Source organism: Natator depressus, chromosome 8 (genome assembly GCF_965152275.1).
Source record: "Natator depressus isolate rNatDep1 chromosome 8, rNatDep2.hap1, whole genome shotgun sequence".
In the NCBI taxonomy this organism is placed as follows: Eukaryota; Metazoa; Chordata; order Testudines; family Cheloniidae; genus Natator; species Natator depressus.
This window is the reverse complement of record NC_134241.1, coordinates 14,759,706-14,881,601: the sequence shown is the minus strand read 5'-3', so window position 1 is coordinate 14,881,601 and position 121,896 is coordinate 14,759,706. Positions and strand designations below refer to the sequence as shown.

The following is a 121,896-nucleotide window of genomic DNA, read 5'->3' as shown; positions in this document are numbered from 1 at the left end:
CAGCAAACAGGACTTGGCTGGGAGAGAAGCTGACACTGCACTAGGGTCAAGCTTAAAACAGTAAGGGACTTCTGAGAAAGTCAGTCCCTTTTATGACAGGCTCCTCCTATCAGGGAAAAGCTGCTGCAATAATTTAATCTTGTATTAGGGTCTACCGGGGGCTGGGGGGCGGGGGCGGGAAAGCAGCATTATGTAACTTACCTTGGCGTTCTGGGAAGACTGAAAAGGGTCTCACAGGCAAAGAAACTGCTGTGGAAGTTGCAGCAGAATCACCAGTCTGCCAAGAGCATCTGATCCCCTTTAAAAGCACATTAGATGCACCAGTTTCTTTTTTAAAAGCATAACGAAGCAAAACAATAGCACGTCAGTTCCCAGCGTGCTAGTAAAAGGCAAGCTGGATCCCTCTGTGGTCTAAGATCTCCAGCTTGTAGCAGGCCTAGGCAATAAATTCTGGTATGGTGAAAAGCAGTAACAGGCCAATCATACAGACTCAACTTTAATTGGAATGAGATGATAAAGTCCAGATAACCATTACCAGCTCGGATGGGGATGTGGACTCATTATCGTCAGGCAGCTCATTAGGTCCAAACAAATTTAAAAATATTTAAAGGTAACATTTGTTTGTATTTCCCATCAGTGATTGAATTAGGAAAGGGTTCTGTTTCCTCACCCAAATTCTGCTGAGGGGGGAGGGAGGGCGGAAGCTGGCAAACCCACTTATGTTCTGCCATTTTGCATCTGGCTGCTTAGTAACGTTTAATGGTCCATGTTTAGAAAGGGAGTTCTTGGTCCTAAGCTTTGGGAGAGCCAGTGGGTTTGAGTTTTCAAAATGTCCATTGAGCTTTTGAAACCAACTGATAAACCCAGTACAAGTCACAGCCTAAACATGAACAAAAGCAACCTCTAAGCTAGGAGCAGTTGACAGGCTTCATTTAAGTCACCGTTGGAAATGTTTGGAGGTTTCTTCCTAGTCCCTCTGCACTTATTTTGTGCCGATGATTATTCAGTGGCAGATGTTTTGTGGCCTCCACTTTTTTCTGATGTAGAGTTTTTTTGAAAACAAAAAGGGCTTCCTGTGAGTGAAGCGCTCCTACAAGGCGCTAGTTTGATAGCCATGAAGACCAAACCCCACTATCCACAGGACAGATACAGGACGGGGGGGCTGCTGGAGGTTCCCCCACATGGGCTTGTCAATGCACCTCACTATGGAACAGCTGGTACAACTTCCAACTACGAGAGTAGTTTCAACGATTTCAACCTATGGCCCGTTCGGTCCTTAGGGTTTGCTGCTCAGGCTCCCGATTACAACTGATACCGTTGGTGGTAGTGGCTTTTGTGCTGAAGACCTGTGTCCAGCAGGAGCTGAACTGTGGCCAAATTCATTTCACATTTTAGCCACCCAAGTCAGCAAAAGGTAACAACTTTCCGTAAACTAACAATCTGGGCGGGATCGAAGCTGGTGAACTAGGAGTGAAGAATAAAAGAAAGGCATTTGTAAAATAGTGCTGCACTTTTATATTGACTCGTAGTTTGGGTTTTTTTTCTTCCTTTGCCTTACATGTACATTCAGAAATTCTTCCCAAGCAAGATTTTCCAGAAAATGTCCTTCGCTATGTTAGCTAGCAAGCATGCCAAATCTTCCTTAATCTTATGATTTGCACTGTTTTAAGCAGGTGACAAAGTATCTGGATCCATGCCCTTGTTAGTTAAGCCTGCTTGCCACTGGATTTGAACCCCAGGTTGAATGTATGCCAATGCCAGGAGGTCCCTATATTTTCTGCTTGATGCTTTTCCTCTGGTCATCCTAATTATTTACTGTAAAATATAAAATGGAATCAGTGCTGTTTCATACACCAAGAATTCACTTTTCCTGATTGTTCATTTGATAGATATATGGAATACTGCCACCCACCCAGCCCTCTCGTGTGCCTCAAATCTGCTATGGAGCAAGTGCAGCACTGAGGACAGTTTGGTCTTTATGCCCACTCAGTTCCCTGCCTCCTTGCTAAGACTTACATGGTGCCAACTTTAGCAATGGTTTTAAGGGATGTGGACAGCTGTCCATTAGGATCTGGGCTGAGACCACTAACACATTCTGCACAGGGACCTGAACAGTTGTCAGATGATCACTTTGCTGGGCCTTAAGGCCAGCTTGTAGATTGAAAGGAGAAAACACATTTATGGTAGATAGCGGCAGCCAAAGTAGCCCTCTGTACTCAGCCTGTGAGGACCAGAAACACGTTCACATCTGTCCCTCAGCATGGCTGCAGCTGTTGACTGCTTCCATTCGCTTTTTGTACGAGTTAATATGGGCAGAGGCAAGACATGAGCTCCAGCCAAAGGAAAAAATTATAGTTTTGTACCAAAAGGCCCAGGGGCATTGGATCAAAATTGTAATGGCGGCTGGAGAAAAGGCGAAAGCAAAGCATCAACATATAGCTCCAATCAGCATGTGTCTGCACAAGAGAGGAGCCATCTTGGGACAGTCGCTGCTCAGTCTCAATCTGTAGTAATTTTGCAGGTTACAGCAAAGTGGCCTTCATGCCAGATAATTCAGAGAAGGACTGTGGGTCCACACTGATACATGGTAGTTCTCACCTATTTCTTTGTCCGCCTCCAGATTATCAGAGCTACTGACTCAGGATCCATTCCAGCACTGACTACAGCGATGGACCTCATCCAGGCACTGAGAATGGTGGATCAGATGCTCCTTGCATTCGTTCTCTACTTGTACGTGTATATCCTACTGCACTTTACAGCCTGGGAAGATGAATCTTGATACCAAGACTCTTGTGAGTGAACCTGGAATTAGGGACAAAACCTTTTTGATTGATTTATCTTTACATTTGAACAGATTTGCCCTTTTCAAAGCCCAGTTGTAAAGAGCAGAGAATGCTACGACCAGCCATAACCAGCATCTGCACATTTCTTACTTCATATTGCGTCCTTGCAAATAAAACCCTCCATCTGGATCCTGTGTTAAAATATCTACAGCTGTAAACAAAACAAACAGACTTGTGGGCGAGGCTGAATCACAGGGAGCTGAGGCAGGACCTTACAAAACCTTCTGAGTTTGTGTTCTGTCCTCAGCGAAAGGAGTCTGGTATTGTGCACATTAAACCCCATTGTGGGTAAATCTCTTCATATCCATCCAGGGTGCTTTTACAGATGAGAAACTCGATGGTCAGAATAACAGAGCCACCATCTCTTGAAGAAAAGGATCTCTGACCAAATTCTCTAGGAGTGACACCTGCCCCAGCACCGCTCTGCCAGCAGTAGTCTAGGGCTTATATTCTGGACCTGACTCTCAGTTGCTCTGGCAGCAAGAAGCAGCTCTTTAGGCGGTAAACCCGACTCTCTGAGGTCTCCTGGCCCCACCTAGCGGAAACCTTGAGTGATGTAGGAACCACTAGAATATCTCCTGCACCACTCCCCTCTGAGACCCCAATGCATGATTTTTTTTGGGAAAAGGGGGGAATGGCTGGGGTGCCCGTGGCCACATTGGGCTGTGGGCAGCCAGCATATGTTAGAGTGGGGAAGGGGATCTCACAAGTTAACAGTTCATTCAGCGAAAACTCCATTGCAATTCTGATCTGTTCCATTTGGCATTGCAGGACGCTTCTCTTGGGGTGGATCCTTACATGAGTCCAGTTCTGGGCACCACATTGCAGGAAAGATGTGGACAAATTGGAGAAAGTCCAGAGCAACAACTCAGCTATAATGAATGAGAGACAGGAAACTGACAGTACCACTTTATTTTGTATTTCATACAAACGCTCTCCCCCAAATGTTTTACAGAGTTAAATAATAGAGTTAACAGACACTTGCGGTATTTACAAGGTTCATTCTTGTCACTAGCCTGGTAAGGCAGGTAGAACAGCAGTCTGGTTTTAGTCACTTGTTACAAGACAAATAATGTAAGCGAAATGGAATCAGTCCAGAAACTAATTTACCACAGGATATTATCGTGTGAGGTGGCTCCGTTTTTAAGCTACTCAGGGGAGCAAATGAGTTGATTACTCATAAGAAAGAGTGGCCATGAGACAAGTGTATAGAAATTTTGATTTGTGGGAACTTATTTTCAAATGAAAACAGAGGTAAGTTTGAATCCCTAAGGTTAGATCTTGCCAGCATTGTTATTTATATAACAGCTAAATGAGACCACTGAGGATGCCTAAGTGAATGGTTTGCTTGATTTATACATTCAAACACAAGGGTAATGAAGCAATTTACGAATGTCTAAGGTGTGCCTCATGTTAGGGTCACAACACATCTGAAGAGTGTGCTGGACACCTGCAGTGTGAAAAACCGCCTTACAAATGGAGCTGAACAGAAGATACAGGTGCTGGAAAGTGATAGATGGCTCAACCTGACAATTACGTCATTCTCACAACAATACATTTGGAAAAGCTAGGTAGGCCAGTCTTGTAGTACTCTTCCTCCTGCCCAGTCAAGCCTGCACTCAATCCTGTTTGTTTAGAAACGTCCATGTTCTGCTCTATGTCACTATGCTTCTGACTTATTGCCAGGTCCCCATCTGATTATCGTTACACATGCCTACACAGCATTAACTATCATTCTTTGTTGCCACAAATATTTGAATAATGAGAAAATGGGTAAGGGCCTGAAGAGGATGGTTGACTATTTATTTCTCTGTGGGAACCAGAAGGATGTAAAGTGTCTGTTGCGAGTCAAGCAAATCCAATGGGCTTACATGCTTGTGCCCTGTATCTGATGATATTACACAATGGGTTTCTGAGAGAGGGCACTTACAACAGGGGAAAATGACTTTTCAATTTTAAATCTTGGTGTTTGATTAAAAAGATACTTCATGCTTCCTTCCCAACTTCCATCTGAGTATGTCAAGGTGCTTGACAACAACCCTGCGAAGAAGTCTTACACTCATCGTACACATGGGGAAACCGAGGCAGGGAGCGGGGTTAAGAGACTTGCCTCAGGTCCCACAGGAAGCCTATGGCACGACTGGTAGCACGCCCCATAATTTTTTTTCTCCTAGTTCTGGACTACCACGACTTCTCATTTAGCAGACAATTAGCTAAAGGGCACATGAGAAAATGAACATGGACTTTTAAGGGGAGCAATAAAACTAGAGGAAATGAACCACAAGCAATATTTATAGACGAAGTGCAAAGAGATCAATTGTTAGCGATGATACATCAGTACGTAAAAACCCGAACAAACCCCAAAAACAGATAAGGCAGGCACCCACTTCACAAAACATATTATAACCATTTAACCTGGGCCCAGTAATGTACGAGGTTAAAAAACTAAGTACAAATGAAAGTGAATGACAATTGCAAAGTAATAAGCTTCCAGTAGTGGCGGGCAAACAGAGTGCAATAATATTTTATACTTGATTAGGAGTTTAGTAGTACAGCTAATCATTTACAGTTGTCCAAAGTATTTATGTTCAGATGGTCCAACTCCTTAAGAAAGGCTGAGCATACGTAAAGGGAGAACTAGACTCAGCTATCTATGTAACAGAACCCCCTTATGTTACCTGTACCTTAATAATTAAACCCGCTCCTCACTGAAGGGAGTTGCAAGCCATGGTGCAGATGGATTTACAGACCTGATGCAGGTTTTGATGGTGAGCACAGGAGATAAAAGGGGGAAAGGTATTTTCCATTACCAGGAGAAACACATGGGGCTAAGGGACAGCGCATCAATGCCATAGCCTTTTGTCTCTTGGGATGAACTCTGGGTTCAAATCCTGAGCAGATCACAAGCGAAAACAAGCTACTGTCTAAACCACATTATAAAACTACTTCACCATTCTGCAGGATGGGTAACTTTTGTTTGGGGGACGTTCAGGCCTGGCATGGAAGGTGCATTGCTGGTCAGGATTAAACTGCATAACTGTGAAGAAAAAAAACCCAGCCAGCCAGCCCTTATTTACCAAAATGTCAAGCTTTAAGCAGTGCTATTAGGCTCTCACTTCCACTAGCACCACTGTAATCACTTATCCACTGAATGCATGAAACAAAAGCGAGAATGGATATGCTGTCAGCTGGAATGACCCTCACTCTCTCACACAGAGAGATGCCCTCACCCTGCCAGCAGAAGAATTCCTGCAAATGAGTTAGACATACATGAACAGTAGCAGCCTTATATTTATGAATTACCAGACTTGTCTGCGCTGCTGCTAGGTGGCATCTGGACTCAGGATTTCCTGACCCTGGCTTCTCATGCAGCCTGCCAATACTGCAGCACATTCAGCACTAGGAAAATTTGAATACCAGCGCTATGCCAGCAACCGGTTTCACCAATACAGGGTTAACCATGTGTCCCACTCTAGCAGCCAACCTCTCTCCTGTGATCCATCATAGCGTCAAACAGAATAAAGAATATGCCACTCAAACCCTCACAGCCTCTCTGTTTCATGGTGTGATGTAGCAGCCATAGGAAGGACGATTTCTACAGGTGATTTCTATGCCTAACACTAGCCAACAGATCTTTTTTTCTGACCTTCTTCCGAGACCCCATTTCTCAGACCCCTTTTAGGGAAAACAGACAGGAGAAAGAGGGGCAGGCCGGTTGCCCCATCTATACTGTTTTGTGCCTGTCCAGAAGAGGCAGCTGTGTATCAGAGTGCCATGTTTTGCATTCCTCACAATTCTCTGCACTGGGGGGGGGGGGGGGGGGGGGAGGGGGAGAAGTAGGGGAAAGGGGCTACTGCTCCTACGCAGAAATAGCACCCCCCGTCTGATAGTAACTCGTTCTGATATCGAGAAATAATGCTGTCCTGGGCTGTACAATTCAAACCACAAACACATTCTTTTCTGGGGAGTGATCAAAACCTATGATCTGCCCAGGACGGAACTGAATGTTTTACTAGTAGCTGCGTGGAATGCCGGGGGGGTCTTGTGTTTCTCAGAGTCACTGCCGATGCTCTTTAACTGCTAAGAAACAGACCAGAACTATAACCAGGATACGGTAACCCTGGCAACCATGCAGTTCAATGTTCGGCTTTCCGACACCGAAAAAAGGTGATTTGTTTTCTGTTCGGTTTTTAAACCACGTCTACAGTTCAAACGGTCGGATATTCCAGCAAGCGGAATGTCTCCAACCCCCACTGAGCCCAACGGGAGTTGGGGGAACTGTAGTCCACCAGTTTTCAGTGGAATGCACTCTACCTCTATCTGAAGTGCAAATTCAATTCATAGGGGTGCCTAGTGTATGGTGGTTATTGGGGCAACTGCATCCTGCTGCCTCTTCCGGTGGGAGAGATCAGCAGCAGGACACATGACCTTTCTAAAAGAAAAATGTTTCCAGGACTTCTTATTTTTAATGTGCTGGTAATGCAGGGGTAAGGTTTCCAAAGCAGTGCATGGGGGAAATTGGCCACATGGCTTCCATTAGCATGAGTGGTACTCAAGCAGCCAAATCTCAGCTCACGGCTTACGAACGGCCCAACGTTCAGCCAATACTGGATGTCAGATGCCGTTCCAGCGGGATGCCCAAGGAAAATAAAACCCTCCAAACACCAGAACAAAACATCTCTCCTGACAAAACCAAACATTTCCCCAAAACAAACGGGAAACAAAATCTTGTAAATGGCTTAGGTTTGTGCTGAGCAGCAGTGGGTCTGAATCTGCTCCCACTCACTCTAGACCAGGAAGAATGAGCTCAGCAGCTGCATTTACCAGTTCTGGTGCAACTTTCTAAGTTCTTGATGGATTTTGCTATTGGTTCCACAGCTGTGAAATTACAGAGAGCCAGAATGGCACGTAGTTTTAAGAGCTGCTGTACAATCCTAGGGGCCACTGAAAACAGCAAAAGCTGGATCAGACCTATGAGGAACAAAAACAAAGACACCCTTTGCAGGAGGGCGAACAAGGCAGTCAAACATAGGAGCTGAAGACCAATTCAGGAATCAGCCAGGCAGCCCAATACTATGTCACGGTCCTAAGCATTAGATGCCAGAGAATTCCAGGAACTAAAAGCAAACAGAAAAGCAAACCTTATAGCAGAATGTAGGTGCACAGTGCCTTTTTGATTCTTTTTGATTGAAACCTGGATCAGGTCTGCAGATCAGGTTAGTGCCATGTCATGTAACTAGTGAATTTCACGGTGACTACTTTTAAAAAGATCATTTTTGCACAGGACAGTCATCTCTGCTTAATATCAGATCTTGTATGAAACTCTTTCCACCCCACCACTGTGCTGCATTGCAGGAACATAGCTTCCACCTGGTCTCAATTTTTTAGCACTCAGAGTCACAGAGCAATGTGTTACAGAAAGGTATGGATCTTAAGCAATGCAATAAAAGTTAGTTTCTCTTGTTAAAGTGCCTTATTTCCTTTGAGCTTTTAAAATGAAGAGAAAAAAAAAAGAATACTGGTTTTATATGAAACATAGTAGAAAATTAATCAATACTTACACAGATCTTGGACAAGGCCATGGCAGAACTTATTTAAAAACCCAGCATGACAACCCAAAAGCAGAGCGTCAAAAGGAAGGAAAAAACCTGTTCATATGCTTTCAACACCATCCCCTTGAGATCCCCAGAGTAAACCGCTTTATCTCTGAATAGGCATTTTACTGAGACACTAGTAATCGGAGTTGATTACAGACATATTTTAAAACTAGCGGCATGCGTGTGGGTGGGCAAGTTGCCTTATGACCTCTCCAGGAATAGAGTATGCACTTAGACAAGTTCGACTTTCGCGTTTGGATAAACAGCGACAACATCATATCCTTCGGGGGGCTTAACCCTTTCCTTCGCGTGTGTTTCGCAGTACAGCTGCTCCTCGATGAAGAAATATCCCCTCTGCTTCAGGTTTAGGCCACAGTCATTGCACATGAAACATTCCGGGTGGTAGAGCTTGTCCCGAGCTTTGACAATGGTCCCTCTGTCGAGTGTAGGAGAGAAGACGGATTACAGACCAAGCTGATATCAAAAGCCACAGTGAGTGCACTCTGGAGCAGTTTGTTCCACTGCCCAGCATAGTAAAGAAACACGAAAGTAAATGGCATTTAGCGACATTTTGAAGATATCATTTGACCCCTGCAAACTCTTCTGCCTCAGACCCTGATACCCACCTTGTTCCCCCTGCTGGCCGTCTAAAATCCCACTGTGAAAATCCTCTCCCTCAGCCACTGCTCTGATCATCTTGACCTCTCCTTCAAGGGCCCAGTCCTGCTTCCACTGATGTCAGTAGCAAAATCCCTGTTAACGTCAGTGCCTGAAGCCCTGGACTGGCTCCCTACTGCCTTCTTCATCGAGTTCTCCTCAGCTTCAAGGTGCTGCTCAACTCTCCTCTCCATCATGGTTCCCCGAGCTTCTCTTACCCCACCCGCACCTCTCACCTGATCCTCCTCTTTGCTTCCTTCTCCCATGCCCATCTCCACAACACCTCCCACATGGTCACTGTTGCCTGGGACACTCTTCCCATCCCAGTGTGGCACTTCTGCATCCGCTCCTTCTTTACAGCCTTCCTTGAAAACCCATTTCTTTCTCAAAGCCTATCAGCATTAGGCTGTCCCTCCACCCCCACCCCTCAAGAGCCCAGATGGGTGAGGGAGTATCTTTTACTGGACCAACTTATGTTAGTAAACTTCTGTAATAAAGATATTGCCTCCCCCACGTTGCTGACTTTTGTCTGTCTGTTTAGGGACCATGTCTCCTCCACGTTCTGTATAGTGCAGACCACACAGATGCTGATCAACAACCATTCAGTTGATTTCAAGGTTGTTGGGGGCGGGGTGTGTGTGTGTGTGCGGGGCGGTGCCCTGCACCTCCTAGGAGACACTTGGCACCTTCCAGAATTGGACTTGAAGGGGCTGTACATGGTAAGCCCTTTCCTACTCTTGTGGGTTGTTGTCTGACAACCTGAATTCCTTACCCCACGCCTTGGCATGATGCTGGGTCTGGAGCAATGGTTCTAAACCTATTTACCATTGTGAGCTGCAAGCCCACAGGCTGCAGGTTGAGAACCACTGGTCTGGAGTATCCACATTCAGCCAGGATGATGGCAAGGAGACCTGTCTGTGAGAGCAGGGAGCCATCCCCTTAGCCTACAGTATTAGCCCTTTCACATGCTAATGTAATAAAATGACTGTCTACGCAAACCATTTCTGGGAGATCTCCCACCATTGCACTTCCCCTATGATAAGAATGATGAAAACATGAACACGGACAGTGCACAGGAACTTTTACCATGTTGTCAGCAAGCCCCGCTCGAACTTACTCGAACTGGTGTGCTGGTAAAAATGCCTGTATTCTGCATACCACATTGCAACAGTGGGCGCTTTCTCAAAAAAACCACCCCACAAACAACCCACCACCACAAGGCTAGTCAAGTAGACAAAGCCCTGCAGACTCTGCAGCGATCCACCAGGACTGAACCCAGCAACTTCAGCATGAAAAACACTGTCCTCTTCCACTTGAGCCAAATGAGATCTCGGTTTGTTGTGGGGTAATAAAGGGCGGTAATAATTTCTGGGACCACTCACACGCATTAGGCCAGTATATTACAATAAGCATGGTAAAATCATGCGCGTCAGTAGAAATCCTGGTTACGTCACGGCACTGGTCATATTTCTTTGCATCTTGAAAAGGCAACCCAGACTGTACTGGGGAATGTCACCTTATTCCGATTTTTTTTATCTTGTGTACAGGTCTGGCTAGCAAAAAAATAGGAAGACTTGGAAGACTCTGCTGTAAATATTAATAGAGCCACTTCTAATAGATGAATACCACAACAGAGGTCTTGTGACTACGTTAATCGGCCTGCTCCATTGCATGTTGTTATTGACCTCGAATGCTATGGAGAGATCATGTACTTACACGATCCCATTTCCACATCTGGTGCACTCAGGAAGCATCTGCAATCCAGACATGGCACCACCGAGTTTTGATACTGGAGATTTGATGTTTCTTGGGCCAGTCAGCCGGTCGAGTTTTTCACCTGCCAAGAGTTTTGAAAAGACACAGATTAAAAGCTGACCTCTATTTTAGAGGAGAGATGTGATGATGTGATGCCTGGGAAAACACGATATACATATTGCAACAGAAAACTCTTCTTGCAATTTGCATAACACAGAAAATGGTGGGACCAATCGGACTTTAGCAAGCTCAGCATTTAAGTTCATAGAACACTGATAGGCCTCGCATAAATCCATGGTACATCATAATGAAGCCAGCAGGGTCAGTAACTAACTGCTCAGAATGGTAGCAATGAAATGGCTGAAATATAACCATTGATTACCACATCACCATTTAATTGTACATCCTCAACGATCTAAACGGACCCCATCAATCTAAACAGACCAGGGCTGAATTTGTTTGAGAGATTTTTTTGGGAGCTAAGAGGCAGAGATGGGGAGAGAGAAGCACACTGATGAAATCATAGAGGAGCAGAACAGAGGGAGTGGGTTCTATCTGAGTAAGATTAGATGTACTGTTTTTTTATATCTATGACCAGTCAAAGAGAAAAAGATTAAAACCTTTTGGAGCACAGGGAAAACCAAAAGAAGAAATAAACCAAACAATAACACAGTTAAATGTATTTTTCTTCTTAGGAGATGTATTTGTTTTATTACATCTGTCGTGAGTAAAGAAGACTTTTGTGAGCCGAAAACAAAAGTAAATCAGCATGTTAGAAGCTGACTTTTTTCTTGGCATTAAGTTTTGTTTTACATCGGAGATCAGCCAAACTAAAAGGAAGCAATGAAAGCTTTATGCATAGTAACTGGCACGCTCTCTCATACGTGTGTGTGTGCGCGCATATATATATATATATATATATATATATATATAGCAAGAGAGTGTATACAAATAGTGAGTGTTTATATATATATACATATAATATATACACTCACTCACATGGATACATGTACATATTGCCAAAAACTGTAAAACTTAACAACATACATGACTAACTGTGAGATTTTCCAGAATCCCGTCGCCCACCAGATCACAGTTGCAATTTTGAATATACTCATCCAAGCCCCCATTCAGCAAAGAACTTTAAGCATATGATTAATTTTAGGCACATGCTTAAATTTCATCGACCTCCATGGGACTTTAGCATGTGCTTACCTGCTGTGTTGAATAGGAGTAAGTACTCACCACACAGCTGCTTTGGAGCTTTAATAGCTTTAATTCTGCCCTAAAGTGCTTAATACAGCTTTAAAAAATTCTGTGTATATAAAAGCTCATTCTTAGCATTTTTGATCAATCAGGGTATCATTCTTCCAGGCTGTTTACTGAATGTGTCCCTATTGTTATAAACAGATTCACACAGTATTTCTGACTTGCATTACTCAGTGGTGCTTCCCTTTCTTTTTGCTGAGAATTCATTTTCCCAAATGATTTGGGGATGAGAGAAGCACCTCCTCTTCCCTTTTAGAATAAGGACGTAACAGGTAGGACAACTTGCTTTGCTTTCACCACAGAAAGACAGATCAGTGCACTTCAGCTCTAGCAGTTACCAGCATGACTGTACTTTCATCCTTGTAGAAACTGTTTGTCTTTAATGTAGAGAAGGCTATTCAATTATAGAATTAAGAGGTGAGCAAAGGACCCAAAAAACTCTCTCCCTCCCAAAGTCAGGGTTTTTTTGGGGGAGGGCCTTTTAATCATTTCTCTGTCTTTGCCCAGTGACAGTCTTAGCCATTGACACCGAGCCAAAGCATGATATTGCTCATGATTTTACCATCAAACAACTAAGATCATGAAAACCAAACTCCCTCCCAGCCCCCCATGAGTAAAACACAATGTTAATGATTTCAGAAGACTTGGAATAAGACAGCCCCTTGCTCTATGCGCAACTGACTGCCCAAGCAACCCACTGAGACTGTTAAGCCAAAGAGGCCTCCAGTGTTTGGTTGGACTCAAGCAAAACTCGTTTGCTGAAATTTTCTGTGGAGCATGGACTGACACAATCATGCACAAGGTCAGACCTCACAGCACTGAGAGATGCTGTATTTGAGCTATTCATATATTCATTTGCCAGCTTTTAAAATATCACCCTACACTTGAAGCTGCTCCTATTCCTAAACTAGGGAACTGGGATGATTTTGACAGAGGTGGGGATAGAGAGAGAGATTTTAAAACAAGGTAGGATCTTCAAAACTCTCACCAGAATGCTAGGTCCTTTCCCTCTGTTTCTGCAGACACAGAGCCCCACAATAATTTATGTTCCTCAGCTAGGCAGCTACTAACTTTAACTAAACATTCTTGTCTATGCTTTGTGGTTAGAGGGCTCATCTTTCATGGTTGAGGGGCACCCATTGAGGCAACTGTTATGTTTCTTTACAAATCCTGTCAGATTCCCAGCAGGAAACACTTCTTATTAGAGGCACAGTGGGAGGCCAATCATCATAAAGAAAAAACACTGCTTCTGGCAGGAAAATTTTCCATATCCCCAGTCCTTCATGTGAAATACCAGGTTCCCTAAGACTAAGACGATCCCGCCTTTAAAGGGACACTGTAGACTAGTCTTGGACCTGAAATGTACATTTCTTCTTTTTTGTATTTATTTTTTAAAAGGGGGGAAAGGAAGATCTGAAGAACCCGGATACAAATTAAAAAAAAAACGGCATGATTTCAAAAACAACAATGAACCTAAATATCTTAAACGGAATCTCTAGTACTGAGGCTCCCCAATACAATAACATTTCCCTAGTGCACCAGAACCCAGAAGTGAAATAATTTACCCCAAAGTGAAAGGGATTAGTCTAGTTCCGTCATCCAAGCTGAATGAAATGCAAAAGAAGCTTAAATTAAGAAAAATACATTCAGATTTTATAATGTTTAATTTTTAATTACCTATGAGTTTTATGCTGACAGAATCTCTGCAGAAGAGAGTATTTCATTTTTAATCGTTTACAAAATGAACACCAATAACTTAACAATCAATGCTCCTGGCCTGGTTCTGTGGCTGCAAAACTTGTCAGGGATTCACCAGCCTCATGTAAAAATCACTAGGAGAACAGAACCAGGTGTAAAGTAAGAGAGAAAAAAGGATGGTGCTGGCCTAGAAAGAAGATCTGAATTGTCCAGCTTGCTGACCATTTGGTTGGTATCTGTCATCAGTTTTGTAATTCCAGACTCTGACAACATTGTGCTGCCATGTTACCAGAGGTTGGCATTGTAATAAACTCCATGTGGGAGGGCAGGGGGCAGTTCTTCAAAAAATCTTTTTAAATAGCGTTGCACTTTTAAGATACCCTATTAAAATCTTGTAAAAGAAAGGCTCCACTGTGCTAGTTACGTCTCATCATGAGAGGATGGAAGAAGGGGAGGAGACAATAGTCATTTACAAGCTTCAACTCCAGCACTTTCTACTCGCTTCCTCCCAATAATGAGGTTCTTGGGTACGTACAGTTGTGCACTGTCAAAAGACACAAAGGCACAATTGGATCCTGCTGTTACTGCCAGCTAATCATGCATTTGCCCTGCCAGCCTAGAATGGAATAGAGCTTCTATGCCAGGGAGTACCATGGCTAATCTCATATTTCACGCTTTTCCAAAAGTAAGTTATTGGCCCTTCTCCTTGCCTACAAAATGTAAACGGCTGCTAGGGTTGAAAGCTGATTTTCCCAAAGGTCATAGCTTATTCTCAGGCCTCCGCACTCACCCAGGCCTGGTCTTTGGGATCTGTAACACTCATAGCCACATATTCTTCCGTGTCTTGAAGGACCCCAGGTCACACTGTGGGTGTGGGGGAGCAGTGCCACCTAGAGTGCACGGATGATGATTTTAGGGCTCCCACAATCTCCCTCAGAGCCACTTGCCTATAGCAGGGGACTGGCAGTAACCTGATGATGGTAAAGCAAGGCAGTGATATTCGACGGAACCCGGAATTGTCTGCCTGCCCTTCATCGCCTCCCCAGGCCAGACCTGGTCTCAGTGATACGGACAAAGCGGGCAGTGCTTTGGAATGGCAGGGTGCAGAAAACCGTTCTGTTCCAGCCAGCCATGTCCACAATGTGGCGGGCAGAGAGTCTGCCAGCCCAAACACCAAATAACATTGGGCCACTCTGTAGCATCTCTTTTCTTCGGCTCTCAAATGCCTTTGCAAACATTTGGGCCCAATCCTGCTCACCGGTGGAAGTTGCGTCACTGCTTTCAGTAGGTACAAGATATTGCTTGTCATGAACTAAGTCTTGCAATAGCCTAGTGAGGTAGGAAAATATTCTCAGTAATTTTACGTACAGAGAAACTGAGGCACAACAAAGCTGTGTTACCAAACTCTGGCAATTTTATCCCAAGCCTTGCAATAGTTGTTTTTCCTTAAAGTCCCAGCTCCTTGAGTCATGTGGGAATATCAGTCTTCTTGCAGAGAAAAGCTTGAAAATTTAAACCCTAAAGGCCCAAAACTCACAAAGTGAACAAAACATTTATTGTTTAAAATCTCGTGGCTTTTTAAGACAATCTCATAATTTTTGCAGTCTGGCTCACGATTTTTGTAGGGTTGGAGACGAGTGGACAACATTCAGCTAAACTATGGGCTTTGTTATGTTCTATAGGAAGCTGACTGTGGGACTGCAAGTAGAAGGGAGACCTCTGACTCCCAGTATTATGTCTGTTCATGTAAATGCCACTTATTTAAATTGAAATGGTGGGCGAGGTCATATCTTTTATTGGACCAACTTCCGTGGGTGAGAGAAACAAGTTTTTGAGCTTACGCAGAGCTGTCCTTCAGGTCTTCAGCACCCAAAGAAGAGTTCTGCGTAAGCTCAAAAGCTTGTCCGTCTCACCAGCAGAAGTTGGTCCACTAAAAGATATTACCTCACCCACCCTGTTTCTCTAATATCCTGGGACCAACATGGCTACAACAACATTGCATACATTTATTTAAATAGGCAACTGATATTCTATTAATTATGCCCCCAACTGTTTCTAAAATATTACATCTGTATGAATGCTTCTAGGAAAACAGCCGCCGTGTGCATCCAATCTGCAAACCTGGACACCTTCCACAGGATGCCCAAAGCCTGAGTTTGGACGCAGTAAGCACACAGATGCTAATCTGGGCTGTGCGTTCAGGTACCCAGGTTTGAAACCTGCCCTCTGGGAGTTCACCGCCTTTGGAACATTTATTGCTGGAGACGTGTTCGCATGTCCAGTCATTCCAAGTCTCAGCACGAAGGAGGTGAGCTTGAAAACAACAAGAACCAGAACACTCAGTTTCCGAGTTTCCTTTCAAAGCGCTTTCCAGGCCTGTGGAATGATTCAGTAGAGAATTACATAGAGGCTGTCAGCCAGGTCTTTTTCTCGAGGGATGATGTGGCTCAGCCCAGAGTGTGGAGTCTAATCCTTCCACAGGCAAGCAGCCAATGTATGCACACCTGTGCAATAACACGGAAAATCTGAGCAGAGGTTTGCCAGTGACCAGGTAATACCTTTGCACACTGTCACAATCTCATTTCCCAGCATCCACATAAGCAATGAAAGAAGATGAAGGTTGCTGGCCGGGTTAGCTGCTGAAGTGGTTGTGGCCGATGGGACCGGAGTGCCAGGAGCATGTGTGAACAAGCTCTCTACAATGGAAGTGCAGAGGAGGTTGCTAATCCTGTTTGAGAACTTGTGGAAGTGGGAGAGTCAAAATCCAGCCTCTGAAGTATCCCAAAGACTGAACTAAAGACATTCCTGCCCAGTCACACACCAAATGCTTTACACAGACGTCTACAGCTCTGCCTCAAGCACTAATCTCTTTCAAGTGGTCCAGACACACCAAACTGGGCTGGATGAAAGCAAGGCTGTGGTTTTGTTCTCAAGTTCAATACATTTCTTTCCACATACTTAAGATCAGTGTCACTGCATCACACCAGATTTCAGCTGGTGTGTGTAATGTGAAGGAGACAATGCAGAGACCTTCCTCACTTGTGCCTCTGCCACAGCTTGGGTGGTGGCTGTCTGGTGTTGTTAGCCCCCTGACATAGCTAGGAAGGATGAAGAGAGAGAGGTCCAGTGGTTAAGGCTTTGGCCCATGACTTGGCAGAGGAGGGTTCAAATTCCGGTGTGACCAAGTCACTTAACCTCTCTGAGCCTCAGTTTCCCATCAGTAAAATGGGAATAACAGCATTTCCCTGCATCAAAGAGGTGTTATGAGGACAAATACACTAAAGATACTACAGTAACAGGCAGCAAGCGGTGGAGCCAACTCTTGCGGTAGATGGGTAGAGAGTGGCAGGGTCCTCGCCTCATATCCTGTTCCCACTCATCAGAGTAACTGGGTACAGCTGCAGGGGGATGTGTGACTACACTCTGCTATGGTTCAAAGAGTGGCATTGCTTCTTCTTCATTGTATGCTCCCCAGCGTAATTCTGGCAAAGTCAGCAGAAATTCTCCCAGCCATTCCTGTTGCACTGTACCACGACCTGCTCAGTGCTGTAAAGCCAGGCTCTGGCCTACTCTGATGAGTGAGCACCATACAGTTACCTCTGTGGGGAGCAGTCACCTTAGTATCAAAGCACTGATGTTCCAAGGGCTTTTAATGTGTACCTTTGGATCATAAAAACAAATAGGTCTTCCTGTTACACCAGCACAACCTCATTGAAGTCAACAGGATTGCTCCAGCATAGCTGTGAAGAGCATGTGACCCATTGACTCTTTCATGAGAAAAAGAGAAGGTGTTGAAACATGTAGGTTTTCCCTCTTGTAGGGCATATTATATTCATAGGTAACAAACCGACGTAGAGGACCATAAGAATTAGGAGGCTTGGGGGACTCTTTGGAAAATTCTGTATGTACAATCTGAGACGCTGTCTTCCTTACCATTCTCTCCGGCTTCTAACATGCCCTGCAAATACCGGAACGATCCAGACTGCTTAGGCTCTGAAGCTGGCTTTTCATAATCCTGGAGCATCTTGTACACATCTGACTCCATGTCAATCCCATTTCTGCTTCTCGGGAGAGGTTTTAAAGGGTCGGCACTATTTAAAAGCAAAGCAATGTCAGATGGTAAGCAGCCATTGCATTCAGGAAAGGAACAAGATTCACAGCTAATTAGGGAAGGGTGAACTCCATGGGGTTGGAAGTTTTATGAGCAGCCCCAAATGTTCTGTGCTTCACCAAACAAGTCTGCATTTCATTAAACTTTTTCACCCATAAATTATATCCACGTTTATTTTCACAGAGATTTAATTAAATACTCCATTCCCATGTTTTCTACCTACAGCAAAGCTTGCTCTAGGGAAACAAACATGCAAACCATGAAAGATAAACTAGTATGTTGCTTGCTCTTCTATTGTGCAATATAACTACAACTTGACCAGTTACCAAGAGTCTTAGACAAAGGGCAGCTGCTAAAAAGCTTTGTAAATTACTGTGCCACACATGGAATGTACTGAAAAAATTCATTAAACTAATGACTCAGTGCTATGGAAGCCACCCATCCATCGTTAAATGACCTGACATCTGAGGTATTTTTTGTTGTTGCCAACCACAGCCCCTGTGGATATGATGACAGGTTTCAGAGCGGTAGCTGTGTTAGTCTGTATCAGCAAAAAGAACGAGGAGTACTTGTGGCACCTTAGAGACTAACAAATTTATTTGAGCATAAGCTTTCATGGGCTAAAACCCACTTCATCAGATGCATACAGTAGGAAGATAATACACACACACACACAGAGAACATGAAAAAAGGGGAGTTGCCATACCAACTCTAACGAGAGTAATCAATTAAGGTGGGCTATTATCAGCAAGAGAAAAAAACTTTTGTAGTAATAATCAGGATGGTCCATTTCAAACAGTTGACAAGAAGGTGTGAGTAACAGCAGGGGGAAAATTAGCATGGGGAAATAGTTTTAGTTTGTGTAATAACTCATCCACTCCCAGTCTTTATTCAAGCCTAATTTAATGGTGTCCAGTTTGCAAATTAATTCCAGTTCTGCAGTTTCTCGTTGGAGTCTGTTTTTGAAGTTTTTTTGTTGAATAATTGTGACTTTTAGGTCTATTTCCCCATGCTAATTTTCCCCCTACTGTTACTCACACCTTCTTGTCAACTGTTTGAAATGGGCCATCCTGATTATCACTACAAAAGTTTTTTTTCTACTGCTGATAATAGCCCACCTTAATTGATTACTCTCGTTAGAGTTGGTATGGCAACTCCCCTTTTTTCATGTTCTCTGTGTATATATATCTTCCTACTGTATTTTCCACTGCATGCATCTGATGAAGTGGGCTTCAGCCCACGAAAGCTTATGCTCAAATAAATTTGTTAGTCTCTAAGGTGCCACAAGTACTCCTCGTTCTTTTTGTGGATATGATGTTATCTCCAGTGAACGCACCTTTCTAATCCAGTTTCCTTCTGGATAATTCTGCATTGAAAAGGCCAATGGTATTTGTCCGAGAAAGTCCAAGTGTTAAAAAAACAATAAAAATACCGGGCCCACAAAAATGACCACTAAACAAATTAAAAAAACACCCTCCAGACGTCCTATTTTATCACATTCTCTCCCATGTTCTTTGATCCCACATTGTCTGTTTAGATTGTAAATTCTTTGGGGCAGGGGATTGTCTATGTTCAAAGCACCAAGCACAATATTGTGTGCAACTGAAACAAACAATATATAGTAACGAAGGCCCTGATTCAACAATCCATCCTAATACAGCAAAGCTCTAAAAGGACAAGCTTATGTTCCATTGACTTCAAAGAGACTTTAGCAAATGCTTATGCACATTGTTGAACAGAGAAGGTCTTAAGCGTATGTTTAAATGCTTTTGTTGAACTGGGGCCTGATAGCATAATATAGCACCTGGGGGCAGGGACTTTGTCTTACTTGTCTGTAAAGTGCCATGCACGTCAATGTCTTTATAAAAACAATAAAAATAGCCAGAGCTCTTAATCCCCATCAGACAGCATAACACATCTTACTCATCATGAGTCACTGTCTCCACCAGCATTGCATTCATGCCAGTACATAAATCAAACAAAATTCACTTTCAACAATGCAAAAGGTTGCATTTTCTGGAAGTAATCTGAATCTCAGACTCCTGCTGTGCCCAGCTTCTGTTTGGAATGCGCAGTTGTTGGTGGGAAACTTAGGAACTCAAAGCTAAACCTGCAAGATCGGACAAGCAGGACTTGATTTTTCTAACATTCTAATGGGCAGTTAGTGATCTCTTCATCAAGTCAGCAGTGGCAGGACTGGATTGGTCACCACGGATGGAGATGCCATTATATACAGTAGAGGAACAAGATCCACAACTAATTAGGGAAGGGCGTACCACATACTCCATGGGGTTTAAGATTCTGCAAACTGCCCTGGGTGTTCTGCGTGTCACCAAACAAGTCTGCACTTGATTAAACATTTTCATCCATGCATTACATTCTACTTTATTTTCACAAAGATCCAATTAAACTCCCTTTCCTCCCGCAATGTTTTTCTGCCTATAGGGAAGCCTGTTCTAGGGAAACAATTATGCAAGCCATGAAGCAATCTATGCATAATTCTCTGAAGGTTGTGATGCCCATGAAATCTTGAGTCAGCGAGCTGAGCTGTTGCTGCTGAGAATTGTTGACTGGACATGGGACTGCAAGTTGTTGCAGCATCTACCACTGGTGACTTGAACCTGACTCTGCAGATTCTGTGCCAGTTGCTCCGGTGTCCTTTCTGCATGTCTGAAGTTCCCTAACTACCTTGTTATAGTGCTGTCATCCGTCAAGTCATGTGTTTTCAACTAAGGAGTAAACTTGTGTTTTATCAAATCCAGGCAAATCACATACTTGGAAAAGACTGAGTTCATGACCCAATTTTGAACCTATGAATGCGTTCAAAATCAAGCACAAATGCACTCACTCATCACTTCGGCTAATCCCCCTGTTTTTAACCAAGGTATACAAAGCCAAATTCTGCTCTCAGTGATTCCTGTGCCATCTCAACAACTTCAGCATCATTAACGTCAATGCGGCTGTACGAATGTAACAGAGGGCAGAATTTGGCTCATCACCCCCAGGTGTGAATTAGTACAGACACACAGTACTCCACAATCTGAAAAAGCTTCTTCACCACTGGGAATTAATATGGGCATTTTTCCTAGTTCAGAACTAATGTGTGACATAAATTACCAACAGCCTCAAACAAAGATACTCCAGTACGCAAGCTGGGCTGCATCAAAGTTTCAGCTATTCAGCGGAGCTGTGTGTGGCTAGAAAAGTGTTTTCTTTTCTATAAGCACTAATATACCTCAGCCTGCCAAACAGCTGCATTCACCTAGATTTATAGATGTACCAATTTATTGGACTTAGTTTTGTATGAAAACCATAATCCCAAAATCTGCTCCAAAGCTTCACTTGGAAGACCAATCACTGTACAACAGCAATCATAGCTTCTACGGTGCAAAAACCTTTGATAAGTGTCTGGTGGACAAACGCTTCCTTAAAACAAGATACTGACGTTTATGACAAACTCAGGACCATTAGCATCATCCCACATTGGGATCTCATCTGGTGATTGCTACCCTATCCAGTTCCATTAGCAGTAAAAGGATCTGAATCAAGTAGGGTCCAAATTCAGTAGTGATATAAATGATGGGGTAAGTTATACAATGGGTGTCAGTCAGAAAAGGCTATGCCTGGCTGTAATTGATGAACTAGAGTAAAATGTACTAGTTTGGCATTAAGTGGACAGGCAAAACAAAAGTACAACTTCAGCCAACCTGATATCCACACCAGCTTGGCATCCTACAGGTAAACTGGCAATGGTGTGGGGACAGGCAGAGTGGGGGAGATCTTGCTTTTATTTCACAGCTTCCTGTTAATTGTTTGCCCTCCTACATACATCCCTTCTGTCCCCCCACTCAGTTACATGTTATTTGCTCATCTACTAAATGTTTAATTGGTGCAATTTATGCCATTTGGTCACTGACATTACAGCACGTGTAGATTACAGTTTGTGTAATTGGCACCACTGAATTTGGCCCACAGACTCTCACAGGTGTTACCCTCATTTGCTCTAGGAAGCCTTTTGCTGAAACTGGCCCTGGTCCTTTGTGGTGAGCAAAGAATAACATGCCGGCCTCCGCCTCTGGAGAGACTGCAGAAGTTAACAGAGGTGGTTACAAAAATCCATCTGAAATCCACACTTGAAGGGCAACTGTCAACTTGTTTTTGTTTTTTTTTTTTAAATTGAATACGTAAAAAAAAAGCCCAGCAGTTGCCGACAGAACCCCATTAAATAGCATGTTCTGATTTTATTTTTACAGATGCCTTTGAAAATATTTACCCTGGTTCATGTACAGAAGGGTTTTTTGGTCCAAGGAAAAACAGAGTAACTGGCTATACGGAGGAAACAATGAGAGTGACTCTGCACAGGGTGTTGTCAAATGTACAAAATAAACTTAAAAAATAGAGAAAATAATTTTTATTGCCAATATCTGTCAGTTATAGTTAGTTTAGGTGTTACTTGGAAGCATAATAGGTACACCATTTTCAGACAAAAATATGGTTTTTCCAAGTAGGAAACTTCCTTTTAAGGAAATGGCTAGTCAGAATGTTCAAACGTACAGACTATTGACCAGTTTTACTGAATACAGAGAAAGATGCAAGTACCAAGCCATCCTTGCTTATAGACCATCACTGGACTGGTTGCGTTGTAGCTCAGTTATGTGATGGAGCCAATCATTCGTACTTCCAAAATACTAATATGTTATGTCAACATAAGCTAAACTGCATGAAGAGAACTTTTGCTGTAGCAAAGCCGTTTAGTTGTGCTTAGCAGAATGGGGTTCTGGTCCATGATGGGACTCCTAGGCGCTATGATAATACAAACAATAATAAATATCTAGCTACCTTGGTATAACATGCTTATGTATTGTACTGAGTGCCATCAGGGGCACACAAACGTCAGCCGCACACGGCATAGACCTACATAAAATAAACAAACACTGACTTCTGCTCCCATATGGCATTTTGATTAGAAACTTGAACCTTCAGCTCCAAGAACCCGGGCTCCCCATGAATGTGGGATGGCTGCCATCTTTGCTGGAATATTCAAAATTAGACCAGGAAACTTCAGAGCTAAGAGCTCTGCAGCTTGCACTCAAAAGCCAGCGCACCCTACCTGTGCTGTACCAGACGTCTATCCTTTAGGGACAAGGCACGGAGGGGGGACCTGTCATATAACCCTCTTCCCCCCACCCACCCCCACCCAAAGCATAACACTTTATATAAACTGCTATTTAAAAATGTCAAATTCCACCATTAACTGTTAGCAACATAATCACACGATCAGAGCTTTTCTCACACCTGTGTGGCGAAGCAATATGGAGCCCACTCATCTGTGCTGGCAAACCGGATTCTACATTGTTATTTGGATAGAGTCGCGTTGGATTATTGTACTGCAAGTTCAACATCTGTTTGCTGTCACTGGGGCTCCCTCCAGGAGCATAGGGCACTGGTCTTCGGCTCTGAGTGGGCCCATTATCCTAAAAGAGAGGAGAAACAGAAAACGGTAAGGTAAGTGGCTCCCAGTACTAAACAGCCACTCCAGCTATTCTTCACAGCCTATAACAGCATTTCATTTGTTGTGTGTAATAAGCAGAGGAAGAGAAAGAAATTCACCAGGAAAAAGGAAATTCACATTTGACCCATAATTAGATCTTGCTGAACTTGTGCAGCTTTCATTGGTCTGTAATTAAATAAGCTTGACTGTTTCTCAATATTCAGCTATTTCTTTATTTCCCTCATATGATCAATATTTATCTGTTCTGTGAAGGAAGAAAAAGGGGCATGATTCACATTTCAATTATACCATTTCATAGTACAGTTGTGCGCTGTTCCAATTTACTCCTGAGTCACACTGGTGCAAGTAAGATCAGAATCAAACCCCTGGGCTATGTATTCAGGTTACACAGGAGCCCAAATAAAGGGCCGGATCCTGACACCCTTTCTCACCTTGAATAACACCTTACTCCACAAATAGTTTAATTCATTTCAATGGGACTGCTCTTGAAGTCAGGTGTTACTTGAAGTGACTAAGGGGATCAGAATTTATCTCAAGCTAATAACTTGGTATCTATATTTACATTTTTTGCTGGCTTTTTAGTGCCTGAGTGAAAATTAACATTTTGCACGGCCAACCTGATGGAGGATCTGGTCTCTTTGTCGTATTTCCACCAAACAGGAACTGAAGCATTGTAAAAAGACTAGTTTTCATGTTATTTCAGCTATACGAAATAGTAACAAAGGCTGTAAAAACCACTGACAAATATTCGATCCTGTGTACACCAGAAGGTACAAAACACATCAAAAGTAACATTTACTGCTAGAGGTGCTCCCTACCAACCAAGCTGTACCCATGTTTTATCTCCTTTTTAATTTTCTGCTTGGTGAGCTATCACAAGAAAGAAGAACCACTAGACAGGTTATTTCATATCCAATTATTTCACATCCAATTATCAAAAGCACCCGAAAACCAAAAGGCATACTCTTCCACTTGCCCTGTGCTTGTTAGTTCCATTTGTGCTAGTCAGGTTCATCTCTGTATTGATGGAAGAATAGACATTTACATGAGAGACATTTTAATTGTAATGTATTCTGGGCCGGATCCAGGAGCTATGCTGATCTATACCAGCTAAGGATCTGGCCCTCAGTTTTCAACATTCTCGTATATTTAAGGCTCGTGAAAAGCTAAGGAGAAAAACCACATTGTGACCAAGTAATGGAGTGCACAGTTTGGGGTCTATTACCAGGTTTACTTTTGACTGAAATCATCCAATAAATGCTAATTGGAAACAAAAGTTTATCATCACTGGCATACAGAATGAAATAATTTTATGTCCAAGTATAGTAAAAATGAATTGGTAAGAAAAATAAAAACAGACCCAGCCAGAGGCAAGGTTTTTAGCATCCAATCCTGAAATTCTTCCTCAGGAAAAAGAAAAGAAGTACTTGTGGCACCTTAGACACCAACAAATTTATTAGAGCATAAAACTCTTAACAATATCAGTGGGACTTTTGCCTGAGTAAGGACTGCAAGATTGGGGATATAGGGCCTGATCCTGCAACCACCTAAGCATGTAACTATGTATGTGAACAGTCCCATTGGACTCAGTGAGACCATATGTATGCATGAAGTTACCCATGTGCTTATTAAGTAGTCGCAAAACTAGGACATTCTTTGTAATGCTGTTTCAGAGACATATGGGGGGGAATAATTGCTTCCAACATATTAGATCAAATTATCTGTTAAAAAATAATTTCTCGGCTGGGAATAATATTTCAGTTTTTTCACTCGAATGATCCTTTAAAAAACAAAACAAAACAAAACCCATCAGGCCACAGTTCCCAATTCCCAGATTTACAGTGTTATTTTAAGAGAAATAAAGCAAATACTTTCTACCATGCCGCAGAGGGGAAAATGAAGGCCATAAATGTTTGAGGAAAAGCAATAGTGTAAATTGGCCAGATGGTAAATCGTTTTTAGTAAAAAGCCATCCGTTCTTCAGAAGCCAATCCTGTAAATGTCTATGTCAAATAGGTCTGAAATTGCATTTCACTCCAAGGAAATTGAATGCTACCCTTTCCTGAGTCAGATGAAGAATGAAGAAACCACAGAGCAACAGACATAGGCTAGTCTGGGTCATGGCTGAGGTTTGACACTTCTGTTTTATATGGATGAGCCACTCAGAACTATTGGCCAAACTCTCCCCTGACAGATGCATGTGCGGCTCCCAGAGAAGCCAACACAAATACAACATGTGAGTCCATGGGGAGAATTTGGATTTAAATTATTTGGGCTGCATGTTTCCCTCTATTATGGAGTAGAGTATATCTGCTTTGGAGAAGAGTGCATGTTATCTGAGAGCATTATGCCAATGACCCTGTGCATGCTCTCACTCTATCCCCACCCCATTGTAGGTACACAGTGAGTAGTTAGCGCTAACTCATCTAACTTTAAGGGTTCTCAAGAGTAAATCTGCCTGAGGGTTAATTCTTGTTCAAGTAACATTATCTTCTCCCAATTGCCTTAACCCTTCTCCCTTGGGTGCAGGCACAAAGGGAGAGGCCCTTCGGTGGCACAAGCAACCACAGAGAGAAGCTGGAGAAGGATCCTCATTACCTTTTGTGCAGGTTTGGGATTCCTCTCCTTCTTGGTTGGACGATGCAAAGGAAAAACTTTACTGGCTTGACCCCACGGGATTTCTAGCATTTGTTTCCCTCCCCTCATCTTGTCCTTTTTTCCATACAAGGGATGATTGGGGCCTTTACCATTAAGGTAACATGGGATCGTAGTCCATTTCTGGAATAAAATGCACTTTAATGTGGGCCTTGAAAGCAAGATCTCCTGGGGCTCCTTTAATCTGAGGCAGTTTGTAAACTGTCAGGCATTCATTTCTGTTGAACAAAATGATGTGTAAATCAACAGCAAATGTGTCTTAAAAAGCTAAAAAATGTTGCTTTGACACTCTCCAAAGTGCATAGAAATTCAGTGTTGGATACAGATTTATTCAATCTTGTGGGGGCCTTCCCAACTACTCCCGGTTAGGCAGTGCAGTCTGGAATGGTATCAGTTTGGTGACTAGAACAAATGGTTGTGAGGCCATTTGACAAGTAATGATGTCCCTTGCTGTGGTTTTGTGGTCAGCTGAAGAGGGTCACTCTAAGTGGGGAGGTGCAGGTCTTTATTGGCTCCATTCTGTTTCCTAACAGTCCTAGCCTGCACCTCCATGGCACTATTTCGGCTCAGGTTAAAATGAAGCAGGTCTGTTCCAGACAGGATTCCAGCACAGACCCCATGCTTGGTACCTCAGAAAGAAACCAACTGGTTTTACTTTAAGAACAATCATACCAATTTTTTGAGCTTCTTGAAACCAAGGACAAACACATTGGCTAAAGGCCCAATCCCGCCCTGACTGAAATCTGTCGTGGCAGGTTTGGACAAGTCGCAGAGTGAAGGGGCGATACCATTTCCCTAGTAAGCAAATGGCTAACTGGAGACCTGTGCACTCTTTTTCCTCCAAAGAGCTCAGGGCCGGATTCCCAAGTGTTCAGCACCCACAAATGGGGCCAGACTTCCAGAAGAGTTTGGCACCCTGCAGGTCCCATCGTGGCATTTGCAGCCAGATTTGCAGAACAGCAGAGTACCAATGTGCTGAGCTCTTGAATAGCTGGCCACTTATTCCGTTGCCAGCATGGGAACTGACCCCTTTGGAAAACCTGTCCTGAGGGGTTCAGGAGAGAGGCTATAAGAGGCAGGGCTCTGTGCCCAGGTGCTGAGGTTTGGCTGGATCCCATGCTGAGAAGGATTTTTGTTTTTCTCCAGATGCCTTTGCTTTGTTTGCATTCCTAGTCATAAAGATTTGCTCCTTTGGAAAAACCCTTGCAGATGGCTGTTATCTCATTTCCTGCTGACTCACCCTGGTAGCTCATGGGGCCCTTCTACTGTAATGCTCTCTCCAGATTCCCGTCTTCTCAAAGGGGATTGAACTTCTTGATTGCATATTCACTACAGAGCTGAGTCCAACCTCTTTGTTTTCAGCCTGCTATGTCACTTCCCTGCAGTCACAAACAGTGAGCCTTTTGTACCACATGTAGCTCTGGTGATGTGAGGGCTGGGATTCATTTAATTTTAGTCACTACTAATTAATCTGTAGTCATTATAACCATACACCATATGAATTTTTCATAATCACCTGCTCTCTCTGCTGTTTTCAAGGCTCTGCCATCAATTGACTTTAACTCATAGCACAATGGTTATTTCCCAGATGCTTGGCCAGTTTCCTAGAATTTCACTTGTGGGCAACTGCGAAGTGTTGTGCCAGGGTGGAGTGAAGGAATTACTGGCTACTGGGAGGTGCAGAAGACTAGTATTGTTGGAAGCAGCCACGCTTTATACTCCCTTTCCAGTGACAAGGTACATGAGTATTATTATTATTTTTTTTTTTGACCAACTTCTGATGGTTATGAGAGAGACGCTTTCAAGCCACATCTTGTTTCTCTTATATTCTGGGACGGACACAGCTACAACTACACTGCATACTCCCTTTCTACTCAGGATCACTCTCCTGCCCCAGTACATGCTCCCACTGTGACCTACTTCCCTTTATTGCCAGTGCTCAAACCCTTCCTCAGAGCCTGGGAGCTGACCTGATGGTATCTCCAGACCTTGAAAATCAAAGGACCAATTCCAAGTCCTACTGGAAGATTCCAATTGGCTTAAATGGGATTGGGTCAAAATGCACAAGAGCAGTTGCAGTCTTTGATGGCTTTATTTTCTTGGACCGTGCTGCGGATTCAGGCTGTGGCTTGAGAGGAAAAACATGGAGAATATTCAGTCTTCTGGGAGCTCACTTGTCTTGGTTGTACTCCTTCGGTTGCCTGGATTGGTTTCAGACTCCTTTCTTAGTACCTGTCTCAGAGTTTTCAATGAAGGCCATGCAAGATTTTACATAGTACAAAACATTCATGCCTTAGCCCTTAGAAACCTAGATCCAGATGGATTTCTTTCCTGCTCTCAACGTTTAAGATTATAAAAAAAGTACCCAGTTTGGTGACTAATTTTCTTTACTCTGCCACCTGTTTTCAGTTCTATAGAACTTATCCTAGTTAGAGGAGTTTTAAAAAAAAATCTATACGGAGTTTCGCTGCTAAGAACTAGTTATACCAAAGGGAATTATTTTGGTCTTCAAGAGAGAAGCATTAAAATCTATTTTCTCATGCTAGTCTTCCAAGATCAATTATAAACCACAACAAAATCTAATGGAGTTTGTAGCTGGCTTGTGGGACTCAGTGGAAACTGGCTTGTGGGGATTCTCTCGCATGATTTGTGTTTGAGTCACAAATTAATTTAACGTGAGGAGCTGAGGTGAGATCTCAACATCGGTTGGTCTGATCTTGTTATAAACAAGAAGATACTTAGAGAATCCTGGCAAGTTGTTGGTTTGCGTCAGTTGAGAACAAGAGGACTGTAATGTTCACGTCATGTCCAAAGTGCAGAAGGCACACTTCTACAGAAGGTTTTTATGGCTGAGGCCAAAGGAAGCAGAGCACAGGGCCAACCACAAATGAAACTGGAAGTTGCAATTTTGAGGGATTTAAGAAGCCTAAACCTTCCCATATGGATTCTTGCCAAAAGGAGGAGACTTGCAAGGGGCTGTTCAAGACGGAAGTCCATTTTAGGCACCACCACAGCTACATCACAGCTATGTGGATCTGCTGCTGCTGAGGTGAGATCGGGAATTGAGACTTTCAGAGCAGGGACAGTGTTATTAGAGGCCCTAGCACAATGGGGACCTGATCCTTTGGGTACTACTGCAGTACAAAATTACAATAATGTGATCTATTGCTGTCTGAATGCATTAATTGGTGCTGTGCTAGCTGTATGGTAGTCTCTCCACTGGCCAGCTCTGGGCCAGGCTTTCTACTTCTCCTATTATATGGATGGAGATCTCTAACTCCCTTCCTGACCCAAGGTGGGGGAGAATACATAGAGGAAAGATGACGGAGTAAAGGAGCAGGAGAGCTTGGGGCCATGGTGAGGAAAGGGTATTTGGGGGGGGAACACATCTGTTAGGAACTGGGACATGGACAGCCTTGCCTAGCAGTTGGAGCAGGAGTCAGGCCTACAGGGCAGAGTAGGCATCCAGAGAGGAAAACTGAAGTAAGGGTCAGAACCAGAGTCAGAGGCCAGATGCCAGAGTCAATGATCAAGCCAGAGTCTGATATCAGCTGGTCTTAAGAGCAGGTCTGCTGATGCCCTCTGCTAATCGGGTGGCTTAGTCAATCTGGCCATGCAACTGGGGTCCAGCTGCACACTTTGGACTGCTGGGGGCTTAAGGTAGCTAGTAGGTAAGCAGGCTAGCTGCGAGCTCTTACTCCTGACAGCATTCTTCATAACATCAGTGGGTCCCAGATTCCCAAAATTGGCTTGATCAGCTACATTCACGTTTTGTGTTCTATCTATGTGAACACCTGTCACTGTTTTTCTCAGTGTATTTCCTAGGAACATTTAGTTCAACATCATGTTTTCCTCTTAAATATATACCCCACCCATTTATTAATAATTTACATCCCTCACCACTGCCTATACATTAACAGCTACTGATATGTATGGCCTTATGGATGCAGTCCATACATCCTGATGAACTACTTCCAGAAATAGGAAAATGCAACACAATATGGCTCTGAGTGTTTCTTTTGGCATGGCATAGAGGAAGTGAAAGGAAATTATATATATACACATTTATGGTAATAGTAGCACTGGCAGCAATCCATGATTACATGCATTAAGTGCATACTCTGATGAGGTACATTAAATTGGCTATTGTACTGGGAGCTACTGGATTTTTCCCCAGTAAATCCTCATTCACTAAAAGCCACATTCTGTCAGTCTTGCATGCACTGAGTAGTGCCTCACTCCACAAAGAATCTTAAGCAATGGCACTAAAGAATATACTTATCACAGTAAGAGAAGGGAGAAACTCAGGTGTGCTGTCTATCAATAACCTGTGCCCTTTATTGTTACCAAACATCTCAGAACGGAAAGTACCAAGTGAACTGTTTTCTGAAGAAAACAATCAAGTTCACGAGATTTACATTAGGAAATCTGGAAAAGAAATGGGGCCCCCCACCCCACAATCAGATTTATTTGCTGAGTTCAGGTTTTCTTGAAACACGAACGCTTCTCAAATTTAACTCTTTATATGAAAACCTTTTATATTTTGTAACAGTTTTCAGGACTGAGGTAGAACATGTTTATACCAGTGATCCTTTGTGCCACAGGCTCTTACAGGTGTACACTGCTGGCTTTAAGGTGGCAACAGAAAAACAGATACTTGTTTATCTCAAGTAGCTAGTTCAAACAAACCAGTGTAACTAAATGCAAGGACAAGGAAAAAGCTGCTGGCTCCAGAATGCTGGTTACAGAGTCCAGCACACATGAAAGGTTTTTGTTTGGGAGGATAATTAGCTATTTATAGTTAAACAAGTTCACTCCTGACCTTTCTTTATAAAGGATGGAACAGAATCTGGTTTTGCAAGGCTTCTTTCATATGCAGCATGTCCCATGGAACCCCAAAAAGCAATAAGATGCAGCAGGAAAATAGCCAAAAAGCCACCAGTACTGGACATCAAAGAGACCTAGTACTCCGTACAACTATCTTTCTCTTGTCCTAGAATGCACTAACGCTCTCTGTACTGATGTTAAAACACAAACTACTTTATTCTGCATCCATTTAAAAACTCTTAATACAAATATGTAAGTTTCTACATTGCTCTAATCACAATGGTATCTGCAATATATACAAGGGAAACAATAGAGACGTTCAAGCTGGTATTTGGAACAAAGAGTACATTGACATGTTATTAAAATTTAATTGAAAGGACACAAACTTTCTTTATCAACATGTTTAGAAAAATAAAGCACAAAGCCTACTGAAAAGCCGTCATGACATCATCATCTTAAATAGTCTGTTCTGACAGATCATCAAAGGGGGAAAAAAACCCAGACTCTGGCTCGGCTGTCCAACAGCTAATGCCATTGACACACAGCATTTCTTGGCCAGGCTGTCTGACAGCCCGAATACTTTAACACATAGTGCCTCTCTAAACAATCCAACAATTTTCTTAAAATGGAAATTTTGCAATTGAAGTAAAGTGATATTCTCAGCATTGGGGATTTCCTCATTTCTGAAAAAGGGAAAGTTTCCTGCAGTTGAAAGATGACAAGTTGTTTGCATTTGTAAAACTATCCCCTGCTCTGCGTTTGATCTGAACAAAGAGTCAGCAATGAGTGCTTCAAATAGTGAGATCCACCTTCACGGGAGGCTCTTTCTATACTTCTTTCCATTCCTGGAAAGTCACTTTAGAATCCTGTCCAACTCACTAGTGTATCTTTCTTTCCCCACTAGCTCAGTGCAGTTCTTTTAGCTACAGTTTCTCACCTATTACTCCATTCATGCCAAGACGCAGCCAGTGAAGTTCCAAGGATCAAATGTTTTTTGAAAATGCCTGGTCTCCTCCAGTCTCAGAGACACACAGGAGAGGATAAAAAGAAGTAGGATGGAGGTTTCAATAGAAATACAGAATTATACACCACTATGCCAGCTTTACTATAACTAATGGTTTGTCTACAAAGCAAGCTAGTGCCTGGCAAGCTAGACTACAGCACACCACACCTTGCTGCACAGTAACTTGCCTTGTGTGGACCCTGCTACAGTGATCCTGAAGTGAAGATTAACGTACTGCTCCTCTGGGAGTTTCACTGCACTGTAGCAGGGTCCACACAGCCAGCTAGTGCTTGGCTAGCCAGTGCGCTGTAGATTCACATCCTGGCTTAAAACGCATTGCAGTGTAGCAGGGTCCACATGGGGCGTTACTGCACAGCAAGCTGGTGCACTGTAGATTCACAGCCTGGCCTGCCACGCACTAACCTGCCATGTAGACAAGCCCTTGGGCCACTATATCAGTGAACGATATCAGTAAAAGTGCTACAACCCCCTAGTGTAGACACAGTTACATCAGTAAAACTGTGCTTATACTGGTGTAGCTATTAATGTACAGGAAGGGAAATATGCTATCCTGGTAGAAGCATGAGTTATACAGGTATAACGGTGTTCACAATAACGGTGGGACTGGTAAACTATGATGGGGCAGTGGGAGAGACACACTTCTAACCAACATAGTTTCACGGGTACAAAAAATCCCTCTGAGTTTCATCATCACAGAAATTTGATCCCCATACTCATCAATATGGTGCTATGATTTTGCATTTAGGTTTGTTGCCCTCGCACAAATGCTTTTCTGCATTATTAATTCACTAAGGGCCAGACTCTAAACAACCTATTCATCTTGAGTCGTAACTTGATACATGAAGTAGTCCCATTCAAATCAACAGTAGTACTCAATGGGCCAGATCCACAGCTGGTGGAAATTAGTGTAGCTCCATTAAGAGCTGAGGATCTGACCCAACATGAGTAAGGGTGGCACAATGTGGTTTTAATTATTTTGTCCCCTCGGTGTATATTAAGGAAGGGTTATGTGTCCAATATTTTAAAAAAATATATAGTCCATCTATATTAGACCAGGGTTATGGGTGGCAGTATGAAACCCTATGGTATTGTATGTCAGGGGAGAGGCATCAGGAATGTGCAGTTTAACAATCCTCAACTTTTTAAAATGAGTTTGTAAAACAAGCCTTGGAAGCTGAGCATATCTATCCAGCTAAACATTTCTAATATAAATGTTCCCCTAACAGGGAAAATATGCCATCAGCCAGAAATTTTGGAAAGAATTAGAAAATTAGTCTCTCTCTCACTATGGAAGACAATGTTTATCATATTTTGTAAATGCCTTTTTGTACAGTCAACAAAAAACATAAAACACGTCCTTTTTTCAAAATGTAACAAGGAGCGCATGAGATTTAGACTGCCTGCTTAATGGGAATAATGGTGGGACTGAAAATTTCACAAGATCTTCCAGCAAGGATTTGCATCTAAGGCCTTTTCTTGGCAAGTGGAGGCGCTGCGTCCTCACTCCTAAGATGCTGGTGGCATCAAGAGCTCATTTATTCTCTGTTTTAGATATTGTCAATCTTCCAGAGCTAACTGCTCTATGTCCTCCTCACTCAGAGGAAGATATTCTGTGCGAGGCACATGGTTTCTGAAAGTTTGGGAACTTTAGCTCTCTCATTCTGAATTTTGATACCTAGCTTGGCAAGATACATACACTCTTATTTGGCTTACTGCCTTCTGCATGCTTCCCAGCTTTGCTGCCTCAAATTCTGTTGATCTCAGATTTATTTGGATTTTATTATTTTATTCTCTTTGTAAGGGATTCTGCAAAATGCTATTATTTGTCTTTCTGTCTTTGTTCAGCTAGAGAGCTTCAATATTGGGCAGGATTCCCTATTATAAGGCAGAATTTTTAGAGACAGTTGTATACTTAACTCTTAAACTTAAAGGTCTGTTCTAACTCCAAAGTTCATTTACTTCACTGGGTTTTGGCTCAGGCTCATAAAGGTTGGAAGTACGAACATTAGAAAACTACTAATCCCTTGTTATTCAAACACTCACACCTTGTGAGATAGGTAAGTGTTATTAACCCCATTTTACATGTGAGTTAACTGAAGCAGAGAGGTTAAGGCCAAAGATTTCCAACTCGTGTGCCTAAAGGTTGTACCTAAATAAGGGTGATTTTGCAAAAATTCTGAGCAGCTGCAACTTTCAAGAACCAACCAAAGGCACCCAAGTATGAAAATGCTGGTTTAAGTGAATTCCACATGGCCACAGAGGTTTAGAACCAACAGCTCTGGGTTTAGAACCCAGCAACTCCTTAATCCTGTGCTCAGGGAACACATGGCAGTCAGGTACCTAATTCCCATTGTGTTAGGCCCCCAACTGCCTTTCGTGCATTTGAAAATCTACCTTCAAGGTTTATTTTTCTAAATCACAGGGCCCAGCTTCTTCGGTCAATTCTACACATGCAATGCAGCTGGCATAAATTGAGCTGCCTGTGTGGAAGAGGGCACACAGGTTGAGACTCAGTGATGTACCTCAGATCTGCTGTGGTCAAAAACACACTACCATTTTGCAGTGCTCAGTTAATTACCTTGGGCACTTAAGGTTTAAGCTAGATGTTTACTGGAATAAAGATATGAGGCTTGATAGGTGTAAAACATTAGTTGAAAAATGTCATTTGGTGTTAGAGTAACTTTACAAAAGGTATCCCTTGGGGAAATGTTTTTGCGTTTGTAGCTGTCGGGAGCAGCCCTTCACTAGCAGGTCTCTCCTCTGGCCTTTTATATCTGGGTTCACATGTATTCCACAAAAAGATGACAAGAGTTTCTCAAACCCAGGCTCTGCAATATATGGCTAAACGACGTGTCCTTGGCATGGACTACTCAAATGACTACGGTAGGTAGAAGAAGAGGGCAAAAGAAAGAAAGAAAACCAGAGTGGAGTCTAATATTTATTTGTTCTAAAAAATGCTCACCAGTGTCTGTGGGTAAATCATAGAACTGGAAGGGACCTCGAGAGGTCATCTAGTCCAGTCCCCTGCACTCATGGAAGGACTAATTATCTAGACCATTCCTGACAGGTGTTTGTCTAACCTGCTCTTTAAAATCTCCAACGATGGAGATTCCACAGCCTCCCTAGGCAATTTATTCCAGTGCTTAACCACCCTGACAGTTAGGAAGTTTTTCCTAATGTCCAACCTAAACTGCCCTTGCTGCAATTTAAGCCCATTGATTCTTGTTCTACCCTCAGAGGTTAAGAAAAACAATTTTTCTTCCTCCTCCTTGTAACAACCTTTTACATACTTGAAAACTGTTATGTCCCCTCTCAGTCTTCTCTTTTCCAGACTAAACAAACCCAATTTTTTCAATCTTCCCGCATAGGTCATGTTTTCTAGATCTTTAATCATTTTTGTCGATCTTCTCTGGACTCACTCCAGTTTGTCCACATCCTTCCTGAAATGTGGCGCCCAGAACTGGACACAATACTCCAACTGAGGCCTAATCAGAGCGGAAGAATGTCACATGTACCATCTGTAAAAGGAGACATTTTTAAACAAAGGCACAAGCTGAATCCTGTCTCATGTTCTTGCTTAATTTATGGAGGATAGCTGCAACAATCAGCTCAAATTTAAAAAAAAAATTAAGTTTGCTTCAGAATCTGTACTAATTCTGGTCCCATCCAACACATTTTTGTGAGGAGCCAAAGCACTTTAGCTTTAGAGAAAATGAAATATACAAAGGTTACAAGTACTAAGCTGCTAAAATTATCCCAGAGACCTTGCATTAAGACTGTAGTTTAGGGTTTATCATTCCCTCTGAACTAATCACAACAACAGAAAAGCCATTAAACCCTTGTAATACAGCATTATGTTTTCGAGTGATTTGGTTTATGTATAACTGCAAAGCAGTTAATTGTAGCCACATACACTTGTTCCAAGGCATAGAGTAACTTTGCCCTATACGCTATAGAGAAAAGCAAAATGAATCAATTGAAATAAAAACAATCCTGGAGATCATGTATGGGAGCTGGTCTCCCCTAGCGAGAGTGCCTGAGTGCTCATCTAATTCAGAGTGGCTGCTAACTGCCCCCGGGGCGAAGCTGCAGCCTGAGATCCCTGCAATGTAGGGGGAGTTCTGGCTACCCCACTACCCCAGTAGCAGATTGTTCACAGACGAATGATGGTATTGGAGCCTTCAGGCCAACTCGAGACCAGCGGAGTATCCTCCTTGTACTGGAGTGATCCTCGCAAGGCTAGCTACGCCATCTTTAGGGCCAGCCTATGCCAGCAGCCTGGCACAATTCAGCCGCACTGCATCAGGGAATCTGGCTGAATTGTTTTAAATTTAGCAGGAAGGATTTAGGGCAAACAAGACAGAAATTCCAGAGAGGGTTGGACAGTATTTTGAGATCCAAATTGATTGTGCCTGTCATCCAACAATGAAAATATTTATAGACAGGATAGCTATAGGCTCAAGTTTCTCTTATAGGATATTGCACAGCTCGCTACCTTTGGCTCCGAAACTGGGGAACCAGCAGAACAAGACAGACATGGCCAAAATGTTTTTAAAATATACTCTCTTCATATGCCAGGTGTACTCTCTTCATATGCCAGGCCTCTATCCTGCTCCAGAGGATAAACTCAAACCCTGAAAGCCTCATTCTGACTTGGTACTTGTTTTACAGTGGTGTTACTTCACTGACTTCTGTTTTATGTGGTGAGATCAGAATCAGGCCCTAGAACTTTATTAAAAAGAATTCATTTTCACATCCTTCCAAACCTAAAACCAAACTTTGTCACAGGGTCCTTTTATGGGCAATTCTGTGAGCAGCTCAAATGGACAGCTAAAAAGGAGGCAGGGACGTTGTTAGATGATAATTTCCCCTCCCCACACCACACACCCCTTCGTATTTGTTAGTTTAATGCTCATAAAAGATGCTGGTTTGGAGACTGAAGTCCATTATTTGTCAACAGAGATGGGACACCCTGGGTAGTGTTGGTACGATTTTAAAGTGAACCTCAGTGCCACGGTCATTTGTGTTATGTGATCATCTCTCCATTAGTAACTGGACTGATGCCACCACCTCATTCCTCACAGGCAAGTGATGTTTCCCTCTAACCCTCTCCCCTCCTAAGCACCACTCTTCCTTCTTGATTCACGCTGGCCACAAAGCTGCAGCCTAGCTCCCCCAGGACAGATGGTGGAGAGTGAGTACGGAGGGGTGGAGCCAAGGCCCCACTAATTCACTGCCCAGTGTCACTGAGGCAGTGCAAGGAGTGTTGTAATTTGCTGGTGGCATAGGTCAGCAGCAAAGTACTATCCCTACCCCTGGAGAAAGAAGGATGCAGGGGAGGAACTGTGATTCAGAAGCATGACTAAGTCACACTGCCTCCCAGCGCTCCTCTTGGGGTAACGCATGGATCATCCTTTGTTCAGGTGTCTAAAGTCACAATTTCCCATCTCCGTGAAGAGCTCTCAATGGGAGCGCTGAGCATGGATCAAGTGCAAAACCTTTTTTAAAGGTTGCTAAGAGAACCATGAGCAGGCCAACAGATGAAGCATTTCAAAGCACTCTGAAGAGATGCTGTGCAAGATCTTTATTTCAAGGGCTGCACTCTGAACTGTGTAGAGACAAGAATGTAAACCTAGGATCATACTGAAAAAGCCACACACATTAAAATTGAGATTATTTTCATTTCACTGTCAAACTTTTCTTTCTGAGTAAGCTTTGGGTTGACCGTGGAGATTCAAGAGTCAGCTTTGTGAATAAGCTGACTTCAGGCTAATTTTAAACCGTCCTTGTAAAAACAACCCTGGAATTTAGTTCAGTGTTGAAGATTAATAGATAAAAGAGAAAGAAGACTGATTCAGTTGGCTGAACTGAGTGTTTGGTTTTTTAAAAAATATTTCAAGTATTCTGCCGAGAAGTAACTATTTCAAACAACGTACCCAACACCTAAGAAGAAGGAAAACATCTAACCTGCCTATACAACTTTCACATTCATCTGATAATCGCCAAAAGGGTTTGTCCAATCTTCCCGTTTATACATTTTAAAGTCAGATGGTCTTTCTACACTCCCTTTGGTTAACAAAGAGGCAGAAAACATTCGTCTGAAATGTGACCCCATTTGGAGCCTGTCATAAGTAATAGGTTTGCATCCGCCTCTAATAAGGTTTGGTGGAATTCATCCTGAAAAAGCTCTGCTGTTAATAGGAAACAGATGAGAACTGGGGATAAGAAAAGTCACAGAGCTATGTGCTTAAGCACTCCACTGCACATCCAAAAAAGCATTCATTTAGCTGTATAACAACTGCAAGGGGAAAAATGCATTATCTGGATGCCAAGTATTTTAAATGGTTCTTTCAGCGTCACATCTCTATTATCTTGGATAGTACTTTCCAAACTGATGAACGGTTTTTAAAATGACTGTTTGCATGGTACAATCTGCAATATCCCAGAAAGCTCTCATCAGCCACAAGAAAAACAACATGTGAAGGTTTTCTTTTTTATTATTATTTTTGACGGCAACCCAATGGCCAGCCTTGTGACCCTACTATCAGCTGTGGATTTTACCACTATAAAATTCTATTTCCAGCCAATAAATGTGTTATCAAGACCCTTTCTCTAACACATTGATGCTAAAAAGTCCTCCATAAAATGTGCCTGTTGCAGTTGTCTGAAAACCACAAACTGGGGACTATAACCACCAACATGTCATGGGCAGCCAGAGCTTGCCAGTGCTTTTTAACATTATCCACTCTGTAAACATATGCACTTCTGGCATACAAAGCAGCAGCAGCCTTTACAAGCCTCACCTTCTGTTATGGATTGGATTCGAAATATTTTCTTCAAAGCATTTGCAGCTACTAAATGAATTATTTTAATCACGATCAATTTTTTAAAAAATAAAAATGGAGAACGTGCATTTCCTCACATGATCCAATTACTGTGCAATTAACCTCCCCCTCCCCCCCAAATCCTAGCCATATGATCACATTATTTCTATTAGAACAAACCCTAACTACTCCCACTCACGGGGACCAGGGCTCTGCACCTGTGTGGAGTGCAGTCCAATCCAAAAGGGGAAGGGACCGCCCAGGAGATCAGTACTCCACAGCCATGTGCCACAGTGAAAATCAGCAGGGAGCTGGGAGAGAGTCATGTCCTAGCATATCTGCCTGACTCACAGTATCTCTGCATCTGAGTGACTCCCTGGGGAGATGCAGAGTAGCCACTTTCCCATTTGAACAGCAGAGGGACCAACCTTTCCCCTTGCCCTTAGGGAGTCGCCTTTTCAGAGCAGGTCTGAGGAACATTATTAGTAATGATTGTTGATCATTTCTGTAGTGCCAACACTGTGCCAGACACTTTAAAAACAGACATGAAGACAAGGTACCCGCTTAAAGAGCTTACAGTAGAGACACACACATACAAAATGACCCAGGGAGGACAGGGACTGGGAGATGATCAGAACACTGGACTGAGCAGTGAAGTTTAAAACACGTTTTGGTAGTTTGACCATTTCTATTTGGATTTTTCTTTCTTTAGGGAGTGAAGATGCTCCTTGGTTCTCTAGTGCGTAAACACATCCGTGAAGTGAAGAATAATATGGGCAGCAAAGGGGAAGCCTGCTCTGCTGCTGCCTGGACTTTAATTCTTCTCCTGATAATAGAAGGCTTCAGTCCCCAAGTGGGAAATCTAGCATTTTTCCCAAGCACTCAGTGCACTATTTAGAAAAGGCTAAACATACATAATAGGTGTGGTTAAAGTTACAGGTACAGACAACTCATGCTAACTGGTCTTACGTGAAGAGTCCTGGAGCCTCTTTCACAGCCTTCAATTAAACCCTCTGACCTATTCACAAAGAATTTGGTGTTGCTATTTCATTTGCTTTCCACTCCGTATCACTGAGAAAAATAAAAGTTTCTTGGCAACACTAGGAAGTGCAGGATTCAGCCACCCTTACCCTGAGTTCCATCTCGCTCTGGGCAAGTCTCACTGACTTCAGTGGGAGACTATTTAGAGAGTCAGGCAGTGCTAAACATTAGTAAGGGCTGTAGACTCTGCTCCCAAATTAATAGCTCCCGCTTCGGAATTCTACATGAGACAAACAGCTGTCAAATGCTTGAAGCAGAGAAGAACTGTTTAAAGAGGTAGCCTTGTCCTGTGGATGGAGCACTGGCCTGGGTCTCTGGAGACCTGGGGTGAGATTCTGTGCTGTGTCTTGGAGAGACTTCGCAGGCACAGGGGGTGTGGTAGCTACAGTGGCCATATCTGCTGGAGAGAATGCCGGTGTAACTTAGACAGCCCTGGCGTGCTGTATAAATTGCAGCAGCCTTCCCAGGTTGCAACAATGTCCAGAATCTCAACGGCATTGACTGCAGCAGCCCCGCCCCTCCCGACCTTTCCGCCCAGAATGTCCCCTACGTTTGCAAGCCGGTCCATAGGAGGCAGACTTGTGGCTGCCTTTCATAATACCTGAGCTGGGAGAATCCTGTCCAGCTCAAAATGGCATTTATGGAGCCCCTTTATCCAACATAAGGGACACAGAGTGTGTGTGTGGGAATCTCGCCTTGGGCTTTGTTCCAGGCTCACCATTAACCCACTGTCTGACTATGGGGGGGTCAAAATTCATGAGACTTTTAAAATAGCACATTTTGTATTTTTGTTTGCAGATTGCCTTGTCAGCCTGTAGGATTTGTGTTTGAAAGCTTCTCTTTACATAGAAGTCCCAAACCACTCAGAGTTCCTGCAATTTAACTCTCCAAAGATGGAAATGGTTTTGTTTACTTATGTTGAGGGGGTGAAAATCCCCACAAGAAACAAAAACTGAAGAAGAAAATTACTTAGATGCGAGAAACGTTTAAAATTATATACATGCTCTTGAGCACCACACAGCCAGGAGTTTAAAATCTCACTGCCTCTCCTCAATCATTCAGGAGGAAAAAATGCCCCAAATTAAAGTAACCTGTATTTGATCCAAACACCAGAAAGTAAAGAGCAGACAAGACGACAGGTGATCCCACAGAGCTTGCGCACAAAATCAGGGTACATAAATCTTCAGGTTACATAAAAAGAGCTGTTCCACCCAGAAGGTTCGACATAACAAAGAGTTGCTCTAGACTTTTATAAGATCTGAGACTGTCCTTCACTCCCGTGTCTTGCTCTACTATTCCATCTCGGTATCTCATTCCCCCAACCCTCCGCCCCAAATCCCTGGCCTCTAATAATATAATTTCCAAAACAATAAAAAATACCCTGCCCTCATTTACGAGTATACAAACTGAAATGGTTTGGCTACAAACATCCAAACATACATTTCAACCCCCATCATCTACAAAACATTGTCACATGAGCTAAAAAGCCAGATGTAATAACTAGGTTCGCCGCTTCTAATAAGGGTATAAAGAGAATGAGTTAAAGACCTCAATGGAAGGCTTGATTTGGGATCTGGGATTTCCCTGTATTTGGCTGGTATAGACTCAGTTACTACAGACATTTCTCAGTGACTCTCAGTTTGTACATATTAAATCTATAAAGTTCTCTGTGCGTGTTTGTATAAGAGACAATTCTATGTTTTAAAATTTGTTTTCAGAAGGATGGGCTTGGAAAGAAGATATAACCTGAATACAGAAGCCAAGCGAAGCTACGCATGATCTTGCTTGGGTCTCCCCAAAGGAATGTCATGCCACTAGACTGTTTACATGCACGTTGATTTTTACACCTTTGTCCAGTGATGGGACCAGACCCTAAGCTGGTATAAACTGACATTACAACATTGATTCAATGCAGTCACACCAGTTTACACAAGTTAAGGATCTGGCCGTATAATCTCTCCACTTCCTCACAGTTACATTTTTATTGATATCTTTTCCTCTCTGGTGAGCGCGTGTTCTGTGAAGGTAAAAGCAGCAGCACTAAATTCAGTTGAAGTCTGCTATTTCTCCCAGGCCAGAGAAAGGCAGGTAGCTTGTAATTAGAGCCTCTCTACTCTATTTTCAGTGCCTTTCATTCTTATCTGAAAGGATCATCTTATGTACTCTTCACAGTGGGTGAGTTCTGGCTCCCTATCATGGGATTTCAGCAATTATTTCAATAAAAAGGTCAAAGTTACAAACACAAAATAAAGTGAGTTTGCCAGTGGAGCAGGTCAGTGCCTGCTGGTAACCAGGGGCCTGATCTCCACCTTTGAAATCAGAGGAGGTTCTGCCATTTACTTCAATGGACATAAGGTCAGGCCTGAGAGGCTCAATCCATCCTGGGGCCAGGCTCTGGCACCTTCCACCTGCTTCATCCAAAGAGGAGCATATGCAATCAGCCCCTTAGTAGAGGCCAGAGAACTTGTTTCGCTTGAAAGCTCAAGATGGACTTGAATTGTGGTGCCACAGCTTTATCCTTTAAGCCACCTGGCTCTCTAACTGTCTCTCAGAAATCCATAGCGATGGAATACGTTACCCATGCAAGACATGAATGATTAAAATGTTTCCACTTATCTTGCCAGCCTAAGTGCTGGGGTCAGGATTTTCAGTGCCAACAATACACGGATGTGTATACTGAACAGCCAAAGGAGGGGAGATTTTTGTACTAACGCTGTGTCAGTTTTATTAACACTTTTAACCAAACAAGTTAACTAGTTAAAGACGTGGATTACACACTCTCTTTTCCTTCTGCTAAAGTGGAACATATAGAATACACTTACTCTTTTTTTAACATGCTGCCAACATTTGTCTTGCATCACTTCTAATAAACCAAGCATCTTCAAATGCGTTCCCTGCCCTGCTCTTGGTTCTTTGTTTAGACAAATCTCTCTCGCGTTTGCAGTGAAAGAACATTTGGAGCCTAATGTAAGAACAGCCACTGTGCTGTGGTTAAACAATGAGCTCTGTGTTAACACTGGGCTGTAGCTACTATATCTTCTAGTGTTCAAATTCTTAAGACAACTCCAGGCCCCAGGTAATTTAATATGTAAACGGTACTCAAATTTACGAGGAGCCAAAGGAATTTTCAGACAGAATGAAAACCATTTTCTTCTTTTTATTAAAAAGATTATAAAAGGCACCGATTGCATTATATATGCTTGAGACTCAGAGTGGAAGTAACATAATAGTAACAGAAATACTGAGTATCATTACTTCACTCCCAAAGCTGAGGTAATTGTCAATTTTCACCTGTGAGAGAAAACAAAACAATCCTTACTGGAAAATAAAAGCCAACTAAATTTCAAGCACTTTTGTAATGAAGTACCTTGGGTAACAACGGTGGAGAATCCTCCTATATACTAAAAAGAGTGTGATAGAATACAAAATACAAAAATATATGTCACTCAAACACAACCAAATACCGGATAGCCTTTGGTAATAACATAATTTCCTTTGGTAATAAGATAATTTCCACTGGAAGGATCCAATGTATGGAGCCAGATTCTTCGCTGCTGTAAATTGACCTGGCTCCATGACCACAATGGAGCTATGTAGATTTACACCAACTGAGGAACAGGAATAATTGCATTTTCTAACCACACTGATAATCTGAACCTTAAAAGGGATTTAATCTCTGTACCAAAGTTTTCATTGAGCCTCATGTTCTCACTTTTCCAGTACTGAAGATAGAAGATTTCTCAATCCAGACAAGTAGACTTACGTTTGTGTGCAGGTTTCCAAACTCAGTTACTTACGCCAAGAGTTGCACATTCTGCAAGTGCTGTTCTGGGTGTTGTCTGATTATTCTTGCTAGGACTATGACATGCCAAGTCACACTGTGGACAAAAACAGTAGCCATCCACCCTTGTACTTTCTAAATCCATTGCTAAAAGAACATTTCGGCATATCCAGTTTTCATGTCATCAAGCTGGTAGAGCTTCCTGATCTCTTTTAAGCAGGATTGTGTTGTCTTGATTTTGACTTTTCATTGCCTACATTTTGATCTCTAGCTTTTAAGTTCTTAACAAATGTTTTGCTAATGCTATTGGCATACCAAGATCACTATCTGACCAATAGGGTCTCGTTTCCTTGTGCTCCCCCATCAGAGTGTGTGTGTGTGTGTGTGTGTGTGTGTGTGTGTGTGTGTGTGTGTGTAGATATATACACACATATGTTGTCTCTTGTCTTATACTTACTGTAGGCTCCCTAAGGGAGGGACTGTCTTTTCATTCTGTATTTGTACAGCACCTAGCGCAATGGGGTTCTGGTCCATGACTGGAGCTCCTGGGCAGTACTTTGATAATAAATAAATAATTCTATTAAGTAAAGAACAGTGCCCATGATCATTATCCCATGACTTCAAATTTACTCATCTTTAAACCTCTGCCATCTATCCTGCACTGTCTAACTTTTTACCAAAAAGAAAAGGAGTACTTGTGGCACCTTAGAGACTAATCAATGCTCAAATAAATTGGTTAGTCTCTAAGGTGCCACAAGTACTCCTTTTCTTTTTGCGAATACAGACTAACACGGCTGCTACTCTGAAACCTAACTTTTTACCAGTATCCACCACGCTCATAATATAATAATTCTGCCATCACTTAATAAGCAAAGCAATTTCCAGCTAGTGAAATGAAAACAAAAGAACAAGCCTAACTCATGAACAATTTGACACTTGGAGGGTGAAGTTACAGACCATTTAGTGGACACAGGGTTGGTTTTTTGTTTTTGTTTTTTTTAATTTTAATTCTCCTCTAATACTGGTCAAGGGAATTGCTTTCTTCCCAGGAAATATTATTGTATTATACCCTCTCCCCTTCCCTCTGCATACTAGTGGAGAAGGGGGTTTGAGAGCACAAGTATTAAAGCCAAGAATCTCATATTGTTGAGATATCCTCATATGCTTAAAATAGGGATGTAAACGGTTAAATGATTAACCGGTAAGCATTAGGCTTACCGTTAATCAGACCTTAACCCTTAACCCTGGCAGCCAGGCGGTTGGAGGGACCCCAGCCCCTGCTGCCCCATGCCAGTCCTCCGCAGTGACCTCAGTTAATGGTTAAATGATATAATTTTAATCTTTGAAAGGGTTAACTTTTTAAACCGATATTTACATCCCTAGATTAAAACTAAATCTCTCTGGGCACAGATGAATAGAAGTCCTCCCTCATCCTACAGGTGGGGGAAATTACATGAGAAATTACATTAAAAAAAATCACATGAAAACGATGGAGAAAATTGTTTCCTATTTTGAAATTGACCAGCCTACAGGTTATTTTTCAGTAGTGAAGAAAAAAGGTGGCTTCTAGTCAAATAAATATTTCAGGCCTTCCTGTTAATTACAAGTCCTGGCAATACCTATGGCAAACAACCAGCTCAATCATTGCAGGAGAACATGTTTCCAGAAGACAGACAAGGAACTTCTATAACTATTCATATTTTAGTCATCCAGAATGGTCCCACCTTATCCTCTTTCCAACTTATCAACCAGGACTGGGGCACAGCTGTTGTTTTCCCCCTTCCAAGTACTCATTTCTGCTCTTAGTGTCAGAAGTCAGTGGCAATCTGTTTCTTGCAAGAAGGTTGGGAGACCACATAAGAACATTTCTGATTAGACTGAACTGTTATTCATATGTGATCATCTCTGTAAGCGCTTTGTCTTTCACATATACATCTCAAGGTCATCACTTTTCTCATCTGGGAGTCTGGACAAATAAGCTAACCTTCTGTTGTATTAATAGGCAAGCTTCTGTTCAAACAAAGGCTTCCAGATGATTCAACGTTACACAAGAAGCAGTTGACGATGCTCATTACACTTCACACAAACATTTTCCCTTTGGAGGAACCAGAAAATAGAACTGCATTTAGAATATTTACTTAACATATTGGTTGCTTGGTAACACAGACAGATATGTTAGAACTGTAACAAATGACTACAGAGTGAAGACTACATTTGAAATGAATGACTACGAAAAATGAAATGGAACCATCATTATGCCGCCTCATGGGTTTTAAGAACAGTAACAGAAACACTACAAAGCATAGAAAGTAAAATTTGCAAATGTGCTTTGCAGTTTTGAAAATGAATAAGGATTTGAAACAAAAAATACTATGTCCCACCAGACACAATATTTAGGTTGCTAATCTAAAGTTTTCTCATCTGTTACCAATAAACTTTGCGGTAATTACACTAAAATACACTGTATTATTTTAAACTAGACAGAGTCACTGTGATATATACAGTATATATCTGTCAAATGGTATTTTCCTTTTTCCAGTAGACCACATTCTTACCATTAATATAGCCTATAATCACCTGTGATGGGAACAAAGAAAATTGGCAAATAAACTATTCAGATTACAGAAACTGACTGAGGAAAATACCTGATTGAAAAGCTTTAACTACAAATTTTTCCCTTTATTTCTTAAGTGCTTTTTTTTTAAGCACGAGGATTATTGAGAAATTCACATATTTAGGTCTTTCAACAGTTAACTAGTAACTAACTGGGTGATATGGGCCTCAAATCAATATAAACTGGTTACTGCACTAGGACTCTGTATCTTGCACACACTCCTCAAATGGACCTCCCACTGATGTCAACTTACCCGCATACTCCTATTGAGCAATAATTTCCCCGCTGATTGAGCCAATTGTTTTCAATGGAACTACTCATGGAGTAAGATGCTACTCATATGAGTACGGATTGTAGAAGTGGGTTTTCAAATACTAGTAAAGGCTTACAGTATAGGGCCTGATCCAAAACCCACTGAAGTCAATGTGAATGTTTCCACTGACTTCAGTAGCCTTTGCTTCCAGCTAACAGTGTCTGAACACTTTACTAAGGGCGAGTCTACACTGGTTTCACACCCCTGAGCGAGAAAGCTGCAGCGCTGTAAAGTGCAGGTGTAGACAAGCCCTAAATAAAGAGACCTTTCAGAAGCTTCCCCCCCCCCCCATTAGGCTCTTTTTGTACTTTTAGGTTAATGGCCACATCAAAGGCAGTTTGGCGCATTACAATGTTACTCTAACAATTCCTTTGCTTTCAACTTGATTTACATTGTTATCAGTTACAAAACCTTCGCCAGTTTGAAAATCTACACCAGTTTGTATATAACCGCATTGCCCAATAAATTGGACATGCAAAATAATGTCCTAAATAGTGATATCTGAACTTGAAATGCTGCATAAATACTTCCAATTCACAGTGGCCTTGAAGGCTTCTGTGTGTTTACTATGACTGAAGCAGTCCTCAGACAATAAGCTAGAGAGTTCCAATGTGATTGAGAATCTAATGTTGTGCCAGAGCATTATCTCACCCTTTGTTTTTCCCAAGTGCAAAACAGAGATTTTTTCCCCTTTTGCCATACAATGCACTAAATTATCCTCGAGCTCTCACGTATCAAACGTTTGTTTTGTTTGGTAGCCTGCAGTAGCAATGAAGACTTTTTCTAAGCAGACATCATCCAAATCCTGCCTTTTCTATTTAGCAAGCAAAGTCAGGAAATTCTGTCTGCCATTCTGGACAGAAGAAATTAAGCCTACAGTCAAGTGTAAACCAGTATACTGGGAGGATTGGGTTGATTTTTAAAAAGTTTATCTATATAATAAATGCTAATTTCTAGAAAAAGGAAAAAGATAGGGTTTACTGCTGCTATTTAATACCATGAGGTCAAAATTCATCCCTGATGTTACTTCACTGAAGTTAATATAGTGTCACATCAAGGATAAATTTGGCCCATGCTGTCAAAAGATCTATGAACTTGGAAAACTGGGTTTAAAAGACTAGCCCTTTAAAGTTGGAAAGGGACACCCTATTTGATAACTTACTGGTAAAAAGTCTAATGTTAGAAATTGACTAAAGTTTTGGACAGATCAAATCCTTTGAAAATTCATAGAAGCTACTGTGCATGTAGATTCAAATATTTTTCAAACTGCACCAATATTTTATAGTACAGTTATACACTGCCTATACAATTATACTGCAGAAGAACTACAAGAATAACTTGATATAGCTCTGTTCACAGTACCTCTCATGACATTTCACATTACAGAAGCAAAATGATCAATAAAACCAGGAATGTTAATCATGTGAAACAGAAAAGTGTTGACTAAAGAAAAAGATTTTCATTTGTGAAATAAACTGACTCATTGATTCAGCATTTCTATTACCCTCCTGTAAAGAAAGGTTGCAAAGCATTAGCACACATGATACAGATATCAGATGTCTAAGCCTCAAATATGTAGTCAGCTGCAGGTTTCAATTAGATTATCTACATTGATGCATATTTTCCTTCGCATCTAACAAATCTGGGACTAACCCAATCAGGTCTTAATCAGGCAAAACTCCACTGACTTCACATGGAAAAAACTGACATAGGAGACTAATCTATTGATCCAGGTATTTCTAGTGAGCCTCGTTGCCATTGCAAAAGCATTTTAAAAAGTTTGCATAAGAGAAATAAAGTTTCATAAAGAACTCTGAAGTCACAGGAAACAAGTGTAGCAAGAAGAGGAGAATCAGAGATGGCTGCTGTAATATTTTAAGCAGCCATCTCTAATGAAACACAAGTAGAATTAAACTCTCTTTTCCTGAGTGATCTAGAAGTCTAATTCCTAAATGGTTTAGTAGGTATTTAATAATGCTTATCCAAATCTGCCATTCAACTTTAAACCATCACAGCTCAGTTACAACTGTTTACTTTGTGAATATCATCCATTCCAGTACAAATTAACATCGAAAATCTGGCATAATTTTGTTAGCCCAGCACTGAACAGCAGACTCCTTTGTCTTGAGAAGCCAAAAGCCCATGTTCACACACAGAACAGTTACTATTTAATTTTAACACAAACATCCTCGGGCTCTCAATAAAGAAGTTCTGTACTGCAGGGGAAAAAACTCTACAATACGGCAGGTTAGAGCAGTAGGATATTCCTGGTGCTATCAGAGAACTGGAAAAAGTGCTATTGAAGAAGCTCGAAACTCACTTCTTAGTTTTACCATCCAATGCTCCCACACCAAGAAGATAAAATGAACATGAAATATACATTTAGGGACTCACTGTGGCTGGCCCTGTGCAGGGCAGGTACATAACAGGTGGGAGAGGGTGCAAGGAACAATGCACAACATGGCTGTGGAATATACCCCCTAAAGAGAAAAAGGTGACGTGGGAATGCAGACTATAGCCCTGCCCCTTCCACATCAGCCCGAGGAGCTGTTACACTATGAGTCTTCAGGAAAAATCCTGGAGGACTCAGGAGCCCCCCCTGGACATTCTTCACTGAAGTGTGGCTCCCTCAATCCACTGGAGCCAGGGTATCAGGGAGTAGGGTGGGGAAGGAGGCACTGGAAGCACAGAGGTATGGGTCCTTCACACAGATGGCTCTGGCTTCCACCTGATCCCTCAAGGTCCACAAAGATCCCAGGGAACCCAGGGCTATTGCGAGCAGGTGCCAAGATCTGTTCTGTGAGGGTGAGGACAGGAACTCTACAGAGGCAGCCTCCTGGGGTTTTCTTCTGCCTTTCCTCCCTTCTAGTGATTGTACTGAAAGATGGCAACCTGGCCCAATACCATCATAAATGACAGAGACATATTCAAGGGTTGTTTTAATCACTTCTCTAGGATGATAAAAGTACATAAAGCTGTAGAAATGAGCTAAATTACTAACAGAGTCCATGCCCCAAAGAGCTTAGTTTCAAGGCACGAGCTGATACAATAATACAAAACCGGACAAACACAGACTGAAGAGGAGCCTTACAACATGAACGCTTCATAAAACAGGTGGGTCTTCAGATACACTCAGTTTCATGAAGACCAATCCAATGCTGACAGCCAGAAAAGAGCTGAAGAGTCAATCACTGATGCCAAGTTTGTTTGGTTGGTTTTTACTACATTTTTAGTGAACCCAATGTTGGTTAGATAGTCATGGAGACTTGTGTCTTGTATTGATCCAGGCATTTCTAATCAGCCCATCACCATGGTATCTAATTGCTTCTGCTTATCCACTGAACAGGAACAGCACAGGCTCCCCCTCCTCCTCCCATTGTCTATGTATAAAAGACCAGGTCTTTGCCATATAGATTATATAGTCATTCATACCAAATCAGAGTGGTAGTATTTTACATGCAGTTTGCAATGTCATAAGTGCAGGGCGACTGAAAGTCATGGCCACCATTTCTATGGACAAGTGCCTCCTTCAGCCTCAGTGTCCATTCAGTCCTCAGCCTTTCTGATAAACCTGACATGAGTGATATCAGATAAGCTAGTACCAGTTCTAGTGGTGGTTTTAGAATGCAGACCTCTGTCAACTGGGAACTAGTTCACTATCTTATTTCCTGAGGAGCACCTAGAGTTGTCAGAGGGCAATAACTTTTGGTCAATGTCATACTGAGCTGGATATGAAAGGCTCTGTGTTTCATTAGCCTCCTAATTCTCTGTTCCAGTTTCTGCTATATGCACAGTTCCACTGCCAAATGAACTTTTGCTGCAGTCATACTAGTGACCAGCCATCTGAACTTACTGTCAGTTAGTGAGAATGGGAGTTTGACCTCACAGTCTGAGACATGAGTTTCCAATCTTCATCATGCCACTAAGCTGTCAATTTTGGCAGCATGTGAGTGGTCAAGAAAATAAACATCCCCTTCTTTTATTAGCACCATATGGCTGTATTTTGACTAGAGAGTCAACGCTAAAGAAACTAAGCTCAGTGGAATTTTCAGAACTAATCTCTTTCCTCCATGGTAGCTCACTGGCATTCCCTGCTTTCATTGTCTGCTAGAGAGTCTAACAGCAGTTAGAAGTACAGTTACATTAAAAAGGGGGTGAACAGAACAGAGAGTGACACTGTAGAACAAACCAAGAGATTCAAGTTTTAAATAAATAAATAGTGAAGGCTTCTTTCAGCTATAGAAAAGTAATACTTCAAATAACAATACTACTAGAATTTGAATAGCATAAGCACTGTATGATTGTTACGTCTTCAGGGTCGGTCCCATCTCTTTGCTATATATTTGTACACTATCTAGCATGATTCACGAGAGTTTAAGGAAAATAAGGACTATCCAGTGAACCTGACCTCCTGCATATAACAGGCCATTAAATTTCAACCAGTTACCCCTGTACTGAGCCCAATAACTTGTGTCTGACCACAGCACATCTTCCTGAAAAGCATCCAGTCTTGATTGTAAGACAACAATGGTGTTGGGGCCCTCTGGGAGTTACCACAACACAAATAATATGGGCCTGAGGTTTGGATTTGGCGCTGAACTTTCCCCAAGTTTGAGGATGTTTTTTCTTGGTACGCCATAGAGATGGAGCCAGCCACTCAATTCAGATCCAGATAGGCTCATCATTAAAATCGGGATCTGAGGTTATAATTTGAACCCTTCTTTGCAAACACTCTCTCTCTCAGGCCTCTCTATTTCATAAAGAACTTAGAACCTTCACCACCGCATTCCATCTTTGCTGATCTCCTGCTGCAGTCTTAGCTTCCTCCCTTGGCATTTTGATAGTTTTCAATTCTGCTTCTATTGTGCATTTCCATGTTATCCTATGGGTTCCATTCCAATGCTTGTCTTGTTATATTATTCTGGTATTGCCTCCATGCATGTCGAACCATCTCCATTTTTATTCTGTAACTCCTTGTCCTACTGGTTTCTGATTGGTCCTCTCCCAGAGTTCTTTTTGATTTTTTTCTGGCCATCTGATATTGAGGATTTGTCTAAGGCAGCTGTTTATGAAAACAGGTTAGATAGTAAGGCCATAAAAAGTCTTCAAGTTTCAGCTCCATATAGAAAAACTGACTCAGCAATGGTGTTAAATATTTCAAAGTTTAGTTGGGAGGGCAAGATTTCTGGTTCTCCAGATCAGCTTTAGAATTACAAAGGGATGTCTGACTTTTGCTGTTCCGGCTTTAATGTCTTCTTCTGTTCCACCTGTCGTACTTACAATGCTGCCAAGATATTTGCAATACCAGATCTCTGCAATATCAGATCTCATATATGCCAGTCCCAGAACGTATTACTGGTGTTTCTTGTTATGTGTTGAATCTCATGGTTTTAGTTTTATCTGTGTTCTCAGTGTTTGTAAACACTAATTATTATTTGTCAAAGGTATGTTTTAGTGGGATATCAGGAAGAGTTCCTAATGATGATATCCATCAGGCTGCAGAATTAATGCTCTATGGCTTGAGATAACTGCAACCAGACTACACAAAGGACTAGCAAATAGACTGTAGGCAACAGTCCTTCATTGACAAGTTGATCCAATGAGCCATTTCAAATTCCGAGTTCTACAATTCTGACAGCATTAGTTTCCCAGTGACTACCTATCACATTAAAGGTTCTGGGATAAGTCCCCAAAGCTGTCAATCGAGGAGTCCTGGTTATATCAGGGACCATCTCCCTCTCTCTTTGTGACCAGGAACTTCCTTGCCAATGGAGCTATTGTGAAACTATGGAATTATCAACTACAAGAGCGAGACTCATGAGAGATGTCTCATTGGTTGGCCCACCGTTTTTGAACTCCCTCCTGCAAGGGATTAGAATGAGGCTGAATCTTACCGCCTTCTAAACAAAGTGACCTTGGCATAATAATAAACAAACACACATTTCTTTGCATGTCACAGTGCAAAGGGGAGAAATCAGGCAGACAGCCTGCTTTTATCATTTTGGTTATGTTTAAAATCATGGGGCAGTACATTATAAACACTGTGGTAGATAAAAAGTCCTTACAGTAAATTCCCTTTTTTTCTTTTTAATTTTCATTTTATTCTTTAAACTCTTCTTTGTCTGGCAATCGTTAAAACAGCGAACAGTCAAAGACTTCCAAGGTATCTAAAAGCTAACAGAGTAAAACCTTGGAGGAAGGAAATACATGTGCTCCACATTACTGGAAAGCACAAACCCCCAAGATCTTTTCAAGGATAGTCCCCAATCTATTTTTGTGATTCATGAGCTGGCTTGCATGAAGATCTATTTATTCTTGGGTTTAAAGGCAGACTGCTTTTTCTTAGGTGCACATGAGGTTACTCATTTTGAAGCTAACTATTACTTTACAATGGGTCTTTTCTTTTTGCACTTCAATAAAGACCCCTCACTAAAGGGTTTGGTTTAACATTACACAGGGATAGCCTTCTGGCACACGGGCCCCTTCCCCAGTGAACATCAAAGTACTCCTGCAATCAATATAATCCCAGCTCCGGCGGGAACTGGGGGCCTCCTGCAGCTGTAGTGTCCATAGGTATCCATGGCCATTCCTGACATGCTAGCAGTAGGAACAGTACATCATAGGGAGTTCGAAGATTAAGACAACCACTTGCATCCTCTAAGGGCTCCGTTCTAATTACTATCATCATCAGTGGTAGTGTGGTGCCTAGAAATCCCAGTTATGGACCAAAACCCCACTCTGCCAGGCACCGTACAAACACAGGAGAAAAGACACAGCCTGCCCCACCTGACAGTGAGTGAGTGCATGCCTACATTTCTTGGCACATAAGAAGTTAGTGCAGTTCTGCGATGGTAGGCTCTTTGGGATAGGGACAGTGTCAATCAACACATTTGTACAGTCCCTACCACAATGAGTCCCTGATACTACACAGAATCCCTGGGTGGTACTAAGCGTGTCCAGAGATTATGGTGATAAAGTCAAATATTAATTCTGTGGGCCAGCTAAAGCATAAAAAATGGCCTACTGTCGTGAAAAAGGGGAGAATTTAGTCCAAGGACATGTTGGAAAGGGAGGGTCAGAGTGAGAAGTCATCTGCCTTCAACAGATATTTCTACATGTTACCCTGCTGTAAATGTGTCTATGTACTTTCTACTTTAGAGATTTCTTGTTTAGACATATTTGGGGTACATTCTGGTTCAGAAAAACATGGTTCTATAATAGATTAAAAGCCCCACTAACTATATTTTATGTAACTTTGTCTTCTTTTTTAAAAAGTACCATATGTAATGTACATTAATAGGAAGATCAAATCCAATCTGCTTTAAACCGCAGAAATGTTGTATCTGGCAGTCAAAATGCAGAACATTTGTTCTTAATTTAACACTGTATGCAAAGTTTTGGTCACATCAAAGTCTATCCAAAATATCGGTCAGAATATATTGCCCTAATTGATTAATTAAGCCAGCAAAGACAGAATACAAAGCCAAAGTGTATAGATCACCCTGTGTCTTCAATAACTATAGAATAAATGGTGTCAATGTGACACAACTTCCATGGTAGAAACCTACACACTGTTTCTTTAGAGCTAGCCAACGTTTTCCGAAAATTCTATTCGAGTCTCTTGTTAGCTGAGTTCACCATTTGTTGACCTTTCTGCTGTCAATCTTAATGCCACTTCCTCAATCTTCCCTGAAGAAAAGTCTGCTGTTTCTCATGTTTTTATGATAACTGTTCCCCACATCTTTTTAATTCTGACATCCATCTTGGGCTGGATTTCATATGGGGCCAGGCACAGTTAAGGGAGAATTCATGATCAGATGCTTGCAGCTGCTACTGATAATGTGTTGCCAGAGATATGCCAGTGGCACGGACACATGGTGCTGGTCTCTGGATTCTTTATAAATGTTGAAAAAAGGTAAAATATCTTAAAGAAATTTCTAAAACAAAATTGTTGCAGCAATCACCTTAACAGAGTAACAGCATGAACCAGCATGAATATGGCAAGTAGAAAACGTTCATGGGCGAGTGTGCCATCAGCTTCAGCAGAATATAGCAGTCTACCTTGTTGCAGCAAAGATAACCTTCCAAATGGGAACCTAATGTGAACCCACTGTTTTCCTAAGTCTGCAGGCAGACAACTCCAGTGCCTCTACTGCTACTGCTCAAGATAGTAGGTCCTTCACACTGATCTTTAGTTGTGGTTTTGTTCCCTAGCTATTAGGTATCTGGGTGTAAGCGAATGTGGGTGCTTGGATGTGTGGGTGGGTGGGCAGACCGGGAGGGGAAGAAGGAGACTGATGGGAAGTTAGACTAGAGAAATGTAGTACTGGGGGGCAAATTCTGGAGCAGAGGAAGAAGAGACAGAAAATTAAGGAGATGAGACAAAATACAAAATAGAAAAAGGGAAACAGAGAAAAGAAAAAGAGGACAAAGACACTGACACAGGAAAAGATGCACCACAGTCTATGATACAACAGAACAGAAAACAAAGTGGAGTCAATCCCAGAAAGACAAGAAGATATGAAATAAGTTAGAAAAACATGTTATATAGAAAGCTGGCTGACAATAAAATATGTTACTATTAAATGGCAAGGGGCATTCTTTGGGGACATGAGAGCATCAGTGTTTTTCACCAGGCTAGTAGATAGCTAATTATTGCTCCCATACCTGTGACTCTGACTCTATGTTGATCCGGTAAGCTTGTGCTTTTCCATCTTCTAGAATATTAGGAGACCAAGTCTTGCCTTCAGCCCTGCAACAGGGAATTAAACAAGAAAATTAAACAGAGAAGTTTAATAATGTTTTCACGGGAGGTAATCGAATGCTATTCTGAAGCACAGCAGAGTTTACATCACTCAGCAAGAGGTTTGTACCATTTGCTGCCTAAGTTACTCTTGATCCTTTCCATACCATGTGCCTGATAAAGATGACCTAATGCTGCAGTTTCTGTGCACAAATGTATCTTCAGCCATGCAAAGCGAGAGTGCTGGACCAGGCAAATGTCACCGTTCAAAGATTTTCCATGGGCCTGAATGCTTTTTCCACGGAGGTGTCCCAATGTACTGTACGGATTAGCTCACTGACACATTTCTGTTCAGTTCAATGTACTGAGCACGTCGGACCTGCTTTCTGCGTCTGCTGCATTTGTTGGAAAAGCCCCTTGTTTTTCTCTCTACAGCAGGGTCTAGCGTATGTATTCATGTTTCACTGGCATTTCTGAAGCCAAAGAGGGCCTCTTAAGGGGCTGAAAATTTTCAAAGGCACCCCAGAAACTGAAATGGCACGAGAAGATCAGGAACAGGATTTTCAAAAGCGCCGAAGTGCCATTATCAAAAGAGAGGAAGGAAGGAATCTTTTGACTTTCAGTGATATTTAAGAGCCTAAGTAACTATGTCACTTTTGAAAGTGGGACTTAGCAGCTTTTGAAAATCTTGGCCCTGGTCTTCTCATGCCATTTCAATTTTTCAAGACTAAACACTAGGATCTCCTATGTGATTCAGTTTTTTTTTTAAAAAGGACATTGTATCTACTGAGCTATTTACATGACACGCCCCACCCCCGAATCACTGACATGTCTAAGTGCCTCCCAAATATTTATCCTCTCAACACTCCTGAGGTAGGATATTATCATCCCCATTTTGCAGATGGGGAACTGGGGCTTGGGGAGATCCAGTGATTTGCCAACGTCACAGAGGAAGTCTGTGGCAAAACTAGGAACTGAACCTTGATACAAGGCTAATGGCTTAACTACAAGGCCATTCTTCCTCACTGCTGAACCTGTCGATCCAAAGGAACCTGTTTCTAACATGTAGTTCAGAGCATTGTAGACTATTCATTAATAAGATGATCAGATCAATATAGCTATTGTGAACACATAATGCTAGAAAAACATTATTTCAATTAAAAAAAACTGCATTACTGTGTGAGTGCTGCAGTTTGTCAATAACTAACATAATAGCAATCTTTTGCACTTATATCGCACCTTTCCTCCAAGAATACCAAAATGTGCTAACAGCTAGACAAGCTGAGGCCCATCAAAGTCATAGGGACAGTTTCTCAGAGCTTTCTATTCCCTCAGTCCTGGAGTCACTGAGAACCTGACAAAAGTTAAAGCAGCCTCAGGGCTGCTGTAACTTACACCGGCTGGGAACACCACCCCTCCTTCAGGGGCCATTACACAGCTGGGGATCATCAGAGCACACAGCTGGAGTGGAGGCCAAGCAAAGGCAATTTTATTTTTCCCCGCGGGTGCTCCACCTCGAGGCCCCAGCCCACTCCGCCCCTTCCCCACAAGGCCCCATTCTCGCTCCACCTCTTCCCGCCACTGCACCGCTCCTCCCCGAGGCCCCACTTTTGCGCCGCCTCTTCCCACCCCTCCACCAAGACCTCCCACCTGCCCGCTGCTCACCACCCTCCCCCAAGCGCCTCCCCTTAGCTGCCAAACAGCTGATCAGTGGCACCCGAAACAGCTGTGGCTGGTGGGTGCTGAGCACCCACTAATTTTTTCTCTAGGTGCTTCAACTCCGGAGCACTCATGGAGTTGGTGCCTATGGGGCCAAGTACCTGGTCTGCAAAAGTTTCTGAACTTAGCTCTTTCTCAGAGAATTTCCTTGGGAAAGATCCAAAGATTTCATTTTGCCCCCGTCATTTTAACTTGAAGGAATCTGTTGCCTTTGTCTGCCTGTCTGTCTCTCTTTCTCTCTCTCTCTCTCTCATCTTCATCATGTGCTTTATTCATGCAACACAGAACTTTCTGTTTAACCTCAGGAGCCATGTGCAGATAATTTTTGGAAAACGTGACAAGTTTGTTTAATCTAATATGTGTAGCTTATTTGCTGCAGCCAAGAATCCCTTCGCTGGACTCTGCCCCCAATTTGCCACACACCACAGCTGAATTTCATTTAATTATTTGCAGCATCTCAGTTTAGAAAACAAGAAATGTATGGTTTTATCCCAGGAATCTTTGACTTGAATTCTTCCTGTCTTTTTCTAGAACATCAACATCTGCAAAATAAGGGCCTGATCCAAAGCTCAGTGAAGTCAATGCAAAGACTCCCGTGGACTTCAACAGACTTCAAACATGCCCAAAAGCTCCATGCTTTTATTTTTCCACATTGTTTGCTGCCTCTGAGTCTAGTTTTTGCAACACAGGGACACTTGTTATTTTTCATAGCTCTAATATAACTACCTCTATTATAGTGACTAGACGCTGGGGAGAGGAACCCCCCTTGTAACTCAAGTCTGTCCCTAGAAATGTGTTACTGTTCAGCATCCCTTGTCGTAGGGGTGGCTGATCCTCCCTGGAATCTTAGCATTCCTAACACTCCTAGCTTGATCTTTACCATAATCTACTGCTGCATGTTTACTGCTCCCACTCTGAGCATTTCAATTTCATTTTGAGGTGCCAGAACATGAAAATCTCTAGCTACTTTGGCTGAGGGCGTGGTGAGGGGAAAGGACCTTCGTAATTTCAATTCTCTCCCCCTCGCCCCCCACATTAAATTAGTTTGACATTTGTTCAGATGGGAATCAGACAGTTATGAACTTCCTGCTCTGATCTGCTTTGGAGACCAAATGCCAAATGCAATTTAAGAAGAATCCCTAAGATTGCAACAAATCCAGCAAGTAAAAGAGGAAGGATTCATAAAGTGATTTCAGTTCTGAAAGATAAAGTGATAAGCATTAGGATGTTCTCTCTGTCTTAAGCTGCCTAATGGATATAGTCATCGTTAGCTGCCGAACTGTGATTTCTCAGTTCTCACACCTGACTCAGAAACAAAAAGATCCTGTTGTGTGTACCAGGAAAACTGGGATTACATTTTCCAAAACCATTCAAGGTTTCTTTTTAGATGTATCATGAAAGATAGGGTTGGAATTTAGTCCCCGGGTTCACACATGAAATCCTATCTGTAGCTGGAGCTTTTTTTTAAAAAAAAAATCAAACTTGAAACTTTTCCTCCATATCAACATTTCTGGGCCGTAAGAAAAATGGATTTCTGATTTCAGCAGTATCAGGGTTGGGCCCGAACGGAAGATGATTTTGGTTTTAGCACTTCTACCAACTATCTATCTAGAAGGGGCAGCACCAGGCCAAATTCTGATCTCAGTGACACTTACCAACAGAGTTACTCTGCATTTACACCAGCGTGACAGAAATCAGGCTTTGGCCCAATGTCTGTAAGGAGGTGCTGTAGAGCAGAACTGATTGAAAAAAACCCAGCAAATAAAAGTTTGAAATGTGGAAAATGTTGACCTGTCCAGACAATACGTCACCCTCAGACATACCCGAATCATACACTATCAGGGTTGGAAGGGACCTCAGGAGGTCATCTAGTCCAACCCCCTGCTCAAAGCAGGGCCAATCCCCAACTAAATCATCCCAGCCAGGCCTTTGTCAAGCCTGACCTTAACTTCTAAGGAAGGGGATTCCACCACCTCCCTAGGTAACGCATTCCAGTGCTTCACCACCCTCCTAGTGAAAAAGTTTTTCCTAATATCCAACCTAAACCTCCCCCACTGCAACTTGAGACCATTACTCCTCGTTCTGTCATCTGCTACTACTGAGAACAGTCTAGATCCATCCTCTTTGGAACCCCATTTCAGGTAGTTGAAAGCAGCTATCAAATCCCCCTCATTCTTCTCTTCCGCAGACTAAACATCCCCAGTTCCCTCAGCCTCTCCTCATAAGTCATGTGTTCCAGTCCCCTAATCATTTTTGACTCATTTTGAATCCCCACAAAAAATGCCCGACTCCAGGCTATTTCCGTTCTACCTGGAGCCTGCATGTGCCTGGACTGCAGTGATTGGGGAAGGGACGCAAGCAGCCTTTATTCCTTTGCATAATCTGCAAAAGGGCCAAGCCAAAGTTGAAAGGCTGCTCCCACAGAGACTACATGGAGGCACACAGAGCCCCAGCAAGGGTAGGTCCATAGTCCCAATGCCACTCTGCACCTGGCCGCTGAATGAGGCCAGCAGCACGCCGAGGGGAGTAAACTGCACTCTATGAAGAGGTAATAGTAGCAGACCTATTCCCCCTATTCCCCAAGAGCAGTGGGGAGCTCAGGAAGGAATCTTAGAGTCAGGCCAGCTCCATGCCACCCCCCAAGCAGGGCTGTGCCTTAAAGCACAATTTGCTCTTGCTGTATATAACAAAAATCAGACTTTTCTAATGTAGTAGGTGATAGATTAAGCCTCTGACTTGTCTGTTTCTAGTAGGCTACTTACTTCATGGCTCAGGGGCCGGCAAAGTGTTTTCAGATGTGCTGTATTATGGTGAAAGGAATTAAAGTCAGGTATGCAGAAGTCAATACTTTGTATCAATTATGCTCTACTTTAATTGAATGTCTTCTACAACTATACTCAGAAAACAATTCTACCTGCATTCTGCCATGCCTTTAATATATAGCTCTGTGGAACAGAGCCATTGACAAGACATTATTAAAAAGCTAGAAGAAACTGTAGTCACCCTTTATCCTGCATTATTAATTTTTTGTCTCGTGGACTCACTGTCATTTTTGACAAATTGCTTGCATACAGTCACATATTTACCAAAAGCTTTTTCACCTGGTAACAATCTGGAAGTCTTGTTCTCTTCATTTGCAGAATTGCTTTAAAGTCATGGGAATTCCTGGATCTCACCGTATTTCTAATTCCTCCACCCCCTTGCAAATGAAATCTTAACATTTGGGAAAAAGGACAGCCTTGGACGCTGCAGTCCTTTGTTTAACAACAGAACAGGTGTGACCACAACCATACCATTGAGCCCCATCCCTGGCCAGCCAAGGTTATCTACAGGGGTGAGGGATTAGTTCAGTGTCCATGCTCATCAAGACTTTTGCATCTCTGATTAGACGACAAGTAAACTGAGAGTGTGGGTTTCATGATATGGACACTGGTCCACTAGGAACTGGACTGAAACCACTAGCTGCTACAGCTACTGCTCATAATCCCAAGGGGTAATTTCCCCTAGATAACTACAGAATGTTGGTTCAATGACTACAAAGCCACATAGGACTACCCTCTACTTCAGCAATAAAGTTAAAACGTCACACAATCAGATAAACATGGTTGGGACCTGGAAGCAGTGGGTAGGAGAGAAAATTTATGGAATATTCTCTAGGAGTCCTGAGCTGCTCAGAAGTTAGATGATTCCTTCCCTGGGGTGAGTTAATTTTATGAAGTCCAGTTCAGCAAAGCACTTGAGCATGTGCATAACTCTAGCCATCTGCTTAAAGTTATGCACCGGTTTAAGTCCTCCCCTACTTATCAAAGCACTTAGGTGCACACGTAAAGCACATAGTCCTGTCTGTTTTCCAGGGCACACTGAGCCTGGTCTACACTGGGTGGGGGTCGACCTAAGATACGCAACTTCGGCTACACAAATAGCGTAGCTGAAGTCGGCGTATCTTAGGTCGACTTACCTGGCCGTGAGGACGGCGGCGAGTCGACCGCTGTTGCTCCCCGTCAACTCCACTTCCGCCTCTCGCAAGCTGGAGTTCCGGAGTTGATGGGGAGTGCGTTCGGGGATCGATTTATCGCGTCTAGATGAGATGCGATAAATCGATCCCCGATAGATCAATCACTACCCGCCGATCCAAACCTGCCCTGAGAGTAGCTAATCCAGCCCTGGAGCTTCAGGGATTCACAAGGAAGTTCCTGGGATCTGGGAATTACAGAACTCTTGGGCTCATTCACCCAACTTGCCTTTTACAGAGCACCTCTTCAACTTGCTGTGGAGCTGGAGAGTTTCATTTCCTCCTCTCTTCCTTCCCCAAGCTAAAGTGGTACATTGCCTTCTGGGCTTTGCACAGCCAGGAAGGCTGTGGATATTTTTTTTTGGAACACCCTGAGGAGTTCCAAAGGGGAAGCTGTGATTCACTTTTTTTCAGTGGCACATTTACTGGAAACTTGGGACCGTCACACACAGTAATATTTCCCATATCCCAGCAATATTACTGCATGGTTTCCAGCAACTGTACCTAAGACATTACCCTCCAGGGAGCCTTATTAAACTTTTATAGTATTGGAAAAAGTCAGAATGCAAAAGGAAATTGACCATGCAAAGTTCTGGAGAGTTTTGGGGGTAAATTTCCAGAACAGCCATTACCAGGCCACCTTTTGTGAGCACACAGTGCCTGTCCATTTGAGGTAAAATTCATCTCACGCAGAGAGCCAGCAAGGCCTCTCAAACCTGCCTTAAGTGGAACTTAAATGGTGCATAGGCCGCATGCTGGCCCTTTGCACTGGAGTGAATTAAATATCAAAATGTCCATGGAGCGTTTCTGCGAGAAAGAACTCTGAGCGCAGTGCTGATTAATAAAAATAACCTCTTCTTTAAACAGCTGTCGTAAACCTACCATTTTACTCTCCTTTGGCAATCTCAGGATGATAAATGAGCCATATATTATGCTACCTTGGCTCCAAATTTAAGAGGAGGAGGAAAAGATGACATAGAAGCGTGTCAGCTGAGTTATAAGATGTCATCCTAAATTGTTCTGCTAAATCTTCATTTACACCCTCACTTACTTTCTCCCACATAAACCAGAAGACATGTGCCATTAGTAGCCTACTAAGTCCACTTGAACTCTTGCCCTTGGATTTGAAAGCCATTAACCATGACCCTAATGTCTGCCCCCTTTCATAGGAATGCCTAGGTAATTTATCATACATTACATCAGTAGCCACATGTGAATCAGTTATTCAAGCTGGCTTCATTCAGGGGGTGAGGAATATTTTCCTCTGCTTCATTTCTGAACAAATGGGCTACTGTATTACTTTGTTTGCCCTAGCATGGGTGTCCTTGAACGGCCTCACACACCAAAGGCAAAATCCTGCTCTTGCTGAAGTCAGTAAGAGTTTTGCCACTGACTTCAATGGGAACGGAATCAGGTTCCCACATCACAGTTAGATAGAAAGCAGCCTCTAACAGAGGACAGATCAGAGATTAAACACATACCATACAGCCTTGCACTGGAGTCAGTACGGAGGCAGACAGCTCCAGCTGGAGCTACAGGAGATGCTGTGCCTGAGACAACATTGGCTCCTGGGGCTCCACAAAGCCTCTATAGCAGTGTTTCTCAACCTTTTTGATACCGGGACTGGCTTGCTGCCTTCCTCAACTGCGTCTGGGAGATCTAAGGGACCAGCGCTGATCCACAGACTGGTTGTTGAGAAACGCTGCTCAAAAGCATCATTGAAAAGGCTGAAACATCCATTCCCCAATGCACGTGGCCAGCCCAGGGGAATTAGGGCATTATCTCATGCTCTCTGGAAGGAAAGCAACACATAGTCCTTGTGGATTGGATAGCGCAGGTACCAAAGGAATCGCTTTGCACCCTCTCCCATTCCTTGCAGACCCGTGCGGGACTGGGCAAAAACTTATCAAGAGCTTCCCAGTTGTGTCTATTGAGGGCAATGGGAGCAGCATCAGGCCCTTGGTCTTCGGTTCCAATGCAATTATGTATCCACTGGTATCACTAGCTTGTGTCCTACTGAAAGAATGCCACAAGTCTTAGGCGACTGTAAAGAGAGCAGATGTCATCTGGAAAAACAAAATTCCTAGTGCTCTGCCTTCTTCTGGCTATGAAATCTATAAGCAGTCTGGACATTCAGCTAACACTACCTTCTAGCCACTGCTTCTCCCAGCACTGCTCCTTAGTGTGTTTAGTGCAACAAGCCTCAGGTGGCACGTGACCAGGATTCATCACCGAATTTGGTCAGCTGGTTGGATCATTAGCTTCTCTGGGGTGGGTACTGATGGGGAGTGCAACATGAGAGCTGATCCTTGCCCCCCCCCCCCCCCAGCACTAAAATAACCAGCAACCACCACCTCTTACCTATGCTCAATCAGGTCCAAACTCAACACCATTTTACAAAACTACAGAAATCAAGCCAGAATCAGTACTTTCAAACTTGGGTCCCCAAAGTTAGGCACCTGGAGTGGGGTCTGCACGTTGCTGAACACCCTCCACTCCTACCAAAATCAACTGAGGGTGCTTGGCACCCTGTAGGAAGGCACCTTTAACATTAACTCACCTCACAAAGTGGCCTGATATTCAGCGCACCCACCCAAAATATAATGAAGCTAGTTATCGTACTCATCATCCAGTATAAATAATTCAGCATGCACTGTATGTTAGCACTTGCTATGAAGATTTTTAGGTGTAGCACAAACACTGTAAAACACGAATTTTCTAATAATCTGAAGAGAAACTCTGCTTTGACTTCTTGAGGTTTAGCCAGCGGACTATGAGCATATTTGCATATTTTAATTCCTGGTACTTTTTGTGCTGCTCTTCTACTGAACAGTCAAGCTGGGTGGATGTTGCAAAAAAGATTCCATGAATATTCACTCAAATTCCTATATGATTTCACCTTGGCTATTGTCATACTCCCTTTGTGATCACTCATCACCAATGGTCATACGCTCCAGTGTAACTGGCATGGATGTTCATGCCTGTGAATTTCAAAATTGCACGTGTGTTTGTATTTGTGCTGGGAGTGTTTATGCAGTTATCCAATCAGGGAATAGAAAAAAAATAAATTACCGCCTATCTGACCCATCATAACCAAAACTGCTCTTACGTCAACTACGCAGAGAACTATTTGCAATCTGTCCATGGAGTCATCTCTGCCCCTTATAAACAGATCTCACATGACGGTGAAAGACCTGCTGCTTGAGTTGCTACCTCCAAAATACCGTTCAGGTGCATAGGCTGGGCAGCACAGGAAAGTTTTCATTTCCTATGCTGCAGTCACTCTGTGCTGAATACATTTTCAGTCACCCTGGGTTTTTATACCATGCGTACCGGCACAGTATCTGAGTGCCTTATATGACCCAGTTTTACAGATGGGCTGCGCAACCCACAACTCCCAAAGTCAATGAGGGATGTGGTTGATCAGCACCTCTGAAAGACAGGCCATTAGTGTTGGTGTCAGTGCGTCCAGGGCTGTTCATCTGTTTTCTTTCAAAAGATCAGACTTTTCTTTTTTTTTTAAATTATTCATCCAGTCTCTGATTTTCCTGCTGAACTTTCCAGTGGGAGTCAAAGGGCATTTGATGAACACAATTTGGAAACAAAAACGATCTTGTTACATATCTGAATAGCGCATAATGTCGAGAGTTCAGTGAGAAAAGGGTACTGGATGGAAAGCCCCAAAAGAAACAAAAGGATGAAAGATGTTCATTGAGAGGTCCTCTACTCTCTTTGCATGATGATTAGTCACACGTTCAGAACTGGATTTGGGTGGTGCCTTATTTGGCAAAATATTTGCAGCACCAAATTCCATAAGTACTCACTCAGCAGATACAAAAGAGCACCAAAAAGATAAATAACCCTGCTATCTTAAAACATGTTTCACTCACACATCCCCCACTTTTGTTTTAATTTGTGATCTAAAAAAAATAAGCAAATTAAAAAAAAAAAAGATTTTTGCTGGCCTGCAAATTACTTTTTAGCTAGAAGAAAACAAAGAAGTGAAACATGTGAAGGACACAACTTGGAAAACATTTACATACTCACTCAGAGAGGAGGGACTTTGCATAAGAATTCGGCGTCTCAGAAATACATGTATTACTTGCACACGAGCAAGAAGAAGTCAACACCCTGCATATCAGTGTCTTTTTAGAAGTTCAAAGCAAACCCTTAAAGGGCTAGATTCTCCGCTGGTGCAGTGCAAAGCCAATGAAAACTACTGCAAAAGAGGCTGTCCTCTTGTACTTCCAGCCCTGATCAGAAATGGAAGAGGCTCAAATCTCATGGAAAACTTGACCCTGGAAGAACTCCAGACCAATTGGACAGACTCAGGTTGTTCTGGATACTTGTCTGGACCATACCCAAACCCTTGATGGTTTACCAATCATGAAGTTAATGTAAGCGTGTCAGTTGACTGCACTGGCTGCTATGGAAAGGTCTATTCTCTTAACCCAAAGCTGGAGAGAAAATTAAGTATGTAACAGTATGAGTGTTTTGGCTCAGGAATGGCCTACAGTTGACAGAGACAGTGCTGTTAGGCATTATGTAGCCCTAGACATCCCCCAACCAGCTTTCTGGCCATGAGGTGGCTGGGCTGGAGTCTCATTAGCGAAAGGGAACCCTTAAAAGGGGAAGACTCCCTCCCAGAAACCATACTGGGAGTTGGTGAGCCACAGCTGTTGAGGTGGCAGCTCTCAGCTCCAATTGCTGGTGGTGGTGTGGAATGGGGAGTGGTGGGAGCACCTTCAGAGAGGCAGAACTCCTCTGCAGAGGTGGCCAGATTGGTGTGTGCCAGCCCTCTACCACTGATACTGTGGTGGGAGCCAGAGTCACAGCCCTACTAGTGCAGCTCCCAAATGGTGAAGAGTTGAGGGGGCATGGCCAGAGGCCCCTACAAAAACTGGCACCTAACCAGCTACCTATGCAGCCTATGCCTAATGCAGACCTGGAAGCTGAGAGCACAGTGCCAGGGCACCAGTGTCCCATATGCAAATCTACTGCCTCTGGTTTTTCATAGACAGATGCAAGTGAATGTCAGCTGACTCCATGCAAACTAGATGACTTCTAATGCATGGGAAACTTGCAGATTTTCACTACTGTGAAGATAGTAACACTAGACAATTAAAAAAAAATATCCTTGTTATCCCCAGAGGTACTTCCCTCATTCAAATGATCTCACTTCTTTCTTAGAAAGGCAACTCTTGAATGGTGATTCATTTTCACTGATGACATAGCCCTGGATCTGACTTCAGCAATGACTAACTATTGGGCAAGATTATCTGGAACTCAACAGATTATTCAGGACTGAGCAGAGAAATCCAACAGCCATGTCACCAAACACTCAGTTTGGGCCAAGCTAAAAATAGAGCTAATGAAGTGTTACTGTAGTTGCTTGCCTTACTGTACAAAATAAACTATTCAATTTTTCCTATCAGGAGAAAGGCCTTATTTAAATATTACATTAATTAACTTACATTGGCACAATAGCCTCAAGGGTATATTTTCTTTATAAAGAACTACGTATTCATATATGAAACAACTGCAGGATCCAGTCTAAGTTAAAGCACATAGAAAATGGTTACTTTGGATCCAACTCTGTCCTCGGGCACATCAGTATTACTCTTGTGGAAGTCAATGGGAATTGTGCATGGATGCCTGGGTCCTTTTATCTTCCCCAATAACTGGCCACACATTATCAGGTGCTGCTTTAGGAACCTAAATTTTATTTTCAAAAGAGATTTAGGCACTTAAGAGTTGAACTGAGTTCTAAAAAGACTCATAAGTGCCTAAATCCCTTTTGAAAATGAGATTTAAACTCCTACATCAGTTATATGTTACAACGCTGAGCATAGTAATTCCTAAATACCTTTAAAAATCTAAGCCCAAACAAAAGAATCTACTACATCTCTTGGTAAGTTGTTGCAAAGGTTAATTACTCTGACTGTTAAAAATGCATGTCCACTTTATTTCTAGTCTAAATTTGCCTGGTTTCAGCTTCTGGCCATTGGATCTTGTCATGCCTTTGTCTACTAAACTAAAGAGTTATCTACTATAAGAAATCTTCCACATAGCAACCTACAGACCACGATCAAGTCATCTCTTTGATAATGTAAATAGACTGAGCTTCCATAAAGCAGCTTGACTGTAAGATCCTCTGCATGAGAAATGACCCTGTATAATAAAGATTGTTACAGTGGTGCCAGGCAGATTTCTTCTCTGTCAGCTTGTCCTATGGTTAGAGTTGGATCTCTCTGTTTCTGAAAGCTGAACTCCACTTTCACGGATGGGCTGCCAACAATCAGCACAGAAACATCCTAGCTCCAATCATAAGCAAACATGCTTGTTAGCAGGATTCTAGCACATGTTCCCTGACCACCATGAACTAGTCAGAGAGCGAAAGCTGTTCTAGAAAGGAACATCCCCACATGCCTACCTTTAATGGCCTTCAGCATAGGTTTGAATATACTTGATTTTTTTTGTTTTAGTAAAACCATAAGGTAACCCCACCAGCCATTAGAGCTTGTCTACACTTGAAATGCTACAGCGGTGTCACCGTAGCGCTTTAGAGTAGACACTACTTACACGGAGGAGAGAATCCCGTCCATCAGTGAACGTAAACCACCTTTTCAAGAGGCAGCAGTAAGGTCAATGGAAGAATTCTTCCGTTGACTTAGCGCTGTCTACATCAGGGGCTGGGTCCGCTTAACATCGTTCAGGAGTATGGATTGTTCACTTAGCTGCATATGGTAAGATTCTGTTCCCATTGTAGACAGGGATTGTGCCTGACTTCCGATAAGGCCCCTTCTGAAACTATTTGAGCTGAGGCTCGTGGGTGCTGGTGTAGTTTCAACGCTGGATGTTAGAAATCAACTTAACTTTGAATTTGGCTTTCTGGACAGGAAAACGCTTCATTTGAAATGGTTCTGGTGACAAGGTTTCTATTCATAGTTGGGTTTAGCTGATCGCCGGGTCGGGAAGGAATTTTCTTCCCGGGCAGATTGGAAGAGGCCTTGGAGGTTTTTCGCCTTCCTCTGTAGCATGGGGCACAGGTCACTTGCTGGAAGATTCTCTGCTCCTTGAAGTCTTTAAACCATGATTTGAGGACTTCAATAGCTCAGACATAGGTGAGAGGTTCTTCGCAGGAGTGGGTGGGTAAGATTCTGTGGCCTGCGTCGTGCAGGAGGTCAGACTAGATGATCATAATGGTCCCTTCTGACCTTAATATCTATGAATCTCATTGTATTTACTTCGTATCGTGAAACATTTAAACATTATTTGGATTATTTTTAAAAATGTGTTAGTCAAAAAACTGTTCATCCCAAGGAATGAGCAAAGTTCTATCAGGGTGTTAAAAGCATCCCAATGTCTTCAAATATAATATATAGATTACTCTGTATACACTGGAATCTGATCATAACAATGGTCTGATCCAGCTCCCATTAAACTTAATGGAAAGACTCTGACATCAGTAGGGTGTTTGTGCTCTTCATGAATTCACATAGGACGACATTCCATTTTCGTGGAATGAGAGCTCCATTTAAATGCATTTCAGTGAAGGGTCACCTGCAGTGAAGCCTTCTCAAGCATAAGAAGGTTCCGCTATGTTAGTCCCCTTGAAGGTAGCCCCTTGACACACTGTAGTTCCAAGGAGAACTGGTAAAGCAGAGAAGGAGGGGGAGAAGGAGCAGAGAAGTGTTACCACCTTGTGTGGAGAGGAGTAAGGAGAAATCCATGTTTCCCAGTGTCGCTACAGCCCCACTTTGTGAAGAGACAGGCCACTCTTACTAAAGCCACTCCCTGTGGGAAGTAGAGAGATGTAGCAGGCCTGATAGATCCTCTCTTGTTATATGAAACTCTGCTTGTGATGAAGCTTTCTGTGAAACAAACCACTTAACCTCTCTGAAGCAGGGACTATATACTCTGTTCCTCCAGGACCTGGCACAATGGGGTCCAAACTTGATTGGGGACTCTGGGTACTACTCAAATATTAATGTTAAAAGAGAGTTCTACTTTATTTATGATAGCGATTTATAAATGACCAAACTGTACACACAGAAATAAGGCTGTGGCTTTGTGAAACACCAATAACTAGTTACTTAGATTTCAGACCAGATTTCGAGGTCCAGAAATCTAAACAATTTTTAAAAGGAAGTATAAACAGTGAATGGTAGCTCTTTACATATGGAAATGCCTTTTTAACTTGAAGTGGAAAATCTTATAAATGTACTTATATCTATCACAGATCATATTAGTCATTAATGTGCCTCATAAAACTCACTCATTTTGGCTGGACAATTATAGTAATTTGTGATTTAATTAGAAACATTTGGCCAGGGAATGAATTCCGGTGGAAAGAAAAACAAAATCCATTTACATGAACTTTTGTTTTGCTTTAAATCATTCCTAAAAGTCTAAACCCTCAGCAGACCCTTGGAAAGTGTGCTAAGGCACGAAGACAAAAGAGATTAAGGTAATAGAGGCTATGTATGTGGTGCTTCTCCAAGCCCAGATTTCGGTCCCAAGAGCACTCCCGTTGAAATCAATGGGAGTTTTTCAGTGGGAGCAGGCCTGGATGTTTAGACCTGTAAATCTGCTTCTACCAAAAGCCCTACAGTGTGCTCATGCAAATTCAAATACAAATGACCTGGAATATATATTGCCATATCTACCTTTTCTACTAATGTCATTTTAAAAGCATTTGTTTACCTGGAGCAGATACACAAACCACTGGAGCAGATTAAGAAACAAACCTATTGATACACTACAGTGTCATTCTTTATTCTGAGACCAGTCACCAGTCTTTTGCAGATGTACCAACTTTGCATGATATCATGGAACAAATTAGTCTATGCAAATAGGAAAGAAGGGTTAAAAAATAATAAAATGTATAAATGTAGTCCTGGTCCCAGTGTCCTGCTCCCTGGACAAACAGAGGCAGGATTTGTTGAAGAGGCAGCATGCTTAGCCTTTTGGTAGGAGGGGAAGGAATACTTGGGGCTTGTCTACACTTGAAATGCTACAGTGGCACAGCTGCACGATGCAGTGGGCGTTCTCCCACTGATGTAGGAAATCCACCTCCTTGAGAAGCAGTCAACAGAAGAATTCTTCCTCTGACCTAGCACTATCTACTCCCGGGGTGAAGTCAACTTAACTACATCACTCAGGGTTGTGGATTTCTTCCCCAGCAATGAAGCTGGGTCGATCTAATTTTCTAGTGTAGACCAGTCCTTAGACCACCTGGTCTACACTATGAGTTTATGTCGGATTTAGCAGCGTTAAATCAAATTAACCCTGCACCCGTCCACACAACGAAGCCATTTTTGTTGACATAAAAGGCTCTTAAAACCGATTTCTGTACTCCTCCCCAAGGAAGAGATTAGCACTGAAATCGACATCGCCGTTTCAAATTAGGTTTAGTGTGGATGCAATTAGAAGGTATTGGCCTCCGGGAGCTATCCCACAGTGCACCATTGTGACCACTCTGGACAGCACTCTGAACTCGGATGCACTGGCCAGGTGTACAGGAAAAGCCCTGGGGAACTTCTGAATCTCATTTCCTGTTTGGCCAGGCGAGCTCGTCAGCACAGGTGACCATGCAGAGCTCATCAGCACAAGCGACCCTGCAGTCCCAGAATCGAAAAAGAGCTCCAGCATGGACCGAACGGGAGGCACTGGATCTGATCGCTGTATGGGGAAAGGAATCAGTGCTATCAGAACTACGTTCCAAAAGACGAAATGCCAAAACATTTCAAAAAATCTCTGAGGCCATGAGGGACAGAGGCTACAGCAGAGACACAACACAGTGCCACGTGAAACTTAAGGAGCTCAGACAAGCACACCAGAAAACCAAAGAATCAAACAGACGCTCCGGGACAGAGCCCCAGACATCCCGCTTCTACGTTGAGCTGCATGCAATTCATGGGGGGGCTGCCACCACTACCCCACCCCATCCGTGGACTCTGATGATGGGGTACTCTCTGCCATGCCCGAGGATTTTGTGGCTGGGGAAGATGAGGAGGAGGAGGACGAGCTTGAGGAGAGCACACAGCACACCGTTCTCCCTGACAGTCAGGATCTTTTTATCACCCTGACTGAAATACCCTCCCAACCCAACGAAGCCGGAGAAGGGACCTCTGGTGAGTGTACCTTTTTAAATATAATACATGTTATAAAAGCATTTTTTAATGATTAAATAGCCCTGAGGACTTGGGATGCATTCGTGGCCAATACAGCGACTGGAAAAGTTTGTTAACAAGTCTGGGGATGGAGCGGAACTCCTCCAGGGACATCTCCATGAAACTCTCCTGGAGGTACTCTAAAAGCCTTTGCAGAGTAGCCTGGGGAGAGCAGCCTTATTCTGTCCTCCGTGATAGGACATTTTACCATGCCATGCTAGTAGCAAATAATCTGGTATCATTGCATGACAAAGCCTGGCAGCATATGGTCCCAGTGTTTGCTGGCATTCAAGCAACATCTGTTCTTTATCTCTCTGTGTTATCCTCAGGAGAGTGATATCATTCATAGTAACCTGGTTGAAATAGGGGAATTTAATTAAGGGAACATTCAGAGGTGTCTGTTCTTACTGGGCTGTTTGCCTGTGGCTGAAAAGAAATCCTCCCCACAATTGGCCATGCAGTGGGGTGAGGGGTAAAGCAATCATCCCAGAGAATTGGATGGGGGGCCGGTTAGTTTGGTTTCTGCTGCTGCACATTAACAGGAAAACCGCAGCACTAAACGGCCACCTCAACGTGCTTTGCTTGGTATGGGAGAGGAGCACGCTGCTGTTATGAAGGTTGCAGAAGCAGAAAAACTATGGCTTACCATGGCTGCCTGCAAGCCAAATTATGTTGCCCGGCACTGCATGTGTGATCTCTAACACCAAAGCCGCAGGCACTCAATATAAGATGCAAAATGCAACCTTGTACCAAAATCACATGTGAATAGCATTGTTCACCGTGAAAGAGTACAGCCATTGTTCTGTAAAACGTATCTTTTTAAATACTTCACTCCCTTTTTTTTCTCCAGCAGCTGCAAATGTTTCAAGCCTCCCTCCTCCGTCCCAAAGGCCATCTCAGATAAGGCGGAGAAAAAAACCGCACACATGATGAAATGTTCTCTGAGCTCATGCAGTCGTCCGGCACTGACAGAGCTCAGCAGAATATGTGGAGGGACACAATAGCAGAGCACAGGAAAGTGGCCGACGAACATGAGGAGAGGTGGCGGCAGGAAGATCAGAGGAGGCATGAGGCAACGCTGAGGCTACTGTGGGATCAAACGGACATGCTCCAGCGTCTGGTGGAGGTTCATGAACGGCAGCAGGATCACAGACTGCCCCTGCAGCCCCTGTTTAACCACCCTCCCTCCTCCCCAAGTTGTATAGCTTCCCCACCCAAGTTCCATAGCCTCCAGACGCCCAAGAACGCGGGGTGGGAGGCTCTGGGTGCAACCACTCCACCCTAGTGGACAGCCCAAGCAACATAACGCTGGCATTCAACAAGTTTTAAAGTTGACTTTTCCTTCCCTCCTACCCTCCTCCCATACCCCACCCGGGCTACCTTGTGCATTATCTCCCTATTTTTATAATCAAATTAATAAAGAATATATGTTTTTTAAACAATAGTGACTTTATTTCCTTTGCAAGCAAGCTGTGATCAAAGGGGGGAGGGCAGGTGGCTTACAGGGAATTTAGAGGCAACCAAGGGGGCGGGTTTTCATCAAGGAGAAACAAACAGAATTGTCACACAGTACCCTGGCCAGTCATGAAACTGGTTTTCAAAGCTTCTCTGATGCGCAGCGCTTCCTGCTGTATTCTTCTAACTGCCCTGGGGTCTGGCTGCGCGTATTCAGCGGTCAGGCGATTTGCCTCAACCTCCCACCCTGCCATAAATGTCTCCCCCTTACTCTCACAGAGACTGTGGAGCACACAGCAAGCAGCAATAACAATGGGAATACTGGTTTCGCTGACCTCTGTGTGAGTCAGTAAACTGCGCCAGCGACCCTTGAAACGTCCAAATGCACACTCTACCACCATTCTGCACTTGCTCAGCCTATAGTTGAACAGCTCCTTACTACTGTCCAGGGTGCCTGTGTACGGCTTCATGAGCCAGGACATTAAGGGGTAGGCTGGGTCCCCAAGGATAACTATAGGCATTTAGACAGGTTTCAGAGTAGCAGTCGTGTTAGTCTGTATCGGCAAAAAGAAAAGGAGTACTTGTGGCACCTTAAAGACTAACAAATTTATTTGAACATAAGCTTTTGTGAGTTACAGCTCACTTCATCGGATGCATGCAGTGGAAAATACAGTGGGGAGATTTATATACACAGAGAACATGAAACAATGGGTGTTACCATACACACTGTAACAAGATAGGTTTCAGAGTAGCAGCCGTGTTAGTCTGTATTCCCAAAAAAGAAAAAGAGTACTTGTGGCACCTTAGAGACTAACCAATTTGAGCATAAGTTTTCATGAGCTACAGCTCACTTCATCGGATGCATAAAGTGGAAAATGCAGTGAGGATGTTTTATACACACAGACCATGAAAAAATGGATGTTTATCACTTCAAAAGGTTTTCTCTCCCCCCACCCCACTCTCCTGCTGGTAATAGCTTATCTAAAGTGATCACTCTCCTTACAATGTGTATGATAATCAAGGTAGGCCATTTCCAGCACAAATCCAGGGTTTAACAAGAACGTCTGAGAAACAGTGGGGGGAGGAGGGGGGAGGAAAAAACAAGGGGAAAATAGGTTACCTTGCATAATGACTTAGCCACTCCCAGTCTCTATTCAAGCCTAAGTTAATTGTATCCAATTTGCAAATGAATTCCAATTCAGCAGTCTCTCGCTGGAGTCTGGTTTTGAAGTTTTTCTGTTGTAATATTGTAACTTTCATGTCTGTGATTGCGTGACCAGAGAGACTGAAGTGTTCTCCGACTGGTTTATGAATGTTATAATTCTTGACATCTGATTTGTGTCCATTTATTCTTTTACACAGAGAGTGTCCAGTTTGACCAATGTACATGGCAGAGGGGCATTGCTGGCACAAGATGGCATATATCACATTGGTAGATGTGCAGGTGAATGAGCCTCTGATAGTGTGGCTGATGTTATTAGGCCCTGTGATGGTGTCCCCTGAATAGATATGTGGGCACAGTTGGCAACGGGCTTTGTTGCCTACAGACAGCCCCCCAACCTGAAGCAAATACTCACCGGCAACTACATACCACACAACAGAACCACTAACCCAGGAACCTATCCTTGCAACAAAGTCCGTTGCATAACCACCACCCTATACCGGAAACCTACTGACAGCTATTCCTACCTACATGCCTCCAGCTTTCATCCAGACCACACCACACGATCCATTGTCTACAGCCAAGCTCTATGATACAACCGCATTTGCTCCAACCCCTCAGACAGAGACAAATGCCTACAAGATCTCTATCAAGCATTCTTACAACTACAATACCCACCTGCTGAAGTGAAGAAACAGATTGACAGAGCCAGAAGAGTACCCAGAAGTCACCTACTGCAGGACAGGCCCAACAAAGAAAATAACAGAACGCCACTAGCCGTCACCTTCAGCCCCCAACTAAAACCTGTCCAAAGCATCATCAAGGATCTACAACCTATCCTGAAGGACGACCCATCACTCTCACAGAGTACTCCTTTTCTTTATACTGTAACAAGACTGATCAGGTAATGTGAGCTATTACCAGCAGGACAGCGGGGGCGGGGGGGAAGGGAACCTTTTGTCATGATAATCAAGGTGGGCCATTTCCAGCAGTTGACAAGAACATCTGAGGAACAGTGGGGGGGTGGAGGGGGGAAATAAACATGGGGAAATAGTTTTACTTTGTGTAATGATACATCCACTCCCAGTCTTTATTCAAGCCTAAGTTCATTTGCAAACGGAATACAATTAATTCCAATTCAGCAGTCTCACACTGGAGTCTGTTTTTGAAGTTTTTTTGTCGAAGAATTGCCACTTTTAGGTCTGTAATCAAGTGAGCAAAGAGACTGAAGTGTTCTCCGACTCGTTTTTGAATGTTATAATTCTTGACGTCTGATTTGTGTCCATTTATTCTTTTACATAGAGACTGTCTGGCTTGGCCAATGTACATGGCCGAGGGGCATTGCTGGTACATGATGGCATATCTCATATATTTGTTTATTCCCCCCCCACACACACACACACACTGTTCCGCAAACATTCTTGTCAACTGCTGGAAATGGCCCACCTTGAGTATCACTACAAAAGGCTTTTTCCCCTCCGCTCTCCTGCTGGTAATTGCTCACCTTACCTGATCACTCTTGTTACAGTGTGTATGGTAACACCCATTGTTTCATGTTCTCTGTGTATATAAATCTCCCCACTGTACTTTCCTTTTCTTTTTATAGGCATTTCAACATCCCCAACAATTATTTTCTGGTCTGGGAAGTAAATCCCTTCCTGCAGCCGTTTTAACAGACCAGAGTTCCTGAAGAGTCACGAACCTTTCCCGGCCATCCCACATTGATGCTGGTGAAACGTCCCTTGTGATCCACCAGTGCTTGCAGCACCATTGAAAAGTACCCTTTGCGGTTTATATACTGGCTGCCCTGGTGGTCCGGTCCCAAGATAGGGATATGAGTTCCGTCTATAGCCCCACCACAGTTAGGGAATCCCATTGCAGCAAAGCCATCTAGTATGACCTGCACATTTCCCAGAGTCACTACCTTTGATAGCAGCAGCTCAATGATTGCATTGGCTACTTGCATCACAGCAACCTCCACAGCAGATTTGCCCACTCCAAATTGATTCCCGACTGACCGGTAGCTGTCTGGCGTTGCAAGCTTCCACAGGGCCATTGCCACTCGCTTGTGAACTGTGAGGGTTACGCTCATCTTGGTATTCTTGCACTTCAGGGCAGGGGAAAGCAAGTAACAAAATTCCATGAAAGTGCCCTTACGCATGCAAAAGTTTCAGACACTGGGAATCATCCGAAACCTGCAAAACTAAGCAGTCCCACCACCCTGTGCTTGTTTCCCATGCCCAGAATCGATGTTCCACGGCATGAGCCTGCCCCAGTAACACCATGATCTCCAAATTGCTGGGGATCACGGTTTTAGAGAAATCTGTGTTCATGTCCTCATCACTGCGCTGCCGTTGCCTCCTCACCTGGTTTTTCAGGTGCTGGTTCTGCATAAACTGCACGATAATGCACAAGGTGTTTACAATGGTCATAACTGCTGCGGTGAGCTGAACAGGCTCCATGCTTGCCATGCTATGGCGTCTGCTCGGGCAATCCAGGGAAAAGGGAGCGAAATGATTGTCTGTTGTTGCTTTCACGGAGGGAGGGAGGGTTCACTGACGACATTACCATAACCACCCGCGACAAACTTTTGGCCCCATCAGGCATTGGGAGCTCAGCCCAGAATTCCAATGGGCAGTGGAGACTGTGGGAACTGTGGGCTAGCTACCCACAGTGCACTGCTCAGAATGTCGATGCTTGCCACGGTATTGTGAATGCACACCGCCGAATTAATGTGCTTAGTGTGGATGCATGCACTCAACTTTATACAATCTGTTCCCAAAAATCGACTTCTGTCAAATCGGAGTACTTTTGTAGTGTAGACATGGCCTCAGGATAGTTAAAGTGAATCAGCTAAAACATGTGAAGTCAATATGCATAAATTAAAGGGTGTGTCATTCAGGAGTAAAGTGGCCATAATTTGTTGTAATTTAATCCTCGTCCAAGGATTCCAGGATGGATTAAGGGTTTGTCTATGTGAACAATTAGTTCACCGCAAACTGGGGTGTGAACTCACCCGGCACTAGCCTGCCTCAGACTATCTGTCCGTGTAGACCGATTGATGCACACTAACAGTTAATGTGCTTTGACAAACCCTTAATCCTCCCTGGAATCCTTGGACGAGGATTCAGTTACAGCAAACTTCGTACTATGGCTGCTTTACTCCTGAATGAAATGCCCTTTAATTTATGCACCTTGACTTCACACTTTCAGTAGATTCACTTTCAGTTCACGTCCCCATGTAGACAAGCCCTTAGGGTCACTCAGATGGGATTATTTTATTTTTATTTTAAGATGTCGTATCAGATCTGCTCCAGCACGAACTGCCTTCCAGTCCTCCCTAGCTAGGAAAGAGGCTACAGCTCAGAGATTCAGAGGAAAACATGATGCTGCTCAAGGCTGCCATGTGGTTGCAGAAGAGCATCTCAAGGAAGGGGACATTTAGTTACAAATATGGACACAGTAACTATGTAGTGGGTCAATACCAAAGAGGTGTAAGTGTTTGAAGGAAAAGTGCAGACACCCACCTGTTCACAGATAGCATCAGCTGGTCCATACTTGCTTTGATCTTGTTTTGTGCTTCTAGATGAGTCATGTTTTCTGTGCTCTCGCCATTAATTGCCAGAATAATATCTCCGGGGCACAGGTTAGCCATGGCTGCCTTACTCCCAGGATTAATCTACACAAGGAAAGAAAAAAAGTGCTACTAAAAAGGATGCCTTGTGTGAGAACACGTAACAGTTAAAGAAAGAGGACTGGTTCTTTGGAAGGGAAAGGAATGTAGTGAACTTCCTGTTACCAAAGCAGCTGTGAGTGAAGAGTTTTCTATTGAGAGGGCCATTGTGCTTTGTCTGGGATGAAGATATTTACCAGTTTGGGCATGTTTTCAGAAGTAGCCTCAATTTTGGGGTGCCCTATTTTCTCCCCTGAAGACTGAGTTCTGCAGCCACACTGGATGGTTCTAGATATGGGTCTGATTCAAAGCTCTTTCAAGTAAATTAAGAGATTCCCATTGACTTCCATGACCACTTGATAACGTTCTCTTTACATTATTGTATGTAAAAAAGCAAGTTTGCAATGTAGCCCTTCACCCAAAGGGAGCCGGGCACCTAAAATCCCTTGGGCTCCTTTGAAAATCCCAGCCTCTATTCACAGGCTCCATCACATCCTTGAGAACCAACTTCTGAAGAGTGCTGAAAAAATGAAAGGTGGTGGGGTTTTTTTTGGCAAAAACAAAGAGAAGCATCATAGCAGTCATACTAACAGCTTCCTTCAGAGGTGTGATATTCTACATCAGCTTTCCCCAGTGCTGCTCAAATTATGTCTCTTTCCAGTCTTGCATGAAATAACATTATGCTTATTAAATCTCCATCACTTTTCCCCTACTATTTTTGTATTAATGCCAAATCTCACTAAGATTAGAATTCCTTTCTGGGGAAACTAATGACACGTCCAGGTACCAGTTGTGGTTGGATTGTACAGATTTAGGGCCGAACACTACAGGTCTGAGTGAGCCATAGTTATTCAAAGCAATGGGTGTTTTTCCTGTAACTGGTCCAGCATGTTTCTAATTTTTGCAAAGATAAAATAAAATTATGTTATATGTAGGCAGTACAGCTGCCAATAAATGCATGTCTAACTGTGCAAACTGTTGATAGCTAAATGTCTGTCCTCGAATTTCCTCCTCAGTCATTCATAGCATCTGTTTATGCTTCCACACACTTGCTATGAGAGCCACCAGCACGGTTTATCTAGTGAGAAAGTGCAGTCTGTTAGATATTTTACTTATTCGTCTCTCATTGCATTTTAAATGTGATGTTTTTTGGATACCATTTAATGTCAGTCTTTATTTATACTAGAATAATCCTGTGTCTCAAGAGATGTGTGACTGCTTCAACATATTATTTTGCAGAATTACCGGGGAAAATCTCTGACAGACAGATTAGGACTAAAAGGAAGTCTAATTTAGGATCGACTAGAGATTCCACCTCCCCATCCTAGTACAAACTACAAATTATTCATGGAATTACAGCCTCTAACAACTGTGTCTCTTGGCAACTTCACTTTCTCATGGAAAACTCTTTGGCTTTGATTTTTTTTTCTATTACACACAACCCGTGATCTCTATTGCATCTTACTCTTAAATGGAACTATGCTTTTTTATATGGATTGCAGGTGACAGGCATGGTGCTATAGAATGACAGTAATAACGACAAAGAAACCTCCAGACATGACTGTTTGGTTTGAGAATAAAGTGAAAGGGAAATTCTCCAATATTGTGACTTGGTCACTTCAGGGAGTTTCTAAAGGGAAAATGTTTTTAAACAAACAAAAAAATCCCCACAATTTACATCTCTAAAAAGTAAATTTCCTAGGCTGTATTCAACATGTGACTCAAAAAGCAGAATCGCTACTCAGCTCCGTACTATCTCCCTTATATGCATTGTTTGGATGGATGCAAGGAACAAACTGGCTAACAAACCACATATATCAATTGTATCAAACACCTGGGACCCAGTTCAGGCTCTGGTTGATTTCTGGGTGCCACTAGGCATGCACACTGCACAGTGTTATTTATTCTGAGCCTCCAGAGACATACTAGGGACCCTAATAAACAAGCACAAACATGATTCTTGCCTTAAAGAGAGCACAATTTAAGTTTAAATATGACAGATGTAGTGAGATAGACAAGGGGTGAGAGGTGGACCAGGCGATAGCAATATCACCTGGCTAATAGAGAGGCTCAGGTAGACATTTTGATTTTGAGGCCCGTTTTGTATTGGCAAGGAGCATCATATGAACTCATGTTCTGATCCAGCCTCAGCACCATGCAGAGCCCTCTGCGGGCATATCTCGTTCCCCTGGCAGGAATAATGTGGAAAGACATTGAGTGAACAGGGCAGGGAGCATCCAGTTTAAAATATATTGACCCTGCCACTTGTCACAGAATACCCCCTTCATGATGATGGGTACAGAGTACCAGTGGGGCATGAACTCTATGGGTTTATGGGGAGCTCAGAACCTCTTTTTATGTCTAATCAGAACAGTAAACCTGCACTAGGCCCTTTGATGCATTTGCCATGATGAATTGGCATTTCTTATTTACTTTTCAATGTTTTCAGATGGCTTATTTTGTTCTGTACAAACCATGGGGCTTTCCACCTGCTTCATTTTTAGGCTCCACTGTGATGAAAGTGTCCACTTTCTATAATGTACAAGTAAAATCTATATTTATAATAGGGTTTTCCCCCTCCATTCAGCTAAACTAAATCAGAGTTTACTTGGAGAATAAACAGAGTTCTTTGTGGTTTCCTATTTTTAGTTTGTAATTTGTTTAAAATTACTTTGGCAACTTTTTCATATTGGAATTATTTTACACTATTCATGGAAATGCTTTTCAAGGTCTCGTTAGTCTGGGATATAAACATTGGTCCTTTAGTTAGCTGGGAGGTAGTAATGCACGTCAGGCCCAACATTTGTATTGGTTGCTGAATTACCTTTAAAGCCCTACAGGCCAACTTCTCCAGATTTACAGCAGTGAAATGATCCCATTGACATTCTGAGCCAAATTCCCGCCACCGAGAAGTGGACATTAATGGGGGCCTCTAACGTGCTGGCTTTGGCCTCAACTGCATTTAAATCTTCTAGGGCAGTGTTTCTCAACCAGGAGCACGGGGCCCACTCGGGGACCTTGAGCAGGTTTCAAGGGGTCTGCCAAAAAGACCAGCATTAGACGCACTGGGGGCCAGGGCAGAAATCCGAAGCCATAGCATATGGGTCTTAAGCTCGTGCCCTGAACCCTGCCACCCAGGGCTGAAGCCAAAGCCTGAGCAATGTAGCAATGTAGGACTCTGGGGCTCCAGGCAATTGCCTTGCCTGCTACCCGCTAACACCGGCCCAGGCTTTTATATGCAGAAAACCAATTATTGTGGCACAGGTGGGCTGTGGAGTTTTTATAGCATATTGGGGGGGCCTCAGAAATAAAAAGGTTGTGAACCCCTGTTCTAGGGCAGACTCACATTGGCTTCAGTGGGACTCTGCATGGGTACAGGGACCTACAGAAGAATTCTAGGGCAGGATCAGGGCCTTCATAGGCATGAAAATCTGAAGTTGTGTCTGGTTGTTGCCACACTCATTGGATAAGGGATCTTTTATAGCAGGGTAACAACCTTACTGCACTTAAGACCAGGTTTGTATTTAAAGCTTGACTCTAACTGCTCTAAAATCTACATGGTTACTCATGATTAGCCTTGACATTTGGTATACTTAACAGTGCCCTCTGGTTCTGACATTGATCCAAATTTGGGGCCATTTGAACAAGGGGTTCCCAAGATATAACTCTAAGGAGAAACAAAACAACTTTTCTTATAAATTGAAAGATTCCGGCAACTCATTTTTGGTCACACAGACATCAAACCACGGCTCAGTTCATTGCACCAGGGTGTCCAACACTCAAAAGTTACCCCAAATGAGTACAGACATGGAACCCACCAGCTCTTTGGGGAAATCAAAATTAAAAGGTTACTTCAAAAATATTTTGCTTCTTCAGTTTGGCTTGTCATAAGGGTGACCCACATGCCTGATTTTCATGCCAAATTGATTATCCTGAGTTGAGTATGGAGAGAGAGAAATTAATAGGATTGTTAGTCTTGGAAGTTTCACACCAGCTGGAGAGCTCAAAGGGATAAACAGTAGGTCTCTGAACCTGATCCTCCTTGGGCAGAAATCTGAAAAGGGTTGGGAGGTATATCAGTAAAATCTGTCTCTGTTGGGGGAGGAAGGGCATGTGAGGATGCTAGATCATATTAAAGAAGTTCTGTATTAAAATCACAAATGAGTTTGATTCCCCATAGTTTAAATTCCAGGGTATTACTAATTAAGAGGTCTTTTGGTTTTTGGTACTGTTTCTCTCCCTTTGTGTGTGAAACTTGCAAGCTGCTAATTGTGTTAGTACATCCTAAGACAGAGTCTGTTCTCAAAGCAATTCTTTGTAACAACAACTACTCACACAGAGAGAGACTCAAAGCAATACTCTGTAACAACATAAACAGCTCCCAGAGACTCCCCGCCCTTTTGTTGTATTCATCTCGCTTTGTTAACAATTGTGATTAAAACAGAGATAGAGGATGTATGTGGATGGATGCTTGGTGTGTATAAAAACTGAATTATCAGGGAGATCCCAGCCTAAGACTCCAGTGTCCATCGGCTAAAGAAGGAGTCAAGTGGAAATAACCAGAGGACCCCCAGAGGGCAGACTGGAATCCATCCAACAGCCTCAAGAATGGGAGAACCAAAGAACGAGATAACATCTAGCAGCACAGAGCCATCAGGAATGTGTCATCTGCTGATTGATTCAGCAACTGCATGATGAAGCAATTCCCATAGACGGGCATAGGAAGAAATTCCTATAAAAATGGACTCTAGAAAGTGAGAACTTTGGGGTCTGATTCTGCAAACCAACTTCCAGGAGCGTCAGATGAGCATCTGCTCCCTCCTCATGTCCAGGCCACCTGGCCAGTGGCTTGGCATGAGCAACTCTAAGGCTGGTAACTATGATAACAACCTTGCAGAACCTCTGTGTGTGTGTGTGTGTGTGTGTGTGTGAATAAATATGAAATCGAATGGAATGTTATAGCTATAACTAACTGCTTACTATGATTCTTTCTGTATTCACAATAAATGTGGCATTTTGCCTTTTCCCCTTTAATAAGATCCTGCTGGTTTTTATTTTATTGGTATAACAAGGAGGTTATTTTGGGGGAATGTAATAAAAAAAATTAATTAGATATGCAAATGCTTTTACTGGAAAGGGAGGGCCTTTTAGGGGAGGAGTGAGGGGGAATAAGGGTGAGAGGGGTTTGGGGCTGCATCAAAGAGAAGGGGACAAATGGTGATGGGTAGTAGAGGAGGGGAGAAAGGTGAGGGTCTCAGGTGAAGGGGACATGGATTGAATAGCAGGGAACTAGGGGACAATAGGGACATAGGCACCCCTCTTTCTACCACCCTATGCGAGCTGGGATCTGGGGTTCCCTGCCCATCTGACAGTCTGACCCCCCTCTCACTCCCGCTCATGTAAGCCAAGTTCTGGGGTGAGGGCTTGCCTTTCTGTGGTATCCAAGCCTTTCTCCCTAACCCCCATGTGAGCTAGGATCTGGAGAAGCCCTGCCCCTCTGGAAGTGGAGCTTAGAACAGGCATGCTCAGAGCAAATGACCAAAAACACTGGGGTGAGGGGCTAAGAACCAGTATGCTTAACACACATCAGAAACTCTCCTGCACTGCTGGCAGGAAAGGAGCACCCACTGACATGAATGGTGCAGTTCACCCATCTCAGAGCAATTGTTTCAAGCTATATTCATCAACATGGAGTATTCTCTTTCCTCTGAGAACTTCTCATTGAGATGAATGGGCCACTTAATGCCTCACTGGGCCTACAACTTTGAAGTCTGAAACCCACCTTAGGCATTTGCCTTAACTCTGTATTCCTTGGTTTCTGCTGAACTCCATGTTCTGGAAGGGCAAAAGCTATCCCCGGGGAACCTTAACTATGTTAATGATTTATTTATTTATTTGCCATTTAATTATTAGCAACTACAGTTCTCTTTTAATTCAAGTGTTAGAACTGGGTGTTGAGTGCGACATGGCCAGGGTTCTAGTCAATAGTTCTCTGCAGGTATGGCTATGTGATTTATTCAATAATTGTGTGTTGCAGGCTGACTTGAATTCACTAAAGGGCATGTTCTGAAAATCAGTGGAGTTAAAGTGGCATAAATCAAACGAGATTTTTGGCACAGGGCTTTTGGCAGATTGATCCATGCCTCCAGTCAGCTAGACCTAGAGCCTGCTTTGATCAGTAACCAAAGTACATGTGACATGAATGAAGTATATGCCAGCAGGTCTGAGAGTGAGCAGGCACATACTAGGGAATTAAAAACACTATTAAAATATCTGTGCCAGCCCATTTTATTAATTTCTTCTATATCACTTTAAAGTCACTTTATAGCCAGAGCTCTGGATAATTTTCAAAGGAACTTTACTTGTGCATGCTGCTGAATGTAATGAATAGAATGGGGTTTTTTTAAGACAAAATAATGATCTGTGAATAATCTATTGAGGCTTTGTGACAATAAGGATGCTGGAAATTACCATTGTTGAAAACAGATCTTTATTACAAGGGACAAGTGTCAAAAAACCCCTGTTCCATAGTTAAGGTTATGTAAACACAAACTTTTATAAAACCTAAGACAATATCCATGATCCATGCAGACAGATCCTCAGATGGCATAAACTGTTTGCAGCGGAGCGATGACAATTTACACCAGCTAGTGATCTGCCCCTTAATCTCCATGTTTCCATGAAGATTTTTTTTTTTAATTCCAATGGAAACAGTTAAAAATAAAGACACTCGCTATCAACATCTACAATTGTTACTGATCAGAGCCACCTGTTATCACTTCAAGCTATTTGAGGAAGCAAACATTTTCGCATATACTTTGGGATACCTTCCCTGGAGACTATTAAGTAAAGACTCAATTCTCCCAGGATGGCCAAAAGAAGTGAGTCAATATGGGACTCCCTTCTGGGATTCCCAAGACATTTTGTCTATTCTGTGCCCGTTTTGTCTATATTGTAAACTCTTCAGTATGTGGGCTGTCTGTATGTTGTGTTTTGCACAGACCCTTGTATCCCAGTGAAGTCAGCGGGATTGCATTGGGGCACAAGGGTCTGTACTAGCTGATCATATTGCAGGAGAGGGAGCAAATACTGTGCAATAATCACTTGTGTACAGTCGGCATTTCCAGCTGGTCCCGAAGTATATGTGGAAAGAATATCTCCTTTAATTTTATATAATTTAAAATTCTTTGTAGCTGATCCTACTCAAAAGCCCCTGGACAGGTGTCACCACCCTCTTCTGACATCTGGATATTTAGAAGAAACTGGAGAAACTCAAAATTTCTCTGCCTGATTCTCCTTTACGCTGGTGTAAACTGAAAGACTTCAGTGCAACTGCTCCTGTTTTATAGCTCAGAGACTGTGCCACAAGTCCTCCTTTTCTTTTTGCGGATACAGACTAACACGGCTGCTACTCTGAAACCTGTTTTATAGCTGTATAAGCAAAAACAGGATCAGACCCTCAGTCTTTTACAACCAGTTGAAAACAGTGACTCACATTCTTTGATTTAGGAAGCCTGTCATCTTCAGCTGGTCAATACCCATGATGTATTTTGTGAGAGGAATGCATTTCACATGGAAACAGTTCAGGTCGGATGTGTCATATAATACTTGCATATAATTCACAGATCACAGGAAGACACAATTTTTGCACAGCATTCAGTGCTAAGCTGTCCAGCAGACTAAAGAGCATTAGTACACAGATGCTAATGTTTAGCTCAGTATCCATTCATAGCAGTAAAGAATTTACAGTGACTTCAGGCCAAATACACTGTAAACACTGTGGTCTTAAAGAAATCTTTAAATAATTTGAGTTGAGGTCTTTAAATTAGCCAGTATTTAATGAGACAAGGTGGGTGAGGTAATCTCTTTTACTGGACAAACTTCTGCTGGTGAGAGAGACACACTTTCAAGCATAGGCCATGTCTACTCTATCACTTAAGTTGGCAAAATTTATGTCGCTCAGGGGTGTGAAAAAACACCACCACCTCCCCGCCCTAGCGACGGTCTGGAAGAGGTACAGAGAGACCTGAGGAAGCGCTGTGAAAACTCAAAAGCTTATCTCTTTCACCAACAGAAGTTGATCCAGTAAAAGAGATTACCTCACCCTCCTTGTCTCTCTAATATCCTGGAACCAACACCACGGCAACAACACTACAATCAACCAGTATTTAGTGTCAACTGAAAGTGTCATTAACATTCCAAAAAGAAAAGGAGTACTTGTGGCACCTTAGAGACTAACAAATTTATTTGAGCATAAGCTTTCGTGAGCTATAGCTCACTTCATCCGAATGATGAAAGCTCATGCTCAAATAAATTGGTTAGTCTCTAAGGTGCCACAAGTACTCCTTTTCTTTTTGCGAATACAGACTAACAGGGCTGCTACTCTGAAACCTGTCATTAACATTCCATTCATCTCCCTGCAAGGCCATTAACAAAGATGTTAAAGGGCCTTGGCCCTGACTCCAAATCTCTGCACTACCCCCATTCGATACCCTCCCCAATTGGATATGTTGCTATTTATCATTGCCATGCATTTATAGTCCTTTCAGCAAATATAAATCCATATGGCACCATTCCTATCTAGCCCATTGAAATTAGTTTGATTCATAGTGCAGATATGTGATCAGCCATGCTTGATCCAGGCTTAGGGCTTAACTGTGTCACTTAGGGTGTGGATTTTCACACCCTGAGCGATGCAGCTGGGTTGACCTAACTTTTTAATATATGCCTGGCATCAGATCAATAAAATTTGCAAAGTACTTCTGAATTTTCAGCTGGAAGGTACTATAAGGATGTAAAGTATCATTACTTTGCATTGGCCCAGTAATGTGTTCTGGGGAAGTTTTCTGTGCAAATGTATGGAGATTTAAAATAAATAAATAAAGCTATGAAAACACAAGAACTTCCATGTGTTTCACTATTGAGGTGATCACACAGCACAATTGTCTGCCTTATGAACTACACTGGAAACATCTGTCATTTGTAATGCCCCCCAAAACTAGAAGTAAAATTATGGACAGAACAGCCCCAGTAAGCATCCCTTTCCTCTACAATACCCCTCCTCCTCTCAGCACCTAGGACAGGAGGTGTAGCCACAGCACACTATGCTCCAGCTGGTCTCATCTGCTGGATGGCCGTAGAAGGCCACAGGCAATTGAGAGCGCATCCCTGAAGCTCTAATTTATACCAGGAAGCAGGCATCCCCCCTAAAGGGCTGAAAAACCCAGGAGCGTGTGCAACGACAATATAAATCCACCGAGGATTTCTTTGCTCCTGCACCAAGCACAAGGACAGAAAAGGGGAGAAAGAGCTCTTGAGTGATGAATTATTAAACATGTTTTGTGCTGTACAAGATCCCCAAAAAGCCAGTCTGTAACCCAGAGCTAAGATGTTCATGGATAAAACAAGAAATGCTGAGAAACCCAGAGGCGGTGCTAACGTGGGGTGAGAGAGGGGCAGGAGAGGGGGTGTACAGTTATAATTACGAACAAGTTACGCTTGCTCAGCTAAAGACTGAGCTGTCATTGGGTTTAAGAGGATTTTCACACGCACCCCATCCTCTGTCTCAAAACTGCCACACACCCACCACCTTCCTTCCCTCCAAGAGCAGGAGGAGCAGCAGCATCAATGAGTCTCTTTGTGATGCTGTCTGCAGCTGCTGATGTGTGGAGTGGTCGGCTCTTTCCCCTAGAGACTGACACATTTCCGTCATGATGTGAAGTCTGCTTCCCCAGAGACTCATGTGGAGAGTTTGCTTTCAAATGTATGACCCTGGCTGTGGGTGGCGTTGCTAGGCCAAGCTTCATTATCCCATTAGTTAAGAGAAAACACAAAGATGAGTGGATAATTAGATCTTAAGGAAGAGATTTAACAAAAATACCAGTTGCTATCTTATCTGGCCACTGGAGTTTGCATATGCTTTAAAAGTGCTCATGTCTGACATCAAGCCAGTAAAAGAAAACACTCCTACAACTGTTGCTTATACTGTAATGAGCTAGTTGGAGTTTGGAGATGTGCAACTTGATTTCCTAAGCGACACCGTTTATACTTGAAACATACATAAATACACACACACAGTGTTTATGTTTTCTCTCAAGGAGATCAAACTCAACACTCCCCAGCACACTAAGGAACCAACCAGAGGGGGCCAAAACCTGACAGTCCCATTGTGCCCCACCTATACCCATGGCAATGGGGCCAAGGGGGAGGAAAACTCTGCAAGGTTCCCCCTTCAAGCATGTCCTCCAAATTCTTTCACAAAGAGCAAGGCATATTTCCCCCAAGCAGGGGGCTTGCAACCCTAATTCTGTGGATCCCCTGAGCTCTGCTATAGGCTTGGACCATCTGTGCAGATGTTCTCTCCTTCTAGGACTGCTCCATGGTCCCAGGTGATTCCCCCTGCTCCCTGGGAGTGAAGCTCCATTGTAGCCCGGGGCTATATTACCTTTTCAGAAGAGTTCCCATGGGCCGCCAGTGAATGATACAGAGTCAGTCTTCCCAGCTCTGTTGTAGCCAGCACTGCGTTTTTTGCTCTCTATCAGTGGGACTTGGTTATAGGCAAGTTAGGGGAACATACCGTTCCATAAGCATGATCAAAAGGCCCAGATCAAAGCCTTAGAAAGACCACATCTGACCAGCTAACAAAAACATGACAAAATTCACAGCTATCAGAGAGAACAAATGAACTTGCTCTATCCTCAGACAGCAGGCCATGTACCACCACTGCAGTACTTCGTATAGCAAGATTTTTAAATCGGAAGAATCAAAAATTAAGCTATCAACCAATGAAGTTCAATACCCATCACCGCCACCACCACCACCCTTAGCATTTTCCTGTTTATTTTATTAAGCTTTCTGTTTTAGCATAGTTCACGGGAGAGAATAACAGATGTTTCATTCCAATCCACCTGCATCTTTCCCACAACACAGAAATTTGGTAAGAACAAAGACATATTAATAAGTAGGTTAAGAGATTCAGGATGGAGAGATTGCAAGATGTTTCATAATAGTTTTACATTCAAAATACAGATGGATCCAAATCAAAACTTAGATCCAGGCTTTCTTGCAGTTTGAATTCCAGTCCAGATCTTTGAGGCTCACCTTGGTCAAAGATGGAAAAAGCTGAGAACCACTGAAACCTATAAATTACACAAACCTATATATTATATAAATTGATGAGGTTGGAGAATTAAGAATGCCAGTGACTGAGCAATAGGAGGCAAGTGACAAACTAAAGTATAAATGCAGACTTAAGAGCTCCTTCTTCAAGAAATACACAGTTCACCCAAGGGCCACATTTTAAAAGGTATTTGGGCCCCTAAATATGCAGAGAGGCACATAGGCATTTCTGAAATTCTCACAAGGCACCTAGCTGCATCTTTAGGCAACTAAATACTTTTTAAAACATGGCCCCCTCAGAATTGGACACAACAATGCTCCGAACAACAACTGTATCCTGAAAGGTATCGGATACAGTTTGCTTCCCCTTATCAATTGCCTTTGCTAATCCACAATAAGCAGAGACATTCCTGCTCATTACCCTCCGCAGCAGGACTGAATTGCAGCTGTATTACCCCCGTAGCACTGACTGGCTACCTCCATCCCACCAGTCACTTCCTGGAATGTAAGTGGTATGGCTTTAGGACAGTTTTGGAGCAATCTCCTGTGTGCTTTACAGGAGACAAACAGAAGCGGCTTATGGCTTTTAAGAGTACTGGGTTTCCCAACCAGAGGGGTAAGTATATGTAATCTCCTTTTGATAGTAATAACAAATAGTAGTAACAGGTTAGGGAGATGCAGAAACACACAAAATCATGATTTATTCATTCATTCATGTTGCAATTGATTATGAAAGTTCAAGGAATGGGTAAATTTGCAATTTACCTTCAAGCTCCCACCACACCTTCCCTATTGGGAAAACTGATCATGTGATGCCTAGACTCCCTCTCACTGAAGGCAAAGTTAAATTGACTGCAGGGGTGGAGGAGCTGTCCTTGTGCAACATTCAGTATTTGGAATAACAAATGTTTTTGAATCCTTCTGTTCTGGAGCTAGATGTAGGTTGATTTTCCTGTATTTTTAAAGTTTGGAAATCTTACTGTGGATTGCACACAAATGTCACTAAATTATTTCACAAGATATTTTTTCGTGAAATTACTTTGAAGTTCTGGTGGACATGAATTTGAAACATAGATGAGGCCAGCATAGCTCCTTCATACTGCTGCATTCCATGAGAAATGATCAGTAATGGCATGAACTTTGAAAGGGCCTTTGTGATGCTTTGATATTATATTGGTAGCAATGCTCTTGGAGAGCAGAGTAGATACCCTAGTGGTATTGTTCCCCACCAAAAAATAAATAGTAAAAATATTGTTTGTATATACACACAAAAGTGATAGATTTCTCTCTCAAGAGGGTGTAAGGACCACTACTGAATAACACAGTGCTCAAACCTTGGCTCGCTATGAAATTTTGCACAACCAGCAACGTTATGGCCAGCACACTGGGAGATGAAATTCTAAAATACTTTGCATAAGCCTGCAGATGTACTGACTGCAATGGGACCAGGACTGGGGCCTATCATGCTCTACATGACAAAGAGAAAAATATCATTGTACTTGTTTTTAGTATTGGGAAAGTCATTTTAACCATCTTGATACTGGTTAGAGGGAGAAACTGGATTAATAAAAAATAGCTCCAAAGTATCTAGCTTTTTGGCTACAGGTCATTTTACAAGAACTCTCAACACCTGTCTTAACAGAGCAATAGTTCGAATTTTATTTTAAAGCTAATGTTGTCATTATACTAACAATTTTAAAAATGCTGTAAATCCCCCTGAATGTGTAGAACATTTTCTGTTTTGTCAAGTCTGGCAAAGACCTACAGTATTTTAGGGTGGATTAGGTTTATTTTGCTAAACTCAAGCCAAGGTCAGACCTTGTATGACTGGAACTACATGGATCATTCCTTCCACCTAGTTTCCTACCCTGGATTATCAGTGTGCTTGATTAGAGTAATTAGCATTAGGCTCTCTCTTTAGTATTTTCTTCTAAACAAACTCCAAGGCTGAATAGCAAGAGATTTTTATTCTCCTCTCATAGCTATTGAATAAAATCTGAAGGCAGAACATTTAGGAAGCAATAAAAATATATTAAATCTAATTCCACTAGCTCTTACCTTTAGTTTAAATGATTTTTAAGTGTCATTACAACTGTAGTCGCAATGGCCCAAATTTCCCACTCCCAACAGATCTTACAATTAGTTCTCATTAGGGCAAACATATGAGAACACCTGGCACACACAAATTGACTTCCTTATGGCCAAAAGGATCAACTTACTCTTTTCTTTTTGCGGATACAGACTAACACAGTTGCTACTCTGAAACCTGTTATTATGCAAGGCACTGAATTTAGCCGTATGGAGTGGTATCGATGAAGTGAGCTGTAGCTCACGAAAGCTTATGCTCAAATAAATTTGTTAGTCTCTAAGGTGCCACAAGTACTCCTTTCAACTTACTCTAAGTTACATTTTAGCTTCTTAAAAATCTACTACATATAAGTATACTTTGAGTAAAAGAAACAGCTACCAACTCTTAGTTCTGTCAGACAGGCGATATATACCTGGCAAAGGCTAGCAGACAATCTTTGCAATACTAGTTTTAGGACTGATGCACATTTAGCAGTCAATCCAATCTATTTGAAAGCTCTAATCAAAAACTGATTGCAGCAATAGATTAAATAGTACCAGCTACATTAAACAAGCGTAATCAAATACAGAGTTGCAGAAATTTGAAACAAAACCAAGGAACTAAACAATGGCTTAACGTGAAGGGCTTCAGGGGAAAACACATATTTGGTGGTTCTAGGTCTCTCAGCAGTGGTTATTAGACTACATTACAATAATGAATGGCATATACATTGTAAGTAATGTGTTTAAAAGGCTCAGGATTGTAATGATATCCAGAGTGATTATCAGGAAGCCCTACAGCAAAATCCATACAGATCAGAAATTTTTTTTTTTTTTAAGTAACTGTTCTGTCAGAAACCTTTACTTTTACAACCTCCCAACCCTTTACCAGAACAAATACTCTCCTGAATGTAAAATAAAACCTAACACTTAAATTTTCTTTAAAGAATGCATGATCTCAACATTCAAACATGGAAGTGCTACATCATTCAAAAATAGATTGTAAATATGTTCTTTTTCACACATTCATTTGTTTTGTGTAATTATGGGCCAATACCGAAAATGTGTTTTCTGGTTCACTCCCAGAAATCAACAGAGGGACTAATATACTAAGCTACCCAGGACAATTATGAGTAATTTGTTTATTGGAGTAAATCTACATTTTCTCCAAACATAAAGGCTTGGGGCATCTTTGACTGAACTCAGTAGAAACATACCTTTGACTTCAGTAGGAGTTGGACAGGACAGTTGGGCCATAAATTATCCAAATGCATTTTAAATATGCCTACTGTACTTATAAGATGATGATTTTAATTACAGGCAGGGTGTGTATCTCATGATTAGACCGGAAATCAGAGAGCCATGACTCCTGGCTGTTATTCAGCTCTTAAATACCACCATGATAGGTACTAAACAAAACAAAACAAAAACATGAGATAACCTCAGCTCTGCCACTGAGTTGCAGTGGGACCAAACCTCTTAACTTCTATACAACTTTGTGTATTATTATGCCTAATAACATTGGGAGGCTTTATGTCTGTAAAGTACTTTCAGGAATCTGGAAGCAGGGTGCTGAATGAAGGGTTCTGTTTCTGTTATTAAACCACAGCGAATGAAAAAGAGGAAGTATCCTAGCAATCGAAACTAAAAGATGAAGTACACTGATTTTCCATAAAGTTCAACTTGTTTGAACTGCAGTTCTTGGAATAATTAGCCAAGAAAGCAAAGCTGACAGTAACCAGATCCTTACCTAATTAAATCTTAAGTCTCATTTCTAGCACAATGTCTGTCAAATCATGAGGCCAGCTTCAAACAGCTGTTGCCTCTGTAAATTCCACAAAGGGGGAGATAGTACACAACGTTCTTCCCTCAGCTCCACGCTCAGTTGTACTTGCCCATACGCCATGTGCCACCTTGCATGGCTCAGAGAGCAGCCTTGCACTAAAAATGCTATTCCCAGCATTGTGCCGGTATTGTGGTGACGATTCTGATGCACCTAACATGGGGGCACAATTCAGTCCAACATATGTTTGAAGTTGCTAAACTCAGCCTGGCCAATTTCAGCTTCACAGACGACATACAGGAGGAAAAATGAACTGAATTAGTTCTTGCTGCTAGATGGGTATGGGAGAAAGGAACGTGCCCCCTTCCCTCCCCCAAAATCTGTCCTTCCTACAGCTCCTTTTAAAATATTATTTTTAAAAAATTAAAAGTAAAGAGTAAAATTTTAAAAACTATCCCAAACATTAATTGAACATGCAGGCTAGAGTTCTGGCCTCTCTAAAGCAATCTAGTAACCAGTACCATAGCTGAGGCTCCAAATGATTTTAGACAGAGGATAATGACAGGTGTGGCTCTGATCTCATCGCGATCCTCACTAAAACCCTGCTGGTACAGGGCCCAATTCTACAAGGTGCTGAGTAACCGCTGTTGCTGCTGACGTGAAGGATCAGGACACTCTATGTAATTATATTTGTGGACCTACAATTTTCTATTTATCAAATAGAAAAACTATTTTCAGGAAAAACAAATGAACTTTAAGAAATATTTGTGATTATTGATTACATGAGCTTTCTTAAAATGCCCCAGCAAACTGAATCTAGTTATTGGAAAACAATGGGCAAAACTCTAGTCTCAGCGGCATCTGTGCAACTGTAATGATTTACCATGGAAGTTAAAGATAGAAAACAGACATAGTAGGTCATACAATCCATCTCCCTGTCAGGGCAGGATTGTTCACTACAATATTATTGAATGTTTTTAGTGCTAAATCCAGAACAGCTTTAAATACATGATGTGAAGTCATTTCCACAGCTTTCCTTGAGGGCCCATCTTTAGTCTTCTTCTCTATAATATCCTAAATAACTCCTCTCCCTCCCTTGGGGTTTACAACCTTCAACTACTTGTACTCTGTTAAAATGTCTCCTCCTTAAATGTTGCATGGCCATGCTATAAATACAGGTATTTTAGGGTCTGGTTCTTCAGTCTTTATTCACACAAGTAGTTTCATTTGTTTCCACTTATGTTTTTAAATGTGGCCTTAGTGGAATTGGAATATAAAGGCCAAGTTCTGTCTTCATCGGTTTGCTGCAACCCAGTTTGGCAAGATGGACTTTGAAAAAGAAACTGCAATCTTAAAGGAGTCTCACCTAGGTAACTAAGTGTAGATTGTTGTCTTACATTTGCTCGCTGTGTGCTCTCACAGCAGCAACAGTATTTTTGCATTCCATTAAAATTAGTGAATTGTCTAGTCTAGAGGGAGATTATTCTTTTCCCTAGTAGTCTAGCAGTCATGGAAAGCCAAATACTTATTTGCTGAATGATTTATAAAACAAACCAGACACAAATACACTTGTGTGTTGTAAACAACGGAGGGTCTCATCCTGTAGGAGAAATCTGGATTAAATTATCAAGTCTTTAGCGATTAGAGACATCTTAATCAGATTTAAAAGAGCAGAACAAATGTTGAAGTCTTCCCTCTGTCTGAACATAAACTCCTATTAAAGGTCTGGCTCATACCCATTATATCCACACAAGGGGAGATCAGGGTTGTGAAAAACCTACCTGGTTTTCAACAGACAAAGATAATCTAGTGGATTTTATGTGGGGTTTCCATTTCTTAGCATAATTTTTTTAACTTCTATATCCGTCTGAAGTGCTTACATCATCATAACGTGTATTTAGACACTGGAGACTCTAATTTCAGTCTGCAACTGAAAACTTTAACCATCCTAACAAGTGAACACAGAAGTGATGAAAATTTTAAGGCTCTTGTTAGAAGCACTATGAGAAAGCAATAAGAAACCTATGGAACTAACTGGAAGCCTGAAAGGGAAGGTGAATAAGTGGGGTCCTTGGTGATTGGGTAGTAGGTTGTGGCAAGTGGATCAAACGAATGGTCATGATGGAAAGTGTATTGATATCAAAGGGCACATATAAAAACAGCATTGCCAGTCCAAAGTATGTGGTCAACATCACAAGTCAATACCCCTGAAAAAGAATCATGAGACAAGTAGGTTCTTTTTACTTGCTTCCTGCTTTCTGAGCTCTTAGAAAACATTTAGGTCATGGTGTCAAGCTTCTTCTGTAATCAGGAAGGTTAGAAACCTGTTTGTTTTAAATGAAAGTTTAGGTTCTGGCCTAATCACATCTCTATGAGCTGGGGTTAAAAAAAAAAAAAAAAAAAAAAAAAACACCACACCAAATGTCATGGGACTTGCAAAGAAATTGTGAGAGCTGGCAACACGGAGTGACAAAGCTCAGTTGGCCCAACTAGTTAGCAGCCTGGAGACTCCTACTGAGTTAATGGTTTTCACCCATTAAATTGCTGGCTTTACCTTTCCAGTCATCTCTGTCTACACACACACACCCCCAAAAAAGATGGGGCAATGTGGGAGGAACACTAGAAGGGGATTCTTATGGAGATTTTCTTTCCTACAGTCCCTTCCTGTGCATTTTGCCACAGAGGATTTTCAGACCCAAAGTCAGTCTAAGAGTTCTCTGCATAAGGGCACCCAATATTTGGCCCCATATTTACAAACAAATTTAATCTCTGTTACAGATAACACTTTAGATTACTGAAAATAAAATTTTTGAAATCTGTTTTCACTACTTATACTGTTTTTTTAGGATTTGCATCAACAGAGGGACAAGGAAAATAAGGTAGTTTCATTTTTCTTCACAGTCAATTCATACTTAATTTCCTATTATCTTGCCTTAGCAGAATGTTACAATATCTGGGTTGGGGAAAAGAAATCACAACTTTCCACTTAAATAAATATTAACAACAACAAAACATTTTCACTGGCCCATGGTTTTGTAAAAGCTTATTTTCAGTAATCCTTAAAAGTGGGACTCAATTTGACCTGACAATGTCCTTTTAATCTATGTAAAACAACTAGCAACAATAACAGCTGTATTACCAGAGGAGTGCAGCAATTCACACTTAACATCTGCATCACAGTGCAATCTGCTACAAAGCTTAGCCTTTCGTCCAACCCCCAAAATAAAACACTGATGTTTTTACCAAGTGTTTAAGTGTCTTTCCTGATTTTTACCATTTTCAGATATTTTTACCATTTTCAGATATTATTAGCCAATAATGCTTCTTCAGTGCTAACATTTTAGTGGCCAATCTCACAAGGTGCTGAGCACCCTAGACTCACATTAGCTTTGAGGGTGCATTGCTCATCATCTTGCAAGCTTGAGTACTTAGGGACTGAGCCTACACCATCAAGGTCAATTGAAGTTTTGCCATTGATTTCAATCACAGCAAGATCAAACCCTTGAAGTCTGACTGGTTTTTAAAAAGTTACTAAAAGTTAGTACATAAAGTGTAATGAATAACATGAAATACTATACAATTGCTAATCACATGTTACACCCTCTTAGGACCAAAGTAAAATGTCTCTGTTCACTGAAGTAAAAAGTTTCTAGCCCCTAAATTTGCTGAATCAGATCAGGAATTTGGCAAGCTCCTTGTCTGCTGCAAAGCCAGGCTCTATAGTTTTTCTAACATAATATTTCCATCAAAGTAACAATAAAACAGGCTTTCTGACCTACATTTGTAATTTTAATCTTCACAAGAGAAATATTTTACGATCTCTAAGAGACGGGTAGTTATTTAATTGTGATAAATTCCGTAAAAATGGGGGAGAAAATTAACAGACTTCCTAAAATTAATGAAATACGTGTTGACACCTGCAGGCCAATTACTTCCCCTCTGGGCATATCTAGCATATGTTTGTTTAACAGATCTATTTTGCTCAAATACCCTCTGTTGCTATTCACCATGCTACATTTTTCCTTCGTTTTGTTTTTATTTTAAAATGAATAAATAAAACCAAAAGATTCCTGTAATGTGTGATAAGAAACACCCTGAAATGAAAGCAAACATGCAAAGCTTTTCAGTGTGTGTAACTTCAAGATTACAAACTGAGTAGTTTAACAAACAGGTTTCAGAGTAGCAGCCGTGTTAGTCTGTATCCACAAAAAGAAAAGGAGTTCTAGTGGCACCTTAGAAACTAACCAATTTATTTGAGCATAAGCTTTCGTGAGCTACAGCTCACTTCATCCATCCGATGAAGTGAGCTGTAGCTCACGAAAGCTTATGCTCAAATAAATTGGTTAGTCTCTAAGGTGCCACAAGTACTCCTTTTCTTTTTAAAAAACATGGTTTGTTTCTATAATCACATATAGCTTTCCTAAAATCCTATTTACTCACTTCCATTATGTGCAGTGACTCCTACTGGCAAGTACAGAGTTGGTGAACAATTTCTGTATGTGGGGGGAAGCATCTTCTAACAGCTGTTTCTCCTTGGAATGCCTATCAATAATCTGTGGAGCATTTATTCACTAATTCCAAAAGTAAAATGACCACATGACTGATATCCTGAAACTTACTATTCAACTCCAACACAAAAAGTATGCGCTCAATCCTGTGGGGGTGCTGAATGCCTCCTCAGAGCTTCTGAGCAATCCCACCTGCCATTGATTTCAGTTTGGGTAGTTGAGAGAACTCTGCACTTTGCAGGGTACAGCCCTGCACAGGATACTTAGATGCTTCAGCAAAGCACCACACTTGTTAATCCAGGCCAGCATACATCACTTACCTGCACACATTCCTATGAAGGATTTTTTAAAATGTGCACAAGTTGCTTCAAGCCAGCAGCAGTATTTAAACAAAGAAACTCCCAAAACATACCCCTATGGTATTATACACAAGTACCTGACACCGCAATAGTTACTATGCAACACAGGATTGGGTGTTGGACCCAGTCCTGCAGTCTTTACTTAAGTAGAGCTCCCATTAACTGCAGTTGTAGCTACCTAAACAAAAACTGCAGGGTTGGACCTATCCCCAGGACTAATCCCTCTACTTTATAGACAGGAAGTTTCTTTACATCTAAAAACTGGACAGAATAACTGGAAAATACATGTTATTTACTGAAAAGAACTGAAGAGATGTTAATTACCGTCAATGCATTTTTACTTTTAATGCATTTGACACAAATATGAAAACTTTGGAAAACAAGGTTTTAGCCTTTAAGATATTAGAATAGAATATGCAGTGATCGGACAGTTATTCTTTGACATATACCCAGACTGCATTTTAAGAATTCATCTTAAATATTCATTTAGAAGATGCCATAGAAAACTCAGACATGTTTGTTTATTTCCATGATTCTATTCTCCTCCAACTGCGCCTTGATATTTCCAGTGGCAGGTATAATATTTTATATTTTTACATGAAAGATGCAATATATAGTGTCTTTTTTACCAATATATTTAAATAACTAGAATGAATCTGTCTATAGGAAAATGGAGAATAGAATAAATTAGATAGTTAATATCCAGCTGCACCAATTCAAGGAGGACAGATTTATGCAATACTAAGTACAGAAAGGAAAAATAAGTTTACAACGCTACTGTGAAAGGACCAACAAACTTCAAACTGCTTACACTGCAAAAATATTCTGCATCATATTTATTAAAATTATATTGTATAAATGCTCATCCCAAATGAATTGAACCCAAAAAGGGTTATTCAAGAAAATAAAACACTACTTTTTGTTAACTAAATGGCATGGTAAATTACTGTGAGTTAAGTTAGTCCTTATTATATTTGCAATCCTGTAAGACATAAAATGCCAAGTTCTGTCCTAACCTATGTCCCTGAAACCCCACTTGAAAAATGGGATTTTATAAGTGAAACTGAAGGCCAAATTTGGCCCAACCTAATAGTTTACCCAGCCAACCTGTCACATGTCACTTTCTTTGTGCTTCCAGGTGAACAAGGAATGCCATTGCAATTGTTCTCTTATCAGGTGAAAATACTGCACTGTTTTACTTTCTCAGAGAGTGAACAAAGAATTAATAATTTAGGAGGTGGCCCGCTTTGATCTAAGGCTTTGATCTTTAAACCATTGTATGACCACAGCCACCTTATGCAGAGAAGATCCTGGTGACCGTCACTGTACTTGGTTGCCTTTCACAAAAATGCAGATTTTTGTTCATTGTAAAACAAAACAAAGGCACTATCAGGAATGCAAGAAAATGTGTAAGTTTGCAGCATGAAAAGTAAGCTTTTACCAACTACGTTCAAAACCGACTTCTCTCCCCTCACTCTTCTTTCCTGGATGGGGGCTCCAAATCATAAGGCTGGGGTACGCAACTTTTCAGCCTATTAACTCAATTTTAATTTAGGCCCAACTGCATCGCACTGATTTTTGCCAAATCCCGCTGCAGACAAAGCCTCCAGAAAGTTTCTCAGCGGGTATAATTTCATCCACTTCGGTGGAGTTACAGTTACACCAAGGAAGTGTTGGACGACCCAGCTCCTTTTCTTTCTGAACAACCCTCAGCTCTCAAAGGTCTGGCTACCAATGAATGAAACCGCCAGTCGGTGGGATCAGCTACGCACCCAGCCCACTCCCCGCAGCCTCCTTCCACCTGCTGCCACCGTGGCCGCGAGCCCCGCACCAGTCAGTCCCCGCCAGACCCAGCGGGGCGAGGGCGCGCGCGCGCCCGGTGCGGTGCAGCGGGGACCAGCACCGCAGCCCCGTCTCTGCCAGTCACCTCCGCTCCTGCGTTTCCAGGCGGAGCTCCGCTGCCCAATTCCCAGCGTGCGGAGCTGCGGCTCCCCCCCATCCTTTGCAAACACCCCCCCAAAAAAACAACCCCGCAGCTCGGCGGGAGGCGAGAGCACCGGGGCATCTCGACAGCTGTACAAACGAGCCCCAGCTGCCCGCGGAGACCTGCTGCCCCCCCAGCCAGCCAGCGCTGAGCCCGGGCAACTAAGCGCCCCGCTTGGCTGCTGCAGGGGGGCGCCTCGCAGCCCTGGCCGCGGCGGGCGGCACTCGGGCGGGCTTACCCGGGAGATGGTCAGCGGGGTGCTGAAGTCCTTGCCCCCCACCAGCCGGAAGCCCCAGGGCGAGGGGCCGGTCAGAGCCACGGTCTGGGACATGCTGGGCGGGCTGGGGCGCGCGGCGACCGGGAGCGCACGCGGCAGGGACGCTCTGCTCCTTCGCCTCAGCCGCAGCGCCGGCTAAGCCCCGGCCCGCCTGATGTCTCGGCTCCCCCCACTCCCCGCCCGAGGGGCGGGTCCCTGCCCGCAGCCGGCTGCGGGGGAGCGGGCTGGGGGACAGCGCCGCAGGCCGGGCACGGGGCCGCCTGGTTCCCCGAGAGCCAGAACCCCGCCTCCGCAGGGAGCAGCGGTGAAAGGCCCGGAGAGTGGGGGAGAGGCGCGCTCTCCCCCCCGCTAAACCCCTGAGGGTGCCCCCTCCTCTCCCCCTGCTAAATACCTAAGGGTGCCCCCCGCTAAACCCCTAAGGGCGCCCCCTCCTCTTCCCCGCTAAACCCCTAAGGGTGCTCCCCTCCTCTCCCCCCGCTAAACCCCTGAGGGTGCCCCCCGCTAAACCCCTAAGGGTGCCCCTCCTCTCCCCCTGCTAAACCCCTAAGGGTGCCCCCCCTCTAAACCCCTAAAGGTGTCCCCCTCCTCTCCCCCCGCTAAACCCCTGAGGGCGCCCCCTGCTCTCCCCCTGCTAAACCCCTGAGGGCGCCCCCTGCTCTCCCCCTGCTAAACCCCTAAGGGCACCCCCTCCTCTCCCCCGCTAAATCCCTAAGGGTGCTCCCCTGCTAAACCCCTAAGGGTGCCCCCCTTCTTTCCCCCTGCTAAACCCCTAAGGGTGCCCCCCCCTAAACCCCTAAAGGTGTCCCCCTCCTCTCCCCCCGCTAAACCCCTAAGGGTGCCCCTCCTCTCCCCCTGCTAAACCCCTAAGGGTGCCCCCCTCCTCTCCCCCTGCTAAATACCTAAGGGTGCCCCCCGCTAAACCCCTAAGGGCGCCCCCTCCTCTTCCCCGCTAAACCCCTAAGGGTGCTCCCCTCCTCTCCCCCCGCTAAACCCCTGAGGGTGCCCCCCGCTAAACCCCTAAGGGTGCCCCTCCTCTCCCCCTGCTAAACCCCTAAGGGTGCCCCCCCCAAACCCCTAAAGGTGTCCCCCTCCTCTCCCCCCGCTAAACCCCTAAGGGTGCCCCTCCTCTCCCCCTGCTAAACCCCTAAGGGTGCCCCCCCTCTAAACCCCTAAAGGTGTCCCCCTGCTCTCCCCCCGCTAAACCCCTAAGGGTGCCCCTCCTCTCCCCCTGCTAAACCCCTAAGGGTGCCCCTCCTCTCCCCCTGCTAAACCCCTAAGGGTGCCCCCCCTCTAAACCCCTAAAGGTGTCCCCCTGCTCTCCCCCTGCTAAACCCCTAAGGGCGCCACCTGCTCTCCCCCTGCTAAACCCCTAAGGGTGCCCCCCTGCTAAACCCCTAAGGGCACCCCCTCCTCTTCCCCTGCTAAACACCTAAGGGTGCTCCCCTCCTCTCCCCCACTAAACCCCTAAGGGTGCTCCCCTGCTAAACCCCTAAGGGTGCCCCCCTTCTTTCCCCCTGCTAAACACCTAAGGGTGCCCCCCCGCTAAACCCCTAAGAGTGCCCCCCTCCTCTCCCGCTGCCAAACCCCTAAGGGCATCCTCCTCCTCTCCCGCTGCTAAACCCCTAAGGGTGCCCCCCTCCTTTCCCCCTGCTAAACTCCTAGGGTAGTTCCCTCTCCTTTCCCCCTGCTAAACCCCTAAAGGTGCCCCCCTTCTCTCTCCCTGCTAAACCCCTAAGGGTGCCCCCCCCTTCCTCTGCTAAACCCCTAAGGGTCTTCCTCCTCCCCCCCCCCGCCCCCAGCTGGGGGAAGCAGCTCACCTGCTCCTTTCACCTTATTTTAACCTCTGGCTGGGAGGTTCATGAGACACTACCCTCCATTTCCCATGCGGGGATGCCACCCCACCTCAAACACCACTCCTAGGGTGCGCTTCTGCTTGGTACCCAATAAAGGATGTGATAAGGCAACTGTCATCTTTTCATGTGCTGTAATATATATATATATACCTGCCTACTGTATTTTTCACTCCATGCATCTGATGAAGTGGGTTTTAGCCAACAAAAGCTTATGCCCAAATAAATTTGTTAGTCTCTAAGGTGCCACAAGGACTCCTCATTGTTTTTGCTGATACAGACTAACACGGCTACCCCTCTGAAACCTGTCAGGATAAAGTTAGTTACATTTGCCTAATAGAATGGGGAAACAGCCTGGAGAAAGTGAGTGAAGGGACCAAGGGAATCGCAGAAACTGTCTCTGCTTTGCCCTTGTGTTTGTTCAGGACAGAACTGCTGAACCTTTTTAAAACTAAGGCTGTGCTGTGGTTTGCTTCCCACAGGGGCTACTCAGCATAGTAAAGTTAAGCACGTGTGTAAGAAAGTTTACAGGATGAGGGCCTATGGTTATCCCAGTTTCCTGCAACACTTGGGCTACATCCACCCTACAAAATCATGTCCTAACTTACATTGGCCCACAGCCACCGCAGTTATTAAATCACCTGTGTATATGTACTTTTGGCTCCTTGTGTCAGCGGTGCGCGTTCTCACCAGGAGCGCTAGTGTCGATCGTATTGTCAGTGTGGGGCATTGCGGGACGGCTCTGAAAGCCAGCAACAGTCGACAGAAGCAACACAGTGTCTATACTGATGCTACGTCAACCTAACTACATCAACCATGACTCCACACGGGTCTGGAAGGCGTTGTTACTAAATCAGCATAGAGAGGCACTTTGGTCATCTGGAGCCAAATTTATGTGAAGACACTTCCACAGCTAGGTCGACGCAAGGCAGATTATGTCAACTTAACCATGTACTGTAGACCAGGCCTAGGAGTAGAAGGTAACTGTGGTAACAGGTTGGGGAATGTTGATTGTTTAATGGCTTCCACTGTACGTCATCGTTAACACTTAGGGAAAAACTGGACATTTTTAGTGAAATGCTCAGGATTTTTTGGAAAGGGGATTAAAGGATTAAAAAAAAATTATAAACACACTATGATAGTCATTCACGTGCCTGCTCTCAGCCTACTCCCTTATGTAATTGTCCCTATAACATGGCATAAGATACAAACAAGCCAACAATCAGCTCAGTGAAGCAGCAGCGGGAGAGGCAAAATTGTGTAGCTGCATCAAGCAGTAAAGTATGAGGGCCTGCTAAGTCATCCACTTCTTAAGTGCTAGAGTTGAATGGATGTAGAGTTATAACCATTTTATATAACCTACCATAGACGCAGTAGGGATTGGAGTTGGGCTTCGCTTATAGTGTAGTATGGCTATTGCAGTTCTGGGAGGAAGCCCATGTCAGCAGTGGTAAATTCACTTAAAGTTGGCTGTTACCAGCATGCATTTGACAGTAATTGAGTCAGGGTCTAGGTCCTAGGAAACAAAGCATTGTAGAGACAGCAGCTGAGTCTGCAGGAGTAAAGTGCAAGGCATTAATCTGTGACCTCACAGGACTCCCTTCATAGATGAAATCTATAGTACAGCAGCTTGTAGATGCAGCTGAAAAGAGTTATGTGCCTCCACTGAGTACCGGGAGAAAAAAAAGTTCTAAAAAATGACAGGTCTTGGAACATCCTGTGCTCTTTCCAGTTAATGCAAGGACAGGAAAGTCCCACTTCTAAGAGAGACTAAACAAGGGGCCCATTGTTTAAAAAGTGTGAGGAAAAGCAGAACACACTTCTTTCAAAAGTGACTTCTTGTCTCTATCTAGGACTATGCTACACTAGACATGTTTTTTTCTGGGATCATGTTACAACATACTCATATAGGTTGTTCTTTCTGTCTGTCCCATTCTCATCACCACAGTATCTTGGAGACTTCAGACTTGTGGTGTAGAAGGAATCATGTTTTAACTGTAAAAACAAAGAGGAGTCCTTGTGGCACCTTAGAGACTAACAAATTTATTTGGGCATAAGCTTTTGTGGGCTATAACCCACTTCATCAGATGCATGGAGTGAAAAATACAGTAGGCAGGTATAAATATACAGCACATGAAAAGATGGGAATTGCCTTACCAAGTGGGGGGTCAGTGCTAACGAGGCCAATTCAATCAGGGTGGATGTGTTTTTTGCTGCTACAGACTAACATGGCTACCCTTCTGAAACCTGTTTTAACTGTGTCAAGTTTCAGGGGGTAGCCCTGTTAGTCTGTATCCACAAAAACAACAAGGAGTCTGGTGGCACCTTAAAGACGAACAGATTATAATCTGTTAGTCTTTAAAGTGCCACCAGACTCATTGCTGTTTTAACTGTGTTGCCCAATTATACTACAAAAAGTATAATGCTTTGTGTGTATAAAAAGATCTTCTATACTTTCAACAGTATGCATCCGATGAAGTGAGCTGTAGCTCATGAAAGCTTATGCTCAAATAAATTGGTTAGTCTCTAAGGTGCCACAAGTACTCCTTTTCTTTTTGCGAATACAGACTAACACGGCTGTTACTCTGAAACCTGTAATTATACTACAGCCCTTGTATTTGAGAACCTAAATATAAGAACATAAGAACAGCCAAACTGGGTCAGACCAAAGGTCCATCTAGCCCAGTATCCTGTCTTCTGACAGTGGCCAATGCCGGGTGCCCCAGAGGGAATGAACAGAACAGGAAATCATCAAGTGATCCATCCTCTGTCGCCCATTCCCAGCTTCTTGCAAAGTGAATTCAAATATGAATTCAGGAGCCTAACTTTACGCACCCACACTTGAAAATTTTGGCCTATGTTCCCACAACACAGTAGCTTTTCATCATTTAGACAGAAACTTAAATTTCTGGGCTTGATGTTAGCAGGTAAATAGCCCCCCACCTAGTCTTTGATGTTCACCCCTCAGTGAGGTGGGGAAATAGTTTAATTCAGACCTTTCCTGCTCTTGCTATTTGTGTGGCTAGAAAAGGTTTTGGGGAAGGTTGAATTAACAAGGGTAGAGTGCAGCACTTTGCCCTGGGTTCTCCCTCCTCTCAATGGCAAAGAGATAAACATGTTTTGTAAAAGAAACTTTAGATTTGGTGGGAAATAGCTAAACAAAGTGTAGACTTGGCAGTTTTCTTATGCTAGTGATTTTCCACTGGCATTCATCATGGCTTCATTGCTGTGGTGGCCTCTAAACCACAAAGCACTCTCTGAGGGGAGGGAACTGCAGTGTAACTTACTGTCAGAAATTTCAGAATAATTCAGTGAGGTAGGAAATAGATGTTTAAACAAAAATATCCACCATTAGAGTACAAATGCTGGAAGTTTGATTAGAAAGCTGCTCCCTGGGAGACACTTCTCTTCAAGGCCTTTTAAATACTTGGCCAAATTCACCCACGTGTAACTATATTGACTTAAAAGGACTGACACAGGGATGGATGTGGCCTATTTCCTGACATTGCTAGGTATCTTTTTCAGCATTTCAGAAAGGAAGGTGTTAGCTGAAGGTCCCAAAGCTCACTGGCACTCTCGCTGTCTCAAGCACACATGCATCTTTTCACGTATATGCTTTATCTGAACATAGAGCAGTGGTTTTCAACCTGGGGGTCCGCAGACTGTGTCTAAGGGGTCTGCGAAAGGTTTTCGTTACCATAGAGCAGTGGTTTCTACCCCGTGGTCCACTACCTGGGTGTCCGCAGACTATGTCTAAGATTTCCAAAGGGGTCTGCTCCTCCATTTGAAATTTTTTTTAGGGGTCCGCAAATGAAAAAAAGATTGAAAACAACTGGCATAGTGGATAAGGGCTCATCTACACTTAAAATACTACAATGGCACAGCTGCACAACTCAGCTGTGCTGCTGGAATGCTTCAGTGTAGACACTACCTAAGCTGATGGGAAGGGTTGTCCCATCAGCACAGGTAATCCACCTCTCTAAGAGGTGATAGCTAGGTCGCCGGAAGAATTCTTCCATCAACCTAGTGCTGTCTACACCAGGTTTAGGTCAGTATAGCTACGTCTCTCAGGTATGTGAATTTTTCACACCCTGAAAGATATAGGTATATCAATGTAAAATCCGAGAGCAGACCAGCCCTAAGATTTTGTAGCTAGAAGAGGGCCTGATCTTGCTCCCATTGAAGTTAATACGAGTAGATTCATTGGCTTCAATGGGGGTAAAAATCAAGTCACTCGTCTTCCTCCTCCCCCCCCCCCCAAAGCGTACCTTGAGAAAGATGTGAAAATAAATTATTAGTAGTAATTTCTGTTACCATAGTGGCTAAGAACCCTAGTCATCGACTAGGACCCCATTGTGCTAGGCGCTGTACAAACCCAGAACAAATAAATTTCAGAGTAGCAGCCGTGTTAGTCTGTATTCGCAAAAAGAAAAGGAGTACTAGTGGCACCTTAGAGACTAACCAATTTATTTCAGCATAAGCTTTCATGAGCTACAGCTCACTTCATCGGGTGCCACTAGTACTCCTTTCCTTAGAATAAATAGAGTGTCTGCCCCAGGGAGTGTACAAGACAGAAGACAACAGATATGTACAGAAAAACTGATGGGGGACTACAAGGAGACAATATTGGTCAGCATGATAGCTAGTGATCTCAGCACACCAGTAGCCTAACCAAAAGCTGTTAAGAAATAAAAACCTAGAGATCAAAATGTAGGCAATGAGAAGTAAAAATCTAGACAACACAGTGCTGTTTAAATGAGATCAGAAAGCTCCAGAAGCTTGGTGACATGAAAACTGGATAAGCTGAAATGTTCTTTTAGCAGTGGATTTTGAAACTGCAAGGTGGATGACTACTGTTTTTGATTTGTCTACAGTGTGACTTGGCATGTCATATTCCTAGCAAGGATAATCAGATAACACCCAGAACAGCACTTGCAGAATGTGCAACTCTTGGCGTAAGTAAAGTAACTAAGTATGGAAACCTTCATACATGTGCAAGTCTACTTGTCTGGACTGAGAAGTATTCTATCTTCAATACTGGTAAACTGTCAACATGAGGCTCAAGGAAAATTTTGGAACAGAGATTAAATCCCTCTTAAATTCAGGTTATCAGTGTGGGTAGAAAGTAGTTACAAAATAAGTTTGTATTGTTACTATAGTGGACATTCATGGACCAGGACAGCAATGTGCTTGGCACTGTACAACACACAATGAAATGGCTGTTTCTGCCCCTAAACGCTTAGAATCTAAGCTAATGAAGAATTAAATCCTTTTTAAAAGATGACTGGGTCTCTTTCCACTTCTTGAGTAGCAATCAGCAGAAGATTAAATATATGCCTGTTGCAGACCTGAATGAACTCCCTCAGATGTAGAAGCAAACAGTTTAAGTATGCATTAATGTTAAGTTAATAGGTACCATGCTGTCCCTGAACATTTTTTATTCCTCCTGTTGTGTAATGTGTGTGATAGACTGTACAGCAAGCTCTATCAGTGCTCATGCCCATGATGTTCTATAGAAAGCAATGCCAGAATATATCCTAGCAATTCTAACTAATATCTCCTCACACATTTTACTTTTCTTTTTCTAATATTTTGCTCAGTTTTTCTTTTTGGTCATCCCTCCTGCCGAAATCTTATCACCTATGTAATGCTTTATTTGAATATTCCATTTTGCCTTTCATTATTCACCGGTTATGCTCGCTTTTTCCTATCTATGTTGGCGAAGGTCTCATGGTTGAAATATAGGATACCCAGCTTATGTTCTATTTTTAACAAGCGTTCAGGATAACTGTTTTCCATTTGCCACCCACATGCTGAGGTAAATGTTTTCTTGTTCGCAGATGTGAAGCTCAAGCATGTTTCTTCACCAGCATTTTCAACCATTTGTCTCATTGAGAATGTTTTAGTATAGCAGCCAGAATTGACAGCCGTTATCAAGATAGGGGGAATTCACTGCTCAACAAATGACCTTCCTGTGGACTCACATTGTTTCATCATCAGGGTTATCTCAGCAGGTTTGGAAGTTAGCCATGAAACCTGTAGCAACAGATTGGGCTCAGAGGAAGATAAAATAAGACTTCCTGATTTTTGTAACATTTGAGGGTGGCTGTATTGGTGTCACTTGATACATCATGTGGTAGCTGGTCTAGACTATTTAAACTTCAGGGAGTTTCTTCCAAATATTATAGTAGATATTTTGATTGTTGACCATAATTTTTTTCCCTTCTGTATACTGGATTTTATTATTAGAGTAATGAAAAAATAGCCCAAAAGCCCTAACTGTAATAAATCATTTTTATTACACCAGAGAAATCTCCAGAGGTTTACTTAGTTAAAGTTTGTTTGTGTTTCAGGGGCTAAAATAGAATTAGGCCACTCAATAGGTTGATATTTGCTCTGTGGGCCTCAGATATTTGCTAAACATGAGGAATAATTTGGCAGCTATACAGTGCATGATAAAAGTTTGGATTCTTCACTGCCTGCTTATCCTTGGTCAGGCTAGTGTTCACTTCACAGAGCAACTAATTACCCAACAGGAGCATGTCACTTTTAACTGGGAATATACTAAGGCAGCTTTAGAATCCTCTCTCATCTGCCAACCGTGCTTCATTTGCCTTCTGGAGACAGCATGTCTCAAAATGCCAATGAAGTGCACTAATGGAGCAGCGTCTAAAGAAGCTGACGCTACCTATCATACCTTTCTGGTTAATTAAGGAGTGAGCTTAACTTTAAAAAGCAGGGCAGTTGAAACATGGGGAGCTATTTTTGTTACTACCAGATTGTCTGGTAACCATGTTGATAAGATGCAAGGAGTTTCAGGAAAGGATTCATTGAATGGCTTGCTGTCTGTGCAGAAGGGCTATATGCCCAGTGAAGAAAGGCTTACCTGAATGATATGCTTTGTGTAAATTATTCTGTGCATTGCTCCACTAAAATCATGCACCTTTTGGAAGAAGTGAGGATTGTGATTTCTATTTATTGCAAACATTCCTGTAATAGTATTTATACAGCAGGTAGAGGTGATGTGTTTTTAAACACAACTTTGCAAGATAGGGAATATAAGCATACTCAGTGCCATTTTCTATTCTTTCTTCCAATATGTGCACCTTTCGTGACGTGGGTGAGCCAAATTGTGCTCCCTAGGTTTGCACAAGGGATCTATGCAGGGACCTCTCCAAGTTCCTCATAGAACAGGAGTTTGGCCATCTTTGTGGTATCATTTTTCCCTCCCTTTCTATACTGCGGTGGGGAGTCTTTGTGCTGTCTGGAGTAGGAATAGGATGAGGAATGGATGGGATGGAGGGGGAGGGGAATGCGCATCATCTGGCCTTGTGAAAATTACAACCCTTCAGTGGGATGATGTGGTGGGATCTCAGTAAGGCAGGCCTTGTCATGATTTCCACCCAAGGGTTTTTGCTTGGGAGGAATGATCTGGCAGGTATTTTTATGTCAGAGGTGCAAATAACTGAGGACATGTAGTAACATGGGTGAATTTCAAGGGTACGTGTGCTCCTAAGCCATTTAGGTGCTTTTGAAAGTCCAACTTGGCAGCTAGTTAATTGAAATGTAAAACAGCAAGCTAGACCTTAGTAACACCAGTTTATGGAAAGTGACAGAACAGCTACCTAAGTAATGAATCTGGTTTTACTTTGTGCATTATATAGAGCCATATACCCTTGATCTGTGGCAGAACTCCTCAATGTTTTCAATGGGAGCGCTGTGTGACTCAAGTGTAGCGTATGGCTTGTTCATATTTGTAATGTAAAGAGACATTTCTTTTATCTGGATAAATGATCATCATCTCTTTAAGAGAATATTCCTGGAACAGATAATTTTTATAATAAAATACACTACACTTTCAGTATACTAGGTTGTCTCAAAGGTAAAATCTTATAAAGACTGATGTTTGGGTCAGGTAATGTTTCTGTTGGAAATTTACAAACCCTTTGGCCCTAACCTAGATCTTACACCAATATAAGTCAGGAGCAGCTCCACTGAAGTCAAGGGAGTTACACTAGGGTAACGCAGGTGACATCAGAATCAGGCTGTTTTCTTTCTGAACACATGAGACAAGTTGCAATGTGCATGCAAGAAAAATCCAACTGGGCCTGAAATCTGTTCTGTGTCATCAGGAGTGAAAGTAATAATAAATTTTTACTGGTACGGGGGCCAGCTCCGGCCCCCGGAAAGGGCAGGGCCTTGGGTGGAAGGGGTGGGGTTGAGGGTCAGCCTCCCTCAGTCAGCCCATGCACGCCGCCTGGCCTCCGCTGCCCAGGGCTCCTGCAGCAATTTTAAATAGCCTTGGGCTCTGGCCGCTGCTGCAGTAGCAGCGGCGGCAGCCGGGAGCCCCGGGCCCTTTTAAATCACTGGCCCCAGAGCAGCTGCGCTTTTGCCCCCCCCCGTCGGTGGCCCGGGGGTAGAGGGAGTGGCAATGACATTAAAGCACTGCCATAGCAGCACTTTAATGTGGGCTGCATACGGGCCGGTACCGGCTTCTTACCGGTACGCCATACCGGCCCGTACCGGCTCACTTTCACCCCTGTGTGTCAAGTTATCTTATTAATAATGACAGGCTAGAAAATGAAAGCTTCTCTATTTTCCTACGTAAGTAGAAAAATCCTATACTGTGAAAAGTCCCATTGTCACTTATACTTACTTTACCCAAATGTTCCAGATGAATGGTATCTCTGAAAGAGTTTTTATTGCCCTTAAATCTAATGTAGTAAACAAGAAACACTAAACTCCAGTTCATTTTATCACTTGAGACTTAAAACATTCCTATCATTTACTAAATGGGTGGTGTGACCAGAGTCCCGGTCAGAGCCAACTGAGGTCACTCAGGATGAACTGCAAAGAATGGGGCAGGCAATCCCCAAAGCTGGTGGATATTCCAATACTTAGCTTTACCAAGCCGGTACAAAACTGCTTCTATTATACCTCACTGGTTACTCAGAAGTCAGCAACACAGTTTGCTTAAAGTAACCCAGTCTCAGGCCTCCACCTAGACATCCAAGTCAAATATGATGAGGATTACCGAAAATCATATTAATCATATTAAAAAATTCTACCAATCCCAAAGGATCGGATACCTCCTAGTTAATGAATATTTCAGATCTTACCCAATACATGCTTACAGGCAATTCTTATTAACTAAACTAAAATGTATTTAAAAAAGAAAAGAAAAGAGAGAGTATAAGTTAAAAGATCAGTATACATACAGACATAAGTACAATCTTGAGCTTCAGATTCACAGCATAGATGGTGAGCTTTGTAGATGCAAAGAGTTCTTTCAGAGATAGTCCATAGGTTATAATTGACTGTTTGTATTCAGGGCGGTCCAGTCAGAACTGGGATCTCAGTCCTTGTGGCTTAGGCTTCCCCTGCATGAATCCTCAAGCAGATCTGAGATGGCAGGATCAGGACCCAAGCCATTTTTTATTCAGTTTCAGTCCCTCCGCGAACATTAGACACTCATTTCCTAAGCATCGCTGGTAATTATTCACACAGATCCACATAAGGCAATTGCCTGTTTTTCCACCATTTGCAGATGATTTGCTATATATTTCAAAGAGAGATGAATACAGCAATATCCTATGTTTACAGTTCATTTAAATGTTAAGATGTCCTTTTGATCTCTGAATTAACAGAATACAGACAGGGACTGTTTGATTACATTGTTGACCACTACCAATATATATATGTAAATACACAAAAACACAAACATTATCTACTCATATGTTTTTAAGGGTTGAATTTGAGTCATTTGTCCTTCAAGAGGCTTAACCCTTTCTGGTCATGCAGCACAAGAGGAAATTATTTATACAGCCCCTTACTTAACTCTTGATCCTTGGTGTAAGTGTGTGATTATTCTCTTCCAGGGCAAGTGTTTCTTGATGCGTTTTCAGTTATTGTGTAAAAAGTTGAATTTGATGCAGTGTTTAACATAGGACCAGCTCTCAAAAATGTAAATATTTCACCTTTAGGAGTCTGGAATCTAATACAACTATCTGAATTGCCAAATGAAACTCCAGGTGTGGGAAACAAAATTTCTATTTTGTACAGCTCTGTTTATATTATTGAATACTGTTGACTACAGAGCCGATGTTCCCTTGTTACATTTGAAACAGATTTCTGTTACAATTCCTTGGCATTTTTTAGCCAAGATTGGACATACAGTATGTTGCTTGTACTCATCTCTTGCTTTTTGTACTTCTGATGATATTTCAAGCCTGGGAGATCATCAGCTGAAAGGCTACAATTTGTTTAAAATTGGGACATAAAATGGTTCCTTGTAGCTCGGACTACATTGACGAATTCTCAGCCCTCCAGGCAGGTATAAGCACTGAGATGTTTTTGTTTTCCTTCTTTGTCCTTTATTTAGTGTCAGTTTGCTAACCAAAGCGGAGTAAATAACTCACATCAAAGAGTTTATGTGATGAATTTTGCCTTTTTAGCTAGTCACAAATTATTTATGAAAAGCTTAATATTTTTCTAATGGAAATTCACCACGTAATTTTGGTGTATTATCATCTACAGACCATATGTGAATAGCTTACTGTGCACATTTGATATTCAAAATGTGTTGGCTAGTTTTAACCAGCTGCATAGATAAGGTATTGTTTATCCTACCTAATAGTATGAATACAACTCTTAGAAATAGGTTTGAAACCCAGTCTCAGTTTGAAATTCATTTTCAATGAATATTCTTTAATAACTGTTTAAAATTGGTTGTTTCCATTAAAGTTTGTTTGAAAATTTTCACGGAAAGTAAATATTGAAGAGATGGAAGTGAATTCAAATTTTCTGTCTCAGATGTTCACAGGCCCTTTCTGGAGACATTTGTACAGCTGTAGTGCTAACCTTTACATGGTCCTTGCCCTTCCAGTAGTCAGAGTTCTCAGAGGATAGCCTCTGCTCCTTTCTTAGATTAATCATAACTCCTTGACAGTTTCAATTTACTTTCTGCTTCCACTGACCACACCAGCCACTCTTGGTATCTCCCTAATCCCACTGGGACCTTTCCCATGCTTTGTTACAATGACCTGACTGTAATTCTTTAACTAATAGTGTATACAAAAAATCTTAGGTTCAGTTTTGAATCTCATTATTTGGATTAAGTCCCGGCAAATCTGAACCCTGTGGCAGATTTAGCTATAGATTTGAAAAAATTTACATAATGTATAGGCTTTGCAGTGCCTCTCAGTCCTGAGTTATTTTGGCTTTTAAAAGGTCTTTGGAACATCCCCCACTGTTGGAAGTCAACACTGTAAATTTTATTTAATTCATTTCTTTGTCTAAGTAGTGTATGAAATGTTATCATAAGGCATCCAAACATCACACAGCAAAAGCCAAGATACAGTACAAAACATTAAATCAATCAAAAAGTGCTAGCTGGAATTAGTATTTCTTGTACTGTAAACAGTCATCTACAGGTGGTAAAACTGGTTACTAAATTTGAGTGCCAAGGAACTTTGTAGTCTAATTATTATATTAGTGAAAGCTTTACCTTGTGTTCAGCTTTAACTTAGATTCTGATATAGACAATGTTGCAGAAACCAGATAATTCACACTAATGACCAGGAAACCCATTGTGTATTGTGAATGTTGTGAATAAGTGACCAGAACAAGGCTTAATACAGAACAAGATGAACTTTGTTCATTTTGACTTTTATAAATTCCGTTTTAACTTTTTATAATGTCCCAGAAAATGTACTATAGTCTTTTTTGTAAAAATAAGTAGGTTTTTTAAATTTTGAAGCCTCCTTTCAGCCCTCTACTATTCAATCTTTGCTGACGTGTGAGGTGCAGCCACATTCTCCCCATTTCTCTATCCCACCCATCTTGAATTATACAGCGTTTGGATTAGCTGATATAGTTTATTAACCAAATTCTACTACATGGGATAAAACCTACTTCCTTATTTAGATGGAAAGATGATTTAATGGATCAAATCCTGCTCTCATTTTATTCCATAGCAAAACTTCGAGTGACTTTAAAGGAACCAGGGGTACAGTATGTATTGAAGCCAGTAGTCCAGATTCTGGGTTACAATGTGGGCTACTTTGCATTCACCACTGGTGCAAAGCAGGCTTACAGCCACATAACCAATTAGAGGAGCTCCATCCCAGCACAGAGGAATCGTCCAAAGTGTGGATCCTGCATACCAGCTCCTGCACTACCCCACCATTACAGATGATGTGGCCAGGGGAAAAGAATCACAGCCAGAGGGTTCCTTTGCTGCTGTAATAGTCCTTAGCAGCCCTCTCTGGATATAGTGTCACGAGAGAGAGAGAAAGAGAGCTAAACCTTCTAGAATAAAGCGGGGAGGGTCAAATGGTAAATGAGCCAAATGGCACTGAAGCAGCACAAACAGGCATAATGGGAGTCCAAGAATCTGGCCCAAGTAGCCAGAAAGCTAGCCAAAGTGGCCAGCTTGAGATTCCCTGGGTGAAGGAGATTCTCCAGCTACTTTAGAGCCACCACAGCGAGCCGTACATCAGTGACCAGCTAGTGCAAGTAAGCAGGTGGCTTTGTCACGTTTGACCTGCCCCACCAGGTTCTGTGTCCAACGTAGCTTGGCCAGATGCAAGGACCGGGCCCATTGTATCCAGTGATGGATGGCTTTGTACTAAAAGCAATTTGAATGGTTATGGTGCGAAGAGCAACACTAAAATTAGCTATTGCTTTCTTTTTATAGTAAAAATAATTTTCTTGGAATGCACTTGTAAGCAGAGTCAGGATGAGCTCTACGCTCACATCTGGTGGTGAGTTGTGGCGGGTTGTGGAAAAGAACTTCAGGGGCTGATCTCATTTGCATAGGCACACCCACCCAGCCTAGATGGTCATTTGGCTGCTATGGGATCCTCAGTTTCTGGGGCAGGAAGAATAAAGTGTTATTATCCTGATTATGTGAATCAAGGACAGTGGACCTGTACTTGGCTTTTTGTTATGATGGAGGGACTTGCCATCAACTATGTAGCACTTGCTAGGCAAGGGACATGGGTTCCAAAACTCAGTGAATGGAGAGAGTCATTTGTATCTTGTGCTATAGGCCCCTTCTGAAGGCTCTAAATGCTAACTGCACCTTCTTCGCTTTCCACTGTGTAATAGCAGAGCTAATGTTGATTCTACTAGGAGTCTAGTTACAGATTGTAGAGCTGAATTTACTTTAGGCTAATGGTGCATCAGCACTGGGGCGCCCCTACTATAAGCTGAAATCACTGAGTACTGTGTTAAGTAGTAGGGGGCCTGAAGATATATTGCTGAGCAGCTTGCAGGACAGCTACTGGACAGGAGCAGCTGGTGGAGCGGCTCGCAGGATGGCTACTGGAGAGGAGCAGCTGGCGGTGAAGGCTGCAGCAGAAACCCATAGAGAGGTGGGGCAGTCAGCTGTCGGAGCACGTAAGGTGCCCCTTTACTCCCCCCTCCCCCATTTCTACACAGGCTGGGGGGGGGTTAAAACTCTGCAGATGAACTGTTGAACTCTGGACTCAGCAAGGACAGAGACAGAGACTTTTGGGTTGCTGGACTTCGTGGTTGTTGGACTTTTGGGACTTTGGGTGACTTTTGGGTTGCTGGACTTAAGAACCAAAGGGAAAGGACACGGCCCAATTTGCTTGGGGTGGGTTTTTGCTCATGGTTTGTGTCATGAATCCTGTTGGTGATGTTTCCCCAACATAATGCCACATTGTTTCTCTCTGTTATTAAAAGGCTTTTGCTACACTCAGACTCTGTGCTTGCGTGAGGGGAAGTATTGCCTCTTAGAGGCACCCGGGCGGGGGGGGGGGGAGGGGTATTTGTCCCAGGTCACTGGGTGGGGGCTCGAGCCAGTTTTGCATTGTGTTATTCGAACGGACCCCCTAGATACTGAACCCGGCCCTTGTTACTGCCAACTCTGAAGGGCAGAAGGGTTACACACTGTTACAGCTGCCTGTGTGATTGATGAACCATTGCTGGAAAATACCAAGGAGAATATTGTCACAATACTGAAAGCAGAAGATGTGATTATACCAATGATCTGTTTTTTCCTGTAATGCTACTTGTTCTCATTATGGGATTTAAATGATCAGTTTCCTGTCAAAAGCAGCAGCGGGGAAAACAAAGTAATGTCCCTATCCCCTCACCCCCGCCTGATATGAGTCATTCACTTGTAGACTACTGAACAATTAAACTCTGGTCTGGTTTGCTGATATTTTTTCCTTTCGAGATCCATGGATGTTGTCAGTATATTCTGCAAACAAGTGTGTTGCATTTTTTATTATTTAATCCAGGAAGAAGTCGATTAGTGTACATACTCCATTTAGAATGTTCTGAGCTGTGCTTTGAGATCTTAATCTTTTGGGGCATGTTTTATCATCTTAAATATGGACCCAGTTGATAACAATGCTTCCTTTTTGGGGTTCTGCACAGGTACAGAATGCAGACAACTGGAGGAGATTAACCCAAATGTTCCTAATTTATGCAAGTCCAGGAAAGTTTATCTTTTATCATTCAGAAATAAGTGCAGCAAACTGTTTTTAAAAGTCTGACTTCCGCACATGCCATTAGTTAAATCCCAGTAATCTCAAAAGGTCTACTAAGTGGATTTCACAGGAGTGTCCTAATTCATTTCAGAATTTCCATCAGCCTTACATTGTTAGGGTCTTATCTCCCCTAAAGTATGATGGGCAAATCTTGTGCCGTCTTGCATCCCATGCAATACAACAGAACTCTGTTAGCCCACTTCACCGCTGGTGCACACAGTGCCTGGTCATTTACACCTGTGCAAAGGGAGTGTGGCATGTTACCACTGGACCTAAGTTTGAGGATTCTATTTGATAGCATTTTAGCGCTGCTACAGATGTGGAGGGCTGCATTTTGCAAGTGTAAATGAGGTGTAAGTCAGTGATAACCCAAGCCTGATAAGATTTATAGAGGATATAGTGAGAGCAGAATTTGGCCCATGGTATTTGGTAGTTGTAAAATGTACTTTTTGTTTGTTTGGTCTTTAAAAAACACTTGTACTACCTGTTTCCCATTATTCTAATCCTAAGCATAGAACGTAAATCATGATCAATTGTCATCTTTTTGTGAGTTTTGGGAATTGGGGAAACATTTTCCTCTGAGAATTAGAGGGAGGAGCACAAAATATTTTTGGCATGATTGATCCCAGATTTGAAAAGCTGAAAGGTCAAGTACTCTTACCCATTACAGTTCTACCTTTTGTAAGAGCTCCTCTAACTATTGCAGAACAAAAGGAGTTATATTTCCAATTTTGTGTGGTGGGGCACGCTCGCCCTTGGCAGGCCCCCTTTGCATCCAGGCATAACATTGCTGGTATCTTCGGCTCCAGTACCTCCTGCTGGCTGTCTTCTTCTGGCTTCAGGCCTTCTGTGGCTCAGCCCTCCAACTAGTCACAATGTTCAAACCACTTTTGGGGTACCACTGACAAGTTTAAATGAACCTGAATTATTCTTCTGCCTCTTTGGGCTACTGACTTCTTCCCTCTCCACATGTAAACCCTGGCTCAGGACTTCCCATATAGGAGCCTACCCTGCCCTACAATATGCTTCTCCATTTATCTTCCCATTAAACCCTAGCTCTAAGTTCCCCTCTGACAGAGGGTATGTCTACACAACAATTTAAAACACACAGCTGGCCTGTGCTAGCTGACTCAGGCTCACAGGGCTCAGACTACAGGGCTGTTTCATTGCTGTGTAGAATTCCAGGCTCAGGGCCCAGGCTTCAGGGCCCAGTGGGGTGGGAGGGTCCCAGAGCCCTGGCTCCAGCCCGAGCCCAGCAATCTACACAGCAGCGAAGCAGCCCAAGCCCAAGCCCAAGTTGGCTGGCATGAGCCAGCTATGGGTTCTTCTTTGCTGTGTAGACAAGAGAGAGCCGCATCTTCTCTATAGTCTCACTCCCCAACTCCTTCAGTCTACTTATTATGGCCTCGCTTTCACCCCTAAGGCCTGGAGTCAATTCCCAGGTGCTCACCTCCCGAGGTGCAAAGTGTAACTAATTGTGTGCATTTGCTAGCCTTGCAGGTGATGAGGGGCTAAGCCCTGTAGAATCATAGCCCTGGTCTACACTAGGACTTTAGGTCGAATTTAGCAGCATTAAATCGATGTAAACCTGCACCCGTCCACACGATGAAGCCCTTTATTTCGACTTAAAGGGCTCTTAAAATCGATTTCCTTACTCCACCCCTGACAAGTGGATTAGCGCTTAAATCGGCCTTGCCGGGTCGAATTTGGGGTACTGTGGACACAATTCGACGGTATTGGCCTCCGGGAGCTATCCCAGAGTGCTCCATTTTGACCGCTCTGGACAGCACTCTCAACTCAGATGCACTGGCCAGGTAGACAGGAAAAGAACCGCGAACTTTTGAATCTCATTTCCTGTTTGGCCAGCGTGGCAAGCTGCAGGTGACCATGCAGAGCTCATCAGCAGAGGTGACCATGATGGAGTCTCAGAATCGCAAAAGAGCTCCAGCATGGACCGAACGGGAGGTACGGGATCTGATCGCTGTATGGGGAGAGGAATCCGTGCTATCAGAACTCCGTTCCAGTTTTCGAAATGCCAAAACCTTTGTCAAGATCTCCCAGGGCATGAAGGACAGAGGCCATAACAGGGACCCGAAGCAGTGCCGCGTGAAACTGAAGGAGCTGAGGCAAGCCTACCAGAAAACCAGAGAGGCGAACGGCCGCTCCGGGTCAGAGCCCCAAACATGCCGCTTCTATGATGAGCTGCATGCCATTTTAGGGGGTTCAGCCACCACTACCCCAGCCGTGTTGTTTGACTCCTTCAATGGAGATGGAGGCAATACGGAAGCAGGTTTTGGGGACGAAGAAGATGATGATGATGACGAGGTTGTAGATAGCTCACAGCAAGCAAGCGGAGAAACCGGTTTTCCCGACAGCCAGGAACTGTTTCTCACCCTGGACCTGGAGCCAGTACCCCCTGAACCCACCCAAGGCTGCCTCCTGGACCCAGCAGGCGGAGAAGGGACCTCCGGTGAGTGTACCTTTTAAAATACTATACATGGTTTAAAAGCAAGCATGTGAAAGGATTACTTTGCCCTGGCATTCGCGGCTCTCCTGGATATACTCCCAAAGCCTTTGCAAAAGGTTTCTGGGGAGGGCAGACTTATTGCGTCCTTCATGGTAGGACACTTTACCACTCCAGGCCAGTAACACGTACTCGGGAATCATTGTACAACAAAGCATTGCAGTGTATGTTTGCTGGCGTTCAAGCAACATCCGTTCGTGTGTTATCCTCAGGAGAGTGAGATATAATCCATGGTCACCTGGTTGAAATAGGGTGCTTTTCTTCAGGGGACACTCAGAGGAGCCCATTCCTGCTGGGCTGTTTGCCTGCGGCTGAACAGAAATGTTCCCCGCTGTTAGCCACAGGGAGGGGGGAGGGTTGAGGGGGTAGCCACGCGGTGGGGGGAGGCAAAATGCGACCTTGTAATGACAGCACATGTGCTATGTATGTAATGTTAACAGCAAGGTTTACCCTGAAAGAGTGTAGCCAGTGTTTTATAAAATGTGTCTTTTTAAATACCGCTGTCCCTTTTCTTTTCTCCACCAGCTGCATGTGTTTCAATGATCACAGGATCTTCTCCTTCCCAGAGGCTAGTGAAGATTAGAAAGAAAAAAAAACGCACTCAAGATGAAATGTTCTCCGAGCTCATGCTGTCCTCCCACACTGACAGAGCACAGACGAATGCGTGGAGGCAAATAATGTCAGACTGCAGGAAAGCACAAAATGACCAGGAGGAGAGGTGGCGGGCTGAAGAGAGTAAGTGGCGGGCTGAAGAGAGGGCTGAAGCTCGAATGTGGCGGCAGCGTGATGAGAGGAGGCAGGATTCAATGCTGAGGCTGCTGGAGGACCAAACCAGTATGCTCCAGTGTATGGTTGAGCTGCAGCAAAGGCAGCTGGAGCACAGACTGCCACTACAGCCCCTGTGTAACCAACCGCCCTCCTCCCCAAGTTCCATAGCCTCCACACCCAGACGCCCAAGAACGCGGTGGGGGGGCCACCGGCCAACCAGCCACTCCACCACAGAGGATTGCCCCAAAAAAAGAAGGCTGTCATTCAATAAATTTTAAAGTTGTAAACTTTTAAAGTGCTGTGTGGCATTTTCCTTCCCTCCTCCACCACCCCTCCTGGGCTACCTTGGTAGTCATCCCCCTATTTGTGTGATGAATGAATAAAGAATGCATGAATGTGAAGCAACAATGACTTTATTGCCTCTGCAAGAGGTGATCAAAGGGAGGAGGGGAGGGTGGTTAGCTTACAAGGAAGTAGAGTGAACCAAGGGGCGGGGGGTTTCATCAAGGAGAAACAAACAGAACTTTCACACCGTAGCCTGGCCAGTCATGAAACTGGTTTTCAAAGCCTCTCTGATGCGTACCGCACCCTCCTGTGCTCTTCTAACCGCCCTGGCGTCTGGCTGCGCGTAACCAGCAGCCAGGCGATTTGCCTCAACCTCCCACCCCGCCATAAACGTCTCCCCCTTACTCTCACAGATATTGTGGAGCACACAGCAAGCAGTAATAACAGTGGGAATATTGGTTTCGCTGAGGTCTAAGCGAGTCAGTAAACTGCGCCAGCGCGCCTTTAAACGTCCAAATGCACATTCTACCACCATTCTGCACTTGCTCAGCCTGTAGTTGAACAGCTCCTGACTGCTGTCCAGGCTGCCTGTGTACGGCTTCATGAGCCATGGCATTAAGGGGTAGGCTGGGTCCCCAAGGATACATATAGGCATTTCAACATCACCAACAGTTATTTTCTGGTCTGGGAATAAAGTCCCTTCTTGAAGCTTTTGAAACAGACCAGAGTTCCTGAAGATGCGAGCGTCATGTGCCTTTCCCGGCCATCCCACGTTGATGTTGGTGAAACGTCCCTTGTGATCCACCAGAGCTTGCAGCACTATTGAAAAGTACCCCTTGCGGTTTATGTACTCGCCGGCTTGGTGCTCCGGTGCCAAGATAGGGATATGGGTTCCGTCTATGGCCCCACCACAGTTAGGGAATCCCATTGCAGCAAAGCCATCCACTATGACCTGCACATTTCCCAGGGTCACTACCCTTGATATCAGCAGATCTTTGATTGCGTGGGCTACTTGCATCACAGCAGCCCCCACAGTAGATTTGCCCACTCCAAATTGATTCCCAACTGACCGGTAGCTGTCTGGCGTTGCAAGCTTCCACAGGGCTATCGCCACTCGCTTCTCAACTGTGAGGGCTGCTCTCATCTTGGTATTCATGCGCTTCAGGGCAGGGGAAAGCAAGTCACAAAGTTCCATGAAAGTGCCCTTACGCATGCGAAAGTTTCGCAGCCACTGGGAATCGTCCCAGACCTGCAACACTATGCGGTCCCACCAGTCTGTACTTGTTTCCCGAGCCCAGAATCGGCGTTCCACAGCATGAACCTGCCCCATTAGCACCATTATGCATGCATTGACAGGGCCCATGCTTTCAGAGAAATCTGTGTCCATGTCCTGATCACTCACGTGACCGCGCTGACGTCGCCTCCTCGCCCGGTAGCGCTTTGCCAGGTTCTGGTGCTGCATATACTGCTGGATAATGCGTGTGGTGTTTAATGTGCTCCTAATTGCCAAAGTGAGCTGAGCGGACTCCATGCTTGCCTTGGTATGGCGTCCGCACAGAAAAAAGGCGCGGAATGATTGTCTGCCGTTGCTCTGACGGAGGGAGGGGCGACTGACGACACGGCTTACAGGGTTGGCTTCAGGAGGCTAAAATCCACAAAGGGGGTGGCTTTACATCAAGGAGTAGTTCAGGCAGGACTTCACGGAGGGTTCCAATAAGAAATGGTGCACCTAAGTTATTGTTCTTATTGGAACAAGGAGGTTAGCCTGGCCTCTGATTGATACATGGCTAGATCTACCTCGCTGCACCTTCTCTGTGCGTGACTGCAGTGTGACCTAGAGGAATGAGTCCCCTAGATAGGGGAGAAGGCAAATGAGTACAAAACAAATCTGGTCTATTTCTTGTTTTGATCCACTCCATCTATCTTTTACATCTTTGGCTGGCAGCAGACGGTGCAGAAGGACATATTGCCTGCCTGCTCACCATAAGACGGTTCAATAGGACTGACTGCCGGACTAAAGAGAATGACCTGGTCAAGTCACTAAAAATTTAGTCCCTGCGCCCATGTCTGCCCAGGCGCTCCTGATCGACCTCACACAGGCAACCAGGAGTACCTCGGACATGACGAGGACGGCTACCAGTCGTATTGTACCGTCTGCTGCCACAAGGCAATGGGTTGCTGCTACTGTGTAGCAATGCCGTACTGCGTCTGCCAGCACCCAGGAGACATACGGTGACGGTTACCTGAGCGGCCTCCATGCTTGCGGTGGTATGGCGTCCGCACAGGTAACTCAGGAAAAAAGGCGCGAAACAATTGTCTGCCCTTGCTTTCACGGAGGGAGGGAGGGAAGGGGGGGACTGATGATATGTACCCAGAACCACCCGCGACAAT

The 121,896-nt window shown here is 43.1% G+C and overlaps 2 protein-coding genes across 2 annotated transcripts; one reads left to right on the top strand and one right to left on the bottom strand.

The window, feature by feature from the left end:
* Nucleotides 1–6,714: 6,714 nt before the first annotated feature.
* Nucleotides 6,715–99,726, bottom strand: PDLIM4 (PDZ and LIM domain 4). The gene is made up of 7 exons (XM_074960482.1): nucleotides 99,518–99,726; nucleotides 77,315–77,466; nucleotides 55,189–55,273; nucleotides 23,226–23,404; nucleotides 17,753–17,910; nucleotides 10,814–10,934; nucleotides 6,715–8,876 (listed from the first exon to the last, which is right to left on the bottom strand). The coding sequence occupies exons 1-7, from the start codon at nucleotides 99,608–99,610 to the stop codon at nucleotides 8,672–8,674; spliced, it is 993 nt and encodes a 330-aa protein (XP_074816583.1). The 5' UTR covers nucleotides 99,611–99,726; the 3' UTR covers nucleotides 6,715–8,671.
* Nucleotides 99,727–117,700: 17,974 nt separating this feature from the next.
* LOC141992655 (uncharacterized) lies at nucleotides 117,701–119,498 on the top strand. The gene is made up of 2 exons (XM_074961987.1): nucleotides 117,701–118,398; nucleotides 118,978–119,498. Exons 1-2 carry the CDS (start codon nucleotides 117,816–117,818, stop codon nucleotides 119,496–119,498), a joined length of 1,104 nt encoding a protein of 367 aa, XP_074818088.1. The 5' UTR covers nucleotides 117,701–117,815.
* Nucleotides 119,499–121,896: the final 2,398 nt, after the last annotated feature.

Bases quoted from the DNA above. Each gene is read 5' to 3' on its own strand.
- PDLIM4 (XM_074960482.1), bottom strand. From the start codon at position 99,610: ATGTCCCAGACCGTGGCTCTGACCGGCCCCTCGCCCTGGGGCTTCCGG. The intron at 77,467-99,517 runs GTAAGCCCGCCC...TTCCTTGTGTAG, and splicing joins CCCCGCTGACCATCTCCCGG to ATTAATCCTGGGAGTAAGGC. The intron at 8,877-10,813 runs GTAAGTACATGA...TACACTCGACAG, and splicing joins AGATGTGGAAATGGGATCGT to AGGGACCATTGTCAAAGCTC.
- LOC141992655 (XM_074961987.1), top strand. From the start codon at position 117,816: ATGCAGAGCTCATCAGCAGAGGTGACCATGATGGAGTCTCAGAATCGC. The intron at 118,399-118,977 runs GTGAGTGTACCT...TTTCTCCACCAG, and splicing joins AGGCGGAGAAGGGACCTCCG to CTGCATGTGTTTCAATGATC.